This window comes from Culex quinquefasciatus, chromosome 1 (assembly GCF_015732765.1).
Source record: "Culex quinquefasciatus strain JHB chromosome 1, VPISU_Cqui_1.0_pri_paternal, whole genome shotgun sequence".
In the NCBI taxonomy this organism is placed as follows: Eukaryota; Metazoa; Arthropoda; class Insecta; order Diptera; family Culicidae; genus Culex; species Culex quinquefasciatus.
The window spans coordinates 61,941,245-62,085,423 of NC_051861.1; the positions used below are offsets into that span (position 1 = coordinate 61,941,245).

At 40.4% G+C, this 144,179-nt stretch overlaps 3 protein-coding genes, 1 long non-coding RNA gene and 1 pseudogene across 5 annotated transcripts; 3 read left to right on the forward strand and 2 right to left on the reverse strand.

Moving 5' to 3' along the window:
- Positions 1 to 7,633: 7,633 nt before the first annotated feature.
- LOC119769928 (integrator complex subunit 7) lies at positions 7,634 to 86,795 on the forward strand (the record flags this gene model as incomplete). Its single annotated transcript, XM_038263794.1, has 6 exons — positions 7,634 to 7,813; positions 7,880 to 8,009; positions 8,073 to 8,219; positions 63,449 to 63,583; positions 86,577 to 86,716; positions 86,773 to 86,795. Coding segments are annotated over exons 1-6 (672 nt in total), but the record flags the coding sequence as incomplete, so codon positions are not given.
- Positions 17,497 to 20,334, reverse strand: LOC6050563. The gene is made up of 2 exons (XM_038254759.1): positions 20,014 to 20,334; positions 17,497 to 19,793 (listed from the first exon to the last, which is right to left on the reverse strand). Exon 2 carries the CDS (start codon positions 18,682 to 18,684, stop codon positions 17,584 to 17,586), a length of 1,101 nt encoding a protein of 366 aa, XP_038110687.1. The 5' UTR covers positions 18,685 to 19,793; positions 20,014 to 20,334; the 3' UTR covers positions 17,497 to 17,583.
- Positions 39,874 to 40,795, reverse strand: LOC119767119. Of its 2 annotated transcripts, XM_038254808.1 has the most exons (3): positions 40,543 to 40,795; positions 40,208 to 40,473; positions 39,874 to 40,149 (listed from the first exon to the last, which is right to left on the reverse strand). In XM_038254808.1, the coding sequence occupies exons 2-3, from the start codon at positions 40,307 to 40,309 to the stop codon at positions 39,889 to 39,891; spliced, it is 363 nt and encodes a 120-aa protein (XP_038110736.1). In that variant the 5' UTR covers positions 40,310 to 40,473; positions 40,543 to 40,795; the 3' UTR covers positions 39,874 to 39,888. The 2 variants fall into 2 exon arrangements, with proteins under 2 accessions (XP_038110736.1, XP_038110730.1); XM_038254802.1 differs by having other exon boundaries at positions 40,208 to 40,549.
- On the forward strand, positions 43,227 to 50,423 carry LOC6050561. The gene is made up of 3 exons (XR_005277338.1): positions 43,227 to 43,236; positions 43,509 to 43,510; positions 49,628 to 50,423. It is a non-coding gene; the product is annotated as an uncharacterized LOC6050561 (long non-coding RNA).
- Positions 86,796 to 123,644: 36,849 nt separating the features above from the next.
- Positions 123,645 to 125,367, forward strand: LOC6050554 (annotated as a pseudogene).
- The last annotated feature ends 18,812 nt before the right edge of the window (positions 125,368 to 144,179 follow it).

Here is a 144,179-nt window from a genome sequence, read left to right on the forward strand (position 1 = left end):
GTTATTGTTTCAAATGATTCATGCACTGCTTTTGGTGCATTTTTAAAGCTTTTGACGCTTGGCGTTTAATTTAATTTAAATATTTCGTTAAAATTTTCGTTAAAAAAAAATACGAATATTAACAATTTTCGCTTGCAAGTGTCAAACGTCAAACGATCGCAGTTGGCCTTGAACAAGCAAGCGCGTGCTTTGACCCACGCAAAAAAACCTTTCCGCTCTCTGATTGGCTGTTTTGTTTTGCCGTGGAGTCGTGAAGGCAGAATTTTTGCCAACGATTTTCATTCCATCGTCATCGTTCGAACCGACAACATCGTAGCAGCAGCAGCAGCAACGGAAAAAACGACTGGAGGAAATCAAGAGCAAGCTCCGAGAAGAAGAAACACGCCAGCGTGTGCGTGAAATTGCGGCCAAAACGACGTCGAAGGAGAAAAGCAAGGCCTACTTGGATGGACGCTCGAGGAGATGGCCACAAGAATCAACTTCTGCTGGAATTTAACAAAATGGCGCTTTTCAGCGCCAACGAAAAAATCACGAAAGAGTTATTGTTTCAAATGATTCATGCACTGCTTTTGGTGCATTTTTAAAGCTTTTGACGCTTGGCGTTTAATTTAATTTAAATACTTCCCTCAAAATTTTCATTAAAAAAAAAATTACGAATATTAACAATTTTCGCTTGCAAGTGTCAAACGTCAAACGATCGCAGTTGGCCCTGAACAAGCAAGCGGGTGCTTTGACCCACGCAAAAAATCTTTCCGCTCTCTAATTGGCTGTTTTGTTTTGCCGTGGAATCGTGAAGGCAGAATTTTTGCCAACGATTTTCATTCCATCGTCATCGTTCGAACCGACAACATCGTAGCAGCAGCAGCAGCGAAAAAAAAACGACTGGAGGAAATCAAGAGCAAGCTCCGAGAAGAAGAAACTTGCCAGCGTGTGCGTGAAATTGCTGCCAAAACGACGTCGAAGGAGAAAAGCAAGGCCTACTTGGATGGACGCTCGAGGAGATGGCCACAAGAATCAACTTCTGCTGCAATTTAACAAAATGGCGCTTTTCAGCGCCAACGAAAAATTCACGAAAGAGTTATTGTTTCAAATGATTCATGCACTGCTTTTGGTGCATTTTTAAAGCTTTTGACGCTTGGCGTTTAATTTAATTTAAATACTTCCCCCAAAATTTTCATTAAAAAAAATTACGAATATTAACAATTTTCGCTTGCAAGTGTCAAACGTCAAACGATCGCAGTTGGCCTTGAACAAGCAAGCGCGTGCTTTGACCCACGCAAAAAATCTTTCCGCTCTCTGATTGGCTGTTTTGTTCTGCCGTGGAGTCGTGAAGGCAGCATTTTTGCCAACGATTTTCATTCCATCGTCATCGTCAACGATCGCAGTTGAGCCTTGAACAATTGCCCAAAATCGTATGGTTCGGTAAATGTCCTGCCGGGAGAACCTCCCTGAGGGCACCGGCCACTCCAGGTTGTGGCCAATACTGTCAAATTGGTCTTTTTCATTACCAGTATTTAAAAACATGAATTTTGATACCCATATTGCCAAAAATCGTATGGTTCGGTAAATGTCCTCCCGAGAGAACCTCCCTGAGGACACCGGCCACTCCAGGTTGTGGCCAACACTGTCAAAATGGCCATTATCATTTCCAGTATTAAAACCCATGAATTTTGATACCCATATTGCCAAAAATCGTATGGTTCAGTAAATGTCCTCCCGAGAGAACCTCCCTGAGGGCACCGGCCACTCCAGGTTGTGGCCAATACTGTCAAAATGGTAATTTTCATTACCAGTATTGAAAACATGAATTTTGATACCCATATTGCCAAAAATCGTATGGTTTGGTATATGTCCTCCCGAGGGATCCTCCTCAAGGGCACCGGCCACTCCAGGTTATGGCCAATACTGTCAAAATGGCCATTTTAATTATCAGTACTAAAAACCAAGAAGTTTGATACCCATTTTGCCCAAAATCGCATGGTTCCCTGAGGGCACCGGCCACTCCAGATTGTGGCCAATACTGTCAAAATGGCCATTTTAATTAACAGTACTAAAAACCAAGAAGTTTTATACCCATTTTGCCCAATATCGCATTGTTCGTTAAATGTCCTCCCGGGAGAACCTCCCCGAGGGCACCGGCCACTCCAGGTTGTGGCCAATACTGTCAAAATGGCCATTTTCATCACCAGTATCAAAATCCAAGAAGTTTGATACCCATATTGTCCGGTCTCGTATGGCCTTCCATCGGAACACCCCAGAGGGTTCTGGCCACTCCGGGTCTTGTGGCCAGAATATTCCGACTGGCCTGCCTCCGCTTGGGCTGCTCCTTGCTCCAGGCCAGCTGCTTTTCGACCAACTGCTTCTGGGCCTCCAGGCTAGCTGCTTCCAGGTCCAGGTTGTTGTTCACTCCTCGACGTCCAGCGATAGAATGATTTCCCTGGGCTGATCGAGCGGGGTTTATATTGGCTCAAAATGGTGACGGATGCTCCGCCTCTTTGTGCCGGTTATCTCAAACCTCATAATTCGCTTTTTGTTGCAACTGTGTGGAAAATTCCACGCAACAGTGCCTTGTTGCGTTGTGGACCCCTTCCCCAGTACCATACATGCAACATTTTCGTAACGCGCGACATTTTTCGTTTTTCTGGATTGACACCTCACCAGAATAGAGCCCTTAGGACAAAGTTCTTTGTCAAAACATTTTAGGTACATTCAATTTCAATAATAATTGCCTTCCGCCATGGCGTGCGTCGGAATCCTGTCAGCAATGTGAGCGGTCTCCCAGAGAAGCCAGAAGCCCAGAACCACCTTCCGTCTCATCAAACACCACATCCAAGGCTGATTTATATAGAAAGTTGCGGTTTGTTGCCCAAAAACGAAGAAAACGATGATAATAAATAAAACACATAAATAAATGTTCGCGATTTTTTTTTTTTTTTTGTTTGTTTGTTTGTTTTTATTTGACAGAAAAAGCCAGCAAAGTGCTGACTGAAAAAACTGTTTCTTTTCAATGTGCAATACAATTTAAGTAGATTACATGTCATTGAAAATTAAATATAAATGTAACGACAAAGTTGATGCGGCTGGCTCCAGAACTCCATCGGCGTAGACCTTTTAAGGAGTTCGGTTTCTGGCGATCAGCGGCTGAAAATAAATAAAAGAAAACTACCAAGATAAATGTGTTCAAGATGGATACAAATACAAACGAGGGATTGGATCGGAGAATTAACTAAACAAAATAATTAAGCGAAAATATTAACGGATTTTAGAAGTTTTTCTATGATGTCAGGTCGGGACAAACACTGCTTTAGCTGATTTTTGAAGATATTTAAGGATGAACTTTTACCAAATCTATTGTTAAAATAATTATAAAGCTGAACTCCATTGAAATTTATACTGCGCTCACCAGGTACTGTGGTTACGTTAGGACGATTCAACAGATCGTGATATCTTGTACCATATTGATGGTTAGAACGAACAAATTTAGTATTACTATGGGTTTTATTATTTAAGCAAAGGTAAATGAAACAACAAACTTGAAAAACGTATATTCCCCTGACAGGTAAAATATTATTCTTTACATACAAATCGACTGTGTGACTACGAATAGGAAGATTTAAGATGATTTTAAGGATTCTATTTTGAGCTACTTGAAGTTTATTGATAAGAAGACCACATGCATTACCCCAAACAGCTGCTACATAGGAAAGTATAGAATGAAATAGAGAATGATAGATGAGAAAAAGAAGTTTTTGAGGAAGCTTGTGCTTTATTTTAAAAATGATACCAGTGATTTTATGAAGTTTTAGTATAAGAGCGTTGATATGTGCTGACCAATTAAGACGATTATCTAGAATGATACCTAAATATTTAGTGTCTGTGACTATTTCTAAATCTGGAAATTTACTTGTGGTGAGAGATAAACTATTGGGTATTGAACGTGAAGAATTTTTTATATTAATAATGTTCGTTTTGTTAATATTCAATGTTAGTTTATTCAATCTAAAGTATTCGATTACTATTGTTAGATCATCTCGCAAATTAAGATCATTCATGTTAGTAGACTTGTTATTATAAAAGAGAGAAGAATCATCTGCAAAGAGCCTCAAGTCCCCTTTAAGAGGAAGTAACGAAAAATCATTTAAGTATATAATAAAAAAACAATGGACCAAGCACAGAGCCTTGAGGTACTCCCACGTTTACTAAAGTTAGCAAGCTATGTATTCCATCAATACAAACAACCTGAGCACGATTAGAAAGATAACTAGTAAACAAATCCAAAGCAATACCACGAACGCCAGCATATCTAAGTTTATCTATTAATATTTTTCGGTCAACTGTATCAAATGCTTTCGATAAATCTAAAATAAACCAAGAACGTCATCGCGATTATCTAAGTCAAGTTGAATCTTATTTACGAGGTCAATAACAGCATTCGATGTAGATGATTTTTCCCGAAAACCGTATTGTTGGGGACAGAGAAAATCATTACTATTTAGAAAAAAATATTTAGAAAAATGGTTAGGGGAAACTACATGACTTAACTTTTTAAGAAGAAAAGCACTAATTTTATCGAAGCCACTAGCAGTATTGTTACTAAACGAATAAATTAGATTTTCAATTTCAATTTTTTTCATTTGTAGGATTTAGGAAAAAAGTTCTTTGACTTCGTTTCAACGTTTCAAATTTGTTTATATCATCATTCGGGTTAATTACAATTTTGTGAGCCATTTGTTCTCCAATTGAAGTGAAATAATTATTGAATTCGTTCACGATTTCTTGTTTTTCTGATAATTTTACTTGTTGGCCAGAAAGAAGAGTTTGGGTCATTTCAGATGGTGAGTTGAATTTTTTATTACGCCCTAAGACATTATTAATATTATTCCAAATTTCTTTTGTGTTCTTGGCATTTGCAAATTTGTTAATGTAGTACTTTTTGTTCAATGTGTCGTTATAGTTTTTAATTTTTTCAGTTAAATTCTGTATTTTTATGTCAATATTATCAGTATTTTTACCTAGTGAAACAAACTTCTTTCTTTTTTTTCTTAGATTTTTCGATGAATTCAGCAAAGTTTTTACACCATCAGTCATCCAAGGACAAATTTCGGATGGTTTTGACTTTAGTTCAATTTGTGTCGTACATTCTGTTAAAGTTCTGTTTAGAGTCGAAAGGAAATAATTGTAAAATTCATTAGGATCATCATAATTGCCCATGTAGGTTGGATTAAAACGTAGTTTAAGAAGTTGCTCTAATCTACAAAAATTGATGTGTTGTTTAAATTTAGGTGTGTTTGGTAGTAAATGAGGAGAAAATGGAATTAAAGTAACAATAAAATTATGATCACTGTCAGGATTATGGATGGTATCATTAATGATTGAAAAATGTTCAGTATAATTGGGTACTAAAGCCCTATGTAAATTTTTATGTACAACGGTAAAAACACGATTAAAAACTATTTCTGATCACTTTTTTCATTTTAATGCAAACAAAAATTTGACAAGACAACATTTTTCGATGGATCAACTATGGTCCCCTTGGAACGAGCTGTCAAGTAGGAGCTTTTCTGTCAAGAAGGACCACGAGGTTAATTTTTCAAAATTGCTTTAAAAAACCATTTTAACTTTTTTGTGGTCGTACAAAGGGTAATTTTACTCAGAAAAATAAGCTTTATCGCTGTAAACAATAATATCAGCAATCTAAGCTTCATTTTAGGACCCAATTAAATGCTACATGATCAATAATTGAATTACTGGATGGTCTAGTTATGTTTGTGTTAGTTATCGAAAAACCGAATGATGATAGGATATTCAAATAATCGTTTAATTTAGTAGAAGAGGATTTAGTATCTATGTTTATGTCACCTACGAGTATGTGTAAGGAGTTACTTGAAGATAATGTACTTTCTAAATGGTTGAAAAAATCAGTTAAAATACTATCATCTGGTGGCCTATAATAAGAAGAAACAAGAAGAGATTTATCTTTATCACTTAAAATTTTAATTTGAATGAAATTTATCGAGTTATTTGCAGATACTATTTCTGAATTATTGATAATTGAAAAGTTGAGATTTTTAAGCACAAACACAGCTAGACCGCCCCCTCTACCATCTTTACGGCAAAAAAAAGTTGATTCGTAACCATCAATATCGTATAGTTGAACTAAATCAGCGGAAACCCATGTTTCACTAACAACAAGCACATCTGGTTTACGTGGCAACTTGTGAAGAGCAAATTTAAGCTTATCAAAACGGTTAATATTACTTATACTTCTAGCATTTACTTGAACAAAAAGAAAACCCGCAAAATCGGAAATGTCCCGATCATATCCGTCAACACTAGGAAACAAAAAATTAGATGCCTCAAAATCCAGATCAATTAAGTTCTCAAAATCTTCCATAAATTACGAGCAGTTAATTTTCCGATCCAATTACCTCACTCAAGTCTGGGTGGCCGTTGTCCTCGCGCGTGCACAGGATGAACTCGATTTCATCGACGTCCTTCAAGTCACCCACACGGAACGGCTTCTTGGACTCCGAATGACTGATCCAGGTGGAACCTCTATAGAACCACGGACGCTGCAGACCCAATTTCGTCAGATCCCAGGCCTTGTTGTGAAGCTGCAACTTCTCCGGCGTGAGGTGATCCTGCACAAGAATGAACTTGCTTTTGGATCGAACGTTCACGTCGCGCGGGGTCAGTGGCTTCTTGATTGACCGCACACACTTGATGAACCGGTTCTTGTCCTCAACGCGCCAAAACTTGACCAGAACGGCGTCCGTATGCTGATTCTTCTTGAACACCAGGGGCGCACTTCCTTGACGTCTGGTGCTTCGAAACCAGTAGCCTTACAGACGTTCTGGAACACTTCCCGGTGTTGCTCCGGGCGTTCCAGCTTGAACCCTTTGATCAGGATCTCGTCCTGCAGCTGCGCCTGCTTGAGATCTGCGATCTCCTGCTTGAGGAGACGGTTCTCGGCGGTGACAGCGTCCACGCGATGGGAAAGCTTCAACAGGTTGCCCTGAAGGACCTTGTTGAGTTTTTCCAACTCGTCGAGCTTGCACAGCTTTGCCGAAATCTCCTGCAGCTGCTGGGAGATGGCCTCCTGGTCAATTTGCGGCTTGCTGGTTTTTCCCACCTTGCTGTTCACGGATCGTCTGCTCGTCATCCTAACCTCAAACTTGACGCTGAGGACGTCGCAAAAAATGGGGATGTTTTTGTCCTGCTGGAACCGGTGCCGTTTAACCCCCACTTGTCCCGATCCGTTAATGACCTCCGACGGCCGGAAATATGAAAATAAACGAGATAAAACGCGAAAAACGTTAATAAAATGTACTATGCTTGAGGAGCAAAACAAAGCTGACCTTTCCGTTGCAGTGTTGCCAGAAATCTTCCTAATTATTAATCTTCTTAATTATTTTGACCAATTTTATGAACATTTACCTTGAATCATCGATTTTCTGCATTTTCTGCGATTTTTCCTGCTCCAGGCGCATCTCAATTTTGAGATCGAGTTGCCCATCTCAATTTTGAGATCAAGTTGGTCATCTCAACGTTGAGTGGTTTCACTTTTAGCCGGTTTATGCGACATTCATCTCAAAATTGAGATTGCCTGGTTAGCGTGTGGCTTTGCAGCTGATATGATATGATATATACAGACTTGCTCTCAGTGGAAGTTGTCTCATAATTTCGAAAAGTTGAAAAAGTTTTCTGTTGTAAAAAATGGCAATGCGTGCTAACATCTTCAATGAAAATTTTCTTAATGAAGCAGATCAGGACGCAAACACTGTTCTGATTGAATTGGATAAAGGTAGCATAGGTCATTGATTGATCGCTTTGTTTTAGTTCTCTTTACGTATCTAATACCTGTGTTCTGTTGTTTTAGGTCTGAGGTCCGCTAAAATTGGAGAACAATGTGAGGCTATCATTCGATTTCCTAAGCTTTTTGAGAAGTATCCTTTCCCAATTTTGATAAACTCTTCTTTCCTGAAATTGGCCGAATTGTTTCGTATCGGGTATGTTAACAAACACGATATCCCTAACTTGTTCGTGTATGTTTTGTTTGTTTATGATTTAAGATCAAATCTATCCCGGCTTTGGATTCTAAGAGTTTGTCAACAAAGTGAGAAACACCTGGAGAAAATAGTTAACGTGGAGGAATTTGTGAAACGTATTTTTATGGTCATCCATTCTAACGATCCTGTAGCTCGAGCACTTACGTTGAGGTAAATTGTGAACATCGTTAATTATAAAGCTAAGTATGCATGCAGATGAACCGGCTCCGTGGCTTAATGGTTACGGCTTCTGTCTCACAAGCAGAAGGTTCAGAGATCAACCTGTTGGGGATTTGAGCATCCCCACTAAATTCGAAGCTCATCGCAGACATCTTCACTCCTGTCATGTGGATGACGCCGACAGAGACGCATCGAGCTCTACAGGCTCAATAAAACTCCTTACCTGCTCTGTATGGTAGAACAGAGCTAAGCTCTGTATGCAGCGAACAGAGCCAGCTCTGTATGGGGAAAAATAATATTGATTTGCGATTTGCGAAAAACGATAAGTTTTAGAAAGTTGACATGTTCTAGAAAGTTGCTGGTACCAAAAGGTTCTATATTATTGTCTCAGACGTCATTACAATTTGGTTGATTCTAGTTGTGCAAAACAAGAAAAAACTATTTATTCTCTAAGATACAAGGTATAGAATTTTTTTGTTTTCGACAAAGTTGCTCAACTACCAAAAATGGACAACTCTCTCTAAGACACCAAATCTCTATCTTCAATAGATACCGAAATAAAAAATAAAAACTATTTTTATAATGAATACTGCTTGTGACAAACACAAAGCGACCGCGTCGTAGGCACAGGTAATATGAGGCATGTTTGGTAGAGATCGTCTGAAGTGAAAACTAGTACAGCAGAGTGTTCATAGAGAGTTTTTATGTTAAATGCTCTCGTCTGGATGGTTGAAAGAAATTTCAGATAAAATTATACAAATTTATAAAATTATATTCTTTTTATTGTACTGGTAAGTAATTAAGATTAGAAACAACAAAATTATTGCACAGCTATTTTTATGTTTGTCTTGATAAAACAAATGTTTAAGAGCGAGTTTTTCACCAATGTGTAACAGGTCGTATCGAGGTGCTCCGATTGGGATGAAACTTTCAGCGTTTGTTTGTCTATACATGAGATGAACTCATGCCAAATATGCGCCCTCTTCGACAAAGGGAAGTGGGGTAAAACGGGCTTTGAAGTTTAAGGTCCAAAAAACCTAAAAAATCTTAAAATTGCTCGCATTTCCGTAAAACTTTATCAATTCCAACTCTTTTAGATGCATTCGAATGGTCTTTTGAAGCACTTTAAAATGTGTAATAGACATCCAGGATTGGTTTAACTTTTTCTCTTAGCTTTTGCAAATTACTGTCAAAAATGGATTTTTTTAAAACTTCAATAACTTTGTGCAACAGCCTCCAACACCCATACTCCCATAGGTCAAAAGATAGGTAATTTCATGGACTATAAGCCTACGGTGTTAACTTTTTGGCCAATTGCAGTTTTTCTCATAGTTTTTCGATTTTTCTAGAACAAACATTTTACAACGTTAGTTTTTGGCGTGTAGGCCGCCATAGCGGCACTTTTTGGTCTCAATTTTGTCATATTCGGAATCCTCGGACAATTTCACGTAAGTTAGAAGTATTGGAATTGTAAATTTGTTTGGAAAAATTGCCATTTAGAATGAATTAAAAAAAAAAATTAACAATTTGTTGGATTAAGGGTAAAACAGGTTTTCGCCTACTTGATACAGCATTTGACGTATTGATCACAGGGTAAGTAAGATCTATTTCTTTTTTCAAAAATGTTTTATTTAATTATTTTTTAAATCAAATTTACAAATCCAATACTTCTAAATTACGTAAAATTGTTCGAGGATTCCGAATATGACAAAATTGAGACCAAAATGTGCCGCTATGACGGCCTACACGCCAAAAACTAACGTTGTAAAATGTTTGTTCTAGAAAATCGAAAACTATGAGAAAACTACGATTGGCCAAAAGTTAACACCGTAGGCTTATAGTCCATGTAATTACCTATCTTTTGACCTATGGGAGTATGGGTGTTGGAGGCTGTTGCAAAAAGATATTAAGGTTTTAAAAAAAATCAATTTTTGACAGTAATTTGCAAAATCTAAGAGAAAAAATCGGTTAAGCCAGTTCCGAGAAAAGTGAGTGAGAAAAAAAATTCTACGTCCATCCACACGCACAGACATTTGCTCAGAATTTGATTCTGAGTCGATAGGTATACGTGAAGGTGGGTCTACGAGACCTATTTAAGAAGTTCGTTTTTCGAGTGATTTTATAGCCTTTCCTCAGTAAGGTGAGGAAGGCAAAAACGAACCAATCCTGGATGTCTATAGCACATTTTGAAGTGCCTCAAAAAACCTTTCGAATGCATCTAAGAAAGTTGGAATTGATGAAGTTTTACGGAAATGCGAGCAATTTTAAGATTTTTTCGGTTTTTTGGACCTCAAATTCAAAGCCCGTTTTACCCCACTTCCCTTTGTCGTAGAGGGCTCATATTTGGCATGAGTTCATCTCATGTATAGACAAACAAACGCTGAAAGTTTCATCCAAATCGGAGCACCTCGATACGACCTCTAGAACAAACCGAGCAAAATTTACAAATACTGCCTCTTAACAAAATTACAAGTTTTGTACAACAAATTAAGATTAAAAACAATTTCAAATACGCAGGCTAAAAAAATAAAAACTAAATCTTCTAACAATTATTTTAATTTTATAAAAAGAAAATCAGTTAACATGAGTTTAACCTTATAAAGATTTCAGGAAACTTTTCTATTTTATTTAATTCAACAGAAAAAAAACTATATTTTTCAAGCAAGATAACCATTAGAAAGTTTTAAGCTCTAAATAATCTCTATGATATTTTTTTACATTTTGTCACCTTTTTTAAATAAAATAAGAAAATGAAATTAAATAGCAAAAACCATTTTTTCTTTATTTCTCAAGCCAGGAAATCAGTGAAGAGTTTCATGCTCTAAATGCTCTCTATGGAAATTTGCCATTTTATTACCTGCATTCTAAATACTTTTTTTATTTTTCAAACAAAGGAAAGCAGTGAAGAGTTTTTAGCTCTAAATGCTCTCTATGGAAATTTAGTAAAAACATAATCGACAATAAAATATATTATCGATTTATTTTGTCCAACTTAAATTTAATTACATTATTCAACTCATTTGATGTTGCAGGCCAAGGATTGATACCTAAGAACATGCAATGGCACTGGCCTTGTTGCGTGCTCTTCGGTTGACGTCCACGTAAGGAACATCCTGGAAGGAGCGTAACTAACTACATCCCACCATGGGGTATTTCCATATAAGCGAGCGGCCAAAAATATTTTTTTGCTTTTTTGTGACTTTTTTGTGTTGTTTGTACTTAGTATAATGAAAACAAATGAATTTTGATTTTTTTCCAAAAAAACCCGATTTAATCCCACCAGGGGTGAGATAGAGCCTTTCTTACTAAAGAATATAACTTCTCTCAATTCACAACATCGACTTGATACAAAAAATCTTATGATGAAAGCAAGGTATTATTAATGATGTGTTTTCTAAAAGAAATTGAAAACGCAATTTTCACCTATCGAATATTTTTAATCGTACAAATTCTTAGCTTCCAATGCGCAAGTGACGACACACACCGCGGTTTTGGTTTTCTAGTTTTGGTACGAGCCCAAAAACCGAACAAAGCAGGCGCAAAGCAAAACCGAGTTAACCGCACAGTGGGAAGCTTGCCATTCAGCGTCTACGAAAGTGAGAAAGTCAGAGATAGATATTTTTACAACCGCACCACTACACACTCAATCGTAATACCTTAGGAAGATAGCCATTGGCGTCGCGAGCATTGAAAACTTTGAAAACGATATAAAGCTTAGAAGCTTCGAAAGCTCCTATTGGAATCCAATGAACTCCGTTAAATAAAACGACACGACAAATGAAGCCTACTTAAAGGCGATTTTAGGAGCACACGGAAACAAATTGATTGTACCCGGATGAATGTCCTATGTCAAAAAAGTTTCTGCATAAACATTGGACAGTTATGCAAAAACGGACAGAGCAAAAGAAACCGAAAAGCTACGATATCTTACATGTTGAAGGAAACATCGGTAGACAAGCTACTACGAACAAGTATAAGTCAAGCCGAAACATATGCGCCAGCATTCTCGCGCCAGTATTCGAAGCTCAACTTGACAAATTGTCGACTTGGCGACGAAGCGTCGAAAATCGATGCAGTGTGATTTTTAGCGTTTTTCGGATTACAATTCATGCTGAATCGACATAGTTACGAAGCTGGAAATGACGTCCTGGCTTAAAGTAAAACCTATACCTTTCTTTAGTAAGAAAGGCAAAAGTAAATCGTTCAAAAATTGATCCGGATTGCCGATCGATGTCGAATTTGTTTCAGATGCTCACTCATGGTCTGTACTATGAATGTAGCAAGAAATTTCGAATAAAATCAGAAATGAAAAATGTTGGCGAAGGTCACCAGGTGGGCTTTTACCTTTTTTTAGGGATTTTGTTTCTTATGGTAGGTCAATCAAACGGCTCTAACTCCAGAACCATATTATGAATCTGGATGAAAATTTGGGAGGTTGTAGGGCTCGAAAAATGCAATTTTTGAGATAAATAAAAGGTATGAAAATGAAAAATTTTGACCATATTTTCATTTGAAAACTGTGTATTTTCTGGAAAAGTCTGGCCGCATCCGAAAACAGATGGATAATTCGAAATTTGCGCGGCAACTCGCCCAGGTTCAGCACACTAGCTTTCATCTGCATTTAAGAGAATCGAAATCGGATTTATGGGAGCTGAGAACGGCGCGACACAAATTTTTGCAAAATTTTACCACATACGAACATCACTCGACCTCCACGGAATTTATTTTCTCAAAATTCGAGGGTTCGAGATAGACGAGTTCTGTCAAGGTGAATCGATAGAGCGTCGAAAATCGATGCAGTGTGATTTTTTAGCGATTTTTCGGATTACAATTCATGCTGAATCGACATATTTACGAAGCTGGAAATGACGTCCTGGCTTAAAGTAAAACCTATACCTTTCTTTAGTAAGAAAGGCAAAAAGTAAATCGTTCTAAAAATTGATCCGGATTGCCGATCGATGTCGAATTTGTTTCAGATGCTCACTCATGGTTTGTACTATGAATGTAGCAAGAAATTTCGAATAAAATCAGAAATGAAAAATGTTGGCGAAGGTCACCAGGTGGGCTTTTACCTTTTTTTAGGGATTTTGTTTCTTATGGTAGGTCAATCAAACGGCTCTAACTCCAGAACCATATTATGAATCTGGATGAAAATTTGGGAGGTTGTAGGGCTCGAAAAATGCAATTTTGAGATAAATAAAAGGTATGAAAATGAAAAATTTTGACCATATTTTCATTTGAAAACTGTGTATTTTCTGGAAAAGTCTGGCCGCATCCGAAAACAGATGGATAATTCGAAATTTGCGCGGCAACTCGCCCAGGTTCAGCACACTAGCTTTCATCTGCATTTAAGAGAATCGAAATCGGATTTATGGGAGCTGAGAACGGCGCGACACAAATTTTTGCAAAATTTTACCACATACGAACATCACTCGACCTCCACGGAATTTATTTTCTCAAAATTCGAGGGTTCGAGATAGACGAGTTCTGTCAAGGTGAATCGATAGAGCGTCGAAAATCGATGCAGTGTGATTTTTTAGCGATTTTTCGGATTACAATTCATGCTGAATCGACATAGTTACGAAGCTGGAAATGACGTCCTGGCTTAAAGTAAAACCTATACCTTTCTTTAGTAAGAAAGGCAAAAGTAAATCGTTCAAAAATTGATCCGGATTGCCGATCGATGTCGAATTTGTTTCAGATGCTCACTCATGGTCTGTACTATGAATGTAGCAAGAAATTTCGAATAAAATCAGAAATGAAAAATGTTGGCGAAGGTCACCAGGTGGGCTTTTACCTTTTTTTAGGGATTTTGTTTCTTATGGTAGGTCAATCAAACGGCTCTAACTCCAGAACCATATTATGAATCTGGATGAAAATTTGGGAGGTTGTAGGGCTCGAAAAATGCAATTTTTGAGATAAATAAAAGGTATGAAAATGAAAAATTTTGACCATATTTTCATTTGAAAACTGTGTATTTTCTGGAAAAGTCTGGCCGCATCCGAAAACAGATGGATAATTCGAAATTTGCGCGGCAACTCGCCCAGGTTCAGCACACTAGCTTTCATCTGCATTTAAGAGAATCGAAATCGGATTTATGGGAGCTGAGAACGGCGCGACACAAATTTTTGCAAAATTTTACCACATACGAACATCACTCGACCTCCACGGAATTTATTTTCTCAAAATTCGAGGGTTCGAGATAGACGAGTTCTGTCAAGGTGAATCGATAGAGCGTCGAAAATCGATGCAGTGTGATTTTTTAGCGATTTTTCGGATTACAATTCATGCTGAATCGACATAGTTACGAAGCTGGAAATGACGTCCTGGCTTAAAGTAAAACCTATACCTTTCTTTAGTAAGAAAGGCAAAAAGTAAATCGTTCAAAAAATTGATCCGGATTGCCGATCGATGTCGAATTTGTTTCAGATGCTCACTCATGGTCTGTACTATGAATGTAGCAAGAAATTTCGAATAAAATCAGAAATGAAAAATGTTGGCGAAGGTCACCAGGTGGGCTTTTACCTTTTTAGGGTTTTGTTTCTTATGGTAGGTCAATCAAACGGCTCTAACTCCAGAACCATATTATGAATCTGGATGAAAATTTGGGAGGTTGTAGGGCTCGAAAAATGCAATTTTGAGATAAATAAAAGGTATGAAAATGAAAAATTTTGACCATATTTTCATTTGAAAACTGTGTATTTTCTGGAAAAGTCTGGCCGCATCCGAAAACAGATGGATAATTCGAAATTTGCGCGGCAACTCGCCCAGGTTCAGCACACTAGCTTTCATCTGCATTTAAGAGAATCGAAATCGGATTTATGGGAGCTGAGAACGGCGCGACACAAATTTTTGCAAAATTTTACCACATACGAACATCACTCGACCTCCACGGAATTTATTTTCTCAAAATTCGAGGGTTCGAGATAGACGAGTTCTGTCAAGGTGAATCGATAGAGCGTCGAAAATCGATGCAGTGTGATTTTTTAGCGATTTTTCGGATTACAATTCATGCTGAATCGACATATTTACGAAGCTGGAAATGACGTCCTGGCTTAAAGTAAAACCTATACCTTTCTTTAGTAAGAAAGGCAAAAAGTTTAATTTTCGATTTTTTCATATATTTGAGGCCACATGCATTAAAGTGGTGAATTTTAATATTCTTGCTCTGTCTATTTGATGCACGGAATGGCGGTTTATGCTATGTTAAAGTTTCTGATTTACGTTCAATCTCCTCCCCTTCTTCTTGAGTTAAAATCCACCTCTCTTTGAATGAATTTCTAATTTTAATAAACGTACCTAAGTACCAACAAAGTCATGAATATCAAATCAATTTCAAAACATGCATAGTAGGTACATTATTTCTTCCTCTGCAGGTAAAATAATATGCTTTTAACCAAGCGTATACGCGAAATCATTAATTTTCCTGCATGAATCAAAATATTCAAAATGACATAACTCAAAAAGTGCACATAAGTGCACTTTGAAATTTAGAGACAAGTTAGGACATGGTTCAAATTTTAGGCTGCAAAATTTTCAGATCGCACAAATGCACACAAAAAAAGTACTCCATTAACAAAGTTGAAAAAAACTAAATTTTGAATAATAATCCATCTTTTTTTATTTTTATTATTTTTTTTAGCGTGTAAAAGTGTGTTTTGAAAAATGTTATTGAAAAGTTGAATCAATTACCTTTCTGAATATATATAATGATGCAGGAAAAAATACATAAACAGCTACACAGTACAACTATTAAAAATAATCATTTGTTTGTCAAAAATCATGTTTTTTCTTACCATTTTCGCCTTTGAAGGTCTGCAATTTAGTGAATTTTGATCCTACAACTTTCAAACTCCGGATTTTTCTTAGTTAGAATGTTTATTTTCGAAAAAAATACCAAAAAAATAATTAGAGTATGTCGGTTTTTCGATTTATGGCCGCCTGAAACCCCATAGTGCATCCGTAGTTCTGTAAGATCATCCGAATTATCTTGATCAGAACAGTATAGCTCTGGTTCCTTGCTAGTGTCCTATTTTCTTACCTCCACGTTGGCTTGGTTTTCATGATGACCTAGCTGGTGGCCTGTGGAAACGGATCGTAAACCTTTGACCACCGCGGGTCAGAGTCGAGACGGCTAAAAGAAAAGGGGCGCAACAATGGGAAAGGGAAGTAATTTGTGATTGTAGACGGTATTGTTTTGATTCGCAGTATGTTGAGTCAACTGCTGTGGATGTACCTGAAACATCGCACAACGGGGTTTCTCTTCTCTTCATTCTCAGCTACCACCTATCTCCTATTTTTATTTTGCTCTTCTGATTCCCAATTCTTCACTGATTCTTCTATTTAATATCCAACATTTGATTTTAATTTTACTAACTTTTGATTCTCTTATCTCTCAAAGCTTTTCCACTCTTTTCTATCAATTGATACTGCTGTAACAAACTTTGTTTTGTTTTTTTTCCTTAAAAATATACTTTTCCTTAATGTACTAGTAATATCAAGTCTATTTATCATTTGCCTAATCTTTTTTGATTTTATTGCGAATTTATTTATTTGAATAATTCTTTATCTGTCCTACAAATTATCATTACTATAATCTAAGCTTGTTTTGTATCTCTATTTATTAACTATTGTCTAATTTTACATCTAATACATCTAGCTTCTCATTTTTATTCTTCAAAATACGCTCATCATTCTCTTACTATTGATACTTGATTTTTATAAAACAAATTCTCTTTTACTGTCAATTGTTTTCAATCTTCACCCTTTTTTTCAAACAAGTAAGGTTTGAGCCCTTACTCAATTTATGGAATGGTTAAAGGATTAACACAAATATTACTATTGTATTTTTGGTAAACTTTTATAACATGCTTAGGACCAAAAATTGTAACAAAACACCGCGACAAAAGAAATAGCAACAGATAAACAGACTCAACAATAGGGAAGATTTCAGGAGAAAACAATACACAGTAAATAACAATAAGTTTTTGAATTCAAACTAAAAATAAAACAGTTTTTGCTTTAATGAATGTTGATAGGCACCACTGGCGTGACCAGACCTCAGAAGAAGGGGGGGCACCGTGAGCGTCAGAGTTTTTTCATAACATTTTTTTCGATACTGGAACCTGGTTAGGACCGAGTCAGCTTTTGTAATTGCATTTTTCTTAAAGCTAAGAGTAATTACAAAGGATTTTTTATGGAAAATGATAGTGGGAGGGGAGTCGAATACCCGCTGCATATTTGGGTGATCATCAGAGTATTTTTTTGTTTTTTTTTTTAGGTTTTGAAAAGAGAAGTACACGGTGTAGTTCAGTATTTATTAATCAATAGCATTGTAAAAAGCTAGCGATGATTATCACAGAGCAAATCTTCGCTGAGCACCTGTCAGCCTGTCGAATTCGTCAACTACATCTTCGATGCATATCTCGTTACAAAGCTGCTGCTCAACAAACGGGAGCATAATCGCGTTCAGGCGCTTTTGCAGCATTGTTGATCGAAGTTTCATCTTAACAATTGCCATTTTGGAAAATGCTCTCTCAGCCTTGCACGAAGAAACAGGATAAACCGAAAACGTTTTGGCGACTTTTGCGTAGTTCTCAAACATCGCCTCCTGCCCGGTGCTGCCTAGCCAGCTAATCAGCTCCTCCGGTTCTTTTCCAACAATCTCATTACGCTGTGTTGTCAGCAGACTCATTTCGGCTTGCAGATCAAATGCCTTCACTTCCACTAGACCAGCTACTAAAGCTGTTTCCTCACAGTTTGCCTCCAGGTTCAAGACCTTTTCAAATGCACGCAATGCAGCGGTTGATTCTTGGTCGAAACGTTCTTCTAATCCATCAAGGAGACTATCGAGCAGCGGGAAGTAAAATTTGACTCTTACTTCTTCTTCCTTCGACGAAAATACAGCTTCCGAGACTGAATCTGAATCGGGTTTCCTGACTGGTTTCCGGTTCCGCACGGCTGGCACATCAACGCTCAACTTCTCACACATTGCTACAGCATCTTCAAAAAAGTCCCTGAAAGATGAATCATTTCGCAAGTCCTTCAGCCGGATTTTCAATGAGTCGATCGCTTTCAGCGACGCAGACACACTGACAGTGCTGCTCTGAAGAGTTTTGTTCACGATGTTAATGAGACGAAGAACGAAATCAGTGGTGTATAAAGCCAAAATGAAGTTAAAGCTTTTAAGCTGTGCCAGTAGGCCTTTTCCTTTCGCTTTAACATTAGGAGCGGATGACGTGTCAATTACTTCCTCCGTTGCCTTTACGATCGACTCGAACTGTTCTCGAACCGCGGACACTGCTTCCGATCTTGCCGCCCAGCGAGTAGTTGATAGCGTCTTCAGCGCCTTCAGGCGGTCTCCACCTCTGACAACAACGCGCTCGAAAACGGCGTGTCGTGTTGGGCTGCCTTCGATGAATGAGTACAGGAACGAAAAAATCGAAAACGATTCCATTTTCCTTCCTGGACGTTACAGCGTCGACCAGCACGAGATTTAAGCAGTGTGCGTAGCAGTGAATATATTGAATACGCTTATTTTTCTCCTTACACTAGGCCTGGACACCGCCGTGCTGACCGGACATGTTGTTCGCTCCATCGAAGCAGACACAAGCCGTTTGATCCCACGTTAGATTAAGATCGCCCAAAACAGCACACAGCTCGTTGAAAATGGTTTGTGCATCCGTTTTCAGCAATCTCCTCAGCCCAACAAACACCTCTTGTGAGCTACCGTCATCCTCAGCGTAACGGATCACGACGGCCAGCTGCTCATGATGACCACAATCGCTGGTTTCATCAGCGATGATTGTTATCCTTTTACCAAATAGCTTGCCTTGAATCTTTCGCAGCATAACGTTGTGCATCGCAGCAATTAATTCATTTTACGTTTTGTTACTGAGATAGGTTGCGTTCTTGGGTCCAGCTTTAAGGTGTTCTTGCAATTGATCATCGTACTTTGCGATGAGATGTATAACCTCCAGAAACAGTCGTTTTTCTTGAGAATCATTTGACTCATCGTGGCCACGAAAGGGTCGACCGCCTCTGCACAACATCCTTACCACTTCAGCCAGCTGAGCAATCAAGCGACGATTCCTGAGACGAACCTGCTCTTTCGCTTTCAGCACTGCTGATTTTTGGTCATCAAGCTGTTCATCAACTCCTTTCTGTGTTTTGAAAGCAAAAAGTGCTTCCTTGCAGCCGACGTGGAAATCGCACCGTTCATGAGTCGCGAAAGCTTGTGTTGCCTTTTCCCGGTTTGAAAAACCAGTCGATACAAAAGCTGGATCTGAATGGCCACCCTTTCCGGAATTTTCCTTGCCAAACAGTCGACAGACGAAGCAGAAGGTTTTGTCAGTAATGATGCTGTACTCGAGCCAGTCATGAACAGCGTACCAAGCTTTCCTGAAGGCACGCTTTTTGCCACCGAATCGGGTGATCGGGTATTCTGACAGACTTGGCTGGAAAGGCCCTTTCCGTACCATAGCAGCAAACTGATGACGGTCAGTGGAAACACCTGCTGCTGGATCCGACGGATCACAAATTCTGCTTTTCTCGGTATCAGGATGGCTGTAATTAAAAGAGCACAAGTTTGAACATTTTAAGTAAGCATTCTGATCAATAATAATATGCCAAAATCGGAAACGGGCGCATAAGCATTTTGAAAGCTGTAACTATTTTTCGAAATCCTAGGTTGGTACTTACTTGGCGAAATAAATTTGCAAAATATTTTTGGCTTTGAAAATGATTACCCATCCTTTTCTTGAGTTAATTTAAAAATATCCATTACCTGTCTTCAACCGTTGAACCCTCTACGCCGTCCTATGCGCGCACACTATCTTTGGATGAGTTCATGATAGTATCCTTCAATGTTTCAGCATCGTCATGCTCTGACTTTTCTGCTGGAAGTGATCCTGTTTCAACCGGGTTGAACGCAGAAGAAGACACTTTTTTCTTGCCAACATAGTTAAAAGCATCTACAATGGTTGTTTGCACTCCTGATGATCGCGAAGTGCCCAGCCGATGTGCGTTTGGAATTTGGCGATTTTGATCCTGGGAGCAAAGGCGCGGAACACAGCTCTGAGTGGCTGGCAGCTTCTCGTGCGGTTGAATTGTGATGTCAGGATTTGGTTGTCCGATGACGAGGCGTTCTTCGTTGCTTAGAGTAACTTCCAGAAGCGCACGGGGTTCAATCGTGACACCAGCCCTAAGTTTATGAAAAAAATGTTTGATTGGTATACTGCCGTTCGAAGCTAGTCTGTCCCATATGTAATTTCGTCAATTTTGAGGTAATGGTGCAGTTCGCTTCAAAATCATAAAAACATTTTGAAAAACCAATAAAATTTTGTAATTCTAGAAAACCGGAGAAAATTCACTTTTTCGTAAAATTCTAACACGTACACAGAAAAAAAAAATCGGGTAAATTTACATCATTTATGATGTACCAAAAGTGCACGTCATTAATGATGCGAATTTACAACATTTTCAATGGAAATTTACATTTCATCCAATGTAAATGAGCCTAGGCAATTTTTTTCGAAATCGTGTAAATTTCCGATGAAAATAACGTAAATTTACCAAAAGCAAAAATTTTTGCTCCGCTGAATCTAGAATCCGATGTAAATTTCAAACGTTTTTGTAAACTGTTGCTTGTGGTGACATACTTTTGGATTTGATTTGAGCTATTTAGAATTTGATCATAACAAAATCTCAAAAGTAGACCTGCTTAGCAAAGAAAGTGTTTGAAAGTTACACCAGAAACCAGATTCAACTGAGCATTGAATCGAATAATGATTTGAATGAACAAAGACCATTGCCGAAAGTTTGAATGGAAAGAACACGTTCATACAAAAGAGGATAATTGGGGCTGATGATTTTCCCATTCCTTATAGAAACTAAATACAACTACTAGTACAACATATTACATAAACATAAACTTACTGTCTGGCAGATGGTGATTTTGGCAATACGGGATTTTCTTACCTAACTATAATAAGTGTGCTTTTCTGTTTTGGAGGTTGTCCTGATCTTTTCATGCTCGATTTTTGCGGGATCTGGCTGCGGGTCATCTTCAGCAATCGGGATGTCATGGTCCATTCGTCGAACTCGATCTATTCTCACGCAGATAGATTTCGCTTCTCGAAATCGTGCACCGGTTCGATATTGTCAGTGGAATCGCGCGGTCTGGAAACACATCTTGTCACGCCAACGCTTTGACCGCTCCAGTAGCTGGTGTCAAGCTCGACGAGGAGAACGCAGATCTTCAGGTTAGGGTTGTTGTAGGACACGTACAGTTCGTGAATCAGAAGCATGCGCAACCACTTCTCTTGCGGCGGAAGCTTAATTCGGACTCTCGGCGTAGTTGCGCACAACCTAAAACTCTAAAAGAAGTAGTTGAAAATGAAAAAATCAAAAAGTTCAATCTATGATCTCACCGCCAGTGTTTTGTATCTTCTTGTACAGCACCTGCTGGTCAATGTTCACCAGGTGGCCTATAGGCAGCAGCAGCGGATTAGGTGTTCGTTGCCCTGGCAGTAGATGATGACCAGACTGCGCACCAGGGCCGAAACTCTTCAAGGTCGCAGAAGTAGTATTGACAAAGACGGGACTATTGGTGGTGACGATACAAGCGAAGGCAACGCAACGTGTCTACACGCTGTTCCTTCGAGATCAAAAGCGAGGCCAAAACTTCCACTAAGTGTCTGGAAACAGAAAGATCGCTAATTTCGAAATTGTTTACTTCTCAAATCGAAACTCACCTGTACGCGCACTCGTTGCCGTTGACCTGATGTCGTACACGGCGTTGTTACGGTTCCTGCACGCATGACAGGAAGATCAGATGAGTGTCGTACCTGTTGGCGATGAAGATTTTTAATTCGCTGAAGCACTCGGTCAGCACGACAATGGGAAAGCGTTATGCGAGTCGGTCGTTTTGTCTTAACAGAAAAGTCACCCACCTGTATGATCGATTCCGCCTGCTCCTCGCGCGGTGTCACCCACATGTGTTGACGACAACCTTATTCGTGTCCAGCGAGTTATATTCCGATGTGGAGTCAGCCACGACAGCGCTCGATCAATCAACATGGCATGGAAAGAGAAAAGGCGCGTCTCAATCGGCAACAGAACGGAATGGCCATCAATTGCAGCTACTGGGAGGGTTGCGTGTCATTCGTTGAGTGTTCCGGTAAGGTCCCCACTTGGACACCAGTGGCGAAGCAATTTACAGAAGCTGGCGTTCTGCGCACAGTTCTAGACTGCATGTTCTAGGTTATGCGCAACAAGTTGGCGAATCTACCCGGTGGCGCAGGACTGTGGAAAACAATGATAAATATTCTTAATCTTATTTCTTTTTTTCAGCGAAAACAACTTACCAGCTTGACAGACCAAAAACCGCTTCCAATCTCTTCCATTACTCCGATCAAAGGCCCACAAGGCCACGTCTAGTGAAAGAAAAACACCGAACTTACTCTTCCAGAAATTTACGAGAAGCCTTTGCCAAGAGAACAAGAGATCTCCACCCACTTTGAGGACAGCTCCTCGGGGCTCCTCACACTATCCAAATCGTTTGATACGTGTAACTCTCACGAAATCATTAATAAATTTTATTTCTGCTCTGCACTCGCGAATAAAAAAACAAACGCCACAGTTGCAGTCGCAGCAGGCGGAGCACAAAACTACAAAATTCAAAACAAAAACAAAACAGAAATCAAAACAAGTTGTGCACTCTGCAAGAGAAAGGGTGAAAGTGTGCACGTTCACTTGAATATACTGATTTAAAGATGGTTTAACCTTGGTTTTTAGACACGTTTTCTAAATTAGACGTGTAGACTCTTCACTAAATACGATTTTGTTGGCTAGCCCTTATGCATCGTGTAATACTGTCAAAATTGCCGTTTTCTCATAACAATAGTAATAAATAATAAAAGTTAACAAAAACTAAACGAAAAGCCAAATCATTTGAAATTGATCAAGATTTCTTTTGCCCAGGAGAACCATAAACTTAGATAAAAGTTGCACCGTGAAGAAGTCAGGAATTTTGATAGACATAGAAATCACTTCGAATCCATTGAACCTCCCTTGTTCCTGTTCATTCCCGTTCGGAATGCTTCTGTAAAAAAATATGTTGTCCAGGATCAAGGACATGCGGCTGTGAGTTGAGCTGGGATTGCGTTTTAAGAACAAAGACAAGATAGAAAGAAGCCGTGTTATTCCGTTTGCTACGGAACCGCACTCGAAAAGACACTTCCGGGATTCACTAGTCGTAAACCCCGTAATGCAACGTAGACCCTAACCTCTCTTTCTCTACTTCATCTTCCACCACTCGCCCCGCCTCTTCCTTTTACTAAACAGCGTGCTACTGCTCCGCGTGGCCGTCTTGTCAGCCGTCCCATCTCCGGCTGGTTTTTCTGGATCACCCGGCCCCGCCGTCGATCATTGCCGGACCGTCGCGATCTTCATCGCCGCTGCGCGAGTCCGGTTGTTGCGCAGACTTTTCGCGGCGGTGCAGATTCTGGAACGGCACGTTCGGTTGTGTTGTTCTGAACGGCGAAGCGGATTTGGCGGCGTGGCAGGTCCTCCTCCGGATTCCGGACTCCTTGGCAGCTGGCGTCGTCCTGCCTCCAGCTCGATGAACTCCGGTTGAATTCGTCCGGACTCCGGCGACGACGTCGATCTTGCGCGGCCTCCCGTCGCTCGTCGGACTGCGTCCGATTATCGACGTGTATCGCCTCGACCCGGCTGGGTGGTTGGAGAGACTCGCAGCGGGATTCGGCCGGGAGTTGTTCCCGTCCACCGAGTAGAACTCATGTCGCGTAGAACCGAAGCTTCTTTCGCGGATTCGGCGAAACGCGACCGGTTGGTTTGCTGGCCAAAAACGATACCAAAATTTTCCCTTGCTTTGTTTTGACCTAATCGATGTTTCTCTGAGAGTCGACAACACAGTTTAATAATAATCGAACATTGTTTGGCACCGGTATTTCAAAACACTTCCACTTTACTACGATTCAAGAACGACAATGAATCAATTTGTTTTTGTCTTTCGCTTTAGTTGTCAAAAACAAACTTACAATTTAAATGCTTATTTCGTTTACATTATGAAACTTTACATGAGAAATGATTTTACATGTTCTTTATAATTTCAAATTAAGGATTTGCCAGCCACAAACAATGTGTTTACAATAGATTCATTCATTACATTGAATCTCACATTACAACAAGGCTGTTTAAATGCAATACAACTCTTTACATTGGTATTCAAATTTACATTGAGCATGTTTACGTGAGAAACGTGGTTTAAGTGTAGGGTAAATTTACACTTTTTTTTCTGTGTAGTCTTATGGACGGGACAAATTTGCCTTGCATTTTTCTCGGCTTGCTGTTTTTACATATGGGACGGACTCGATTAGAGCGGCAGTATATTTTTATATCATACACAGCAATGCTGTTAATCTTTGAAATCATCGTTTAAATCATCGCTGTCGTTGATCGATGATATAATCGTAATTTTTAAACGGAGCCATCGTTGATTTAATCGTTAACGTCAACGGAGGCGTTGATTTAAACGGCGTTGATCATCGCGTTGATTATCGACAATCAACGCGTTGATCAACGGCGTTCTTTTTTAGTTTTTTAGAGTTTTATGAGGAAAGGACGACTTTTTCGTAAATGTATTGATTGGGAAACATTCTCAAATAGATGTGGCATGGAATTATTATTTCGGCGGCTTCAGTAATAGTCTCGCGTGGCTAAATATCGAAAGAATTTGTTTTTCTAAGATATAATAATGAATTGACCACATGACCCATTAGGGTGTAATATGAAAATCGATTTTCCAGCACAGCAATTTTTCAGTTCCTTTTGGGGTCCTAAACAACTCCCCAAAGTTTGGGTACGATTGGTTTAGTCCTCACTTTGCGCAAAGCGATTCAATTTTCCATATAAATTTGTATGGGGAAAACCATTTTTTTGGATTTTGATATTTATAAAATCCACGTTTCACGTACTAAAACCGGATTCATATTCGGATGCTCCGGAAGCTGCTCTACAACTTTCCCGACGAGAGTATGGTGCTAGCTTGTCGCTGAAAGAAGATACAGCGTCCTCAAAACTCGTCTAAAACGTGATTTTCGAGCAAAAAACACGTTTTAGACAAGTTTTGAAAACGCTGTATCTTTTTATAGGAGCAAGTTAGCACCATACTCTCTTGGGGAAAGTTGTAGAGCACATTCCAGAGCATCCAAATATGAGTTCAGTTTTAGTACAGCGTGAAACGTGGATTTTATAAATATCAAAATCCAAAAAAATGTTTTTTCCCATACAAATTTATATGGAAAATTGAATCGCTTTGCGCAAAGTGAGGACTAAACCAATCGTTCCCAAACTTTGGGGAGTTGTTTAGGGCTCCAAAAGGAACTGAAAAATTGCTGTGCTCGCTAAATTTGGACAACTTTATTTTTTTCCATGCAACCATATTACACCCTAATGACCCATGTTCCAGTGTGTGCGCAACCAGCTAAACGGGACCACGCGGTCGCTTCTTACAAATTGAGTTGTTTCCATGTTTCCTTATAAATACATTAATGAAAAAGTCGTTCTTTCCTCATAAAACTCTAGTAAACTAAGAAAGAACGCAGTTGATCAACGCGTTGATTATCGATAATCAACGCGATGAAAATCTACGCCTCCGTTGACTTTGACGATTAAATCAACGATGGGTCCGTTTACGATTATAACATCGATCAACGAGAGCGATGACGTTGGTTCAATGACTAACAGCATTGAAACACAGGTAACAAAAACAATAACGCTGTTCAAAAATTACGTCTTCACTATAGTATAATCCAGTCCCCCTACGAATTTATCACCAAATTCCACTGGGAAAAAATCGAGGGGCGTGACAAAGGCCTTAATATATTAATTTTTGGTATTTAATACATTAAGGAATTAAATTCCTCATGTCATTTGAGATTTGACAGCGCCTCACCTGCTTTGAAAACATTGGTTGGCTTCGTGTCTCTTTCGCGCTCGGCTGTCAAGTTTGTTTTGGTTTCGCGCTTGTTAAAAAATGAACTTGTTAATTATTGTAAGATCGAATATTTCGATAAACCGCTAAGTTCTAGACATTCTTGGTCGCGTTGGATAAAAAAGAAAGATGCGGAGAAGATTCTGGAGCAGGACGGTGTAAACGTGCCATAGGCGGAAAAGAGTTGAAGCCGGCAGAATTCGATTACAACGGCCAGTAGCAAATCAAAAAGCGGCAAAAGTGCGGTTTCATCGATTACGAAGATCCTGCGATGCGCCTTGCAGGATGCAGTTCAAGTCTAAAAACAACAATCAGACGCAAGATCAGACGTCGGACACTACCAATATTTCGTTGCAGCTGGTGGTGGCTTGTGACAGCGATGCCTTCAACAAGCCGGCACCGGAGGAAATGAAATCCTGTGCATTTACGCTTGGTCCGCCAAATGATTCATGTAGCTGGCCGCTTTAACGCTCGCAGGTTTAGGACCGGGGTCCAATGAAGAGCAAACATTACCAGGGTTAGTTTTTGGAGTGGCATTTAGTTAGGTGATGACTTTTGGTAGATTTGATTGAAAATATACAAATAAAATAACTCAACTCTGTTGTTTCATTTATTTCAACAAAAATCGTATCAATTCTGGAACCGTGTTGAGTTGGTCATTTCTTGAAGTGTCTGGAACAGCAGCGCCGAGTTCCGACTGAGTATGGGGGCAAATTGGAGGGCAGCCTACTCGCCAAGGAAAGGGTCAAAATGGGGGAGGGGCTCGGGACCTTTGCCCCTCCCCCTCCTAGGTCGGCCCCTTGGTCTGGAACAAAAATGCCACATTGCCGGTCGCTAAGGACTTTGGTGCATAAGCTGGATGTGAACAAATATACAACATTCTGTTCCCGGAAAGTGTCCTCATTACGTTCAACCGGCGATTGCTTTTCCGCCGGGTGATGGAGGTCGTCACGGGTCTAATGGAGGTCGAAGACTCGGCAGTGATGAGGGTGGCAACGGTAGCGCAACATCAGGGGAAACCACTTCTGGTGGGCCGCGTAGGACCATTTTTGCCGAAATATGTGGCCCATAGGAAGAATTGGAGTCGAGGAGCAAACGCAGCATCCAGGTGTGTCTCAATGTGCCACATGATGGCCTTCTCCAATAAATCTTCCGCCTGGGCCAGCTTCGATATCGTCCAGCACGTCCTGTTTACCACCCTGGATAGCGCTGCGTACTTTTCCGGTTCGCCTGTGCTGCGCTTGCACTTTGTTGCTCGACCTGCTCTTCGAGAACGCAAATTTTGCACTAAAAACAACAAACACGCGCGGTGTCAAACTGTCAAATCAATGTAGTGTAAGGAGAGGTGGCGATGTTTTGATCGTAAACAATCGTTAATGTATTTAATTTCTGCCGTTAATTAATTAAATAATTTAATTTCTTACTATTGTCGCGCCCCTCGAATGAAACTAACGTAACGGGCATGCTCGCTCGTGCCCAGCCGACGAAGGAGTAATCTCACTTTTGCTGCATCGTCGAGTCGCTCAGCGTCCAAGGAGAAAAGATCTTCATATCTGGCGTACCACGTGGAGAAGGTGACGGTGCTGTCCGAATCGTACTGGAACTCACGGATGTTCCCTGCGAGCGAATCCAGTATGGCCTCCGGGTTCGGCGGGACGTTCACTTGAATGGAATGGCGGGACGTTCACTTGAATAACGGCCTCCCGGAACAGCTGTTGCTGCTGCTGGAGGAAACCCTGATGGTGCTGGGTCGCTTCGTGCTGGTGCTGAAGGAGTTAATTAGTGACGATTTGCTGCTGTCGGAGCTGTTCGATGAGCTGCATAATGACGGCCTCCGCTGGCATTGGCTGCGGCTGCTGCTGAAATTGCGGATGTGCATGGCTTCCTGGCTGCTGCTGACCTCCAGGGGGAATGATTCCCGGTTGGTGCTGGCCGCCGAATGGATTGACTCCCGGAACGTTCAGGTTGTTCTGCCCATCCGCCATGCTGTATGTGCGCTTCTTTCTTCGCGGTGGATGCACCGTGGTGATTTTCGTTCGCGAGTTTTCCCGGTGTAATCGAGGGACAACTCGCGTCGCTCGTCGCCACTGTTGTAGCGTGACAGGAGGTGGCCGTAGCGACTGGCTACATTAAAAGAATCACGTTATTGCGCCTTGCAGCAATTCCTAGAGTTTTGTGTCAATCGTGCTAGGCCTAGATTTTTTCATCACACTGCTTTGCAGGACTGAGAACTGTCAACTTTGCGCACTTTGCACCTCAGTAGAGTGCTGCGGGAAAATTTTCATCACAGTTGGCAAACTGATTTTCCATCACACCATCAAACAAAACAAGTGTAATGCATCGACTTCTGACCACAATCTAATCACCAAGCTATGGTAGCTGAGGCAGTTAAGTCATTGAGATGGTCTTTTAAAGGTTTCTGGCTCGATTCTCGTAGTTGACACTTTTGGGTTTTTTTTACGGGTTATTTTTTCTAATGATCCTCGAATTATGTCGGCCATCTTTTAACCGTTGATCACAGTTCTTGAACGAACCTTTACGTTTTAACATAATTCCCATAACATACAACACTACATCCTACACTAGCAGCGAAGGGGTTTGCGTACCTCATCAAACATGGGTGGGATTGGAAAATGGTGGAGTTTCCTCCGGAAAAGATTAGGAAGGAGAAGTGAAATTTTATCGCCGATTCCAAAGATCGGGGTCTTTTGCCATTCAGGCGTCTGTGTGGTTAGTCGAGTGTCCCAGTGTCAGTCCCGTTTTCGTACTGGTCACACTCTGCATTCCGGAAGAGGAAGTGCCTCGGCGGAAGTCAATAATCCGCAGGACCTCGGCAACGACAACCCACGGTTTTTGGTCGGTTCAGGCCTGTGAGTGCGCAGGGGCCATTGAATGCATCGAAACGTCCACCATCCATCTCCACCTCTGGCGGACCATCTTCATCTCCGGCACGGAACGCGACATCATCGTCAAGGAGGTTCCCCTCTCGGTTCAACCGGATCAGCCAGGTGCTGGGTTGGCCGATACCGTCACTGAGGGAAGACGCCTAGCCGCGCGGAAGTCCAGCAACGCCCGCTTGACATCCGGCAGCGGAATCCTGCCTAAAGCAGCAACAACAGCCATCAGCCGTTATTTGTAAGATCCGTTCCGGCCTCTAAATTTCCGCTTCCCGTCGGTAAAAAACCCAAGCCACATCCGCACGCCGCGAGCTTCCAATCTTTTCTCCCCGACCTCCCCGCGTTCTCGTTCTCTCTTTTACCTCCCCTTCTTCGCCGCTACACTCACAATGCAGTTTACCCAAACCCAGTATTTTCGGAGGGGTACGACCCTACATTATTTATCTCCAAAGATCCACCGTAAGCCAAGATGCCGACGCAACACCACTGCATCCCGGCACCGAAGACCACGATTCCACAGTCGGAACAAGTCGTATACCCTTTAATCACTTAACTTAGACGCTCCGAAACACATTCCATGGGCAGGACGAGCTTTCTGAACTTCCAAAAATAAATAAACAGCCTGCCATAGCACCGGATATTTTCGTCATCACTGTGAAGAAAAATCACTGTGATTAAAAAATACTATGATGAAAATAATTGCGCAAGACTCTAGTAAAGTGCAAAATGCGCAATACAAACAAACTATTTAAAAACTTAAAAACGCGTGCTGCTTGTGCAGACCCTGTTTGAAAAATGTCGCACGTCGTACGAGTTGTCGCACGGTTTTGATTTTACCGAGGGGCGGGACAATCGTAAGAAATTAAATAATTTAATTAATTAATGGTCAAAATGAACAAATTAAGGCAAAATTAACTTTTGTTTACGACCAAAACAACGCCACCTCTTTTTACACCACATTGGTTTGGCAGCTTGACATTGCGCGGGATATTTGTTGTAGTGTTTGGTCATTTTTTTTTTTTTTTTGATTACGAATGTGTATTTGCGTTAACCAAACCAAAGGCACGACCAAAGGGCATTGCTCGCCAGGAATCTGCTCAAACAATAATGCCAGTTCACTTGGAACTGTGGCGTTCCAGATTCCAACCTGCCTCCTGAACGTGGTCAGCCGGATCCAGGCAGACAACGTCCTACATCATTTGCATCGACATGATTAACTCTAGAAAATTAGCTGACTCGTCCCCATTGGATGATCGCAAATTAATTCACGGGGATTCGACAAACCGCCGTGTCTGTTTTCGAGTGCAAACTGGCGTCCAACCCTGCCTTCCCAACATTTAAAGCACCAATTTCATGGATTTCGTCTTAGAAGAGCGCCTGCACCTAAACATCAACCAAGAAGCCATCGAAGACAATCCAGCGGACGTACGTTTCATGACCGGAAGACCCGGAATATGAGGATGGCCCAGGACCAAGAGCCATTGAGGCGAATTATGTAACGATGTAAAATTACGTACGTGTTCCAGAGAAGTGGTTAGGACGGAAGATGCCTGCGAGAGCAGAGTTTTCGGTCAAATTATTTGGGTAATAAAAAGCGAACACAAAAAAACAACAACCAAATCTTATTTTTATTTGTGATAATAAAAGTGCATTTTCACCACGCAACGTAATATCGACACAACACTACAGAATATTATTCCGTTTTATTTTGATTTTGTCTAGTCCTAAGAAACAATATTGAGAAGCAACTTCGGTTTGCCCTTTCAATCCTTCGGGAAGCAGCACCGTGTCTCCAGCTGCTCATCTCCATTTTGTCAGGTACTTCGCCATGCATAGGTTCCACCGTAATCATCATGCTTAAAGAATAATTCTCCGCTTCGTCTAACTGGCGCTGTTCCTCGTCCAAATTGTTCTGCCTCTTGCTTCGCTGCTGCTGCGTCCGCCCATTCCCATTAAGCAACAGCACCTGCATCAGCTGCTGCTTGTCCACGACACAAATCTTCTGCGGCAGGCCGTCCGCCTCGCTCGAATCTAGGCCGGTCACCTCGGTCAGCAGCCGGCCGATGGTCATCGTCCAGCGGGGACAATCGCGGGGGTGTTCATGCAGGTAGGGTGGAATTTTGTCGTAGAATGTGTGCGATCCGGGCGCGGAACAGATTGGGTTCATGCTTAAAGAATAATTTTCCGTTCGATGCAAAATAATCTTTTCCGCCGTCAGCATCTACTCTACCAGCGGATCACATATTTTCTGAATTCTCCGTAAAGATCACTTTATCCATCACCACTTTTTTCCAACGCTTCACGGAATCCAAACAAACTTGACAGTTGAGCGCGCGAAAGAGAAACAAACCAAACCAATGTTTAGAATGCAGGTGTGGCGCTGTCAGATGTCAAATGACGTGAGGTATTTAATTCCTTAATATATTAACTGCTAAAATTAATACATTAAGGCCAATGTCACGCCCCTCGGTTTCATTCTACCCGAAGGTCCCAAGGCCTTCACGTTCGCCGAAACAGTGGAAAAGCTAACCTCACTTTTCAGCACAAAGGACTCTACGGTGAAGAAACGGTTTTCAACTCTCACCATCACGAAGGTTCCACTCGAGGACTACGTGTCATACGGCTGCCGGCTCAACAAAATGTGCGTGGAATTTGAGCTTTCGAAGATGTCGGAGGAACAATTCAAATGTTTGATGTTCGTCTGCGGGCTCAAATCCGAGGACGTTACGCTACAGTCGCTGATGGACGAGTGTCAGCGCATGATCAACCTGAAAAGTGACGCCGCAATGATTGAAAACCCTGTCCAGTATCAGGTACAATCTATCAAGGGCAGGCGCCAGCAGTACAAGCAATCGCCGGAGGAGCCGCGCAGCGACTCATCGACGGGGGAGGAACACCATAACAAGCAAAAACCACGGAAAGAGCGCAGCAAAGTTCCTCCGTCACCATGTTGGTTCTGCGGGGCTATGCACTTCGTAAAGTTCTGCACCTACCGGGACCACCAATGCGAGGATTGTGACGAGTACGGACATAAAGAAGGGTATTGCTACAGCGCCAGAAACGCCAGGAAAAGTTCCAACAGTCCGGACCTCAACTCTAACTCAATCAAGCTGGTGAGTCACGAGGTTCGCCATACGCGGCGCTACGTCACTGTGATGCTAAATGGCGTCCCAGTCCGAATGCAGCTGGACACAGCGTCGGATGTCACCATGGTGTCTGAAGCAGTGTGGGATCGCATCGGCCGGCCAGCAACACACCCATCAACGCATCGCGCCAGCTGTGGCTCAGGAAGAAATCTTGTCCTGCGAGAGTTCGACTGCTCGGTCACAATCGACGAGATCGTGGCCATCGCTCGGATTTTCGTTACCACCAGCCAGCTCAATCTTCTGGGCATCAACCTAATCAATCAGTTCAACCTTTGGTCATTACCGATGGACAAGTTCTGTGACCAAATGTATCGCGGCTCGGAGGACTCTCAAGCGAAGTCTCCAACGGTATCAACAATCCGCACAGCCTAAACAGCGAGTGACATCTATAGTCTACTCGTAAACAACAGATGCTTTCCTCCACTCTAGGAGACCTTCCTGAACAGAAGATCGTCGCGACGGGCTGATGCGGATTGCAGATCTCAACGGGGAGATGTTGGGGATTTGAGCATCCCCACTAAATTCGATGCTCATCGCAGACATCTTCACTCCTGTCATGTGGATGACGCCGACCGATACCAACATGCACAAGTGTCATTTCTCGCCCTCACTCAATTCTTGTCGCTGCACAAGCAGCACGCGTTTTTAAGATTCTAAATAAATAGTTTGTTTGTAACGTGATTCTTTTAATGTAGCCAGTCGCTACGGCCACCTCCTGTCACGCTACAACAGTACCTTTGAAATTTGGAATCAGGAATTTGAACTTTGAATATGAACAAAAACCCGATTTAATCCCACCAGGGGTGAGATAGAGCCTTTCTTACTAAAGAATATAACTTCTCTCAATTCACAACATCGACTTGATACAAAAAATCTTATGATTAAAGCAAGGTATTATTAATGATGTGTTTTCTAAAAGAAATTGAAAACGCAATTTTCACCTATCGAATATTTTTAATCGTACAAATTCTTAGCTTCCAATGCGCAAGTGACGACACACACCGCGGTTTTGGTTTTCTAGTTTTGGTACGAGCCCAAAAACCGAACAAAGCAGGCGCAAAGCAAAACCGAGTTAACTGCACAGTGGGAAGCTTGCCATTCAGCGTCTACGAAAGTGAGAGAGTCAGAGATAGATATTTTTACAACCGCACCACTACACACTCAATCGTAATACCTTAGGAAGATAGCCATTGGCGTCGCGAGCATTGAAAACTTTGAAAACGATATAAAGCTTAGAAGCTTCGAAAGCAAGGCTGTATATCAAAGGTACTCGTCATCTTGCTTTGCATTAGTGTGAGTGCATGACTCCGTGCCACTAAAACTACACACTCAATCGCGAGTACCTTAGGTAGAAAGCCATGCTTCGAAAGCTCCTATTGGAATCCAATGAACTCCGTTAAATAAAACGACACGACAAATGAAGCCTACTTAAAGGCGATTTTAGGAGCACACGGGAAACAAATTGATTGTACCCGGATGAATGTCCTATGTCAAAAAAGTTTCTGCATAAACATTGGACAGTTATGCAAAAACGGACAGAGCAAAAGAAACCGAAAAGCTACGATATCTTACATGTTGAAGGAAACATCGGTAGACAAGCTACTACGAACAAGTATAAGTCAAGCCGAAACATATGCGCCAGCATTCTCGCGCCAGTATTCGAAGCTCAACTTGACAAATTGTCGACTTGGCGACGAAGCGTCGAAAATCGATGCAGTGTGATTTTTTTAGCGTTTTTTCGGATTACAATTCATGCTGAATCGACATAGTTACGAAGCTGGAAATGACGTCCTGGCTTAAAGTAAAACCTATACCTTTCTTTAGTAAGAAAGGCAAAAGTAAATCGTTCAAAAATTGATCCGGATTGCCGATCGATGTCGAATTTGTTTCAGATGCTCACTCATGGTCTGTACTATGAATGTAGCAAGAAATTTCGAATAAAATCAGAAATGAAAAATGTTGGCGAAGGTCACTAGGTGGGCTTTTACCTTTTTTTAGGGATTTTGTTTCTTATGGTAGGTCAATCAAACGGCTCTAACTCCAGAACCATATTATGAATCTGGATGAAAATTTGGGAGGTTGTAGGGCTCGAAAAATGCAATTTTGAGATAAATAAAAGGTATGAAAATGAAAAATTTTGACCATATTTTCATTTGAAAACTGTGTATTTTCTGGAAAAGTCTGGCCGCATCCGAAAACAGATGGATAATTCGAAATTTGCGCGGCAACTCGCCCAGGTTCAGCACACTAGCTTTCATCTGCATTTAAGAGAATCGAAATCGGATTTATGGGAGCTGAGAACGGCGCGACACAAATTTTTGCAAAATTTTACCACATACGAACATCACTCGACCTCCACGGAATTTATTTTCTCAAAATTGGAGGGTTCGAGATAGACGAGTTCTGTCAAGGTGAATCGATAGAGCGTCGAAAATCGATGCAGTGTGATTTTTAGCGATTTTTCGGATTACAATTCATGCTGAATCGACATATTTACGAAGCTGGAAATGACGTCCTGGCTTAAAGTAAAACCTATACCTTTCTTTAGTAAGAAAGGCAATAGTAAGAAAGGCAAAAAGTAAATCGTTCAAAAAATTGATCCGGATTGCCGATCGATGTCGAATTTGTTTCAGATGCTCACTCATGGTCTGTACTATGAATGTAGCAAGAAATTTCGAATAAAATCAGAAATGAAAAATGTTGGCGAAGGTCACCAGGTGGGCTTTTACCTTTTTTTAGGGATTTTGTTTCTTATGGTAGGTCAATCAAACGGCTCTAACTCCAGAACCATATTATGAATCTGGATGAAAATTTGGGAGGTTGTAGGGCTCGAAAAATGCAATTTTTGAGATAAATAAAAGGTATGAAAATGAAAAATTTTGACCATATTTTCATTTGAAAACTGTGTATTTTCTGGAAAAGTCTGGCCGCATCCGAAAACAGATGGATAATTCGAAATTTGCGCGGCAACTCGCCCAGGTTCAGCACACTAGCTTTCATCTGCATTTAAGAGAATCGAAATCGGATTTATGGGAGCTGAGAACGGCGCGACACAAATTTTTGCAAAATTTTACCACATACGAACATCACTCGACCTCCACGGAATTTATTTTCTCAAAATTCGAGGGTTCGAGATAGACGAGTTCTGTCAAGGTGAATCGATAGAGCGTCGAAAATCGATGCAGTGTGATTTTTTAGCGATTTTTCGGATTACAATTCATGCTGAATCGACATATTTACGAAGCTGGAAATGACGTCCTGGCTTAAAGTAAAACCTATACCTTTCTTTAGTAAGAAAGGCAAAAAGTAAATCGTTCAAAAATTGATCCGGATTGCCGATCGATGTCGAATTTGTTTCAGATGCTCACTCATGGTCTGTACTATGAATGTAGCAAGAAATTTCGAATAAAATCAGAAATGAAAAATGTTGGCGAAGGTCACCAGGTGGGCTTTTACCTTTTTTTAGGGATTTTGTTTCTTATGGTAGGTCAATCAAACGGCTCTAACTCCAGAACCATATTATGAATCTGGATGAAAATTTGGGAGGTTGTAGGGCTCGAAAAATGCAATTTTTGAGATAAATAAAAGGTATGAAAATGAAAAATTTTGACCATATTTTCATTTGAAAACTGTGTATTTTCTGGAAAAGTCTGGCCGCATCCGAAAACAGATGGATAATTCGAAATTTGCGCGGCAACTCGCCCAGGTTCAGCACACTAGCTTTCATCTGCATTTAAGAGAATCGAAATCGGATTTATGGGAGCTGAGAACGGCGCGACACAAATTTTTGCAAAATTTTACCACATACGAACATCACTCGACCTCCACGGAATTTATTTTCTCAAAATTCGAGGGTTCGAGATAGACGAGTTCTGTCAAGGTGAATCGATAGAGCGTCGAAAATCGATGCAGTGTGATTTTTTAGCGATTTTTCGGATTACAATTCATGCTGAATCGACATATTTACGAAGCTGGAAATGACGTCCTGGCTTAAAGTAAAACCTATACCTTTCTTTAGTAAGAAAGGCAAAAAGTAAATCGTTCAAAAATTGATCCGGATTGCCGATCGATGTCGAATTTGTTTCAGATGCTCACTCATGGTCTGTACTATGAATGTAGCAAGAAATTTCGAATAAAATCAGAAATGAAAAATGTTGGCGAAGGTCACCAGGTGGGCTTTTACCTTTTTTTAGGGATTTTGTTTCTTATGGTAGGTCAATCAAACGGCTCTAACTCCAGAACCATATTATGAATCTGGATGAAAATTTGGGAGGTTGTAGGGCTCGAAAAATGCAATTTTTGAGATAAATAAAAGGTATGAAAATGAAAAATTTTGACCATATTTTCATTTGAAAACTGTGTATTTTCTGGAAAAGTCTGGCCGCATCCGAAAACAGATGGATAATTCGAAATTTGCGCGGCAACTCGCCCAGGTTCAGCACACTAGCTTTCATCTGCATTTAAGAGAATCGAAATCGGATTTATGGGAGCTGAGAACGGCGCGACACAATTTTTGCAAAATTTTACCACATACGAACATCACTCGACCTCCACGGAATTTATTTTCTCAAAATTCGAGGGTTCGAGATAGACGAGTTCTGTCAAGGTGAATCGATAGAGCGTCGAAAATCGATGCAGTGTGATTTTTTAGCGATTTTTCGGATTACAATTCATGCTGAATCGACATTTTTACGAAGCTGGAAATGACGTCCTGGCTTAAAGTAAAACCTATACCTTTCTTTAGTAAGAAAGGCAAAAGGCAAAAAGTAAATCGTTCTAAAAATTGATCCGGATTGCCGATCGATGTCGAATTTGTTTCAGATGCTCACTCATGGTCTGTACTATGAATGTAGCAAGAAATTTCGAATAAAATCAGAAATGAAAAATGTTGGCGAAGGTCACCAGGTGGGCTTTTACCTTTTTTTAGGGATTTTGTTTCTTATGGTAGGTCAATCAAACGGCTCTAACTCCAGAACCATATTATGAATCTGGATGAAAATTTGGGAGGTTGTAGGGCTCGAAAAATGCAATTTTTGAGATAAATAAAAGGTATGAAAATGAAAAATTTTGACCATATTTTCATTTGAAAACTGTGTATTTTCTGGAAAAGTCTGGCCGCATCCGAAAACAGATGGATAATTCGAAATTTGCGCGGCAACTCGCCCAGGTTCAGCACACTAGCTTTCATCTGCATTTAAGAGAATCGAAATCGGATTTATGGGAGCTGAGAACGGCGCGACACAAATTTTTGCAAAATTTTACCACATACGAACATCACTCGACCTCCACGGAATTTATTTTCTCAAAATTCGAGGGTTCGAGATAGACGAGTTCTGTCAAGGTGAATCGATAGAGCGTCGAAAATCGATGCAGTGTGATTTTTTAGCGATTTTTCGGATTACAATTCATGCTGAATCGACATATTTACGAAGCTGGAAATGACGTCCTGGCTTAAAGTAAAACCTATACCTTTCTTTAGTAAGAAAGGCAAAAAAAATCGTTCAAAAATTGATCCGGATTGCCGATCGATGTCGAATTTGTTTCAGATGCTCACTCATGGTCTGTACTATGAATGTAGCAAGAAATTTCGAATAAAATCAGAAATGAAAAATGTTGGCGAAGGTCACCAGGTGGGCTTTTACCTTTTTTTAGGGATTTTGTTTCTTATGGTAGGTCAATCAAACGGCTCTAACTCCAGAACCATATTATGAATCTGGATGAAAATTTGGGAGGTTGTAGGGCTCGAAAAATGCAATTTTTGAGATAAATAAAAGGTATGAAAATGAAAAATTTTGACCATATTTTCATTTGAAAACTGTGTATTTTCTGGAAAAGTCTGGCCGCATCCGAAAACAGATGGATAATTCGAAATTTGCGCGGCAACTCGCCCAGGTTCAGCACACTAGCTTTCATCTGCATTTAAGAGAATCGAAATCGGATTTATGGGAGCTGAGAACGGCGCGACACAAATTTTTGCAAAATTTTACCACATACGAACATCACTCGACCTCCACGGAATTTATTTTCTCAAAATTCGAGGGTTCGAGATAGACGAGTTCTGTCAAGGTGAATCGATAGAGCGTCGAAAATCGATGCAGTGTGATTTTTTAGCGATTTTTCGGATTACAATTCATGCTGAATCGACATATTTACGAAGCTGGAAATGACGTCCTGGCTTAAAGTAAAACCTATACCTTTCTTTAGTAAGAAAGGCAAAAAAAAAATCGTTCAAAAAATTGATCCGGATTGCCGATCGATGTCGAATTTGTTTCAGATGCTCACTCATGGTCTGTACTATGAATGTAGCAAGAAATTTCGAATAAAATCAGAAATGAAAAATGTTGGCGAAGGTCACCAGGTGGGCTTTTACCTTTTTTTAGGGATTTTGTTTCTTATGGTAGGTCAATCAAACGGCTCTAACTCCAGAACCATATTATGAATCTGGATGAAAATTTGGGAGGTTGTAGGGCTCGAAAAATGCAATTTTTGAGATAAATAAAAGGTATGAAAATGAAAAATTTTGACCATATTTTCATTTGAAAACTGTGTATTTTCTGGAAAAGTCTGGCCGCATCCGAAAACAGATGGATAATTCGAAATTTGCGCGGCAACTCGCCCAGGTTCAGCACACTAGCTTTCATCTGCATTTAAGAGAATCGAAATCGGATTTATGGGAGCTGAGAACGGCGCGACACAAATTTTTGCAAAATTTTACCACATACGAACATCACTCGACCTCCACGGAATTTATTTTCTCAAAATTCGAGGGTTCGAGATAGACGAGTTCTGTCAAGGTGAATCGATAGAGCGTCGAAAATCGATGCAGTGTGATTTTTTAGCGATTTTTCGGATTACAATTCATGCTGAATCGACATAGTTACGAAGCTGGAAATGACGTCCTGGCTTAAAGTAAAACCTATACCTTTCTTTAGTAAGAAAGGCAAAAACGAGGTGGAATTCGAACTCACACCTTTGAATTAGTGGTTTGGGACGGTAAGCAGTCGGCCATCAGAAGGTTTACACTCCAGTTGTGAAATGATCCGTACACAGAAAAAAAAATTCAGGTAAATTTACATCATTTATGATGTACCAAAAGTGCACGTCATTAATGATGCTAATTTACATCAACTTCAACTTAAATATACATGCCTTCCGACGTAAACGTGCCGAACAATCAACGCTTCGAAAAGATGTAAATTTCCGATGAAAATGATGTAAATTTACCGAACCTAAAAAATTTTTTACTCCGTTGAATTTTGAATCCGACGTAAATTTCAACTGCTTTATTGGCCAAATGATGTTTGAAAACTTTTTTTTCTGTCCTTCCTGATCAAATCAAACACTTGATTTCGTTCAAAAAGTACTTGTTTTTGATCATAAAAGATAAAAGTAAATGATTCCAAACTACATTGGGTTTAGCGCTTGAAAAGTAGTATCAGATTTTAATTTCAACGGAGTTTAATAAAATAACACTAATATTAAGAAAAACAGCTCATTGAACATGCAAACTGTGAATTTACCTCTGCGGAATTGATAATGATATTAAAAAACTGCAATACTTACAGTTTTACAAATATTGTTGTTGTCAAGATCAGTAATCGTCAGATCCAAATCTTGTTGATTTTGTGATCTCCTTCATTGTCTTGTGCCGGAAACTGTACAGCGACACGCTTCAGATGCACATGCCACAGGGCAAGATCGGGGAAGATGTCCATCATGATCGGCTCGCGCCCCATCATTTCGATAAGATCATCCATCCAAAGAAGGCAAAACGGACAACAAATTGTCATCGGCATGAAGCACGACACTGCCGAAATCCGGTTCAGCACCCTGTTCAAGACGGAGGCAGCTGTCAACCGGAACTGCAACAAAACACAATATTAATCAGACGCTAATCAGACAGATACCGATTCATCACACCTGAGGAAATGAGACCGACAGCGCCATGGAGGCAGCGTGACAGTTTTCTTGTCGCGATCCAGCGTCACCACTGGCCGTTACGGAAGCTTGCGAAGGCTCCATTGCATTCTTCAGGACGAATTTGACGTCCCCGTTGGTATCCAGATTTCCAGGCTCGTTACATTTCTCAGTGGGTAGCCGCTTACCTGATTTATCTCCTAGTGACGATGCCCCTCAGCTGATTGGCCACATTCTAGTTACCTTGAGCACTAACTCCTGCGCCGTTACTGCATGGAAGAAGACAGTTTTATCAAAATTTTCTTATAATGAAATAGCAAATCTGAGAATAATTTTACCTTCATCAACAGCTTACGGTCTTTCTCAAATCGGCCACGATCAGGTTGACACAGAGAGGTCAAACCTTGGCGAACAGGTGTTGGGCAGCGGCAGTGTGCCACTTGGTGCCGTGCTCCAGCACGATCGCCGGAAAACGGTTGAACTTGCAACATGCAACGCAATCTACCGTCCAGGTCGCCACAGCTGACCGTCGTGGATGTTCCGGAGTGTCCACATCACCTTCCTTGCCCGCATCCAGCTGTAGACACTTGAGATCCATCGTCGATTCGCACAATTCGCACTTAATGTTATTTTTGTTTACTTTGTGGTGGTCATTGAGTTGTCAAGTGGTAAACTGGCATCAATTTAAGTGATGAATTTATCTAACGTTCAGCTGCGATAACACTATCGCTTCACATCTACCCACTGAGAAATGCAAAGCCCCGATCGGCATTCGTCAGCCGATTTTATTCTATCATCGGGTCGTTATATTTCTCAGTGGGTAGATGGCAAAGGGGTTGTTCAAACATCACGTCCTTCAATTTTAGGCATCTCAAAACAAAATAAAGATTTTTTATTCTTTTAACAAATTTTGAATTTGAAACTGATTAAAAATTGTTTTTTTTTTTATAAATTCAATTATTCTTTTTTTTAAGCAGAAATTTATTCGTTTAGGTAAATCTATGAGAAGAAAATAATTTGTTTAACTAAATCAATGTCTTGAATCATTTGGCCTACGGCCGGAATACGGCCTGAGTAGAAGAAATTCTGCAAATCTATGTTTTTAATATAAATATTCTAAAATTCATTAAATAGAACAGGCAATGCTCCTACAAAACATTGTTTCCATCTCCAGAGTTAAAAAATAAAGATTATGGGAATTCCATCTTTTCAAATAAAATCTTAGATTTTTGATTTAAAAAATATAACAGATAATAGTATGTCAAATTACTAAAATGTTAACAATACATAATTTTTAAATTTTTAAATCTGGAAGTTTTTTTTTTTTTTTAAAGGCTTAAAAGCAAGCATTGAATGCATCCCCTTCTCGCCTTAAGTCAATGTCCATCAGTGGATACACTCAATTTTAATTAATTAATTAAAAAAAAGTCCACAATTTCCTTCAAACCAGATTCAGCGTAGGTTATGAATGTCCCAAAACCCGCGGTGAAAACTGAAAATACCATGGCTACCATGGCTGAACATTCCAGGAGGTGAAAATGTATCAACTGTCGTTCCAATCTGTCAAAGGTTCCGACTTGTCAGCTGCTGCCTACAAAGAGAAAGTTCTGAAAGTTTTTACTGTCGCAAGTGCAAAAATGCAAATTATCGGGAGACGTGTTTTTTGTTTGTTGTTTTGTTGCTGCACTGGGCACCGATAATCCTCCGTGAAGAATCCGGCCAAGAAATGAACTTCTCCACACCGAGTGCCAACCAACCTTGCGATGCTCCAAACCGAACCAACCTAGAGATGCTTCACCGAAAGGATTTTGAAAAGCCACTACGGATATTTTTTGTTTACTTCGGCGCAGCTCAGCCCACTGATGTTTCCCTTCCAGGATTGGCCTTTTTAACCTGGTTCGCCGGCAGATTTTCTGCAATGTTGGTAAATAATCTAGTTTTGAAAACAAAAGTGCGTTTTACCTGTGCACATCGGCACCTGCAGCATCGTTAAGTGTAATGTTTGCTGTCCGGCACCTATGCTGGAAAGCTCAAGTTTATCAAGGACTTTTTTTTAAAGAAAAACAAGCACATCATGCAATAAAAATGAGCCAATGCCGTAATGTAAACAAACCGTTTATCCTGCTCACGTCAGTTGATGCTTTCACAGGATACACTGTTTGTTTACACTTGGGCATTGACACAGTTTCATTTTTTTTGCTTGACTTGCTTGTCAATTAGTAAACAAACTGCATCTATAGTCGAAAACATTGTTTGTAAACAGACCACAAACCATTCACAATAATCGCCCGAGATTGAAATCACCTCCTTTTCATCACGGGACAAACATTCGACTGGTTTGTTTTTGTCAGCTGTCAGTTTGAACACCATTTCAGAATTGAAATTTACAAGTTTGAAAGTTTTAAATTTATGTTGACACAATTTTACGTTCCTTTCCAAATTACATGTTTTTTATTTTTTCAAATTTGCAATTTTTCAGAACTTTTGAGTTCATCTACATCAAATTCACGCTTTACGTTGAATCTAATTTTACATGAAGGTTCTTTAAATGCAATTCAGCTCTTTACATTAAGTTTCAAATTTACATTAAGCATGTTTACATCGACAACATCGATTCAATGTCGTGTAAATTCACACTTTTTTTCTGTGTAGTGTTGTAACATGTTATTCTTCTCTTCTCATATTAAATACGCGCTTCTCCGTGGACAGTGATTTTAATCAACCTACTAATCGGCCAACTTCGTATGGTCGAGTTGGCTGATTGCGAATACCGATTAGTCGGCTTACGTCTGGTTAAATTTCCCTGTAAAAAAACACCCTACTGTTCCCAAAACTAAGTTGGTTTTAGCAGTCGGCTCTGTACTCGCGTCTGCCTGTGTGGATCAATCGGACCGCGCACTGGACTCACAATCCAGAGGTCGCTGGTTCGAATCCCGAGGCGGACGCAAAAATTCTAAGTGTAAATATAGGTATTCGGTGCCCTCTCCCCGTGCCATACTTTCACACTTAGGAGACCCGGGAGGCGGAGTCTTGTCGCAAAAAGAACGATACACACCTGTGGAACCGTTGACGAAACCGCAAGGTTTAAGAGGGCCACATTATAAGGTGTTACGTCGATTCCGTTTTTTTCTGTACTCGCGTGTGCACTAGACGTGCTTTGTGCTCTGCGATCGAAACTTCGCTAATGTGCTACAAACAATCGCTTTGTGGCAGGCTCTACCATGAGTTCTGTCCGCAAAAAAAAAAAACGCTGGTCGTGGACTTCAGCGTCCTCCCCGAACGCCCCAAGCTGAACGCAGTGCAGTGGTTTGTGAAAAGGAGTATGGGATTAAATCCCACCGACCTTTGAAGCATCCAGCTGCACAACATTCGCCATTTCGTGCTGATTGAAATGGCGGACCCAGCAGCCGCCGTCAAAACAGCATCATCTCAAGCACGCCTTCCGGATCAGCCCGACGAAGAAGATCGCGATTCCGATTTACGTCGACGATGACATCGTCGACTTTCGGATCCACGATCTCCCGCCGGACATGTCCAACATGCAGATCGCCGAAGCCATGCTGCAATACGGCGAAGTGCTGACGATACGGGACGAGGTGTGGAGAGACATTTTCGCCGGCCTGCCCAATGGTGTGCGGGTGATTAAAATGAAACTCACCAAGCCCGTCCTGTCGTTTGTAACGATCTGCGGACTTCAGGGTGACCACTCAAATCCCATTTTAAAATTCCCGACTTTTTCCCGACTTTTTTCCAGACTTTTCCAGAATGCTCAAATAATACGCATTTCTTATGTAAAGAATGATTTCAAACAAAAACTTTCTATAAGGAAAGTCAATATTAACCACCGAAAAAAAATCTCAAGGAATTTAAATCAAATATAGGCCTTTTTAATAAATACAGAAATTAAAAACAAATAAAAAAAACTTCAAAAATTTAATTTCATTATTATTATTCAGAGTAGAAACACAAACAATTAGCCTTTGAAAAAATAAATAAAAAATAAAGTTCAACAATACTTATAACTTCCATGTTATTTTTTAAATTGGCAAACGTATAGTTTTTAATACTTCGTTTCAACTGGAAATGACAAAAAGTTAAAGATAACTGAACTTAAAATATCGATCCTATTTTTTAAAACTTCATCATCATTTTAAATCAAAGAATTATTAAAACATAATTGCTGTTATTATAAAGGAAGAATTTAGAAAAATGTCAAGGAATTCACAAATAATGTTTTTGCCAAGTTTCCTTTTTAATTTTGTAATTTTTGATATTGAATTTTCTAATCAATGTTAATTTTCCTAGTGGTCAGTATTAAACCATTTGTTTTTCCAATGAAAATTCAGTTTGATATGATTGTATGTTTTCCCATTTATTTTAAGCAAAATCTTTGATGAGAATGAGACTATTTTTTAAACAATTTTGCAATAACTCAAAATTTCTTGGATTATTTTTTTTGCAATTTCAATATTTTCTTTATGTTTTAAAAACGTATTTTTTCAGTTTTGGATTTTATTCGATTATTAAGTTTTCCGAAAACTGAAAATCAAGGTTTATCTATGGTAGGTAATTTACCCATACTCACAAAAAAAAGTTCAAGGACAATATTTGGAAAAAAAACATATCTGAAATTACTTAATGAATTTAGTCAAACAATTAATAATATTTACAAAAAAAAACCATTGGCACATTCAAGTTTGAATCTGTTTTCAAATATTCAATTATGTGACAAAATGAAATAGGATTTATTTTTATATTAGTTTTTCATTAACTTTACCTATTGTTTAATGAACAAAAATCAATAGCGATCATTAGATGCATAAAAAATATTATAAAAATCTGTGTCAAAGACCCCAATATTCATTAGGATTTTGAATGTCTTAAACAGCTTTTCCATACCCAAATATATTGAAATAGTGAAAAGAACCTTAAATTTAAAGAGAGTTACTAATGCAAAAATAAGTGACTTTAATTTCAAAATTGTACAAAATAAATATTACAAAATTATTCAAAAGTTAAAAAATAATTTTCAAACAAGTATGCTCAAAATTCCCGACTTTTCGACAAAAATCACCAATTCCCGACTTTTCCCGATTTTTGCGGATTTTGGCGAATTCCCGACTTTTTCCCGACATTCCCGATCTCCCGACTTGAGTGGCCACCCTGGGACTTAGCAGTCTAGTCACACACACGGACAGATCCTCACCTGCCGACGCTGCGGTTCTCAACGACACGTGGCCAAAAGCTGCTCAGAGGCAGCCAAGAAAAACCCGTCCAGAAAACCAAAACAAACGCCACCTGCCCCTGTTTTGCCTCCAGCCGATCCAGCAACAGCAAAATCCCAAGTCATTGTTCCTCACACTCACGAGGACAATGGCAAGGACGGATTCACTACTGTTGTGAAGAAAGGCAAACCCAAGAGGCAGTTGGAAGAAAAGAACGCTCCCGAAAAAAAAGATCGTGCTGTGACGACGACGACGACGACAACCTACTAGCTACACATGAGAATGACCACCGCAACGACAGTAGACAACAAATTGAATCGCCGAAACAACCAACACCGAAACGAAGACTATGGAAGCATATTGTGATTTCGGAAATAAATCGAAATAACAGCGCGAGTGTGTTTCATCTCGCGAAGCAATTTTGGGTTGTTTCTTTTTTGAGTGTATCTCAAATGTCACATTCGAAACCAAAACAAGATTTCGCCGCGGCACCAAACTGAAATTTAGCGAGTGGAGTTGCGAAAAGACTAGCGCCGCGGTGTGAATTTGATGGATAATTCCATGAAGTCCAGCCTGAAATGGCTGAGGATGGCGAGCTCGGGTTTCAAAGGTCAATCCAGATTTTATATTTTCATGAGCCCCCAAAATCAGCAACCGGATCATCATAACTAACTCGTGATGGGACTAACGGACCAGATTGACGGTCACTCGGTCATTTTTTTGAGGCCATATAGCAACCCAGCCCAAGATTGTGACCTTGATATTCTGTGTCTCCTCCTGAAGCTGGGAACAAACTGAAAATCATCTCATGACCTAACGAAAACAGTTCGGATGCTAGTTTGAACCCCTGATGCACAGGAGCATATGATTTTAATCACTGATTAAACATAAAGTCGGGACCGTGGTGAAGGGGTAAGCGTGATTGCCTCTCACCCAGTTGGCCTGGGTTCGATCCCAGAAGGTCCCGGTGGCAAATTTTGAGACGAGATTTGTCTGATCACGCCTTCCGTCGGACAGGGAAGTAAATGTTGGTCCTGGTCTAACTTAGAGGTTAGGTCGATAGCTCAGCCCAGGTGTAGGAGTCGTCTCCCTGGGTCCTGTCTCGGTGGAGTCGCTGGTAGTCAGTTGGACTAACAATCCAAAAGTCGTCAGTTCGAATCCCGGGATGGATTGAAGCTAAGGTGTAAAAAGAGGTTTGCAATTGCCTCAACAATCAAGCCTTCGAACACCTAGTTTCGAGTAGGAATCTCGTAATCGAGAATGCCAAGGCAATGCTGTAGAGCGAATAATTTGATTTGATAAACATAATTGTCTAAATTCATCATAAATCCACGTAGAACTCCACGATTTGCTCAACGACTCAAGCAAAACCAAGCAATCAAAACAAAAAAGCTAACACACTGATTCAAAACAGCCCAAACATGCTTGACAGTTATTTCGCGACAGAAAAGCGTCGCGAGAGTGAAACTCGCTCAATTCGGTTTAGTGCCGCGGCGACAATAGAATAGAGATAGGTAGAATCGAGGGGCGGGACAATAGTAAGAAATTAAATAATTTAATTAATTAACGGTCAAAATTAACAAATTAAGGCAAAATAAACTTTTGTTTACGACCAAAAAAACGCCATCTCTTTTTACACCACATTGATTTGGTAGCTTGACGTTGCGCGGGATATTTGTTGGTGTGTTTGGTCAAATTTTGTTTTGTTTTGATTGCGTATTTGCGTTAACCAAACCAAAGGGCATTGCTCACCAGGAATCTGCTCCAACAAGCCAACTTGTTGAACTCCTGCCAGATGTACATCGCTTTCACTGCATCGGAAAGTATAATAATGCCAGTTCACTTGGAACTGTGGCGTTCCAGATCCTAACCTGCCTGAACGTGGTCAACCGGATCCAGGCAGACAACGTCCTACATCATTTCCATCGACATGATTAACTCTGGAAAATTAGCTGACTCGTCCCCATTGGATGATCGCAAATGAATTCACGGAGCTTCGACAAATCACCGTGTCTGTTTTCGAGTGCAAACTGGCCTCCAACCCTGCCTTCCAAACATTTACAGCAACGATTTCATGGATTTCGTCTTGGAAGAGCGCCTGCACCTGAACATCAACGAAGAAGCCATCGAAGACGATCCAGCGGACGTACGTTTTGTGACCGGAAGACCCGGAATATGAGGATGGGCCAGGACAAAGAGCCAATTGTGGCGAATCATGTAACGATGTAAAATTACGTAACTGTTCCAGAGAAGTGGTTAGGACGGAAGATGCCTGCGAGAGCAGAGTTTTCGGTAAAATTATTTGGGTAATAAAAGCAAACACAAAAAACAACAACCAAATTTTATTTTTATTTGTGATAATAAAAATGCATTTTCACCACGCAACGTAATATCGACAAAACACTAAAGAATATTATTCAGCTTTATTTTGATTTTGTCTAGTCCTAAGAAACAATATTGAGAAGAAACTTCGGTTTGCCCTTTCAATCCTTCGGGAAGCAGCACCGTTTTGTTCTCCAGCTGTTCATCTCCATTTTGTCAGGTACTTCACCATGCCCGATTCAGAATCCACAGCATAGGTTCCACCGTAATTATCCGCAACAACTCTGCCATGTGGGGTTCATGCTTTAAGAAAATTCTCCGCTTCGTCCATCTGCGCCGTTCCTCGTTCAAATTGTTCTGCATCAGTTTTCTTGCTTCGCTGCTGCTGCGTCCACCCATTCCCATTGAGCAACACGTCTGCATCAGCTGCTGCTTGTCCAGGTTCTTCTGAAAGGGCACCGCCCGCCCATCCGGCCCCGCCGTCATCATCCACTGGCAAACGTCGTTCATTTCCGGTCGTTTCACCGCCGGCCTTATCACAACCGGTTTAATGGGACCGTCCAGGTCCTTTTTAGCGGAACCGTTATTCGTTTTCCGTGTGACCAGATACCGGGAGGCCAGCAGTGCGGCTGGCACTCGCTCGAATCTAGGCCGGTCATCTCGGTCAGCAGCCGGCTGATGGGCATCGTCCAGCGGGGACACTCGCCGGGATGTTCATGCAGGTAGGGCGGGATTTTGGCGTAGATTGTGTGCGATCCGGGCGCGGAACAGGTTGGGTTCATGCTTAAAGAATAATTCTCCGTTCCCCTCAGCAAAGCCATCGTTCTGGAAGCAAAATATTGATGCAAATGATGAATGCAAAATAATCTCTTCCGCCGGCAGCATCTACTCTACCAGCGGATCACATCTTTCTGCATTCTCCGTAAATTTCACTTTATCCATCACCACTTTTTCCAACGCTTCACGGAATCCAAACAAACTTGACAGTTGAGCGCGCGAAAGAGAAACAAACAGAACCAATGTTGAGAATGCAGGTGTGGCGCTGTCAGATGTCAAATGACGTGAGGTATTTAATTCCTTAATATATTAACTGCTAAAATTAATTCATTAAGGCCAATGTCGCGCCCTCGGGTAGAATTGCCACTTGCCGATTCCCCTTGTAAACGTCAAGGGACACTGCCGACAGCGCCACCACTGCTCGAAACGGGGAACTTCAGTCGAAATGCGCACTGTGCACTTTGATGGAACTGCCCTGTGCATTCTGGAGGGTGCGTTTTGTTTGACAGTGACAGATGGAAAAAGGCTTGTTGACGTTCAGTTGGCGATCAAAAATGTGAAATGGTGCTTGGAAGCTGGGTGAAAAGACGAGACTAGTGAAGGCGGTTGAACGTTAGGATTGGGCGCAAATTGCGGTTTAAGTTGGAGTGCGGAGGCTTTGCTGGTCAGGTTGGTCGACGAGAACCGAGTGAGTGGAACAAAGTGGTGAAGAAGATGCCACTGAGAAACAAGATTTTAAGCCGGAAGAAGACTGCGTCATACTGCGTACGTTCCGGAACACGGTGAAGACTTCTAGTACTTTCCGCCTAACCTGCTCGGGCGAATCTCGTAGGTGCCTGCTTAAAGGTTCTCGGCAATTTTGCAGTGCTACACGATTGAAAAATTCCTGAAGAAATACCCGGACGCCACCCTGCTGGACGTTACCCGCAAGGAGAAGCGCCTGTCGAGCGCCATGACGAAAATTTTATGCAAATCATGGTCGAAACACGCAACAGGCAAGGCAAGGCGGACAACGAGCAAGAGGAGGAGCCCGTCGACGTCAAGCACAACTCAGGAACCGTTGCCGGCGTGGCCGGGTTTCTTCCTCAGAATCTTCAAGCTGGAACACCACGACCACTTTTCTTCACTCCGAACGGCAAAATAGTCTTTTCCTCTTCCGGTTCTTCATTTGGTTTGACAGCGACAACGAAATGTCAACATGACAAAACAGATGTCTTGGAGAAGTGAAAACGGGTGTCAACTTATTTGGCATAATCTTGGAATTTAGAAAAAAAAGATGCTGATGCGAAATAAAAATCATTTAATCTTATTTAAAAAAAATCCTAGTTAAGGGATGCACTTATCTTGAATTTTCATAATTGTTTTGATTTGTTTTCCATGTTTTTTTAAATCATTTTACATTTTTAATGAATAATATATATGGGCCAACCAGTTCTCCACATTCTTGGCAGTATTATGCGCAGGGTGTTGTAGTTCCCCGTTTCGCCGCTGGCATCAGTTAGGCAGCACAGTTTTGTCCCCCAGTCGGTAAATGAGTGGCAATTCTATCTTTCTCTATTCTATGATAATATATATGTGCCAACCAGTTCTCCACATTCTTGGCAGTATTATGCGCAGGGTGTTGTAGTTCCCCGTTTCGCCGCTGGCATCAGTTAGGCAGCACAGTTTTGTCCCCCGGTCGGTAAATGAGTGGCAATTCTATCTTTCTCTATTCTATGATATCAACCTTGAACGCGTGTGATGAAAGGCCTTAAGAGCAATATCGTACCGCCTTTTTCATATGTTGCTCCAGAATTGTAGGTCTAACAACAAGGGAATGGTGGAACTAGATGAATCACAAATCCACATAAATAATTTCAAGATTATTCAAACGCTTTTTCTGCCGTACATTTAATTTTGCAGCCCAAAACCAGTTATTGAATTGAAAAAATAAAATTATTTTTCAAATTTTCTTTTCTTGATTTGTGGCACCTACACTGAAAATACGCCACACTTTTTATTCAAGTGCCCAAACACATGAATGATTGAATAAAACCACATCATAGATCTAATTGGTTTGTGTTTCAACATCAATCCAAATCACTATCAAATGCAAGTGTTTGGGCGATTAACTTTTGGTATTTTTGACACGTTATTGTCATTCGGGTGGCTCAAGCTTTTCAAGTGTTTTGCTCATGAATTTGTCCCACTATCTTGAACTATTCAAAGTGATGAGGAAATTAACACTTGAAATTGATCTTAAGATCTACACAAAACAAGCACTATTCAAAGTCAACGAGATTTTCCACTTGAATTTAATGTGTTTCACTGATTGATTTTAGCGCGACTTTTATCGATGGCTAGAAGCGAGGCTAGAACGAGTAGCACAAAAAACTCTCCCGATTTCAACTGGCCGGCCAACGCAGTGGTAGCGTGCACGACTAGCAAGCGAGAACCTGTATATCGCTTGTGCGTGCTATTATTTTCAACACCATTTAAAATTCAAGTGTTGGGCTATTGAAATTATTTCATGGCCAATCAACGCAAATTCAAGTGTTTTGCGATTGATATTTGAGTGCTCTGTACTGCAGGGTCCAGCACCCACGATGAGGGAGGTTAAGGATGCCATCAAGAAGCTGAAGAACAACAAAGCAGCGGGTAAGGATGGTATCGGTGCTGAACTTATCAAGATGGGCCCGGACAAGCTGGCGGCCTGTCTACACCGGCTGATAGTCAAGGTCTGGGACACAGAACAGCTACCGGAGGAGTGGAAAGAGGGAGTTATATGCCCGATCTACAAGAAGGGGGACAAGTTGGAATGTGAGAACTATCGAGCCATCACTATTCTCAACGCGGCCTACAAAGTTGTTTATTGTTTATTCGTCAAGCTTATGTAGACTACTTACAATTTTCTTACATACTAGATATTATTTCTATTGTATAGATTTTTTCGTAGTTCCGGTTTAGACATGTCGAAATGTATGTACTGTGAATTTTCATTATAAAAGCGCATCATTTGATTTAATGGCGAATTTTTAAATAATTTGTCGTGTATGCAGTTATTCTAAAAGTGGTGAATGTCTAAGAGTACGGCTTGGTTCATGAATACTATTGCGTATTTCTGACAATAATGCTGCTGACTGTATGCGTTGAGAAATAATGTCGTTGATGAAAGAGAGCATGGCAAATTTACGACGTTCTTGTAATGATTGTATGTTTATGAGCATGCAGCGTGCTTCATACGATGGGAGAGGAAATGCAGTCCAGTTAAGTTTACGTAGTGCGTACAGTAAGAATTGTTTTTGGACAGATTCAATACGTGCTTGGTGTACGGCATAGTATGGATTCCAGACGATACTACAGTATTCCAAGAGTGGCCTGACATACGTTATATAGAGTAATTTAATAGTATACGGGTCCTGGAAGTTGAATGCAAAGCGCTTTATAAAGCCTAATGTAGGGTAGGGTAGTCATCAATGAGACACTTTTGGTTTTCAACTTTCAACGATTTTTCTCATTTTTTCATAAGCATGTTTTAATGAGCTTTTAGTTGCATTATCTTTCTTTTAATGTGTTCTAACATTGACCAAAATATGAGATCGATCCGACATCTACAGCCAGAGTTATTCAACTGTCTCATTGTAGACGCACTTGGCAGGAACAATGAGACAGCTGGGGAACAATGAGACACTTTACGAAAATCAACATTTTTCTAGTAAAACATCATGTTTTTGTATTGTTCCATTGCAGGTGACTTGCCTTGAACATTTTAGAGCAATTTTGCTAACATGAAACTTTTAATAACAAAAGGACACTAAAAAGTATTGAAATTATGTAAAATCCATATATTAATACCAAATATTTTAGTATTTTTGGTTAAATGAAGTTTAAACTCTATAAATATGCCAAAAATAACTTTTAATTCATGTTTTGAAAGATTTCCATCGATTTTGAAAAGTTTATTGAAGAAAAATCAAAGTGTCTCATTGTTACCCATGGGCTGAAATGAGTGGGGAACAATGAGACAGCCCTGGATTCTGGGTATATTCAAAATTTTGGCCAAATCTAATGAAAGGACATTGTAGCCCAACTCAATCCCTATGGAACGTCGAAAGAAATTTGAAGAAATATTAGTTTTGGTGTAAATGGCAGCCTACGAGCGAAAAAGTATTTTTTGTCCATAATTTACTTTTACACCCCAGAATCAAACATTTATGAATAACTTTTCAAGGGAGCGTCCATAACCAAAGCCACTAATATGGCAGACGTGTATCCCGTAGACACACCTTTCCCCCAAATATGAGCCTGATTGGTTGAAACTACGACTTGTGAGAGCCATTTTATCATTGTTCCCCGTGTCTCATTGATGACTACTCTACCCTACTTTTTGCCTTGTTTATTATTGTGTTATAGTGTTCTACAAAAGTTAGTTGTGAGTCTAGGATGACACCTAGATCACGTACTACTTTGCATTTTTCTACTGGTTGGTTTCCTAATAATACTGTTATGTTTGGTGTTTCATGTTTTCTGCTGAAGGCAATGGAATTACATTTCTTTACATTCAATTGGAGTAGGCTTTTACTACACCATGTGTAGAAAAGATTAATTTCGTTTTGGAATACATGACTGTCGTTGGCATTTCCTATTTCCATATACAATTTCATGTCGTCTGCATATACAAGTACGTTAATTTTTTTAAGAATGAAGGAAATGTCGTTTACATACAAGATGAAAAGAAGAGGTCCTAGATGGGATCCTTGCGGAACCCCAGAGGTGACGTGAATTGATTCCGATAGTACATTTTGGAAGCGAACAATTTGTTCGCGCTTAGTCAAATATGACTTAAGCCATTCCAAAAGATTCGGTTGAATTCCAATTTTCTGCAGTTTGAAGATTAATAATGGTATGTCGATTCTGTCAAATGCCTTACTAAAGTCTGTGTAAATTGCTTCTACGAAATTGCGATTATGCATTGCATTCAGTGTAAAATTTACAAATTCTAAAAGGTTGGTGCTAGTAGAGCGGCCTTTAAAAAGCCGTTCTGTTTACATGTGATGCGGTTTTTACTTGCTGAAAGATTTTTTCATTTATAATAGATTCGAAAAGTTTTGGAATGCAAGACAAAAGGGCAATTCCGCGATAATTACGTATGTCTGATTTTGGGCCTGATTTGAAAATAGGCACCAAAAAAGACTTTTTCCATGTTTGTGGGAATTTTCCAGTATTTATTGACATGTTGAAGAGATAATGCAGTGGAAATGTCAATTCTTCTGCAAGGTTCTTTAGGAATGCAGGTGCTATTCCGTCGGGTCCTGGTCCTTTTGATGAGTCTAAGTCCTTCAATGCCTGGCGTACTTCCGTTTCTGACAAAGAATTGACTGAGACGTCATTTGGAAATTCTGGTATATATGAAAAATAGTCGCGGTCGCGGTCTTCTTCGGAAAATGAGGTGTATACTTCTTTGAAAAATTTTGAAAAAAAGATTGCAAATTTCTTTTGAGTTACTGCCTACATTTTCGTCCAGTTGCATTTGCGATGGGAAGTTACTACTTTTGGATTTGGATTTTACGTAATTAAAGAAATTTTTCGGGCATGATTTGACTTCAGATTCGACTTTACTATTATATTCTTCGTTGGCAGAATTGAGTGCCGAAAAAAAAATGGTCGGAAATATTCAGATAATTCAGAAGATTTGTGTCATTTGTATTGTTTCTGTATAGTTTGTAGGCTTTTTGTTTTCTATTTTTTAAATTTCTTAGTTGTGGAGTGAACCACACTGGGTATTTATTGCCTGTGTTATTACGTCGTCTTCTTCTAGTAGGTACGGTTTCAGATGTTATAGTGTTAATTTCCGTATAGAATTTTCCTACTAATTCGTCGACATTTCCTTCATTATTAAATAAATTTTGCCAGTCAATTGCAAGTAGTTTACGTTTGGCTTCTACAAAGTTTGTTTTATTGTATTCCAGGACTTCTTCATATTCCCAGTCAATGGGCAAAGTGTTTTTATGGACATAAATAGAATATTCAATTGCTGTATGGAAGACTTCATTCTTCCAAAGGGGGGTTACAGATTCTTGTACATGAAAGTCTTCAATACTGTTAGTGAATAAAAGGTCTAAAAATGAATTTCTTTGTTTTTTTACATGATTGATTTGGAAAAGTCCATAATTTGCAATATTGTCAAAGAGAAAATGCAAAGTTTCATTTTCCCCAATGACTGGGAGAAGAATTGCTTCATTTTCTTGGTCAGATATAAATTCGACTTTGCTTTGATTAAAGTCGCCATAAATGTGAAGTTTTACTTCCGGTTCCATTTTTGATGTTATGTTTTCTACTGTTTTAAAAAATAGTTCATACGACTGTTTATTTGCATGGTCCGGCGGAAAGTATACTGATGCAAAAATGTGTACTTGGCCTGCAATAGTGGCTTTGGCCCAGACTTGTTCAAATTGAAAATGTTTTTCAGTTACAATTTCTTTTGGATTAAGTCTGGCATTTATGGCTAAGAGGACGCCGCCTCCTGACTTTTTCTGACTTAGATTTAAATTTCTATTGCCTAGGAATACAAAATAATTGTTTCCAAAAATTTCTTCAGGGTGGACGCTTTCGTCCCAGTTAGTTTCAGTTCCAAGAATAATGTCGAAAGAATGTGAGAGAATGTTTAAAGAAATTTCCTTCATTTTGCCTGGGCTTTTCATGCGATTGAAATTCTGACAATAAATTAGAATTTCATTCGCATTCTGTTGTTCCGTTGAAGAAATTTTTGGAGACATACTTAAATTATTAATAGTACTTACTGCCCCTTGCGAGGGTGTCATTTCTTCTTCCGTGTTAGAAGGCGTCAATGCTTGTAAAAATTCGACGATGTAGTCGGCAGGTAGAATTTGTTGGCGGTTTCGCGCGAGTGCTGCAGGTATTGAAGTCTTTTGTTTGTTACATATTTCCTGTAGGTTTCCAGGTCGGTGAGGGTTTGCTTAGGTGAAATTCCAATTGTTGAGTTGTATTCCATGAAGATGTTCATAAGATGTTCAGGTTCAGAAGGCAGGCCATTGGATGCAAAAAAGACATGCATGCTGGTTACTGTTATTCCGTCTATGCAGACGTCCGGTTTTTGGTCCTTCAGATACGCCAAGTATAGTCTGAGATTGTCATAGACTTTAATTTCGCGGAGTCTGGCCAGCAGGAAACGGCCATCGCCGACTGCAGACTGTTCAGTTAGGCGTACTATGGGCGGCTTCATTGGGTCCAGACAGAACATACTGTCTGTTACTTCAGGAGTTTGTGATGACGTTTCTGCTGGCTGCGGCGTAGTGGCATTCAGAGGTGGGACGATTGGCGTTTTCCTTCCGGTAGGGGTTGATGGTTTCCCTTTTCGGAAGTTGATAAAGTTTGAATTCGATGTAGTTGGAGGTTGGCCAGAAAATTCGACCCTTGCCTGGTCTAGAAGTTCCTTGTCGGACAATTTGGTTGACGAATGAGTGGAAAAGTTGCTGCTACTTGCATTGTCCTGGTCGAGTTGATTGTTCTTTAAGTTAAAATGTGGCGTACTTGGGTTTCGGCCTGCGTCAGAGTTGCAGTTGGTCTGGTGCTGTTGCCGACGAAGATGTTGATGTGAATGTTGTTGCTGCTGGTGTTGCTGTTGCCGGCGTTGCTGATGATGTTGTTGTGATTGTTGTTGTTGCTGGTGCTGCATTTGTTGACGATGTTTTCGGTTGCGGCGACGTGCTTTTTCGGCTTCCTTTTCCTGAAGACGGCGAGTCCGCTGTCTGGCGTCAAAGTCGGTCCAGTCTGGCTTCCAGATTTTTTTGCTGCCGATAAGTCGCCAGCCAGATTCGATTTCCAGTACGGTTTGTTCGTTTAATTCTTCTGCAAGTGATTTTTGCCGGACTTCAATTTCATTGTCTTGCAGTTTATTGATGGATGAAGTGAGGGCCCTCACTTCATCGTGGACTGCTAGAATTATGTCCGAGGGGCATTTTTCTGCTGAGGCAATTGTTTTAATTATGTCATCCCGGTGGGATGACGTAATTTCCTGGATACGGCAGAATGATTCAGCGAGTTTTTGATTCTGGTCCGAGGTGGTGTCTTCAAATGCTTTTCTGACTTCGTTTAAGGGAAGTCCATTGCCGGTGCCTGTGTTAATACTGCCGAAAGTATTCGACTTGCGATTTCTGCAGATTTCTTAATTTCTTCCTGCAGGCCTATGATTTTATTATGCAATTCATTAAGGGCTTCTTGGTTTGTCTTGTCATTTGTCTTGATGTGAGTCAAGATCATATGACTGCCTTCTAAATGATGCTGCATTATTTTCCTAATGTCGATTTCCATATGTAGGTTATTTCGACAAAGGCTGCATATTGGAAGTACATGTAGTTGCAAGTCGTCTTCGGAGCCACGCTTGACCCCAATACAGGCCGCGTGAAAACTTCGGTTACAGATCCCCGAGCAGTTCCAGAGGTATTGTTGGTCGAAAGGTGAAGAGCACGACGGCACATAGCACTGCATTTTGCTTACGTTTGTTAATAAGGGCACACGACAAAAAAAATAAATATGTTTACGTTTACGTTTGTGGACTGGGTCGGTGAAGGTAAATAAAAATTAAAGGTGTAGAGCGAATTAAAAACGCGTCCGTCCGGTAAAAAGACTCAACTGCAACTGAAAGTGCTGTCTCAGATCATCTTCTGTCGTCTGTCAGAGCGAGCAAAGGATTTCGTTGGGGCGTACCAAGCCGGTTTTGTGGAGGGGGAAATCGACGACGGACCAAATCTTTTTTGCTGCGCCAAATCCTCCAAAAATGTCGCGAGTACCAGACCCCGACGCACCACCTGTTCATCGATTTCAAAGCCGCGTACGACTCGGTCGATCGCGAAGAGCTATGGAAGATCATGTACGAGAACGGCTTTCCCGGGAAGCTGATCAGACTGGTGAAATCGACGATGGACGGGGCACGGTGCAGCGTGAAGATTTCGGGAGCGATGTCCGACCCGATCGAATCGCGCAAGGGACTGCGACAAGGCGACTGTATCTCCGGCCTCTGTTTCAACATTGGGCTTGAAGGTGTTATGAGGCGGGCGGGCTTCAACATGCGGGGCACGATTATCAACCGATCCAGCCAGTTCATCTGCTATGCCGACGACATGGCCATTGTCGGCAGAACGTTCGAGGAGGTGGCCAGGCGGTACACCGAATTGAAGCGGGAAGCGGATAAGGTTGGTGTTGGGGGGCTTGGTCCTTCGGGCTTGGTGTAAATCCTTTCGATAGCTCGTGTGGAGGAAAGGAAGAGTGAACCCCCAACCAAGTTCACCGTGGCGACTCCGACCAGCCGTAGAAGCCCTGAAACCGGCAGGTAATGACACCGGTGGAATCTCTGCTTCTCCAATTCTGGCCGTCCAAGTGGTTTCCCGAAATAAGAACTCGCGGTTTAAACGAAGTGTACCGTAAAACAAGACGTTTATTTCCATACTACAATTTATTATAATTTACAATATTTACAGCCGTGACGGTGGGCCTAAGGCCCGTGCCGTCCGGCGAACCGTGTAGGACTGATCTGTGATCAAACCTTGCAAGATCCCACGTCAGAGATCTGCTCGTGCGATGTTTTACCGTCTCCTTTTCCTGATTCCTATTTGGATAGTCTACAGGTCGTGGTAAGATCGTATGACCCTCAACTAGTGTGTTTGTTACAAGTGTACAAAGATGTGTAATTGTGTCGCAATTGGATGACCAACAGAATGGTGTGGAAAGTGTGAGAAGTGACGATAATTTTTGGCCAGGGATGTAGCCTTTGACCTGCCCTGATATCCCAACATTCTCCCCGCCCTGAAATAACCATTTCTGAAAAAAAATCCTAAGTCTGTGTTGGTCTTGCTAAGTTTGATCTGCCCTAATGCCCTAATACCAGCAAATGTGTCTACTACCGATCAACCTTTCCTGCGTGTGTATTGCATTGCCTCTCGTTTGGTGTGTGTGCTTCGAAGTATGATGCCCTGGTACTTCGACGTCCCAATTCTTCCTTGGCTCGCCGACGGTTGTCCAACCGCCGATCTTGGTTTGAATTTCCTCTTGGTTCTGGTCCTGGTTATGGTTTACCTTGAGTCCACAGCGATGTACCAATCGCCGCCTCCGGGTTTGAAGACAGTGTTCCAACTGTCCTCCCTTGGATGGAGCCCTGCTCCGGATTGTGATCGCTGTTCGGGTGCGTCCGTGACCCTTTGGTAGTGTGCGATCCTCGATGATAGACAGTGTTCCAACTGTCACCTGGCATGGAACCCTGTTCCGTTTGCCGTCGTTTCAGAAGTGTGCGTCCTTGACACTCTGAAGGCGTGGGTGGGATTTTGGAAAACAGTGTGCCTACTGTATTCCCCGAGTGGAGCCCTTGCTCCGGATGGTGGCCTCGAAGTGTGCGTCCATGACACTTGAGGGGTTTTGGATTAGTGACCAACAGTGTTCCAACTGTGGTCCCCCATTGGAGCCCTTGCTCCGGATGGTTTACTCCCAGGTGTGCTTCCTGTACACCTGAAGTCCAGAACTGTATTCAAACTGTCGTCCCAGGTTGAACCGTACGGCAACGTCCCAGTGACGTCACGCGTTCATGTGGATTAGTTGAAAGGGTTAGTTCGAATTTGTAAAGTCCCAGTGACTTCACACCAGCAGTCGAGTTGGTTCATTGACGAAACCTTGATCAATGCAGGATTCCTTCTTTGCAGCTTGCGACATCCTATGTCACCGTTGTGCTGCCCGAGTAATCGACGTCTCCAGCGACGCCGCGTGCATGCCCAGCACGTCCTTGGTTGGTGTTGGTTAGCTTATGCTGTAAACTCCGTGGTAGTAGTTGGTGGCATCCCGATCCCATTGATGCCAGAGTTCCGATGTGGTGGTTCATTCAACCCGCAAAAACAGACCTAGACGCCCCTCTGACGTCACCGGAAGATGTGGAGAACGACGTCGTGGATGTCGTTGTCACTTAGCTTGGGCTGTTGCAGCGATCCGTCGGCTGCCCGGAAACCGTACTCCAGGAAGATTGCCGTCTGTCCCAGACCGACATAGCCCAAGATTGGAGCCGGTTGCGTCTGCTCCCGAAAATCGATGACGTCATAGGTAGATGATCCGTAACGGCTGACACCGTCACCTCCGTAATGATCCGTAGCGGGTGCGTTCAATGGTCCTCACCGAACAATGTGAATGGGCAAACCGACGTGACGTCATGGAAGAGGGTAAAGTTTCATGAGGAGGTGTAGAGTCCGGTGTCCGGCTTCGGCGGACATATACCTGTAGCTATGTTTACCTTAAGAAATCAGATTATGCGCTGCCTCTTCATGCCCGTAGTCGTCGAGGAGAATGCAGTTCGCCGACTGCAACTGCGTCCATGCATTCGCTAGCACAGCAGCCTCACGCGGTTGTAACCGGAGCCCATGCCCCGTGGGTAGGTAGTTCGTCTTCGGCCAAACATCTACGAGCCAAGTCCTTTGCCGATCCTTCGGCGGTGGCTGATGACGTTATGACGAGCTGATCTTGCCCAGATCAACGATCGTCCACTAAGTCGCGTGCGTACCGCGCACGTTCCGTTGGTAACCTTAGTAGTGGTGGTCGATGACATCACAACGAAGTTCTGGATGGTTGTAGTAGTTGTCGTGTTGGCTTTCTCGAGGCGAACGTTTGCCGAGTCCAAATCCAACTGCCTCATCAGCTGAATCTCATGAAGTCATCCATGTGGGTGGGTACCAGGTCCTTGGTGGTTTGTTATTGTTTAGCGACGTCCCGATGACGTCACCGCAGCTTTCTCAATGGCAATCCGTTGTCATCAATGTACGGTTTAGCGCACGATCGCAGTCATCGAGGATGTTAATCAATCAACAGCATACATGAGAGGATCCATGTGCGATCCGAGCAACCGTACTCAGCCAAACCCGAGTGATCACTGCGAGCTGTCACAAATTCCGATTGGTCACGTGATTGATCGTCACAGTTCGTGGCCCTCGAGACGATCTTTGGCTGCCAACGGATGAAAATATTTCGACTCACATTGCTGCGCTCCTGTGCCTTTCGTTGTCGTTTACGACGTTCAACTCCGTTTAAACGTCGTTTCCGGTTTGCGTGGGTGGATATCCTTGTACAGGTAGACTGAAAGAACGAAAACGAAAGGAGCACCTTCGGGTTGCGTGGGTAGCATTGGAATGGTACTAACCTTTTTTCCAATAAATTCGTGCACCGTTTTCCTGGTACGGGCCTTCACCTCTAGGTGGGAATGGGAGCCAACCTCCTTGAACGCCAACCAGCTGACGAGCCCAGATGCTCGAAATGTACAGCGTAGATGATGTTGACTTTCCTCGGGATGGTTAGTGTGGGTGGGTGGAGTGCACTAACTAAATCCAGAAATTGCACTCAGATGCAGTCGGTGGTGTAACCAACAGTGCCGACTTCCAGTCGATGGGAATCTTTGGGTAGATTTAATTGAATTTTGTTCCAGTGCTGACTTCCGATCAGCTCGATCGTTCCGGATTGTGGGCGTGGGAAACGAGATCCAGTGCCAGTATACCAACTGGCCATCAGGGAGGATGAACCGGGACGGTCCATTCATGGATTGTTTGGATTTGTGGTTGGTTCCAATACCGCTCGGCAATATTGAGATGGTGTAACTGTTCCTGACCTGGCGATCAATATGAATAAACGACAAAAACTCTCCAGAGTTGTGCCAATCCGTTGGAAACGGGATGATCCTTTGGCAGGGTCCAGGTAAGATGACGCCGTGGGGATGGCGCCAACCTCGATCGTTTGCGATGGCGGCAGATCCTTTGTGTGACCACCTCACAATACCTTTGGATTTGTAGGGTTCCTTGAATGGATGTACGATGCTCTTGGCGGCCTATTGTGCGCGTCCTCGCGACAATGGCGTTTGGTCCAGCTTGGTTCTTGCTGGAAGTCCCGTTCCAGCCGATCCGGGTACGCGAGTTTCCCCAAGTTGTTGTAGTGTCCCAAGCAGGGTGATCCGATGAAGTCGCCCACGTCATCCTTCCTTCTGGTCCCTCGATGCCTCCGAGGCATCCGGTTCGAAGGACCAAATGTTGGGGGGCTTGGTCCTTCGGGCTTGGTGTAAATCCTTTCGATAGCTCGTGTGGAGGAAAGGAAGAGTGAACCCCCAACCAAGTTCACCGTGGCGACTCCGACCAGCCGTAGAAGCCCTGAAACCGGCAGGTAATTACACCGGTGGAATCTCTGCTTCTCCAATTCTGGCCGTCCAAGTGGTTTCCCGAAATAAGAACTCGCGGTTTAAACGAAGTGTACCGTAAAACAAGACGTTTATTTCCATACTACAATTTATTATAATTTACAATATTTACAGCCGTGACGGTGGGCCTAAGGCCCGTGCCGTCTGGCGAACCGTGTAGGACTGATCTGTGATCAAACCTTGCAAGATCCCACGTCAGAGATCTGCTCGTGCGATGTTTTACCGTCTCCTTTTCCTGATTCCTATTTGGATAGTCTACAGGTCGTGGTAAGATCGTATGACCCTCAACTAGTGTGTTTGTTACAAGTGTACAAAGATGTGTAATTGTGTCGCAATTGGATGACCAACAGAATGGTGTGGAAAGTGTGAGAAGTGACGATAATTTTTGGCCAGGGATGTAGCCTTTGACCTGCCCTGATATCCCAACAGTTGGATTGAAGGTGAATGTTGCGAAGACGAAGTATCTGCTGGCAGGAGGAACCGAGTCCCTTAGGACTCGCATAGGACCGAGCGTGACGATCGACGGCGACGAGTTCGAGGTTGTGGAGGAGTTTGTGTACCTCGGATCGTTGGTTACGTCGGACAACAACTGCAGCAGGGAAATTCGGAGGCGCATCATCACCGGTAGTCGTGCCTACTACGGACTCCACAAGACCTTAAGGTCTGGTCACCCTTCCCGGCGTACAAAGTGTACCATGTACGAAACGCTGATAAGACCCGTCGTCCTCTACGGGCACGAGACGTGGACGATGCTCGGGAGGACCTGCAAGCGCTTGAAGTTTTCGAGCGACGAGTGCTTAGGACGATCTTTGGCGGCGTACGGGAGAACACCGTATGGAGGAGAAGGATGAACCACAAGCTGGCGCAACTCTACGGCAAGCCAAGTATTCGGAAGGTCGCCAAGGCTGGCCGAATCCGGTGGGCCGGTCACGTCGTAAGAATGCCGGACGCGCTGGATGCGCGCCAACCGAACCAGACTATCAATCCGGTGAAGTTGGTGTTCAATTCGGAGCCGGTTGGAACGCGGCGGAGGGGGGCGCAACGTGCGAGGTGGTTAGACCAAGTGGAGGAAGATCTGAGAAGTGTGGGAGTTCCGAGTCGGAATTGGAGAGTAGCAGCCCAAGACCGATTTCAGTGGCAGCGCATCTGGAGACAGCTCATGACCCGGAGGTTGTACGAGCAGTAAAAGTAAAGTAAGTACTGCAGGGTCAGATCATGTGCGAACACTTCGATGCGCTGTGGGAGTTTTGCTCAGTGTACGTCAAAGACCAAGATTGTTTACTTTTACTCTTTGGTCTTACAGTCTTGGTCTGACAGATTTGGTCTGACAGCTTTAGCATGGATTTTGGTCTGGTCTAGGCGAGGGATAGACACACACAGCACCCTCCCTCCAATGCGGCTCTGGTGATTGTTTCCCTTCTGGATTCGATTGTTTAGTAAAGGGAGGTAGTGTATCGTCACAAGCTGGACCTTAGTGCATGACATCCTAGCCCACCAGCATTTGCGTACCTGTACTTTGTACACAATTTGTAAGGACACTTCTAAGTATCGTCAAAACCCGCGACTTACAAAGGGTTAGGAAGTCGTTTAATGGAATGTTAATATTAGTTTAGTTAATAAATAGTCTCTAAATCTGCTTTGTGAATGCCGGCACTGACACTCTTTAAATGTGCTTTATTTTTCTACTTCTTGTTCTTGATATGCTTCTTCCAGAACCATTGGTGCAGTAGCGTGCGTGATACCGGAAAAGGAGCAGGTTCATCATGCCATTCGTAACGCGTTGGACAGCTCCCGGATTGAAATAGAAGCCGCCATCTTTGCGAGTGTGAACTTTGCTGCACAATCTAAGTAAGAATTCATACAAGATTTACTTATTAAGGAACACGGCACCGGTTGTTGCGTTTGAAACGGAATTCGTATACAATTCTTATTAGATTTCGTTTCAGAATTCGAATGGAATTGACTGGGACGGAGAGGGCGAAGAAATGCATACTAGCCCCAAGAAATAGGTCCCTCTTTTTTCTGTTTGTATCGCGGTTTCTTGACCCCTTTCTTTGGAGCTACGTACTTGCCCTAAACTAGAGTTGTATTATTAAAAATACAACTTTGGTGGCTTTTATTTTATTATTTTTTTTTTTTTGCAGACCGAGGAATATGTGGGAAAGCGAAGTAATTTGTGTTTGTAGTCAACTGTTGTGGATGTATCTAAACATCGCAGAACGGGGTCCTTTTTCTTTTCAAATTGGTGAAATTGGAGCAAAGCGTTTTGAGCTTCTTTTTCTTCTTATTCTTGATAACAATCATTGAAATCATTGATCATTTTCAGAAGGCCTGTATTGGTGAGATCACCACTCACACCAAAATAGTTATCAAAGCCCGATTTCATGCACACTTGTACACTATTTGTTTTGCTGACCGGTACAAATTTTAACTTCACTTGTTTTTATGTACGCGCACGTTGATAACTCTAAATTTGTTTAAAATTAATACTTGCTTAATTACAGGAAGTAAATCATTTTTTTGTTTGGTTTGAGAATTCAACGTAAAAACATACTAAAATAATAATAACTATACGTTAGGTTTCGATTCATCTATAGCAGGGAGGATAATGTTTTCCCAGCAACTTCCAGAAATATCAAGAAAACCAAGAAAAACATTAAGCTTTAAAAGTTTGTCTTCGGTTTAAGACGTTCTTTCGAATAATTATTCTATTTATTAACAACATCTTCCGAAATCTGAAACAGCGAAATAATTTCGAATATATTCCATTTATGTTCGTCCCTATCAGTTAAATCGGTCACCATCTACACAACATAACACGGCGCAGTGAGGCAATATCCTGATCCTTTCTTCCAGTCGGATGTAACTCTTCTGAACCTGTTGTAGCAGGATTATCTGGCGTTGGTCACTGTTTTACTGGCGCCGTTCTTTGAGCTGGAATTACAAGAACAAAAATTTAATTTCAAATAACCCGCTAAACTTGTAGTTTAGCTCCGCACGGCTGGGACCTTGCCCCCATGGAAAGCATGGGAGGGCTTGTTATGCACTTTACCAATACGGAAAGAGCAGGGGAGCATTTGTTCCCCATACTAGCGCCAGTCAAAGATGTTACACATTGATCTTTGCCGAGTGGTGTCTGGAAATATTAATAGTTCTTTATTAGTTATTTGAAGAATATTTACAGTGCCACAGTTTTGAAGAATAAATCCAGACGGAACCGAATGATCGAATGCTTCCTGTCGTCGGAAAATTCGGAGCAACTGGAGCGTACCTAGCGGCCGGGTTGTGTAGCGTAATGGAACTCCGATTTCGATATGATGGTACCCACGGCGGAGCTGGTCAAAGGACAAGCAGGACAAACTCGTTACTGGCCAATTGCGACTTATGCTGGCGAAGGTGATCGAGGACATCTGACGGCGGTTGCGGAGTCGTCCTCTTTAAAGCTAAGTACTCATGCATGATAATCGTATTACAGGCCTGCCTTTTCTGGTCATGTCGAATACGATTAACTGCAACTCTAACCACTTTAATTTTCAGCAAAATTGACAAGACTTTTGACGAACGTGACAGGACAGGAAACTGTAAAACATTTTATACAAGTTCCGACTTTTTTATGTGGGAAAATTTTGCCCGACGTGTGTTTCTTTGCATTTGTTAAATAATTACCTTTGCTGATTGAGTTTAAACCTCAACATATGAATTCATTTTAATAATTTTGCCTTTGTTGGAACAGTTAAGGGTCACATAGTAAAAGTCCGTTGGTGTGTGGATAGTTAGTAAAATCAAAATCAAATGATGGATAATAAATAAAAGATTCAGAGAAGTGAGAATCAGTTAAGCAAAATAAAAACAGGAGATAAATGGTAGCTTAAGGTGAAATTTTAGTACATCAGAAAATGGCGGAAAAAGGCTGCCGTTGTTTGACCTTAACTTTCTTCAATGATTTGGTTCCTAACCCTAACCTTGACTGCAGCAAAACAATCTCGTTTATAGAAATCGTTCTTGAATCGATATCATGTGACTTACCTTCATGAAAATTTAAACCCCAGCAAGATATGATCGTAAACTAATGCTTACTATACATTTTTTACTTTTAAACACATATAATCACCAGAAACTCCAAAATTATCGGCCACCACAAATTTTTATTCGCTCGCTGCTTCTTCTTAGCCTGTTTCACAGCACCTTATTTTTATTTTTCACAATCTCTACTGCGCTGCATTTCACTCATTTATATTAGAAGATGCGCTTACGGGATGGGCTACACAATGAATCACTAGAAGCATTTTGGTGAAAACTTCTTGAAAAGCTAATTCAGAATGTTTAAAAAACTCACTTTTTTCCGCAAATTGCATAATTTCACGCACTTCGAGCCACCGAAAAAAAAATGTGATTGTGTTTGCCTTTGTTCGTACACACCATGGCTTTCATGGTGTGCACATAATCATTTCTTTACAAACATTCGAAAATGTTATACCATAATACTCTTATTTTGTTTTGATTTTTGCCTCACAGTCCATTTTCAAACGCTCATCAACAACGGCGAAAATTGTTGCCACTGTTGTTGCCAGCTTCATTTACTTGGGCAATCTAATAAAAAAAAGTCTGAATGAAATTTTATTCAACCAATATATGTTTAAGTATATTTTTCAAGTTTGGAAAGTATAATAAGAATATTTTTTATCATTTTTAATAGTTATTATAAATACTTGGGAAAGTTATCGAAACAAACTTAGAAACAAACTTAGATTTTATTCACCCTAGAGCTAGCAACACTGCTATCCCAGCAAACCATGAAAACCATCTGTCAAGTTCAAAGTAAACAAAGGAAGGGAAATTTTCGGAACGAGCTCACATTTTTCTGGTTGGCAGCGGAATCCGAAGCCCCGGTGGCCCCAAGTTCAGAACGGAATTGATCGAGTGTCCGTCGTCGATTCCACCGGTAGTTATGGCGGCGTGGTGTCTCCGTCAATTTTGTTTAAAATCGACTAAGACGGATTTGTGCACCAGCATCGACTTGAGCGGAAGCAAAAATGGTCAGTTTTGGGCGCTAATAACTTCGCGGGAAAAAATCCTAAAAATATGGTGCCTTCGGGAAAGTTGTTCTAAATTTAATGAAGGTTCTACATTTGAGAAATGGTAAGAATCGTATAACTATGGCGCCTTCCACAGGTAAAAAAGTAAAACAGTTTCTTTTCTCCATACATATTGACGATTTTTCCCATACAAACTTTAAGCGATTGGAGGGAGGGGTTCCCGTGGTCAGAATGAGCTCAAATTTGGAATTTAGCCTAGTGATGGGTCAATCTTTGATTTCAGGGGGTAGCCCCAAAAAAGTCCGGATTTGGACCACCCTAACGTGTGACAACACTCACAAACACACACGCACACACATTCGTACGTGGTGCTTCTCAAGAAAACTCGACCGCACACGCATGGTGGGTATATATATATGTATATATATATATATATATATATATATATATATATATATATATATATATATATATATATATATATATATATATATATATATATATATATATATATAACCTTCCTTAAATTTAGAACAACTTTCCCGAAGGCACCATATTTTTAGGATTTTTTCCCGCGAAGTTATTAGCGCCCAAAACTGACCATTTTTGCGCGGCTAGCTGTAAGGGGCTACCTAACAACGATGTTTAATTCCAATTCGTACACGCACGTGCTCTCTCTCAGGTTCAAACTCTCTCACGAGCTTGCTCGCCTGCCTGCCTGCCTGTTTACCTACAAGCGTGCGCTGTTTCTCTGCTTGGACTTTTGTCGTCGTCGTCGTTTTCGTTAGCTATCCGCATGTTTATTATAATTTTCAAGATATATTTCGATATTTATTTCAAGGTATAAAATTGAATGTAATATGTGATTAACAACAGATATCAGTCGGCCTGGGTTCGATCCCAGACGATTATTTCCGTAATTAAAAGACGCAACTTTTGATATCCAGACATGTATAGGTCATCGCTGAAATTTTAAAGTTATTGCAGTTTTAGTGAAAAAAGTTGATTTTTTGCCAATTTCGTCATTCTCCGGTTTTTGCGCGCGGCGCGTCGAAAAACACGGATTTTATTTTCAAAAAATCATATCTCGGAATCCTGTTAATGAACTCCTCCCATTTTTTAGTATGTTATGTAAAAATGTCCGGGGAATCCGATAAAAATATTTCCAGACATAGGCTCTTTGGTCCAGACACCGTCAAAACGGCATTTTAAAGTTTCATACGCCCTTTTTATATGTTAGGCTAGATTTTTGAAACTTCTTATTATTTTTCTTTGGAAGGCCAACTTATCACCTTTCATTTGCGTGTAAGACAATTGAAATCGGTTAAAATGGCGAGGAGTTATAATTTTTCGAAAAAAGTGGTTTTTGCAAAAATCGACGAAAATGGCAATTTTTCAGACCACCCTAACACGCCGTAGGGCACCCTAATGGCCAATCAAAAAAATACGGGTCTAATTATTTCGGCCAGGGAACCCCCAGAAAAATTTTGAGCCCGATCCGAGGACTTTCGTTTTTTTCCATGCTGTTTTCGTGGGGAATTGCTGTATATATATATATATATATATATATATATATATATATATATATATATATATATATATATATATATATATATATATATATATATATATATATATATATATATATATATATATATATATATATATATATATATATATATATATATATATATATATATATATATATATATATATATATATATATATATATATATATGACTGCCATATATATATATATATATATATATATATATATATATATATATATACGATATATATATATATATATATATATATATATATATATATATATATATATATATATATATATATATACATAACACGGCGCAGTGAGGCAATATCCTGATCCTTTCTTCCAGTCGGATGTAACTCTTCTGAACCTGTTGTAGCAGGATTATCTGGCGTTGGTCACTGTTTTACTGGCGCCGTTCTTTGAGCTGGAATTACAAGAACAAAAATTTAATTTCAAATAACCCGCTAAACTTGTAGTAACTCACCGTTACTTTCCTGCAGACCAACGTAAACTTCCCGAGCAAAACACATTCTTGTTTATTTTCTACCCTGCGATGGTTCTGTAGATCGTTGCGCTGGGGGTCTCGACGCCGGCTTTTCCGGGAAGACTTTTCCGGATCTCTACCATTCTGCCATCTCTGCCATTTTTTACAACGGTGGTGCCCTCTCCGTGGTCAACGCGTTCAACTCATCCGATTTTCACGCTTTCCAGTTTTTCCCGTTTCAACCGACAAGTCTTCTTCTTTCTCTGTGCTACGCATCACGACGGTCCCGCTTGCCACCGCGTCTGCATTCATCCCGCTGGATCTGGCCCGAATCATGGTAAAAAACGGCGTCTGACCGCTTTTCGCCGACGGTCCCCTCAGGCCTCTGTGGCGGAATCACTTCACTTCCGCTCAAGTCGATGCTGGTGCACAAATCCGTCTTAGTCGATTTTAAACAAAATTGACGGAGACACCACTCCGCCATAACTACCGGTGGAATCGACGACGGACACTCGATCAATTCCGTTCTGAACTTGGGGCCACCGGGGCTTCGGATTCCGCTGCCAACCAGAAAATGTGAGCTCGTTCCGAAAATTTCCCTTCCTTTGTTTACTTTGAACTTGACAGATGGTTTTCATGGTTTGCTGGGATAGCAGTGATGCTAGCTCTAGGGTGAATAAAATCTAAGTTTGTTTCTAAGTTTGTTTCGATAACTTTCCCAAGTATTTATAATAACTATTAAAAATGATAAAAATATTCTTATTATACTTTCCAAACTTGAAAAATATACTTAAACATATATTGGTTGAATAAAATTTCATTCAGACTTTTTTTTATTAGATTGCCCAAGTAAATGAAGCTGGCAACAACAGTGGCAACAATTTTCGCCGTTGTTGATGAGCGTTTGAAAATGGACTGTGAGGCAAAAATCAAAACAAAATAAGAGTATTATGGTATAACATTTTCGAATGTTTGTAAAGAAATGATTATGTGCACACCATGAAAGCCATGGTGTGTACGAACAAAGGCACAAACACGGTGGCTCGAAGTGCGTGAAATTATGCAATTTGCGGAAAAAAAGTGAGTTTTTTAAACATTCTGAATTAGCTTTTCAGGAAGTTTTCACCAAAATGCTTCTAGTGATTCATTGTGTAGCCCATCCCGTAAGCGCATCTTCTAATATAAATGAGTGAAATGCAGCGCAGTAGAGATTGTGAAAAATAAAAATAAGGTGCTGTGAAACAGGCTAAGAAGAAGCAGCGAGCGAATAAAAATTTGTGGTGGCCGATAATTTTGGAGTTTCTGGTGATTATATGTGTTTAAAAGTAAAAAAATGTATAGTAAGCATTAGTTTACGATCATATCTTGCTGGGGTTTAAATTTTCATGAAGGTAAGTCACATGATATCGATTCAAGAACGATTTCTATAAACGAGATTGTTTTGCTGCAGTCAAGGTTAGGGTTAGGAACCAAATCATTGAAGAAAGTTAAGGTCAAACAACGGCAGCCTTTTTCCGCCATTTTCTGATGTACTAAAATTTCACCTTAAGCTACCATTTATCTCCTGTTTTTATTTTGCTTAACTGATTCTCACTTCTCTGAATCTTTTATTTATTATCCATCATTTGATTTTGATTTTACTAACTTTGATTCTCTTATCTCTCAATGTTTTTCCTCTCTTTTTTTTAACAAATTGATACTGTTGTAACAAACTTTGTTTTTTCCCAATGATTTCCATTTATGATTTGCCTTTTCTTTGTTGATCAGCTTTTAAAAATACGAGAGTGAAGCAAAAGTTTATGTTTTCAGCGGCGGTGTTATATATTCTGTATTTAACTTTTTAAATAGTGAACGAATCTTTTCGCACTCTTCAGAAAAGTTGTTACCTGGAACACGGACTATGAGCCCATTAGGTTTTTGAAAAATGTAAAAAGTGTTAAGGGGCTCAAAACTGACAAAAACCAAAACCAAATCCCATTTCAAATTCAATGTCAAAGCGTATGGTCCTTTCGCAAGCTCATATTTGGAAGGACCGAAAAAACAAGCCAATCATTCGAAAAAGTCGTATGAAAACTTAAAATGGCGTTTTGACCGTGTCTGGGCCAAAGAGCATATGTCTGAAAATATTTTTATCGGATTGCTCGAAAAATTGGGTCGTTAAATTAAGTTTAAATTTGCGATATTATTGCTCCTAATGATAAAGCCTATTTTTCTGAGTACAATGACCCTTTGAACGACCGCAAAGGATTTAAAATGGATTTTTTAATTGGATTTTTGAGCCCCTTAACACTTTTTACATTTTTCAAAAACCTAATGGGCTCATAGTCCGTGTTCCAGGTAACAACTTTTCTGAAGAGTGCGAAAAGATTGGTTCACTATTTAAAAAGTTAAATACAGAATATATAACACCGCCGCTGAAAACATAAACTTTTGCTTCACTCTCGTATTTTTAAAAGCTGATCAACAAAGAAAAGGCAAATCATAAATGGAAATCATTGGGAAAAAACAAAGTTTGTTACAACAGTATCAATTTGTTAAAAAAAAAAGAGTGGAAAAACAGAATCAAAGTTAGTAAAATCAAAATCAAATGATGGATAATAAATAAAAGATTCAGAGAAGTGAGAATCAGTTAAGCAAAATAAAAACAGGAGATAGATGGTAGCTTAAGGTGAAATTTTAGTACATCAGAAAATGGCGGAAAAAGGCTGCCGTTGTTTGACCTTAACTTTCTTCAATGATTTGGTTCCTAACCCTAACCTTGACTGCAGCAAAACAATCTCGTTTATAGAAATCGTTCTTGAATCGATATCATGTGACTTACCTTCATGAAAATTTAAACCTCAGCAAGATATGATCGTAAACTAATGCTTACTATACATTTTTTTACTTTTAAACACATATAATCACCAGAAACTCCAAAATTATCGGCCACCACAAATTTTTATTAGCTCGCTGCTTCTTCTTAGCCTGTTTCACAGCACCTTATTTTTATTTTTCACGATCTCTACTGCGCTGCATTTCACTCATTTATATTAGAAGATGCGCTTACGGGATGGGCTACACAATGAATCACTAGAAGCATTTTGGTGAAAACTTCCTGAAAAGCTAATTCAGAATGTTTAAAAAACTCACTTTTTTCCGCAAATTGCATAATTTCACGCACTTCGAGCCACCGAAAAAAAATGTGATTGTGTTTGCCTTTGTTCGTACATGGCTTTCATGGTGTGCACATAATCATTTCTTTACAAACATTCGAAAATGTTATACCATAATACTCTTATTTTGTTTTGATTTTTGCCTCACAGTCCATTTTCAAACGCTCATCAACAACGGCAAAAATTGTTGCCACTGTTGTTGCCAGCTTCATTTACTTGGGTAATCTAATAAAAAAGTCTATATATATATATATATATATATATATATATATATATATATATATATATATATATATATATATATATATATATATATATATATATATATATATATATATATATATATATATATATATATATATATATATATATATATTTATATATATATATATATATATATAGCAATTCCCACGAAAACAGCACAGAGTGTACCTCTGCAGCCAACCGGATCTGAACGTAAGTCCGCGCACTTGCGTCGTCGGAATCCGGATTCCGGAAGTATCCGCCCAGAAGCTTCCACCAAGTGGTTCATCCGAACTGCTTTTGTGGCTGTTGAAGGCAGGTGAGTGGATGCCCGAGCAAGTGTTCTCCTCTTCCCCACCATGCGTGTGCGGTCGAGTTTTCTTGAGAAGCACCACGTACGAATGTGTGTGCGTGTGTGTTTGTGAGTGTTGTCACACGTTAGGGTGGTCCAAATCCGGACTTTTTTGGGGCTACCCCCTGAAATCAAAGATATATATATATATATATATATATATATATATATATATATATATATATATATATATATATATATATATATATATATAACCGATTTCAATTGTCTTACACGCAAATGAAAGGTGATAAGTTGGCCTTCCAAAGAAAAATAATAAGAAGTTTCAAAAATCTAGCCTAACATATAAAAAGGGCGTATGAAACTTTAAAATGCCGTTTTGACGGTGTCTGGACCAAAGAGCCTATGTCTGGAAATATTTTTATCGGATTCCCCGGACATTTTTTCATAACATACTAAAAAATGGGAGGAGTTCATTAACAGGATTCCGAGATATGATTTTTTGAAAATAAAATCCGTGTTTTTCGACGCGCCGCGCGCAAAAACCGGAGAATGACGAAATTGGCAAAAAATCAACTTTTTTCACTAAAACTGCAATAACTTTAAAATTTCAGCGATGACCTATACATGTCTGGATATCAAAAGTTGCGTCTTTTAATTGCGAAAATAATCGTCTGGGATCGAACCCAGGCCGACTGGGTGAGAGGCAACCACGCTTACCCTTACACCACGGTGATATCTATTGTTAATCACATATTACATTCAATTTTATATCTTGAAATAAATATCGAAATATATCTTGAAAATTATAATAAACATGCGGATAGCTAACGAAAACGACGACGACGACAAAAGTCCAAGCAGAGAAACAGCGCACGCTTGTAGGTAAACAGGCAGGCAGGCAGGCGAGCAAGCTCGTGAGAGAGTTTGAACCTGAGAGAGAGCACGTGCGTGTACGAATTGGAATTAAACATCGTTGTTAGGTAGCCTGTTAGGTAGCCGTTGTTAGGTCAGCCTGTGTGGATCAATCGGACCGCGCACTGGACTCACAATCCAGAGGTCGCCGGTTCGAATCCCGGGGCGGACGCAAAAAATTCTAAGTGTAAATATAGGTATCCGGTGCCCTCTCCCCGTGTCCACACCTTCACACTTAGGAGACCCAGGAGGCGGAGTCTTGTCGCAAAAAGAACGATACACGCCTGTGGATCCGTTGACGAAACCGCAAGGTTTAAGAGGGCCACATTATAAGGTGTTACGTCGATTCCGTTCCGTTAGGTAGCCCCTTACAGCTAGCTTCCTACAGCTAACTTCTTATTATTTTTCTTTGGAAGGCCAACTTATCACCTTTCATTTGCGTGTAAGACAATTGAAATCGGTTATATATATATATATATATATATATATATATATATATATATATATATATATTTTCAATTGTCTTACACGCAAATGAAAGGTGATAAGTTGGCCTTCCAAAAAAATAATAAGAAGTTTCAAAAATCTAGCCTAACATATAAAAAGGGCGTATGAAACTTTAAAATGCCGTTTTGACGGTGTCTGGACCAAAGAGCCTATGTCTGGAAATATTTTTATCGGATTCCCCGGATATTTTTTCATAACATACTAAAAAATGGGAGGAGTTCATTAACAGGATTCCGAGATATGATTTTTTGAAAATAAAATCCGTGTTTTTCGACGCGCCGCGCGCAAAAACCGGAGAATGACGAAATTGGCAAAAAATCAACTTTTTTCACTAAAACTGCAATAACTTTAAAATTTCAGCGATGACCTATACATGTCTGGATATCAAAAGTTGCGTCTTTTAATTACGAAAATAATCGTCTGGGATCGAACCCAGGCCGACTGGGCGAGAGGCAACCACGCTTACCCTTACACCACGGTGATATCTATTGTTAATCACATATTACATTCAATTTTATATCTTGAAATAAATATCGAAATATATCTTGAAAATTATAATAAACATGCGGATAGCTAACGAAAACGACGACGACGACAAAAGTCCAAGCAGAGAAACAGCGCACGCTTGTAGGTAAACAGGCAGGCAGGCAGGCGAGCAAGCTCGTGAGGGAGTTTGAACCTGAGAGAGAGCACGTGCGTGTACGAATTGGAATTAAACATCGTTGTTAGGTAGCCCCTTACAGCTAGCCGCGCAAAAATGGTCAGTTTTGGGCGCTAATAACTTCGCGGGAAAAAATCCTAAAAATATGGTGCCTTCGGGAAAGTTGTTCTAAATTTAATGAAGGTTCTACATTTGAGAAATGGTAAGAATCGTATAACTATGGCGCCTTCCACAGGTAAAAAAGTAAAACAGTTTCTTTTCTCCATACATATTGACGATTTTTCCCATACAAACTTTAAGCGATTGGAGGGAGGGGTTCCCGTGGTCAGAATGAGCTCAAATTTGGAATTTAGCCTAGTGATTGGTCAATCTTTGATTTCAGGGGGTAGCCCCAAAAAAGTCCGGATTTGGACCACCCTAACGTGTGACAACACTCACAAACACACACGCACACACATTCGTACGTGGTGCTTCTCAAGAAAACTCGACCGCACACGCATGGTGGGGAAGAGGAGAACACTTGCTCGGGCATCCACTCACCTGCCTTCAACAGCCACAAAAGCAGTTCGGTTGAACCACTTGGTGGAAGCTTCTGGGCGGATACTTCCGGAATCCGGATTCCGACGACGCAAGTGCGCGGACTTACGTTCAGATCCGGTTGGCTGCAGAGGTACACACAAAAAAATACTGTAATGGCAAAAGTAACTTACTGTTGAAATAAAAAGTGGTCAAAATTTGCTCCATTAAAAGTTTTTTTCTTGTTTTGAATATGAACGAGGTCAGGGGGAAAGTTGATTTTCGAAAAAGGAAGGCCAGCTTCCTGCAGGACCTGCAGCTGTTTCAAGACCGGAGTTGGTAAGAAGGAAGCTTGGGTGTTTGGTGGCGTTTGTGATTAATTTTGTTTGTTTTTGTAGGACGCAGTTTATGCGGTTGCCGAAGATCGGAGGTCGGGATGTGGATGTGCACCGGCTGTATTCGGTGGTGGTAGCCAATTCCATTTACTTTCGAACTCTTTCAGCTACTACCGCCCACAAACGCAGCTTCGGCGGGATGAACTTTGACGGCGAGTTGGAACATCTGTGTCATTCTCGAAGGAGGACGAAGTGATCGGGAACTATCCGTTCAGGTGCTTTACTTCCCAACCGGAAAACGTCGACTTCTCTTCCCGAATCGATAACCAATGGCCAACTCCTCCAAGCCTGTCCTGATGATGGCCGGCAACGAGACCACCCTGTTCTCTACAACGCTGTCGCGCTCCAAAATGAAGGCCGCGATGTTGCTGCCCAACGAAACGTCCATCCGTAACCTGCTCAGCATGGGGCCTTCGGACGCACTATGGTACATTGGGTAGCCAAGTTTCAAAAAAGTTACCTTCTCCAAATATTTTTTGGTATTTTTTTCTCGAAAGTAAACATTCTAAGAAAAATCCAAATTTTCAAAGCTCTAAGTTTGTTCATTACGGAGATACGCAAGCTGAATGTCAAAAAATTGAGTAAAAAACTGGCGTTTTTCGTTTAAAAGGCTGTTTGTTAAATTTTAACATAGCTCAGCAATTTTAAATATTTTTTTAGGACAATTATACATCGTTGGAAAGGTAATGAGATAAGCTTTAAAAAAATTAATAGATAAAATGTTGTTTCCAAACCAAAAACTGAAGTTTCAAGTTATATGTCCTGGACTCACAAAAAGAAATACACGGCAGTAAATAATAAATATTAGACTAAAAATGAATTTATAACGCTTAACAAAATTTTGTTGGATGGTGGGAGGAGGGGGTGATAGAAAGAGGAGGGAGGGGTTGTGTCCTTAAAGTGAGGATGTATTAGCTTATCCATAATTTAATAATACAAACTTGCAATACAATATATACGCAATTCTGTTGCACTTGCAAATATATGAAAAGACTATTAATAATTTTTTTTCAATTCGGTTTTATTAGTGAATAATCATGTTACAATTAGTTCATTCGCAGTACATAACAGAGTTTTGGAGTTCCTTTCAACTGTGTGTTAAATCTCAATCCATTTTGGAACGATTATTGCTTATGACTAAGAGATTACCAAAAGTAAGAAAAAATTTAGAAAAAACTTACTGAAATTGCAAAGGAAAGGGGATAGAAATAGAAAAAGCTTAAACTAGATCACAGTTTTTTTTATCTATTGTAGATGTGCTTAATCATTAGCTCCCCGAGGGCCAGAAATTGCTCCGCCTTGTTACGGCAGGTCCGGAACCGCGTCATCATCTCACCCGCTAGAGCAAAAAACTCTGGCAAGGTGAATAGATCTTCCCCAGTTACTTCTTGCTGGGCCGCATCACCGCTACCGGCAGCGACCACGCTGGCGAACGATCGCCCCCATCCAGGAGGGAACGCTGAGTTGTTTACGGGAACCGTACGCTGTCCAGCTGCAGGAACGGTTGCGCTCGTATTGCGCTGAGAAGGGTGGGATGCTGCTGCTTTCTTCTTCCTCTTTTCCTGCTCCTCGAGGTACGCTTTGCGCGCGACGCATCCGCGGTAATTACCGGTATGGTTGCCGTCACAGTTGGCGCACTTAATGCGCGCCTTGGTGTGCTCTGCCTTGTCCCCCAAGTCCGCCTTGCACGGCAGTGCACACTTCTCAGAGAGGTGTGTTTCACCGCACTTCACGCAGCGGGGCGGGAGGTTGCAGTTCCGCGAGCCGTGGCCGAACTTCTGGCAACAGTGGCATTGCGCTACGTCCATTGGGTTTTTGGAGTAAAACCGCCAGTTTACCCAAAAACCGTCCAACGCCTTAGTCCGTCGTAGGTCTTGGATTTTGACGGTGCCGCGGTCGAAGTACAACAGGTACAAAGTGTGCGTACCTGTGACTGTTGTCTTGCGCGAGAGCACTTTTATCTCCCGTGGCGTTATTCCGGCACTAGAGAGGTGTCCCTTCAGGTCAGCGATTGGGCGGTCTTGGTAGCCCTGCAGGACTACCTTAACCGCGGTCTTCTCAACTGGATCGAATGTGTAGAACTTGAAGTTGCTACACTTCAGTTCTTTCACCACCAGGTCGAAATTCTTTTGTTGAAAGTAATTACTTGTACTTTCGATTTTCCAATTTTCAGGCTATATTGAGGCCTTCCAGCAACTCGTCAACATCGTCCGCCAACGTATCCAAAACAAAAATTGGAGGTGGTCGCCGTTCCTTCGGAGAATTATCTTTTTTTGTCGTACTACCTTTTTTGCGTGCACGTCCATCGTCGTCGTCGTCGTCGGTAGTGCTGCTACCGTCGGTGTTGTTGTTGTTGGTTTCCTCGTCACTCAGTCTCGCGAACTTGTTACTGGTGGGAATGTTGGCGGATGTTGATGCGCCACCGGTCGACAGATTGTCGGAAGTACCTGAGCGGAGTCTGCTTCTTATAGGGCTGCGATCCTGGACACGGTAATTAGCGTGTAATAACTCCTGATTGAATCCATCAGCGCACACTCCCCTGCGCGATGGCGGTCGACACGGCGTTGGTTTGTTTACTTTTTTGCACTCGGCCGGTAGACGAACTTCGCGGGTTTTTCGAGGCCGCACTCGAACTGCCACGGCCACGGCCGGCCTTCGGCATGCTGGTGGAGCAAACTCGCGGGTAATCAAAGTCGATTACGGCGGAAAATTCGAAAAAACTTTTAGAGCTCTGAGCACTTAACTGCTGCTTGCTCTGGAGGATACACGCAGAATGACTATTAATAATAAAAAATCCACTATTGAAAAACATGAAAAGTCATAAAAATGGACGTATATCATTTCAATACCATACAATTACCCATATTTGAATGAAAAAACATTTAAAAAGCAAAAAAATAATTTGGCCTCCTGTTTGTATGGAGATGGCCCATAGTGCATCGCGCGCTTGTAGGTAAACAGGCAGGCAGGCAGGCAGGCGAGCAAGCTCGTGAGAGATCTAATCTAATCTAATCTAACCCTAGCGCAGCCAGTCTTTCGAGGGCATCCTGGAAAATGCCTTAGGTTGATTAACGCCTAGCATCCTCTTGTCATTATTAACATTTGCAGTGCCCCATTGCAATAAATTGCATTGAAACATCACAAAACGTTAAAGCGGCCAGGCCAACTGCGTTAAGTTAACCGCAAAGATGATTCGTTGAAGTGCGGTTGTCATGCGACCATCATGCGATGGTCGCATGACAACCGCAGAACAAATTTTTGGCTGTTGTCAAAGGTTGCCTTGAGTTTTCATCTGACTTTTTGGAAAATATTCAAAACAAGCCGAGTTGACAGCCAAATCAACGCAGAATTTCAGTTCAACTTGCTAATTTTTACACTGCGGTAGTTAGGCGGCAATAATCTCCTGTCACTCACAGCGATGGAGAAACGTGATTTTTTCTCGCAATAAGCAATACCAACTACAAGAATTAGCATGCTGTGCCTTCATTTTTCTCATAGCATTAAAATGGATTGTACAGTCCATGTAAAATCATACAGAATTTTAGTTTCACTCTATTAATAGTTTAGTTTTTAAAAATTTTGAATTGAAATTGATTCTTCCTCCCCTGTAGATTCAGAATTGTATTGTGGTTTGAACATTCGTGCTCAAACTCAATCCACTTCAACGAATCATCTTTGCGGTTAACTTAACGCAGTTGGCCTGGCCGCTTTAACGTTTTGTGATGTTTCAATGCAATTTATTGCAATGGGGCACTGCAAATGTTAATAATGACAAGAGGATGCTAGGCGTTAATCAACCTAAGGCATTTTCCAGGATGCCCTCGAAAGACTGGCTGCGCTAGGGTTAGATTAGATTAGATTAGATCTCTCACGAGCTTGCTCGCCTGCCTGCCTGCCTGCCTGTTTACCTACAAGCGCGCGCGATGCACTATGGGCCATCTCCATACAAACAGGAGGCCAAATTATTTTTTTGCTTTTTAAATGTTTTTTCATTCAAATATGGGTAATTGTATGGTATTGAAATGATATACGTCCATTTTTATGACTTTTCATGTTTTTCAATAGTGGATTTTTTATTATTAATAGTCATTCTGCGTGTATCCTCCAGAGCAAGCAGCAGTTAAGTGCTCAGAGCTCTAAAAGTTTTTTCGAATTTTCCGCCGTAATCGACTTTGATTACCCGCGAGTTTGCTCCACCAGCATGCCGAAGGCCGGCCGTGGCCGTGGCAGTTCGAGTGCGGCCTCGAAAACCCGCGAAGTTCGTCTACCGGCCGAGTGCAAAAGTAAACAAACCAACGCCGTGTCGACCGCCATCGCGCAGGGGAGCGTGTGCGCTGATGGATTCAATCAGGAGTTATTACACGCTAATTACCGTGTCCAGGATCGCAGCCCTATAAGAAGCAGACTCCGCTCAGGTACTTCCGACAATCTGTCGACCGGTGGCGCATCAACATCCGCCAACATTCCCACCAGTAACAAGTTCGCGAGACTGAGTGACGAGGAAACCAACAACAACAACACCGACGGTAGCAGCACTACCGACGACGACGACGACGATGGACGTGCACGCAAAAAAGGTAGTACGACAAAAAAGATAATTCTCCGAAGGAACGGCGACCACCTCCAATTTTTGTTTTGGATACGTTGGCGGACGATGTTGACGAGTTGCTGGAAGGCCTCCAATATAGCCTGAAAATTGGAAAATCGAAAGTACAAGTAATTACTTTCAACAAAAAGAATTTCGACCTGGTGGTGAAAGAACTGAAGTGTAGCAACTTCAAGTTCTACACATTCGATCCAGTTGAGAAGACCGCGGTTAAGGTAGTCCTGCAGGGCTACCAAGACCGCCCAATCGCTGACCTGAAGGGACACCTCTCGGGTGCCGGAATAACGCCACGGGAGATAAAAGTGCTCTCGCGCAAGACAACAGTCACAGGTACGCATACTTTGTACCTGTTGTACTTCGACCGCGGCACCGTCAAAATCCAAGACCTGCGACGGACTAAGGCGTTGGACGGTTTTTGGGTAAACTGGCGGTTTTACTCCAAAAACCCAATGGACGTAGCGCAATGCCACCGTTGCCAGAAGTTCGGCCACGGCTCGCGGAACTGCAACCTCCCGCCCCGCTGCGTGAAGTGCGGTGAAACACTCCTCTCTGAGAAGTGTGCACTGCCGTGCAAGGCGGACTTGGGGGACAAGGCAGAGCACACCAAGGCGCGCATTAAGTGCGCCAACTGTGACGGCAACCATACCGGTAATTACCGCGGATGCGTCGCGCGCAAATCGTACCTCGAGGAGCAGGAAAAGAGGAAGAAGAAAGCAGCAGCATCCCACCCTTCTCAGCGCAATACGAGCGCAACCGTTCCTGCAGCTGGACAGCGTACGGTTCCCGTAAACAACTCAGCGTTCCCTCCTGGATGGGGGCGATCGTTCGCCAGCGTGGTCGCTGCCGGTAGCGGTGATGCGGCCCAGCAAGAAGTAACCGGGAAGATCTATTCACCTTGCCAGAGTTTTTTGCTCTAGCGGGTGAGATGATGACGCGGTTCCGGACCTGCCGTAACAAGGCGGAGCAATTTCTGGCCCTCGGGGAGCTAATGATTAAGCACATCTACAATAGATAATAAAAACTGTGATCTAGTTTAAGCTTTTTCTATTTCTATCCCCTTTCCTTTGCAATTTCAGTAAGTTTTTTCTAAATTTTTTCTTACTTTTGGTAATCTCTTAGTCATAAGCAATAATCGTTCCAAAATGGATTGAGATTTAACACACAGTTGAAAGGAACTCCAAAACTCTGTTATGTACTGCGAATGAACTAATTGTAACATGATTATTCACTAATAAAACCGAATTGAAAAAAAATATTAATAGTCTTTTCATATATTTGCAAGTGCAACAGAATTGCGTATATATTGTATTGCAAGTTTGTATTATTAAATTATGGATAAGCTAATACATCCTCACTTTAAGGACACAACCCCTCCCTCCTCTTTCTATCACCCCCCCCCCCTCCCCTCCCACCCTCCAACAAAATTTTGTTAAGCGTTATAAATTCATTTTTAGTCTAATATTTATTATTTACTGCCGTGTGTTTCTTTTTGTGAGTCCATGCCATATAACTTGAAACTTCAGTTTTTGGTTTGGAAACAACATTTTATCTATTAGTTGTTTCAAAGCTTATCTCATTACCTTTCCAACGATGTATAATTGCCCGAATAAAATTATATGATGATTTGTATTGTCAAAACCATGAAGTTACAATAGATATTATAATATTTATGGTAAGTTTATGGTTGATTTTTTTTAACTTCATTGGAATGATGATAAAGTTATCGTAGATTTTATGGTTACAGCAAATTTCATGGTTTTGTTATTGGCAATGTTATAAATTGAAACAATAAAACTACTGTACATTCCATGAACACAGCAAATATTATGGTTTTGTTATTGGAAATCTCATAACGCATTTTTTCCAATTTTTGTTACAGTAAGTTTAATTGTAATGTTATAGTTGCATAGTGTGAACTTTTTTTGAACGATTTTTTTAAATAATGCGAATCATGTAATAAAAGTATTGAAAATATAAAAATATTAAAATATTAAAATATTAAAATATTAAAATATTACAATATTAAAATATTACAATATTAAAATATTAAAATATTAAAATATTAAAATATTAAAATATTAAAATATTAAAATATTAAAATATTAAAAAATTAAAATATTAAAATATTAAAATATTAAAATATTAAAATATTAAAATATTAAAATATTAAAATATTAAAATATTAAAATATTAAAATATTAAAATATTAAAATATTAAAATATTAAAATATTAAAATATTAAAATATTAAAATATTAAAATATTAAAATATTAAAATATTAAAATATTAAAATATTAAAATATTAAAATATTAAAATATTAAAATATTAAAATATTAAAATATTAAAATATTAAAATATTAAAATATTAAAATATTAAAATATTAAAATATTAAAATATTAAAATATTAAAATATTAAAATATTAAAATATTAAAATATTAAAATATTAAAATATTAAAATATTAAAATATTAAAATATTAAAATATTAAAATATTAAAATATTAAAATATTAAAATATTAAAATATTAAAATATTAAAATATTAAAATATTAAAATATTAAAATATTAAAATATTAAAATATTAAAATATTAAAATATTAAAATATTAAAATATTAAAATATTAAAATATTTAAATATTTAAATATTTAAATATTAAAATATTAAAATATTAAAATATTAAAATATTAAAATATTAAAATATTAAAATATTAAAATATTAAAATATTAAAATATTAAAATATTAAAATATTAAAATATTAAAATATTAAAATATTAAAATATTAAAATATTAAAATATTAAAATATTAAAATATTAAAATATTAAAATATTAAAATATTAAAATATTAAAATATTAAAATATTAAAATATTAAAATATTAAAATATTAAAATATTAAAATATTAAAATATTAAAATATTAAAATATTAAAATATTAAAATATTAAAATATTATAATATTAAAATATTATAATATTAAAATATTAAAATATTAAAATATTAAAATATTAAAATATTAAAATATTAAAATATTAAAATATTAAAATATTAAAATATTAAAATATTAAAATATTAAAATATTAAAATATTAAAATATTAAAATATTAAAATATTAAAATATTAAAATATTAAAATATTAAAATATTAAAATATTAAAATATTAAAATATTAAAATATTAAAATATTAAAATATTAAAATATTAAAATATTAAAATATTAAAATATTAAAATATTAAAATATTAAAATATTAAAATATTAAAATATTAAAATATTAAAATATTAAAATATTAAAATATTAAAATATTAAAATATTAAAATATTAAAATATTAAAATATTAAAATATTAAAATATTAAAATATTAAAATATTAAAATATTAAAATATTAAAATATTAAAATATTAAAATATTAAAATATTAAAATATTAAAATATTAAAATATTAAAATATTAAAATATTAAAATATTAAAATATTAAAATATTAAAATATTAAAATGTTAAAATATTAAAATATTATAATATTAAAATATTATAATATTAAAATATTAAAATATTAAAATATTAAAATATTAAAATATTAAAATATTAAAATATTAAAATATTAAAATATTAAAATATTAAAATATTAAAATATTAAAAAATTAAAATATTAAAATATTAAAACTCTTGATATGTTCTTACTGAAAATTCAATAATAATCTGAAATCATTAAATCCAACCAAAAACAAATTCAAAAATATGAAAAAACAAACATTTCAGAAATTTCAAATAACATTTTTTCAATTAAAGACAATTTCAACAAAAATCTGAAATTTGGAAATATGCAGAATTGAATACTAATTTTAATATTAAAGTTTTTATAATTTCAATAGCTCAAAAATGTTAACATACAAAACGAATGTACAAGTCGAAATTCCAAAAGTTTGAAAAATCGGAAATATAGAACATTAAAAAAAATTAATAAAATCTAAAATGAAAAATTAAGATTCTAGAAATTAAAAAAAAATTAGAATTAAAGAATCAAAAATTTAAAAATTAAAAGATTTAAAAACTTACAAATTTAAATATTTAATTAAAAAAAACTTTAAAATTAAAAATTCAACAATTTTAAAACTTAAACTTAAAAAATTTGGAATTTAAGCATTTAAGAATTTAAGAATTTAAGAATTTAAGAATTTAAGAATTTAAGAATTTAAGAATTTAAGAATTTAAGAATTTAAGAATTTAAGAATTTAAGAATTTAAGAATTTAAGAATTTAAGAATTTAAGAATTTAAGAATTTAAGAATTTAAGAATTTAAGAATTTAAAATTTAAGAATTTAAGAATTTAAGAATTTAAGAATTTAAGAATTTAAGAATTTAAGAATTTAAGAATTTAAGAATTTAAGAATTTAAGAATTTAAGAATTTAAGAATTTAAGAATTTAAGAATTTAAGAATTTAAGAATTTAAGAATTTAAGAATTTAAGAATTTAAGAATTTAAGAATTTAAGAATTTAAGAATTTAAGAATTTAAGAATTTAAGAATTTAAGAATTTAAGAATTTAAGAATTTAAGAATTTAAGAATTTAAGAATTTAAGAATTTAAGAATTTAAGAATTTAAGAATTTAAGAATTTAAGAATTTAAGAATTTAAGAATTTAAGAATTTAAGAATTTAAGAATTTAAGAATTTAAGAATTTAAGAATTTCAGAATTTCAGAATTTAAGAATTTAAGAATTTAAGAATTTAAGAATTTAAGAATTTAAGAATTTAAGAATTTAAGAATTTAAGAATTTAAGAATTTAAGAATTTAAGAATTTAAGAATTTAAGAATTTAAGAATTTAAGAATTTAAGAATTTAAGAATTTAAGAATTTAAGAATTTAAGAATTTAAGAATTTAAGAATTTAAGAATTTAAGAATTTAAGAATTTAAGAATTTAAGAATTTAAGAATTTAAGAATTTAAGAATTTAAGAATTTAATAATTTAAGAATTTAAGAATTTAAGAATTTAAGAATTTAAGAATTTAAGAATTTAAGAATTTAAGAATTTAAGAATTTAATAATTTAAGAATTTAAGAATTTAAGAATTTAAGAATTTAAGAATTTAAGAATTTAAGAATTTAAGAATTTAAGAATTTAAGAATTTAAGAATTTAAGAATTTAAGAATTTAAGAATTTAAGAATTTAAGAATTTAAGAATTTAAGAATTTAAGAATTTAAGAATTTAAGAATTTAAGAATTTAAGAATTTAAGAATTTAAGAATTTAAGAATTTAAGAATTTAAGAATTTAATTTCCTAATTTATTGATTTCCTAATTTCCTAACTCCCTAATTTCCTAATTTCCGAATTTCCTAACTTCCTAATTTCCTTATTTCCTAACTTCCGAAATTCCTAACTTCCTAATTTCCTAACATATTTACATATAACCTAATTTTCTTATTTTCTTTATTTTACCTATTTGCTAGTATCATAATTTCCAAATTTCCTAATTCCCAAATTTCCTGATTCCCAAATTTCCTAATTCCCAAATTTCCTAATTCCTTAATTCCGTAATTTTCTTATTTCCTTATTTCCTAATTCCTTATTTCATAATTTAATAGTTTCCCAAATTTCCTTATTCCTAATTTACAAATTTCCTAATTCCTTAATTCCCTGATTTCTTGACCACGTTCCTTCCGATCTGCATACTTAGCTTAAACGAACGCACCATGACTGAACTTGGCAACGCTCACCAAACGAACGCACCATGACCAACGCAGCGAGCTGTCAAAAATTTTCACTTGCGTGCGTGTTCAATCACGTTGGTGGTGGCCGCGGATTTATTTGAGATTTTCAACGTGGGTCAAGTAGTGTGTGATTGTGAAAAAGGATCCTCTGTCGTTTAATCGTGCGGGTGGCCGTACCGGAACAGCTCCTAAATGGCGGAATGAGCAAATCTGGGTGAGTATTTGCTGTTTTGTGAAACTTGAAAGGGCGGAATCCCAGCAGTAGGCATTTTCATGGCCTGCTTTTTGTGTTTCTCTTTTACCGGGATTCAACACAACGGAGGCGCTCGTTTTGGAAAAGAAGGCCCGGCTCCAGCTGCGGACTTTCCCGGCCGCCGTCATGACGTTCCGGGTGTTGGTTCTGCCGAGTGACGGACCAGGGTGAGTTTGAAGTGTGGTTGTTTCTTGGGACATTTTTCTACGCTATTGGAGGAGGACAGAGCTACGGCCCAGTATTTTCAATTCTGAAACGGTTCTCGATTCGGATTCCGGTTCAAACGTAACAACCCAGTCAGTTCAACTTGAGTTCTGAAACGAAATTCAATTCGAATAGTTAACAAATCCTGTTCCAAACGCTACAACCGGTTCCGTGTTCGTGGAATCTCACTTTGCAGCACTTGCAGACATTTTCCTTGGCCTGCTTGAGAATAAACAAACAAAAAAACTTTTTTTGCTGACTATTTTTTATTATTTGTTTTCGTTATTGCAGGGACTATTTCGATCGTGGATTAAGGATGAGCCAAGTAATGCTGCCGGGGAGTTTCTTTCCGGATGAAATCAATGGAAACAGTGCAACAATCTCATCCACGGGTCAACTGATCACCAAGAGGGCAATCCTACTGCAACCAGGTAAGCAGGAGCGGGGGAAGACAGAAAGCGGAGTATTTACTGTTCAAATTCCGCAGGCTGCTTGTTTGGATCGCCAAATTTTCCTGGCCGTTTCCTGGAAGGCGTTGCTACAGATGCGAAAAGGGTAGACCGACAACGTAGACGGAGTTCCTGTGGTGTTGGTGGTGACAAGAGGACGAAATCAACCGGAGCCTTCGCGCGAACCTGGCCGATTCGATGATGGCGGACGGATTTTCATAAAGGTTGTCGCTGAAAAAATTGCAAGAGCCCAGCAGTTCAATTCGAATTTGGAAACGGAATCTAATTAGATTCTAAATAGAAACCGTTTCAAACGCAACAACCGGTTCCGTGTTCGAACCGGTTGTTGCGTTCGAAATGGAACCTAATTCGAATCTAATTTGATTTCGTTTCAGAATTCGAATTGAACTGACTGGGTGGAAGAGAAACCAAAGCCAAAGTTTGTAACACGCACCAACACGAACACAAACGTACACAGCTTTTTGGGCCAATACAATAAGAACCATAAAAATACTGTATTTAATTATATATTTCATTGTCCATATTCTTTTTACAGTACAATTTAGTGGAGAGAAAAAATAAATAACATAAAAATACAATAAAACTTACTGTAGTTATTATTTATTTCATTGTCCGATTATAGTTTTTACAATATCATTTAGTATGGGAAAATCCATGAAGAACTGTGAATTTACTGTGCAAACCATAGTAATGGTTACTGTATTTATTATAGATGCATGATGTTTTCTATGGTTTGGGTCAATTTTTGACGGAAAAGGCATCAATGAAAATACGGTAGAATGTATAGTATTTGGTTTTTTTGTATGGGGAAAAGTCGAAATTTTTATGGTGACTGTGCCTAACAATACCCCTTTTTTATAGTAAATTCCCAAAATAAGATATATTCTATGGTGAAAAAACATAAAGGCTACTGTAGAATCATGGTAAAAATAACCATAGAATTTATCGTGTGATAACCATAAAATCTACTGTTGGTTTATAGTAAATCTTTATGCGGGTGTCCTAATAAAATATTTAAAATGGCTGAGCTATGTTAAAATTAAACAAACAGCCTTTTTAACGAAAAACGCTAGTTTTTTACTCAATTTTTTGACATTCGTAATGAACAAACTTAGAGCTTTGAAAATTTGGATTTTTCTTAGAATGTTTACTTTCGAGAAAAAAAATACCAAAAAATATTTGGGAGTAGTGCGGTGCCTGTGTGGACGCGCAGTCCTGTTTTTTTTCGTGTTATTTTCCGTCTCTTTTATGTCGCTGTTCGAGTGCATGGGGTGATTGGTCATTATAACTAAACAATGGCATCAGTAGTGCGGTGCTTGTGGGACGCGCAGTCCTGTTTTTCGTGTTATTTTCCGTCTCTTTTGTGTCGCTGTTCGAGTGCAGAGTGCATAATTGGAGCGCGTGGTCGTAAAAAATATTCGGAGTGAAGAGTGATTTTTTTTTGTGTGCCTTTTGTTTCGCAATTTTATCGTGAACTGTGTGCTGCGAGGAGAAGATTACCCTCTGAAAATGCAGCGTCATCAGTGCATAATTGGCAAAGGGAGCGCGTGGTCGTAAAAAATATGCGGAGTGAAAAGTGATTTCTTTTGTGATTTTCAAAGCCCTTCCTATATCATCGTTGATCGGAAGGCACGGCGTCGGGTGGATTGTGTTTAAATTTTTCGAATAAGGTTTATTTTTTTTTTGCGGTGAAAATGCCAATTCTATATAATGAACGAAAGACGCACTGACAATTTGGATAGTTGAGTTAATAGTGGAGCAAAATAACTGTGTGTGAGTGATTTTGTGTTAAAGACCTTCCCATAGCATCGTTGCTCGGAAGGCTCGCCGACGGATCTGTTATGAAAGTCCTCCCCATAGCGTCGTAGCTCGGGAGGCATCGAAAAGCCAATACCTTATCCCACTAACTCAAAAAAAAATTAATCACGTGATGCTTAAAGGAGATGCTGTGGATTTAACGGTCTCAAGCGGTATCAACAAGTATATAGCGAAAAACTATGTGCTTGATGAGTCTGCAACTTCAACTATCGGACTAACATTCCTCCCTTTCGTTGAACTGCAGGCTTCTTGGGAGGGCGCCGGTATTGACTAATAAAGTCGGGGTCTTCAGGGGTTAAACAGTGAACGGATGGTTGGCTCCCACAGATCATTTTTGATTCATTGTTTAACTTCAGCTGATCTGTCAATAACGGAGTAGCAGCTCATTGGCAGTCAACCATGCTCATGCTCATGCTCATGCTCAAAAAATACCAAAAAATATTTGGTGAAGGTAACTTTTTTGAAACTTGGCTACCCAATGTACCATAGTGCGTCCGAAGGCCCCATGCTGAGCAGGTTACGGATGGACGTTTCGTTGGGCAGCAACATCGCGGCCTTCATTTTGGAGCGCGACAGCGTTGTAGAGAACAGGGTGGTCTCGTTGCCGGCCATCATCAGGACAGGCTTGGAGGAGTTGGCCATTGGTTATTGATTCGGGAAGGGAAGTCGACGTTTTCCGGCTGGGAAGTAAAGCACCTGAACGGATAGTTCCCGATCACTTCGTCCTCCTTCGAGAATGACACAGATGTTCCAACTCGCCGTCAAAGTTCATCCCGCCGAAGCTGCGTTTGTGGGCGGTAGTAGCTGAAAGAGTTCGAAAGTAAATGGAATTGGCTACCACCACCGAATACAGCCGGTGCAAATCCACATCCCGACCTCTGATTATCGGCAACCGCATAAACTGCGTCCTACAAAAACAAACAAAATTAATCACAAACGCCACCAAACACCCAAGCTTCCTTCTTACCAACTCCGGTCGTGAAACAGCTGCAGGTCCTGCAGAAAGCTGGCCTTCCTTTTTCGAAAACCAACTTTCCCCCTGACCTCGTTCATATTCAAAACAAGAAAAAAACTTTTAATGGAGCAAATTTTGACCACTTTTTATTTCAACAGTAAGTTACTTTTGCCATTACAGTATTTTTTTTGTGTGTACCTCTGCAGCCAACTGGATCTGAACGTAAGTCCGCGCACTTGCGTCGTCGGAATCCGGATTCCGGAAGTATACGCCCAGAAGCTTCCACCAAGTGGTTCAACCGAACTGCTTTTGTGGCTGTTGAAGGCAGGTGAGTGGATGCCCGAGCAAGTGTTCTCCTCTTCCCCACCATGCGTGTGCGGTCGAGTTTTCTTGAGAAGCACCACGTACGAATGTGTGTGCGTGTGCGTGTGTGTTTGTGAGTGTTGTCACACGTCAAAGGGTGCATTTTCATAACTCTTGAATTCTTGTTCTTGAATTCATGTTACCGGTTCAATTTTAACAAGAATTATTTTTTTGTTACTTTCGCATTATTTTCGAGGAAAAATCTCGCAAACATGCTTGCTTACTCGAAACAAACAAACTTACATATTTTTTCCATGAATTCATCATAAAATACTTGAAAAAACTTATGTTAAAAATTCGAGGTGAACGGAGCAACAATTCAATTCTTGTTCGACAATAATTCAATTCTTGTCATACAAGAATTCAATTCATGTCGAGCAAGAATGATTTATAGCGAACAAAAATTCGTGCTATAATCGGATTTGACAGATGTTTGTGTACATTTACGTTATTTGTTGATTTTGCTTCAAACCTGGTCGACGAAGGACACGCGGGAAGAAGGTGGGTAAAAACGCACCCCGGTACGGGCGAGTGTGTCCGCTTGAGGATATTCTGTCGGTTCCAAAAACGCCAAGTGCCGGACCGGGGCGGATGCAAGTTTGTTCCGAGCAGCTGGGTCGACGACGGAGTTTCCCGGTTCTGGGAAGGGTCCGGCGAATCATTGTGTAGAATGGCAGGGAACACGAATGAGAGCGTTTCGTTGGTCCCGATTACAAATTAAACGGTGTTATTGCTCTAGCCACCATTAAGGATCATTTTCTAGAATTGCAGTTATCAGAAGAGCATAATTGTCTTCTTTTCGGACTTTTGATGAATGGCGATGGGGAAATGGGGAAGATTTCGTTTATTTTGGCATTTCAAAAATCAAATCAAATTGACGACCTAATCTATAGGTTAGAACGGGCCACTATTTGCTTCCCTGTCCGACGGAAGGCGTGATCAGACAAATCTTGTCTCGAAAAATGTCACCGGGACCGTCTGGGATCGAACCCAGTCCAACTGGGGGCAATCTCGCTTACTACTACACCACCAGTCCCGGATTTTGCCATTTGAACCACTTAAATGTCTAGTGGCCTCAGGAATAAGTCACAAACTTGATGACCAGGAATCGCCACTCAGTGACTTTGGTCTCAATCGACGACGGTGCCACTTCGAACAACACAGGTTGGGATTAGAGATCGAGTTCGTCTCACGTTCTATTTTTCCTTTTGGGTTCTAGGTTTAGACCGCAGTTGGTCCATCTCGCCTCGATCTTATTACATAGGTTGATAAAATTCTTCATCACCAGGAAATGCATTTTAACCGGATCTACCTACACAGAAAAAAATATTCCTGTAAATTTACATTATTTATCATGTACCAAAAGGTATCATGATAAATGATGTATATTTACATCACATTCATTGGAAATTTACATGACTTTCATTGTAAATGTTCAAATTGAAAATCTTCGAAATCGTGTAAATTTCCAATAAATCTAATGTAAATCTACACCAACCTAAAATTTGTTTTGCTCCGTTGAATCTAGCATTCGATGTAATTTTTGAATACTAGATTCAACGAAGCAATTTTAAATCGGCATTTCCACAATCGTTAATTTCTCACAATGGTTTAAGAAGCTCATGGTGATGTTAACACTTTTTAATATATATTTACTTTCAAAATTACTCACTTGCGTTAACTCTTTCATACTCTGCAGCCTGGTCAGTTGGTGCTTGAACCTCTTTGGCCAGAATCTGGTTGAGATCGTAGCCCGTCTTGATTTACTTTAGTTTAATCTGTTCCAGCCAGACCCGATTGGTGTGCGTCAGCATTGACTTGTGCAGCGTGATGATCTGTTTGTGGAAATGAGAGAGATTATGAGCTAGTGCTCTAGAAAATATGGAGCAACATTTGAAAAGGTAGACAACATTGCCTTTCATTCCATGTGTTTAACGCCTAAACTCCCAAGCTCGAGAAAAAGAGGGAATTTGTATGGAAATTCCTCCTTTTTCTCGAGCTTGGGAGTTTAGGTGTTAAGTGGAAAGAAAGCCCGTCAGAGCAAAGTCGTACCGTCCCTTTAAAATGTTGCTCCAGGAATACGACTGCTTTTGTATATCAGCGCTTTAACAAAACAAAAGCTAAAAGAAACCAAGAGGGTCAACACAAAAAGGGGGTTCGTCATACCTGCGAGTATGCGAAGAAGTTGTCCTCGATCGATTTCCAAATCGTCGGTCCATTTCTTGAAGGTTGCCTGTTGACAGCTTGCTAAATCTGAGGAGGAAAATAGAGACTTTCAGTAGGAGATTTACGATTTTACTTACTCTTTACCGCACCTCTGTACTGTTCCTCGACCTCTTTTCATCCTCCTCCTTATCCACCTTCAACCTCGTCAGTACAATCCTTGACCGAATCATCCAGATTTTAAACGCGTCGATCCGAAGATTTCCTTGAAAATAGATTCTTTGTCACGTAAAGGCCAATCTTCACTAACTCTAAACTAAACCTACGTTTTTTCCTATTGGATACCTTCTCGATCTTCAGCTGAACCAGTTCCGGCTTGGTAAATTCACCAAAATACCCGCCAGACAACTCGCTTGCCTCTCATCCACGCCCTCCACCTCGCTGGTCACTGTTAAGCCCTTCACGCCCTGCGAGTACACCAGTATGGAATCGCTCAAAAAACGGAACCGCAAGCACTGGATGTAACAATCCAGCCGTACGCCGTCATCGTTGGTGGAGGAGGCACAAAATTCCATCATAATTCTGCTTGCTTACATTGGCTAAATGTTTGCCAAGGAACGGGTGACGTAAACAACGGCAGATGCTGCAAACAGTAGAACAAATTATAAACTAAATAAATATTTCAATAAACAACAAACTTACCTTAAAGATGCGAGTAAACCTAAATATTTGAAGAACGAACGAAAAAATATCGCGAACATCAGTGTTTTGCCTTGTTTTGTTTTGGTTGGCTTGACGTTTCTTCCGCCGCCACGGCCACCGCCGAGCCGGCGGCGCCGACGCTCGACGGTGAAAACTGACGACGAGGGGTTTTTTAAATTGAATTGATTTACAAAACAATGATTGTTGCCTAATTAAAGGCCGATTATTTTGAAATCAGCGATAACTTATACAAGCTCTGCTCAATGATTAAATCATTTTTTTTTATTCAAGAAATACAATGTAAATTGATCAAAGACGAAGTGTAAACAATCAGTTTATCCTGCTCACGACAGTTGACGATTACATTAGGAACGAGCTACTGGTTTACACTTCGACATTGGCCAATAATTAAGCTCTCAAACTCTGCGCGTAACCACCAACCACCATAAAATAATTTGTTTTGTTTTGACAACTGCCTCCACGACAGTAATCGGAATATATTTACATGGATTCTTTTCTACATCACAAAATGTTTACATTGAATTCATAAATTACATGATTCCAAATTTGCATGTTATTGAGCCTTTACATTACATTTAGATTTACATGAACGGGTTTTACATTAGATATATCAGTTTACATTAAATTTAAATGTTACATAGAGCCAATTCACATGTGAAACATTGCTTACATGTAGTGTACAATTACATATTTTTTTCTGTGTACCTGTGCGAAGTAACACCGCCGGTATTAGGCCAAAGTCATTGAAAGACGATTCCTCCTTTGTCATGTTTGCCTCCCCCCGCACTCGTGGTCCAGATCGCAGCAAAAATGAAAACCAAACTCTTAAATATTTACGCTAGAACATAAATTTTCCCCAACCTGTATTTTTTTCCATCAGCTGATTTGACATTCTCGGCTTTTTTGTTCACCGAACGCAAATGACGCAACGCGATTTGATTGCGTTGCCATAAAATTGCATGCAAGTTGGCACCGGTTCGGAACCGGTTTGACAATAAATCAGCAACAAGAAACAAGAATTCAGGAGTTATGAAAATGCACCCAAAGTGACAACAAAAGTGCGTCGTCGTCCAACCGGAAGACGAACAAGCAACAGAACCTTCCCAACCGGGAACAGGTTGCCATCGTGGGCTTACCCGAACCAGCGGAAAGTGGCCATGGATCTATCCACAACCGGAATCCTGAGGATGCGATCCGGCAGCTCCAGGAGGTAGAACAGAAGGTCAATTTCGTAGAAAATACGTTTCTGTGTCTACCGGAGCCGGTGTTGGCGCATCTTACAGTGCTTGAGGGCTTCCTAAGGGCAGCAAAAAGGGAACATAACAAGCGAAGATATACAGTTCGTATCACTTGTTCCGGAAGCCATCGAGCAAGTGGAGGAGGAAATGGACAAGTTTTGGATGCGCTACAAGGAAGTAAACAACACCCTGGCAATGAAGTTAGCTGCTGCAAAGCGATCTTCAGCTTCACCACCCGGCGAGGCAGACCAGATTGCCGCCGAAGCTTGGCTGACGCAGCAGTTTAAGGCTTGGGAGTCCCTCCAAGCAGACATCCCGGAGCATACCATCGAGTCCCAGCAGGCCAGGTCACAAACCCTGGAATCCCAAGAGGTAGCCGCCCAAGACTGCCCACTACCGACCGGCTCGAACCAACCGAGCTCGTGCAACTCCCAGCCAAGAGAGAAACCCGCCAAGAACGCGCGTGTGGACTCCACGTCCGACGCTCTCATCGTGGCCAACCACTGGCCACAAGAACCAGCCGAGGCGGTTGCTCCGGAGGACCATCCAGCGTCTACCGGAAGCCCGAAAGATGTCACCGCCAGCGTGAAGCATAACGAGCTCCTGCCAGTAGTGGTCTCGTGCCAAGTCCCGTGCCTTTTTCACCCAGACGGTGGATCGAAGGCCGAACCCGATCCAAATCACGCACATGAACCCGAACCTAAGACTGCAACCAGACCAGGTCGTGTCCAACCGGACAGCCTCCCTCAAGTGATGACCACCACGGAGTATGAACCGCTGCTGCCATCTGTGGCGAAGGCCCCAGACAAGCGTGGCCAACCCCGTTCTTGTCAATTTCTGGCACGAACTGACGCGCTCTACCAGAAAATCTGGACACAATAGATTGCAGGGTAGCTGCTTTATTTGCCTCCGTTACCAGAGGTTTAATGGTCTTGAGTGCATCTAAAGTGCATTCAAGTTTGCTCGACTCCCCGTCGTAAGGAGCGACAAGGGAGGAGACCAATTTTATCATATCCAATGCAGAAGTCATTTCTTTGCTTCTTATTGCAATGATTGACCGATAAAAAATAATTATGATTTTTGCGACTGTCTTAAAGGACAATCGCTTTGTTTGTTTTTGATTTTATCGAAGTGTAATAAAGTCTTCGATTTTTTGAAAAGTGTTTCTAGAAGCTTTTATATAAAAATTAAGTTTACTTGATTCGATCTTCTCTTCGTTAATAAGAAGATATTTTTCTATGTTCGAGTAACTTTTTGTGCTACTTCCCGTTTGAGTAGTGGTGTGTGTGCTAGAAAATTCCTATAAGGATTTTTTTCAAGGGTTTCTAAGATCTTATGCAAGGTTTTTATGTTTAAATCTAGTTCTTCCATGGCATTCGTCGGCCATTTTTCATTTAAAAAAAAAAATATTACAAACTATTTGCTTCAAAAATTTTCATCAATTGTTACTTCTTGTTACTTGTTGTCTCGATACTGATGTTGCTGCGGGTCTGCGGTTCGGGTTGTGCTGGAACCGTCCGTTCCCACAACCGACACTCCCTTCTAGATGATTACCGATGTTGAGTCCGTGTAGAAACACCGCGTAAGGATATGCGTCCGCTAAAAGCGCGCTCCCTTTACGGTTGTTTGTTGTTGGTGACCTCATTCGATTCCAACTCGTTGCTCGTTGCGATCGCGTCTTAGTACATGATCGCCAAGATGATTCCACCGGTTTGGTCCTGGATGGCCTGATGGTGGGTCATCAGTCCTCTCGTTGTTGACATGAGTACATGCCCGGTAATGGTTGGGAAAATTCTGCTACTTTTCAGGAAATCCACATTTTTTTTTTTTTTTCAAAGGCGTTGGCTTCACCATCACTATTTTTTGTACTTCCGTATTTATTATTATTTCACCGTTGGCAGCATTTTTTGCTAGTTTTTCCGCTATTAAACAACTTTTTAGTTGGTTGTTGTCCAACTGTATTGGTTTCTTTGATTTTAGTGTTGATTGAAGTTTCCGTAAATCGTTTGTTAGATTGTTTTTCGTCATTTTCTGCGCGCACTTTCTATAACACTTTTCATTGTTTTTGCAGTTTTTTTTTTTTTTTGATCGAAACTTATTGTTCTTTCTTAATCACCACTTCACTTTTGCGTTACGATGCTTGAGAGCGATACTACTCTTCGTAGTCTGTCCTCTGTTCTCATCCGTTCGAACTTAATTATGGCACGATATAGCACATATGCGAGCGTAATAAAAATTACTGCTACAGCTGCATATGCTAACACCGTTGTCGCGCTCGCACTTTTTCCAAGTGAGCTGTTTGCAGCACATTCGCGTTTATGATGCGTATTGTCTCCTCATGCAATAAGGGCGGCTTTGGTGTACTTTGTTCAGTACCCATCGTTAACTTAAAATGTTATTTTTTTTTACACTTTCACAAATCAAACTGTGCTAACTTGGTCACTTAGCTCGGTCACTGTTCGGTGCACTAACGCGGCACGAAAGATTTTCCAGTGTGGTGGCATTTCGGGTCACTACGGCGTGCTGTCAAAACTTTGACGCGAAGCCGCTGTCACGGTCGCCATATTATATCTCAAACGTTCGGCACTACGAGGCGTAAGAACCGCGGGGAAACCTGCAGGGACTTTCTTTGCATTAAGAGCTATTCAAGCTGTGGTAGACTGCGAGGAGCAGTAACCAGCTCGGAGCTCGAAATAAAGTAGACAAGTCGCCTTGATGTTCCAGCCGAAAAGACTCATTTTTGTTTATTTGAACTCGGGTATTTATACTAGTCAAATTTGTTGCATCACATGTAATTTGAGTGGTGACACTTACGTGCTACAGTATAGACTTCTGGAGTTGGCTTGTACTGGGTTGAACCCTTGCGCTGGCTCAGCAGGAGTCAGCGTCCCGGCCAATTGTCGATGAACCGAAATATGGTTCGAAAAGGCTATACGCAAGCATCAGCAATTATGCTTGCGCCAAGTGGTTCTAACTGTGTGTGGGCTCTACAGCCAGGCAGAGGTTTGTGTTTTGAAAGACAAAACCTGGTCTTGTTGTGCGAGGTCCGGGCATGGTAATACAAATGGAAAATAAGTGTGAATGGGTATGTTGGGAATGCAGTGGTGTTCAGACTATTACATTTCCACCCGGATGTCGGCACCTTCCAGATCCAGTCCAAGATAAAGGCAATCCAAGTGACCTCCCAGAACGCACGCGACATCGATGCCATTCCTGAAATAAGTGGGAAGCGAACCCTCGCTCCTGACAAACACTGCGTCGTTTGCAGTTCCCAGCAAGGTGAACCGTTCATCGAGAGCCGGCGCGAAGCATGGAAGCTGACCGTTCCGCCGGACAAGATCGTGAAAGTCGTCGAGTTACCTCAACCGGGGGGAGTATGATCGGTGTTCACCGAAGAAACCCCACCGTGCGCACACCCGTGCGCCCACCGTGTCAACTGACAGTTGACAGCAGAACAGAAACGTCAAACGTCACCAGCAAAAGAGCGCGCGATCAGCGCGCTCGTCAGAACAAGTTCGAACGTCGAAGAGTAAAGACGCAACATCAGCAGCAGAAGCAGCAGGAGGAAGAGTGAGAAGGAGAAAAAAAGAAAACCAAGTTCCCGGTGTTTTCCTCTTCCTGCGGTCCCGCTGCCACAATCCATCATACAGTCCACTGAAACATATCGGCCAGCCCCGAACAATTCCGTCTCCTAAAACGATTTTGAGCTCGGAAATTAGAGCGTCTATTAAATTTTCCATTTTGCCGGGTATTTCGGACGCCAAATCTATCGAAAATCCCAAAAATTAGTTCTTTCGTTGTGGATAATAATAATATGTTTTAGAATTATTAGACATATTATTCTGTTGAGAGCTAATTCCTCTATTAGGCTAGTATGCAGAACGGAAGGAAAGGGGTCAAGAAACAGCTTTACGAACAGCAGAACAAAGGAGAGGGAGCGATTTCTTGGGGCTTTTCTTCACCCTCTCTGACTTGCTTGCGCTGCCGCTGCGGCCCATTTGATTTTTTTCTTGACCGGTTCCTTCCGAAGTGCGTATACCGCTATTAGCGTTTGGTTCGGTCGATTGTTTGAATGATTTTGGTTAAAATCATGATGTTGTTGTTGATGCCGGAATCTATTATTTTCCTGCGTAACATTTCTGTTATCATTATTTCTGCACTATTCGCTAAATTACCGTTATTATTATTATTGTAGTGTTTAAATTGGCTTCTGAAGTTAGTTTTCACAGTTGGTCTGTATGTTCAATTCCTGTACGTGTTTCTGAAGATCTTCAAATTATTCATCACTGACAGGGGCGCCGGTTCGTGGCTTACGGCTCCCGCCTCATAAGCGGAAGGTTCCGGGTTCGATTCCCGACCGGTCTCCTTGAAATTATTCGATTATAATCGAACTTTGAATATGACCAAACAACGCATGAAATCAGGAGGGATTCGAACTCACACCTTTGGATTGGTAGTCGGATGCTCTAGCCACTCGGCCACCGAGGGGTTGACACCTCTTGAGTGAATTAATCCGTAGTGGTGAAATCAAGCAAAACAATGTAAAGAGGCCAATGCGAGTTTGTAAACAAAGTGTCTATCCTGCTCACGTCAGTGGATGTTTACATTAGAAGTGAGCAGGATAGACTCATTGTTTACAAACTCGCATTGGCCCCTTTACATTGTTATGCTTGAAATAATGTCACAAGGTCATTTACTATATAATACAACAATCCCTTTCCCATCGATTCCCCTACACACACACTACACACCATATTCTATAAATAACTCGAAGTGGTTGGTACGGTATGTCCTCACTTCTTCTTCTTCCCCTGATGATTACATGAAATGTGGGTTCAGTTCATAGAATCTGTCTCTTGCGGTTAATGCAACGCAGTAGGCCGGGCCGCTTTAGTGAGTGTAATACATTTCGGGGGTTCTAGAAAGTACTGCAATCATTAATAATGACAAGAAAGAACTTGAGGCGTAATCTAACCATATGTTCTTCCCGGATGCTTTCTTCGGACTGGCTGCGCTTGTGTTCGATTAGATTAGATTAGACAGGGGCGCCGACTCTGGGGGGCACGGTACTTTTTACCCCCCGCCCTAAAATTTGGCTGGGGGGGGGGGGGCAGCCCATACATTGTGCCCCCCCCCCAGAAATTTTGGAAGAAAGATATTTTTATTTCAAATATAAAAAAAAAACACAGAAATAATTGAAAACAATATCTAAAACTTGAATGGAACATTGTTTGTACACACGGATAGAATTATTGTAAGCGAATCCGTAAAATAGCTCAAAAACATTTGTTGTTTTCGAAATCGCTGAAATTTTTAGAACAAAATCGTTTACAATTTTCTGGATTTAGATGCATTTTTTTCTAAATCGACAACGTTTTATATATACCACTGTGCTCTCCAGGAAAATCAGTAAGCTTAGAGCAACCTTACCAGCGTGAGTATTAGGCAGGTTTTAAGGTTTTGTAACGCGTGATAGTAACTTTGCTCCCACACCGGTCGTTGCCAAATGCGTTGCTAAACTAAAACGTAACGCCTCGGTTGGGAGCGAGTTACCATATTTGGCAACACGCTAGCAACGCAACTAAAACTTTGAACTGTCAAAGTTCAAAACAAACTAGATAGAGTTTGGCTTGATTTTTTTCGGGTTTTGTCGGTGATTGCGGATTGAAGTGTTCCGGCGGAAAAATATTACTTGGTTCGACGGAATATGCAGTTTGAATTGTCCGTGCGTGACTTCGGTGGCCCCAGCTCCTGGAACCAACAGGATGAGGTGGAATAAGCAGCTATTTTGAACCGGCCGCAGCGGATTCAACTTCTCACCTGGCAGGGCACTTCCGTGTTTTCAAATCACGCAGCGAGTTGAACACAATAACGGCCACGCAGCGCAGAATGAAGGACCGCAGAGGTGGAGTACGTACGCCGACGAAAACATCTGGAGGTACGGCGGTCGGGACCGGTACTGGCCGCAACGTTAGAGTTTGCTCCGACCGGAGCAGATTTGTGACGAATGCCATCTTGGACGTGAAACGCGAGTTTGCTTCAGATTCCAGATCGTTCCAGATTTCTATGACCCAGAAATGTTTTTGGCTTTTTCGGAATCTTGACCGATTTTGGATGTCTTGGCCGCAAATGAAAGGTTAGAACGTCTACTTTGCGATTCCGACTGGCAGAACCGTTTTTGGGCACTGTGGCCACCGGGAACCTGCTACAACCGAAAAAAGTCCTTTTTGTGGCCCCGACTTTGAGGACCTGTATCTCCGGAACGATAACACATAGCGGGTTGCTTCCAGTTGCATTTGACGGGTAATAACCTTAACTTTAAGCTCCCGTAGAGATGATTTGTCAAAAGTGGACACCGGTTCCGTTAACCCGGAACATCCGAAAAACATGATTTTTACAGCTTTTGTTATAAAATCAACACATTAGTAATTTTTTTCAACCGGATTTTTTGTAAATTATTACATACGTACACAACAAACTACCCCTGACTGTTTGGGATCGTTCCGGCCAACTGTGGCCAATCCGGAACCGGTTCCAGGGTACCACCAAAACTAGTTCTGAAGGGATGGCAAGTGACGAGTAAACGGTGTCGCGTGGTCATAAACAAATCGGCCTTTTTTCTTGCTAAGAGCTGCGCGTTTCGCTAAAAGTTGTGCATTCGGTCCGCCAAAAGTGTTTCAACCTGAGGATAATCAAGCTTTTTGAGTGCACCTGTTTTCAAGCCACTAAACTGGAGAAATAATTTGGCTTTCTGCACATTGCCACGGCTTCCATAGCACCCTTCAGTATCGTCCAATCTACCGTTGCTTCCCACTATTCTTGGCAGTCAAACACCTGGAAACGTCAGGTTTGTTTACGATGTCAAACAAAACAAAAACACGCTCTGCCTCTGCAGTGGACGGTGATAGCCAGACTCTGAAGCGCTCGAGAGAGGATCTTACTGTTGCAGATTATCCGGACGAAGTGGAGAACATTACCGACCTGTGGCGCAACATGAAGAAGCTGCTGTTTAATTCGAACTCACGTCTGGAAGGAAAAATCGATGCGTGCAAAACGAGTATTGATGATTTGGAAGAGGAATTCGTCGCTCTCAGGAAGGAATGTGGTGAGCAAATGGAGGCTGTTCACCACCGGGTGAACTCCGTCGAGTTCGGATTACAACAAACTGCTGAAGATGTTGCTAGGCTGGAACGGGCGTCGGAGCTGATAATCTCTGGGATTCCTTATCAACAGACCGAGAACCTTCCTCAGTTCTTCAAAAACATTGCTACTGTGCTCGGTTATGACCAACCTCCGATTGTTGACCTGCAACGACTGGCCAAGTTACCCATTGCAGCCGGATCTGCTCCACCAATACTGTGCCAATTTGCACTGCGAAACGTACGTAACGATTTCTACCGTCGCTACATGACCAACCGGGACCTGACGTTACGACACATTGGTTTTGATGCTGACAAAAGGATTTTCATGAACGAGAACCTCACGAAGCTGGCCCGGGAGATTCGCAGTCAAGCTCTGAGGATGAAAAAGCTGGAATCTTTGCTCAAGTGTTCACAAGGAATGGTGCTGTGTACGTGAAACGCCAGGGTCAACCAACATCGGAGCTGGTGCAGTGTGTTCAACAATTGTCGCTGCAAAAGTAAACCCTTTCCTCAAAGCTCTTCATCTCCTTCCCAAGCTTATCCTTTGATTCCATTCCTTTTCTCCTTTGATTCCTTCCCCCCCTGAAAGTCAACAACATCAAAGATAAACCCTTTCCAAAAAGTTATTCTTTATCCCTCCACGATCATCCTTTGATTCCGATCCCTTTCGATCCTGTGTCTCCTCCATCCGTCCTGAAAGTCATGCTGGTTCGTGTCGATGATGCCTTCTGCTGGACTGTAACGCTGTCGATGCTGATTTGGTTGCTGAAGTTGCTGTTATGGAAATGCTGTTGGTGCTGTTCGTGCCATGGAATGGCTGTGGTCAGGTCGAGACTGGAACATGGTACAAATAGAAACGTGTGTGCTTGCTAACTTTACTGCTGCCGATATTTGTTTTGATCAAATTCTGATTTTTTTTCCTATATTCTGGCTCGTACAAAAAAGTTTTCTAAAACCTGTTTAATTAGTTTTAAATTATGGTTCTCTTTATTATGCTATGGTTCAATTGGTGTAGGTTTGGTGGGCGGCTTTTGTTTGAAATTTAGCGCGTTCCCCACTAATAATGTTTGATTCTTCTAATGACGACGCCTCTGCAAATTACTTGATTCCAAGAGCTGTAATGAATGCTTGTTTGGTGAATGACAAGCTGAATATATGCCATATTAACGTTCAGAGCCTCTGTGCTCGCCGTTTTTCCAAATTTGAAGAACTCAAACTAAACTTTATTACAAGCAAAGTGGATATTATCTGTTTAACAGAAACCTGGTTGGATGATTCCATAACTGATGCAACTATTGAAATACAAGGTTACAACTTAGTTCGACAAAACCGTAATCGGCACGGTGGGGATGTATGTGTATACTTTAAGCAAAATATTAGCTGTAAAATTCTTAAGAAATCTCTTGGTGCAATTTCTACCAATGGTCGTTATGAAACTGATTTTCTGTTACTTGAAATGCAATTTAATGGAAATCGTTTTGTTTTAGCTGTGTACTACAACCCGCCACAAAGTGATTGTTCTTACCTACTTCACACCCACATTGAACAATTTTGTTTAAAATATGAAAATTCTTTTTTTATTGGCGATTTTAACACTGATATTCGAAAAAATACTAGAAAAACTAATGATTTTATAGATACAATCGCTAGCATGTCGTTTTCTTGTGTCAATTTTGAACCTACTTTTTTCTACAATGATGGTTGCTCTCTTCTTGATCTTTTATTGACAAATTCACCAGAATTGGTACTCAAATTTAATCAAGTATCCATGCCCGGAATATCGGCTCATGATCTAGTGTTTGCTACTTTGGATTTTGAAAAACGTGTTGACCTAGACGGTTATTGGTATCGTGATTACAATAATTTTAACAATCATGCTTTCGAAAATGCATTATCGCGTCTTAGCATTAATGAATTTCTTAGCATCGATGATTCTGACATTCTTCTCAATACTTTGAACAATCATATGTTTATCTTACATGAACAAGCTTTTCCAGTAAAATTCAAGAAGTCATTTTATAAATCTTGGTTTAACCCAGATATTGAAAGAGCTATAATCAACAGAGACATTGCTTATAATGCTTACAAAAGATCAAAATCACCAGAACATCGCACCAATTACAACCGTCTTAGAAATGTTGTGAATTATTTAACTAAAACTGCCAAACGTAATCACGATCGACATCGTATCAACTTAAATGTTCCAGTTAGACAAATGTGGAAAAACATAAAAAAATTAGGAGTCTCTAAAAGTAAAAACAATAACATTGATAGCACCCATTCAGCGGAAGAAGTTAACAATTATTTTGCGTCTAATTATAGTGAAAGAAGTTCGTCTAGTATTCACTATTCTCATTCAACAGATAGTTTCCATTTTAGGCAAATCCACAGTTATGAAATAGTGGATGCAGTTTACTCAATCAAGTCTAATGCTGCTGGTCTTGACAATCTTCCGATTTCATTTCTAAAAGTTGTTCTTCCCTTTCTACTGCCATTTTTTGAACATCTCTTAAATACTATCGTAAAAACATCCAATTTTCCAGCACTTTGGAAACGTGTTAAAGTGATTCCAATATACAAAAAGAGTGGATCTTCAGAAATTACCAATTTAAGACCAATAAGTTTGCTATGCACCCTCTCAAAAGTTTTCGAAAAAGTAATAAAAGACCAAATTTCACATTACATTACTGAAATGAATTTCTTACATGCCTTGCAATCTGGGTTTAGAAAAAATCATAGCACAGAAACAGCACTAATGAAAGTTCACGATGATATTGCGTTATCTGTTGATAAAAATGTGTCGCTGTTCTTCTGCTGATTGATTTTGCCAAAGCATTCGATCGCGTTTCTCATGTTAAGCTTTTGAATAAACTTATTTCTTTGTACAATTTCTCAAATGCTGCTACGAAATTGTTAAAAAGTTACTTAACAGAACGTTACCAGGCAGTTTTTTTGAACGGTATTTTATCATCATTTATCCTTTGTGAGTCTGGAGTTCCACAGGGCTCTATTCTTGGACCATTACTATTTTCTCTGTTTATAAATGATTTGCCAAACGTTTTAAAATATTGCTCAGTACATCTTTTTGCGGATGATGTGCAAATTTATTTCTGTTCTGATCAAAACTTTAACATTCCTGATATTTGTTCGAAGATAAATTTCGACTTGAATCAAATTCATACTTGGTCTGAGTCTAATTTATTATCAATAAATCCTGCTAAAACTAAAGCGTTACTAATTACTAAACTTAAAACGAAACCTGACTTTCCTAACTTGATCATGAATGGCGCACAAATCTGTTTCGTCAACGAAGCAAACAATCTTGGCCTGATTTTCAGAGATAATTTAGAATGGGATCTTCAAATCAAATCTCAATGCCGAAAAATATACATATCTTTGAAGCAACTTACTCTAACAACGAAACATCTTGATGTTAATACTAAACTTAAGTTATTTAGATCGCTGATTTTTCCACACTTTATCTATACCGATTTTATTTACTCTAATGCCAACGGTATGCATATTGATAGGCTACGTATTGCTTTGAATGCTTGTTTAAGATATGTTTTCAACTTAAATAGAATGTCCAGGGTTTCGCATTTACAAAAACACCTTATTGGATGTAGTTTTTCAAACTTCTATAAATTTAGATCATGTGTTGTCTTACACAGAATTATTAACACCAAAAAACCCACATACCTTTATGAAAAATTAGTACCGTTTCGTAACACCAGAACTTACAGCTTTCTAATACCCAATCATAGCTCATTTTATTACAGTCAATCGTTTTTTGCTAGGGGCATTGTAAATTGGAACAGCCTTCCGACAACATTGAAACAAAATACTTCCAAATATAATTTCAAGCAGAGTTTACTCGCCAACCTCAACATTAACCACTAGTTAAATAAGAGAACCAAATAAATTAAAGTTAGTTAATTTAAATTGAAGCAGAACTCAGCAGAACACACACTGTAACATAAAAAGACTATGTCTTAAGTTACTATATGGAATAAAAAAAAAAAAAAAAAAAAAAAAACGGTTCCAATAATGGTATCGCTAGAAACCCATCATGTTGCATATCAAACTTCATGAAATTGAAAATTATGACCATCTAAGGTCATGCCGATATCCTCTGACCCAACCTGGTTACACCGGAAGCGGTTACCAGTGGCCAGTGGGGGACACTTCCGGAGTATGCAAAGAACCCTACCATGCGACGTATCAAACTTCATGCAATTGAAAATTATGACCATCTAATGTCATGCCGCTATCCTCTGACCCAACCTGTTCACGCCGGAACCGGTTACCGGTGGCCACGGGGGGACACTTCCGGAGTATGCAGGGAAGCATATAATGCGACATATCAAACTTCATGAAATTGAAAATTACGACCATCTGAGGTCATGCCGATATCCTATGACCCAACCTGGTCACGCCGGAATCGGTTACCGGTGGCCACTGGGGACACTTCCTGAGTATGCAGGGAAGCAAATCATGCGACATATCTGTTGTATCCGAGGGTGGCGGAGGCAAGGCGGGACGGATGGCAGCAATGATTAACAAGCAACTAACTATTAATACATTTATTAAACTAGGTTTAAGTATAAAGAGTAAATTCCACGTTGTTGCTATGCTTGTGGTTGTTGTGAGAATGACGTTTGTCAGCGCGGGAACTCGGTCGCGGAGCGCACCGTCAAGGTGGTGTCAAACTGGTGGTGACACTCCCGGCGCACAGTGTTGCCAGAGTATGACAACTCTCCCCCTCGTCGATATGACTTCCGGTATCGTTCGATGGCAAGAATATGAAGTAGTAGAAGCAAGAGTAGAAGTAACCGTACGCATCCGGTCGTTTTGCTCCGTAAGCAGCAGCAGCAGTAATCAAGCAATCTCGAATGTGCCGGGCACGTCCGGCGGCAAGTGCTCCCCGAGCAGTAGTAGTAGTTTTGTAGTAGTAGTTGTTGTTTCTGGCACGTCCAGCGTAGCTTCGCTCCGTGAGCGGTTGGACTTGACGCAAATGCCAATCCGCAAGTTGGTCTTGTAGTCCGCACGCAAGAATCATCTTAGTAGTCGGTACCCTTACCGACCGCAGCATTGAGCATGCGATTGAGATCGCAACGCATCTGCAGCAACCATTCGCGCCCCAGCAGTGGGTGCTTCGCTGATTCGACGACGTACAAGGGCAATGTGAACAGATCACCATCCGAATCTACATCGACCATCGACCTCCCCAGTACGTTGATGGTTGCACCGCAGTAACTTACCAGGTGGTCACTGGTTGGAACGAGCTTCAGGTGCGGGAAGTGGCACTGCTGGTCCGAAGCACTGATAACAGAAATGGGCGAACCGGTGTCTACTTCGAAAACCAGCTGCTTCCCATTGACCCGCAGCTGCAGCAGGAACTTGGCCGCCGAGTCTCGTTCCTCCTCGACGTGAAAAATCTCCTGTACGTAGATGGGTTCTTCTCTTGCAAACACCTCGTCGATGTTGTGCCTGTCCTTGTTCTGCTTCGTCGCTCTCTCCTTCTTTCGGCACACCCTCTCCAGGTGTCCCTTGGTCTTGCAGTAGTTGCAAAATGTAGCATAGTACTTGCACTCGTTTGCCAGGTGATCATCATCACCGCACCGGTAACACAGCTTCGCATCGCTCGCAGACTGCCTGTTGGGTTCATTCGCCGTCTGCTTCGCCGTCCTCTTCTTTGCAGCCAGATGCTCAACGTGGTGCAGTTCCGAGCTCGTCCCGGAACCTTGCATTTCGTTTGTTCCCCGGTGGGACATTTCCATACCGAAAGCGGTGTCCTTCGCATTCGCCAGCGTCAGGTCTCGAATTTCCAGCAGCCGGGATTGAACGACGCGGTTCTGGATTCCGAAAACGAACTGGTTCCGGATAGCGTTATCGAGATGGTTGCCGAAATTGCACGTCAGGGCCAGCTTCTCAAGATCCGTGACGTAATCCTGCAGCGACTCGTTCTCCTGCTGCTTCCGGCTTTTGAACTTGAAGTTCTCCAAAATTTCGAGCGGCGCCGGGCTGTAGTGTGCCTGCAGCAGCGTAACAATCTGATCGTATGTTTGATCCTCCGGTGCAACGGCGTTCAGCTTGTTGCACAGCACGTCGTAAGTGGCTTCTCCCATGAAGTGCAGTAGAAAGTCCCGCTTGTCCGCCTCCGCAACCTTGAAGATCCGGAACGACACTTCCAGCCGTTTGACCCAACGATCGAATTTCGTTGCGGCCGGGTTGAAAGGTTCGAACGCGAACGTGCGTGGCGCAGCAGGCGCCGCATTTTCCTCCTCCAGCACCATTGTACTTTCAGGTTCCGCAAAAAAGTCCGTATTTTTTCTTGCGAATCCACTACCTCGTCGCCAACTGTTGTATCCGAGGGTGGCGGAGGCAAGGCGGGACGGATGGCAGCAAAGATTAACAAGCAACTAACTATTAATACATTTATTAAACTATGTTTAAGTATAAAGAGTAAATTCCACGTTGTTGCTCTGCTTGTGGTTGTTGTGAGAATGACGTTTGTCAGCGCGGCAACTCGGTCGCGGAGCGCACCGTCAAGGTGGTGTCAAACTGGTGGTGACACTCCCGGCGCACAGTGTTGCCAGAGTATGACAATATCAAACTTCATGAAATAGCAAATAATGACCATCTAAGGTCATGCCGCTATCCTGTGACCCAGCCTGGTTACGCTGGAACCAGTTGCCGCTGGTCACTGGGGACAATTCCGGAGTATGCAAGGAAGCATATCATGTGACATATCAAACTTCATGAAATTGCAAATTATGACCACCAAAGGTCTTGCTCACGTCCAAGCTTCCTTGCACCGTGCGGTACACGCGGTTCACTTGTACCTCGGTTTTGCTTTGCGCCTGCTTTGTTCGGTTTACACCCGTACCCGACTCTCTCGAGCCGAGGGTATTTTGGTTCAACGTACCAGCGCACCACGACAATCTCGGCTCGTCGCCTCGGTTGTGTGTCTGGCACTCACCCGAGGCATGAACCCAACGTATGAACCAAGGTGCTTCACTCGGCACGAGCCGAGGTACGTGCCGAGGTACGCGCTGGCGGTACAAACCGGTTTCAATACCACGGCGCGTACCACGGCACGCTGGGTTCATGAGATTGTCGTGGTGCGCTGGTACGATGAATCGAAATACCAACACACAATGGGATCAGGCTCGTACCGAAGCTAGAAAACCAAACCCGCGGTGTGCGTTGGCACTGGCGCATGGGAAGATTGCCCACGTCTTTTAATCCAACCTGGCCGCTGGGAAACAATTGCTGATGGCGATGTCCTCCGTCTCATCCTGATTAATTTGGAACCGAAAATGGGTTGGGAATGGAGGAAATTTGTGGAATATGCAAAGAACCAAGTTTGAAGTTTCTTCTCGAACCTAAGATTTAAAAGGTTTCAATGGGAAGAGCTCAAAATCCTTCTTATTTTCCAAGGAACCTTCCATCCCAGGGTTCGGACTGACGACCTTTGGATTGGGAGTCCAACCGCCGCCAGGGACTCCACCGGAGGTGGCTTGGTTTGGAGTGTTGTTTGTACTTATAGCAGGGAGAAAACTCCTACATCTGGAATGATCAAATGACCGTACAACAACTGAGGCTGGAACCGACGTTCTACTTCCCCATCCGATAGAAGGTGTGATGACACATTACTCGTCTTAAGAAATGTGAACGGGGTCGGGGACTGGGATCGAACCCAGGCCGGCTGGGTGAGAGCAATCACACTAGCAGCTACACAACCGAGCCCGATTACCATTCCGGAACCATTTCATTGATGGCGGTTTGAATTTTCTGTAGTAGATAAATTTAGTTGAACCTTCCAAAATTACCTAACTTGCAGACCCTCCGGAAGTGTCCCCCAGTGGAAACCCGCATCCGGTTCCGGAGTGACCAAGTTGGGTTATAGGATATCGGTATGACCTTAGATGCTGATAATTTTTTATTTCATTATGTTTGATACGTCGCGTGATATGTTTCCTTGAATTCTCCAGAAGTGTCCCCCACTGGCCACCGGTAACCGGTTACGGAGTGACCAGGTTGAGTCAGAGGATATCGTCATGACCTTAGATGGTCATAATTTTCAATTTCATGAAGTTTGATATGCAACATGATGGGTTTCTAGCGATACCATTATTGGAACCGTTTTGGTGGTACCCTGGAACCGGTTCCGGATTGGCCACAGTTGGCCGGAACGATCCCAAACAGTCAGGGGTAGTATGTAGTGTACGTATGTAATAATTTACAAAAAAATCCGGTTGAAAAAATGTACTAATGTGTTGATTTTATAACAAAATCTGTAAAAATCATGTTTTTCGGATGTTCCGGGTTAACGGAACCGGTGTCCATTTTTGACAAATCATCTCTACGGGAGCATAAAGTTGAGGTTATAAACCGTTGAGGTTATAAACCGTGCAACTGGAAGCAACCCGCTATGTGTTATCGTTCCGGAGATACAGGTCCTCAAAGTCGGGGCCTCAAAAAGGACTTTTTTTCGGTTGTAGCAGGTTCCCGGTGGCCACAGTGCCCAAAACCGGTTCTGCCAGTCGGAATCGCAAAGTAGACATTCTAACATTTTATTTTCGTGATATTTGATATGGGAAAACTTTTATTAAAATCACCAAACAAAATAATTCAGTAACCACCGGTAAGGTTGCCGGGTAGTAAATTGACAACCTAATTTGGCAACGACCGGTGTGCGAGTGGGTGACTAAACTAAAATAGAAGCGTTACGGGTTAATAAAATAGCAACAATTTCCGCAACGCACCGGTAATGATGCTCTTAGTACAAGAGCACAGAGGCATCGGTACACGGCATGACCGTAGATTGACATATCTTTCAATTTCATGAAGTTTGATACGTCGGATGATAGGGTTTCTCTCATATTCCGGAAGTGTCCCCAAGGGGCCACCGATAACCGGTTCCAGATTGGCCAGAATGAGTCAGCGAACAATGGCATGACCGTAAATTGACATATCTTTCAATTTCATGAAATTTGATATGTCGGATGATATGGATTCTCTCATATTACGGAAGTGTCCCCAAGGCGCCACCGGTAACCAGTTCCAGATTGGCCAGGATGGCTCAGCGATTAACGGCATTATCAAATATGGATATATCTTTCAATTTCATGAAATTTGATATGCAACATGATGGCTTTAAAAAAAATCAAATTGGTCGTTCATCGGGTACCCGGGAACCGGTTCCAGGTTATCCGGAAGTGGCCACTAACACTCCAGAGTTGTTCTTGCAATCGTGTATTGTGTTTTAGTAAGTTTTATGGATCAATTTCAATTATCAACCGAGTATTGGTATCACATATATGTGAAAAACAGTAAAATATGAACTTTTCGGACGTTCCGGATTTCCGGAACCTGTAGGTCACCTGGCCCTGATATTAATATTTGTGGTCAAAGTACAGGTAAACACCTGTCGAATGCAACCCGGAGCATCCTGATTGGTTGACATTTGCCGGAGATAAAGGTCGTCAAAGTTGGGGTCTCAAAAAGGCCTTTTTTCGGTTGTAGCCGATTCCCGGTGGCCACAGTGACCAAATCCGGTTTTCCAGATCGGTTTTGGATAGGGGACGTTCTATGCTTTAATTTGTGACCAAACCGGAACCGGAATCGGTCAAAAACTGGATTTTTGACGATTTTTTAAAGTTTGGGGTCGAAAAGGATGTGATTTGTGATTTTTTTTAATACCAAGGGAAGGTTAAGAGGTGGTCCCAAGGCCGAGTATGAATTCATGAAGCAAATTAGTCGTCTCCCGCCCCTTTTAAATTGAAAAATGAACTCTGAAACCAGTGCTTACTCACAACAGAAACAGAGGCCTCTTCTAGGCATTGTAGGATAGAATAGAAAAATTCAATGAATAAATAAATTTGAAATTTATCTTGAAAATATGTTACGTACTTAAATTACAAATTTCGTTTTTTTTTGTTTGATTGCCTTGAGTCCACTGCGACCATTTATTTGATCTATTGTAGACCTGCTGATCTATTTTTAGATCTGCAGAGGCTGCCAATTTGCTGTTCTTGGGCATTTGGGGAACAAAGCACACGCGCTATTGCAATAGCATGCAATATATTGTTGAGCAAGTGTGTTGATCTGCTCAGAAAAAAATATTCCTGTGAATTTACATTATTTATCATGTACCAAAAGGTATCATGATAAATGATGTATATTTACATCAGGTTCATTGGAAATTTACATTAGATTCATTGGAAATTTACATTAGTTTTGAAAATTTACATTAGTTTTGGAATTTACATTACTTTTGGAATTTACATTAGTTCAAATCAACTAATTCTGATTGGCCAATGGGAATGAGAAGCTCGACTTGGATTGCAGTAGGAAAAGGGTGTGGACTACACAGAAAAAAATATTTCTGTAAATTTACATTCTTTATCATGTACCAAAAGGTATCATGATAAATGATGTAAATTTACATGAGATGTATCGGAAATTTACATGCTTTCTATTGTAAATATTTCCAATAAAAATATTTTTAAATAGTGTAAGTTTCCAATAAAAATCATGTAAATTTACCTAAACCGAATTTTTTTTTGCTCCGCTGGATCCAAAATTCGTTTTAAAAATCGAATTCTAGATCCAACGGAGCAACACCAGTACCGTCATCAGGGGTGAGATTGGGTCATACAAATTTCAGCATTTTTGTATGACCCAATCTCACCCCCCAGACCCAATATCACCCCTGATGACGCTATTTAAGAAACAGATAGTTTTTTTTCTACACAGAAAAAAATATTTCTGTAAATTTACATTATTTATCATGTACCAAAAGGTATCATGATAAATGATGTATATTTACATTAGATCCATTGGAAATTTACATTAGATTCATTGGAAATTTACATTAGTTTTGAAAATTTACATTAGTTTTGGAATTTACATTAGTTTTGGAATTTACATTATTTCAAATCAACTAATTCTGATTGGCCAATGGGAATGAGTAGCTCGACTTGGATTGCAGTAGGAAAAGGGTGTGGCCTATGTTCTATTTTAAAATTATTGAAGCGGGCAGCAAAAGGAAATTCTGATTCTAAAAGTTGTTTCACAGGTAGGGGACGCTTTCTCGTCGACGGCCAAGTGGAATAACGCTGGACTAGAATCGAACAGACGACGGGTAGGATGCTCGGTGTTACTGCTGCTACCCACTGCCGACTGAGCCATCTTCGCAATTTATAATCGAGCGGCTAAAGCATCTGCTTGTTCAGGTCGAGGCACAGGCAGTGAGCCAGCGAAGTATGAGAGCGATAGAAAGAGAACCAAACATAACTATTTTTAGATCGGGTAGTTTTGAAGTCAACGTTTGGCAGAAATACATTGGATATATGATTTACATTAAATAGGAATTTACAGGAAGCCGAACGCGGGTAGAAATTCATCAGATTTGAGTTTCCATGCTCAACGTTTCCATTAGATTCATGATTTACATTAGATTTAGATTTACATCGGAGTAATTTCCATTTCTTTTTGCTCATTACATCATATTTCAACATTACATTGAGTGAGTTTACATAAGAAACAGCAATTACGTGCTGTGTAAATTTACATATTTTTTTCTGTGTAGATCGCTTTTCTAATGAAGTTTATATTCAATATTCCACTAAAGACTGACTTCAGATATTTAAAGCAAGTCTCATCAATTTCAAGTTGAATGGTTTAAGAATAAGAAAGGGATATTATTAATCGCAAGCAAAAAGTTCACTATAGCTACAAAGCAATCCAAGATCTAGGTTGGTCACTTACCCGCAATTTTTCGCAAGAGTCATCTGTAGACCGAAGCATCGTAGTTAAGTCCTGATCGCCTACAATCTCCACGTTGGTTTGGCTTTGGCCTTTCCGCCTTCCAGTGGACAATCCAACAGAAAGATTTGGGGCTTCTCGTCTTTGTTCAGCAAAAATCCACGCAGCGTGAACAACTCGTCAATCGATCCGCCGGGTATTTTCTCCGCCTTGGCAAACTTGATGCCATTATTTTGTGTTAACACGACCGTCTCCAACGCAATCTTGACCGACAGATGGGACCAACGGCTGATGAATTTTAGTCCGAGCCAAGATGGTTTTCAACCACTTCCAGTTTGACTTGTCCACCGCAACGCTGGCATCCTCCTGAAGCAGCTTGATCATGTTCTCCAACGCCTCCTGGTACGCCCGGATGAGAAGCTTCCTATAAGTTTGCTGCATTAGGAACATCTCCAGCACGGCCAACATTTCGCCGGCAAGCACTATCACTGAGGTGGTTCCATCGCCACCTCCATGTCTGGGAGGGCAGTTCGATTCGCCGCCGAATGTTGGACTGTAATCTCGCAGGACCGCATTTCAATAATCATCGAAATTACGACCACCAGCATCTTTAGTATGGCCTGCGGTCCCACACAGGTGTGGATCAGATCGTCTGAAGAAGCAAAATAAAACTTAATAAATTAACCTATTTCAACAAGATAGTACCCTCGTAACTCACCTCGTCAACACTGATGTTTTCCGTTGTCGCATTTCCTATTTTGACCTGACAGTTTTCCAATTTTGTTTAGTCCAAAACCGCGCCCGTTAAGAGCGAGTTTTTCACCAATGTGTAACAGGTCGTATCGAGGTGCTCCGATTGGGATGAAACTTTCAGCGTTTGTTTGTCTATACATGAGATGAACTCATGCCAAATATGCGCCCTCTTCGACAAAGGGAAGTGGGGTAAAACGGGCTTTGAAGTTTAAGGTCCAAAAAACCTAAAAAATCTTAAAATTGCTCGCATTTCCGTAAAACTTTATCAATTCCAACTCTTTTAGATGCATTCGAATGGTCTTTTGAAGCACTTTAAAATGTGTAATAGACATCCAGGATTGGTTTAACTTTTTCTCTTAGCTTTTGCAAATTACTGTCAAAAATGGATTTTTTTAAAACTTCAATAACTTTGTGCAACAGCCTCCAACACCCATACTCCCATAGGTCAAAAGATAGGTAATTTCATGGACTATAAGCCTACGGTGTTAACTTTTTGGCCAATTGCAGTTTTTCTCATAGTTTTTCGATTTTTCTAGAACAAACATTTTACAACGTTAGTTTTTGGCGTGTAGGCCGCCATAGCGGCACTTTTTGGTCTCAATTTTGTCATATTCGGAATCCTCGGACAATTTCACGTAAGTTAGAAGTATTGGAATTGTAAATTTGTTTGGAAAAATTGCCATTTAGAATGAATTAAAAAAAAATTAACAATTTGTTGGATTAAGGGTAAAACAGGTTTTCGCCTACTTGATACAGCATTTGACGTATTGATCACAGGGTAAATAAGATCTATTTCTTTTTTCAAAAATGTTTTATTTAATTATTTTTTTAAATCAAATTTACAAATCCAATACTTCTAAATTACGTAAAATTGTTCGAGGATTCCGAATATGACAAAATTGAGACCAAAAAGTGCCGCTATGACGGCCTACATGAGCATGAGCATGAGCATGAGCATGAGCATGAGAGATCACCCATGGTTGCCCCTCCGTTGCTGAACAGAACCGTAATATCCTTTCAGCACTACTGATTATAGGCTTCGACGATCTAGTGGTGTTTCCCTTATCAACAGCATGTATGAATGCGCTGAAAAGATAAAACACCATGATTGCTAAAGCTAGATCAGTTGCGAATAGGTAACAGTCATTGGCCACCAACGGCGCCCGCCATGTCAGTTTGTAGACCTCGGTTTTAAGGGACGGGAATGTTAGTTAGCGCAGGTTGCTACTAGGGCAGCTGATTTACTCTGTGCTTACACCCCACGAGCGCCAGGAACCTGAAAACTTGTTAGTAGGATAGGGTGTTTGGTCAGGATTCATCATAGAAGATGATGATGCGACCCAAAATCATAGTGTTTGTTGAACGGTATTTTGTATTATTCTCAAGGCAAGCAATCGGAGGCTGCGGATGAGACATTTCCCGTTTATCTGTTGTTAAATTTTAAATGAAATGGTCTAGTCTTAGACAGCCGGCTGTGGAAAGATAGAACCAAAATCATTTGTAATTAAAACTGAAGGGTTAAACAGTGTAATTTTTAACTTGAGATGATTTCACGAGTTTTGAATGATTGATGTTTAGTGAGGTACTGATTAACTTTGCGAACGACGAGTTACGATGTATCGAGATAGGGTTTTGTTGTTGTTGCACATCGACAACGGACGCGAAAAATTTACCGACCCGACGAAAAGGCATCGCAAATCGAACTGACTGTCATCGGGACAGTCAAAGCCAGCCGCACCTTCACACGCACGCGAAAAAAAAACGAAAAACACACTGCGACGGACGCGAAAAATTTTGCGACCCAACGAAAAGGCATCGCAAATCGAACTGGCTAACTGTCATCGGGACAGCCAAAGCCAGCCGCACCTTCACACGCACACACGCACGCGAAAAAAACGAAAAACACACTGCGACGGACGCGAAAAATTTTGCGACCCAACGAAAAGGCATCGCAAATCGAACTGGCTAACTGTCATCGGGACAGCCAAAGCCAGCCGCACCTTCACACGCACACACGCACGCGAAAAAAAAAACGAAAAACACACTGCGACGGACGCGAAAAATTTTGCGACCCAACGAAAAGGCATCGCAAATCGAACTCAAAGTGCCGCTATGACGGCCTACACGCCAAAAACTAACGTTGTAAAATGTTTGTTCTAGAAAAATCGAAAAACTATGAGAAAAACTGCGATTGGCCAAAAAGTTAACACCGTAGGCTTATAGTCCATGTAATTACCTATCTTTTGACCTATGGGAATATGGGTGTTGGAGGCTATTGCAAAAAGATATTAAGGTTTTAAAAAAATCAATTTTTGACAGTAATTTGCAAAATCTAAGAGAAAAAAACGAACCAATCCTGGATGTCTATAGCACATTTTGAAGTGCCTCAAAAAACCTTTCGAATGCATCTAAGAAAGTTGGAATTGATGAAGTTTTACGGAAATGCGAGCAATTTTAAGATTTTTTAGGTTTTTTGGACCTCAAATTCAAAGCCCGTTTTACCCCACTTCCCTTTGTCGTAGAGGGCTCATATTTGGCATGAGTTCATCTCATGTATAGACAAACAAACGCTGAAAGTTTCATCCAAATCGGAGCACCTCGATACGACCTCTAGAACAAACCGAGCAAAATTTACAAATACTGCCTCTTAAACCGTCCGCTGATACTTTCATGTTTGAGCAATTCCATGTCAAATAGGGAATCGGTTGTACCCGACCCTCTCCGATTTCAATGAAACTTTGTAGACATGTTATCCTAGGCATATATAAACCATTTTTGTGTATGAGCAATTCCAGCTCAAATCAGGATTTTTTCTGGTACTTTTGTACCCGACCCTCTCCGATTTCAATGAAAGTTTTTAGACATGTTATCCTAGGCCTATATAAGCCATTTTTGTGTATATGGAGCCAATAGTACTCGAAAATAACATTTGAGAAGGGCGTAAGGTATTTAAATATTTTTGAATTTTGCAATTTAAAAATTACTGTGTCTCGAAGCCATTGCGCCGTATCAAAAAGTGGTCAAAGACAAACTTGTAGGAAATTGGATGGGCTTTCTGAAAAAAATGCACTGAAACAAAAATACACGCCACTCCTATGAGATTTTTTGATTTTTAAGTCTAAAACTTAAATTTAAAGGTGTTGTCACGATTTTTTTTCGTTCAAAATTTTTGAAGAAATAGCCTAAGATGTTACCAAAAGACTGACGAAAAATGCAGGATGGTATGTCTCTCCTAAAAAAATACAAAAATCATTTACTAAAACAAGTGGTCTAAACGTCAAAATTTTAAAAACCCCATAGTGGGAATCGGTTCCCCAGACAATTTTACATAAAAGTCTCCATATTGACCATTGTCTTAAGTCTAATCCTTGTGAAGTTACGGCGGTTTTAAAAATAAAAATGTTGAAAAAATAGGTTTTTTGGTGGTTTTTGGCATTTTCTATATGACCGACTTGATTTTTCAGGCTCGAAAATATTTTTACCGGAAATCTCGTCCAATTTCCCATAAGTTTGCCTTTGACAGCTTTTTGATTTGACTCGTTTTGATATTTACGTAAGCTAATTTATTATCCAGGTTTCTACCACACTGAAAAAAATATTCTCTTTTCAGTTATTAACAATGTAATTAAGCTTATAACGGTAAGCCCTTACATCCAATTGAAATGCTGTCAAAGGCAAACTTATGGGAAATTGGACGAGCTTTCCGGTAAAAATATTTACGAGACTGAAAAATCAAGTCTGTCATACAGAAATTGCCAAAAACCACCAAAAAACCCATTTTTTAATCATTTTTATTTTTAAAACCGCTGTATCTTCCCAAGGATTGGACATAGGACAATGGTCAATATGGAGACTTTTATGTAAAATTGTCTGGGAAACCGATTCCCACTATGGGTTTTTTTAAAATTTTGACGTTTAGACCACTTTTCAAAAAAACAGTTTTAGTAAATGATTTTTGTATTTTTTTAGGAGAGACATACCATCCTGCATTTTTCGTCAGTCTTTTGGTAACATCTTAGGCTATTTCCTCAAAAAGGAGAATGGGCGAATTTGGTCCAAGGATGTACACGAACGGGACCAACTTTTTTCGAAAGATCTCGCCGAGACATGAAAAAAAGTCTTCTGGACCAACTCTCTAAACCCCGGGGTTCAAAAGTTACAAGCTGTTGAAGTTTGCGCATTTTGAGTAAAAATATACAAAAAATCGGATTTTTGCTATTTCTAAAATCATTTATAAAATCTCTGTTTCATTATGGATTTCGATTTTCTTGACTTCATTCGACGCGTATCAGCAAAAACTATGAATTCTGATATATCTTAGCATGATTGACACATGATTTCACTTGTTTTTATCCGTTTGAACCGTTTGTGCAAGAGGCATCCCATAGAAACAAGTCGAAACTTCAAGGTTTTGAAAACGGATCCGACCCAAACTGCTTCAGTGAGTATGAAAGGCTTCAGTGCAATGTTGTAACAACTTATTGGGATGGTCTGAGTTATCCGAGAACTCCTTGGAGTTAAGACCGGTGAGTCTACCGCCGTAACAAGCAAGATGTCGTCGGTTTTTGACCACTGATCGTACCCGCATGGCTTCAGTGAGTATGGTAGACTACTATGCTGATGTGTTGGAGTGTCCTGGGTTCTCCTAGGACTCCCTGGAGTTAAGATCTGTGGGTATACTACCGTTACGAGCAAAATGTCGACCGGTTTTGACAACGGAACATACCCGCATAGCTTCAGTCAGTATGGTAGACTGCTTTGTTAATGTGTTGGGATGTCTTTGGTCATCCTAGGACTCCCTGGAGTTATGATCTGTAGGTCTACGGCTGTTACAAGGACTCCCTGGAATGGTCCAGAACATCCCAACATAACAGCAATACAGTCTGCCATACTCACTGAATCTTTGCGGTTATGATGCGCGGTTATAAATCGTAGACCTTTTTCTTGTTACAGTGACCCAAATATCTTAACTCCAGGGAGTCCTAGGATGACCAAAGACATCTTAACACATTAAGAAAGCAGTCTACCATACTGACTGAAGCTATGCGGGTATGTTCCGGGGTCAAAAACCTTCGACCTCTTGCTTGTTAAGGCTGTAGTTCCACAGATCATAACTCCAGGGAGTCCTTGGATGCCCCAGGACATCCTAACATATTAGCAAAGTAGTCTACCACACTCACTGAAGCTATGCGAGTATGTTCCGTTGTCAAAACCGGTCGACATTTTGCTCGTTACGGTAGTATACCCACAGATCTTAACTCCAGGGAGTCCTAGGAGAACCCAGGACACTCCAACACATCAGCATAGTAGTCTACCATACTCACTGAAGCCATGCGGGTATGATCAGTGGTCAAAAACCGCCGACATCTTGCTTGTTACGGCGGTAGACTCACCGGTCTTAACTCCAAGGAGTTCTCGGATGACTCAGACCATCCCAATAAGTTGTTACAACATTGCACTGAAGCCTTCCATACTCACTGAAGCAGTCTGGGTCGGATCCGGTTTCAATACCTTGAAGTTTCGACTTTTTTCTATGGGATGCCTCTTGCACAAACGGTTCAAACGGATAAAAACAAGAGAAATCATGTTTCAATCATGCTAAGACATATTAGAACTCATAGTTTTTGCTGATACGCGTCGAATGAAGTCAAGATGAGCAAAATCCATAATAAAATGGAGATTTTAAAAATGATTTTAGAATTAGCAAAAATACGATTTTTTGTATATTTTTACCCAAAATGCTCAAACTTCAACAACATGTAACTTTTGAACCCCGGGGTTTAGAGAGTTGGTCCGGAAGACTTTTTTTCATGTCTCGGCGAGATCTTTCGAAAAAAGTTGGTCCCGTTCGTGTACATCCTTGGACCAGCTCCCATACAAATTTGCCCATTCTCCTTTTGAACGAAAAAAAATCGTGACAACACCTTTAAATTTAAGTTTTAGACTTGAAAATCAAAAAATCTCATAGGAGTGGCGTGTATTTTTGTTTCAGTGTATTTTTTTCAGAAAGCCCATCCAATTTCCTACAAGTTTGTCTTGGACCACTTTTTGATACGACGCAATGGCTTCGAGACACAGTAATTTTTAAATTGCAAAATACAAAAATATTTTAATACCTTACGCCTAGAGAGCCTGGAGCTTATTAGAGAACGGACATCTCAAACCAAAAGTACCAATCGAAGCACGAGAACTGTCAAACGGAGGTACCAATCGAGCATAAGACAAAGGATTTTGCTCGATTGGTATCTCCGTTTGACAGTTCTCGTGCTTCGATTGGTACTTTTGGTTTGAGATGTCCGTTCTCTAATAAGCTCCAGGCTCTCTACTTACGCCCTTCTCAAATGTTATTTTCGAGTACTATTGGCTCCATATACACAAAAATGGCTTACATAGGCCTAGGATAACATGTCTAAAAACTTTCATTGAAATCGGAGAGGGTCGGGTACAAAAGTACCAGAAAAATTCCTGATTTGAGCTGGAATTGCTCGTATATTGAGCCAGTTACACTCGATAATGACATTTGAGAAGGGCGTAAGTGTTTTAAATATGTTTGTATTTCGTAATTTAAATATTGCTGTATCTCGAAGCCGTTGCATCGTATCAAAAAGTGGTCAAAGGCAAACTTGTAGGAAATTTGACGGGCTTTCCGAAAAAAATACACTGGAAGAAAAAAACAATCCACTTTTATGAGATTTTTTGATTTTTAAGTTTAAAAGTCAAATTTGAAGGTGAGCCCACGATTTTTTTTCGTTCAAAATTTTTGTGAAAATAGCTTAAGATGTTACAAAAAGACTCACGAAAAATGCAGGATGGAGCAACTCACCTAAAAAAATACAAAAATCATTTACTGAAACTGTTTTTTTTGAAAAGTGATCTAAACGTCATAATTTTCAAAAACCGAATACGGGAATCGATTCTCCAGACAATTTTACATAAAAGTCTCCATATTGACCATTGTCTTAAGTCTAATCCTTGTGAAGTTACGGCGGTTTTAAAAATAAAAATGTTGAAAAAATAGGTTTTTTGGTGGTTTTTGGCAATTTCTATATGACCGACTTGATTTTTCAGGCTCGAAAATATTTTTACCGGAAAGCTCGTCCAATTTCCCATTAGTTTGTCTTTGACCACATTTCAATTGGATGTACAGGCTAACAGATATAAGCTAATTATATTGCTCATAACTGAAAACATAATGTTTTTTCAGTGTAGTATAGTAACCTGGATAGTAAATTAGCTTATATCTGTAAGCCCGTACATCCAATGGGGTACGGGCAGCCGAATGGGGTACATGCCACGTCGAAAAATCAGTTTTTTTTTTCAAAAATCTCCGAAACCATGCAAGGTATACGGGTAAAATTTCTCCTGCCCTGACTGAAAAGTCCATCGGACGTCCGTCGTTTGTCGTCCGTGCAACAGTACGACGTCGCACGACAATGTCGTGCGACATTCGCACGAATGTCATACGTTTTTGCACCAAAATGTCGTATTTGTCGTGCGATCGATCATCGAAATTGTTCGACATTGTCGTACGACATTCGACCGACGTCGCACGGTTTTGTTATTTAGGTTGTCGTGCCTTTGTCGTGTGCTGTTTTTCAGGTTTTTAGGTTATGTTGCAGTTAAAAATAGATGATTGTTTATTTTTAATTTATTTTATTTTTCATGTAATTTGCACATTTCCCCACAGTAAAAAATCAATTATTTCATTATACTTGTTGTGTCGCGGATCTTCACGTACATCTTGGTGTCGTCTTCCGGTTGGTCTTCCAGTTCTCCTCGTCGCTCGGCATCTTGGCCGAAATTTTTTGGCGTTGTCTTCCGGGTCCGGATTTTGTCAGCCATCTTTTCGAGCCGACGCCAGCGTGCGGGGCAGCATCTTGATCAAGAAGGACTATTGCTCCTCGACTAGCCGCAGATACGGCGGGGTGCGGCGCCACCGTTTATGTCCCATGGATTGATGGCCACCGGAGTACGGGACAACTTCGGTTTACGAACTTCTGGAGCAGGTGTTTTGCGGTCGTTACAGCTTCCGTTCAACAAACTGCGTGGAACAACACGGAGACGCTGGGTTGTTAGCAGGATCAGATTGGAATATGTTTGGTTACCTGAAAAAAGATAACGTCATTCGGCTGAATAATCATATCCAAATCATATCTAGAGTTTTGTTGTTGAAACAAAGGGAATCTCATGACAGATATCATACTCAAAAAATCTGTGAAAATTCATAAAATAATTAATTGTGGAATATTCAAAAGTTTAACTTTCAATGTAAAATTTTGAAAACAAATTAATTAAAAAAGTAGTTAATTAAACCTTATTTTTTTCAGAAAATAAAGATTAAAGCAAATTTAAGACAACAAAATATTCTAACATTTTAAATTTCAAATTAAAAATCAACATTAACGCAAGTTTTATGGAGAAACCCCATCTGGACCTGTTTAAATATTTTTGATTTTTTTTAATTAAAATGCATGTGTTTCTGAAGACCCCAAAGTCCATGCTTTGAAGAAGCTAAGAACTTAAAAGACTTTAAATAATTTTAAAATGTTCGAATGATTAAATTAATCGTAAAAATTCAAAATATCTGAATAATTTAAAAATGAAATTTAATGTTTGATATTTTTGAAATTTACAAATATCAAGAATTAAAAGAATACACTCAAAACTCGATGGTTTGACACAAACTGTTGTCAAACGAAAGGGGTCACTTTTTAGTTTGACACCCATTTTACAAACGAAAAAGTGACCCGGTGGTTGGCTGAGTGTAATACAACATAAAAATTTAAGAGATTAAAAATTGTAGAACCTAAGAATTCAAAATTATTGATTTTTTTTTTAGAATTTAGAGTTTTAGAACTTTAAAATTCTGAAATACTAAAATTCTTATTGTGGTTTGGTTGAGCGTTTTAGCAGAATGCATTACTGTGAATACAAAGAGACGAGTTGTTCCTTTATATAGCGGAATTAAAAGGAACAACTCGTCTCTTTGTATTCACAGTAAAATTCTTAATTTCTATAAATCTTTAATTCTAAAATTTTAAGATCACAAAATTCTAAAATTAAAAAAAATTAATCCTAAAATTCTAAAAAAATCTAAAAATTTTAGAATTTTAGAATTTCAGAATTTTAGAATTTTAGAATTTTAGAATTTTAGAATTTTAGAATTTTAGAATTTTAGAATTTTAGAATTTTAGAATTTTAGAATTTTAGAATTTTAGAATTTTAGAATTTTAGAATTTTAGAATTTTAGAATTTTAGAATTTTAGAATTTTAGAATTTTAGAATTTTAGAATTTTAGAATTTTATAATTTTAGAATTTTAGAATTTTAGAATTTTAGAATTTTAGAATTTTAGAATATTAGAATTTTAGAATTTTAGAATTTTAGAATTTTAGAATTTTTGAATTGTTGAATTTTTGAATTTTCGAATTTTCGAATTTTCGAATTTTAAAATTTTAGATTTTTAGAATTTTTGAATTATTTTAGAATTTTATTCTAAGTGTTTGAAATAAAAAAAGATATTGCGTTTGTCGTCCTTTCGACCAATCGATATCGAAACGGTAAAACCAAAACCGCGCGACAGCTTGTACGACGTGCGACATTTTTCAAACAGGGTGGTAGTAGATAAAAAAATAACCTATCACTACGTCTACTTTTCAAGCCTCAGTTCTGATTTATATTCAAAATAATTAATTTTTCATGATTTCCCCCATACATTTTAAATGCAGTTTACCACTCGCGTGACAGCTGCCGCCATGCTCATTTCTCTCTTGTTTCTCTCTCGCTCTCTCCAACTTTTTGACAACTTCTGTCAGAGCAAACTGTCAAACGTCGTCGGTCAAATCGTGTGAGCTGTTCAGCAGAAGGAAAATTCTACAGTTTTTGGTGATTTTTCGGTGGAAAAATTGTTCTGCCGACGTTTGCGAATACTCCAGCTGCTCGCTGCTGGCTGGTGGCCCCATGGCTACTAATCCTTCCAGCGGGACATTTCGCTGGGCCGCCACAACGGAAAACAGTCTGCCACTGGCGGTTCCACTGTTCCATAAGGTAAGATTCTGTAGCGGAGCGGGGAGGAGGTTATGTTCTTACTGGCTAACATCCGAGTCATTGTCCGGGTATTTTCTCTTCTATTCGGCAGCCTGCGGAGAATCTGGTCAAACTTCAGGACGATGGCGAATCCAGCAGCATCAAAATGGACTTTGATCACGGAACGACGACGCTCGGGTTCCTGTTCCAGGGTGAAGTTATTCTGGCGGTCGATTCCCGTGCCACCGGCGGTCAGTTTATCGGTTCGCAGACGGTGAAGAAGATTGTCGAGATTAACGAATACCTGCTGGGAACGTTGGCGGATGGTGCGGCCGATTGTGTGTACTGAGATTGGCTGCTGGCCAAGGAGTGCCGAATCTAAAAGTTGCGCAACAAGGAACGCATTTCGGTGGCCGCGACCAGCAAAATCATGTCCAACAGTGTGTACTACTACAAGGGCATGGGTATCAGCATGAGAATGATGTTGGCCGGGTACGACAAGCACGGTCCTCAGCTGTGTTACATCGATTCCGAGGGAACGCGCACCCCCGGCAAGGTCTTCTAGGTCAGTGTCAGTGGTTCGATTTACACGTACGGCGTGCTCGGTTTCGGCGATTGGTCGGACTTGTCGGATGATGACGCGCATGATCTGGGACGACACGCCATCTACCACGTGACGCACCTGGATAGAGGTGGTGCACAAGTACGGGGCGGACGCGCTGAGGCTGTACCTCATCAATTCACCGGATGTGCGCGCGGAGAATTTGCGGTGAGTTTGATATCTTGAGCATTTCTCTAGAAGTCGTTGCTAATAATGATGTCCCTTTCAGCTTCAAGGAAGACGGCGTCAAGGACATCATGAAGGACGTGTTCCTGCCGCGTTTCGCTTCCTGTTGCAGAAAATTGATCGGTTCGAGAAGGAGGACAAGATTGTATATCGATATGACGTGGGTTGTCACGCAAGCAAGCGCCCGCTGATGACGGAAGCTGCGATTAAGAGATCGAGGACAACAACACGCTGGACCGGACCCAAGAAGAAGGCGTCTGTCTGAGGTGTAGTTGGGACAGACATGGCTCGGACAAATGGCATTCAAAAAAGTTAGTTAGTTTGAAACAAATGGTAATATTGAGTGATGCATTGGAATAGGGGAAGAAGAACAAGTGTAGGCCTAGGTTCTGATAGTCGAGGAGAACTATTTGCATTTATTTTTGAATAAAATAAAATAAAAAACAGCGAGGGGGGGTCAGGGGGTAGAGCGACGTCCTTGGTCTGCGGTGAAATCAGCATGTTCTTCCGGGGAACAACGTCCACGTTGTCCTGGGCGATCATCTTTTCCTCCCACTTCAGCATGTCTTCGCGGTACTTGGCCACAGCGGCGGCCGCTCGTCGATGGGAGTTTTCTTCTGAGTCTCGCTCAGCTTGCACCACTGCTCCGAGATGGATTTGTTCTGGGATCGATACTCGTCCCGGGGAGATTTTTTGATCCTGGCAGTACAGCAGGAACCCGTTCAACGGTCACTTCGGATTGCCCAGATCTTAGATGCGAATAGCTTCTCGTACTATCTGGAGTGTCCTGCGAGATCTATCGTCGCCGTGTTGTTTTTGTTGAGAATCACGTCCAGCACGGGTCCTTGAGTTCAATTTGTTGGGTGGCGACGCGCGGTCAATTATGTGGCATTGTGTGCGAAAAGAAAAGAATTTTATTTCGTGTTTCATCCTGGTTGGCTTGCCCACAAGCAGAAGAAAATCAGTTCAATTTGTTGGGTGGTGACGCGCGGTCAATTATGTGGCATTGTGTGTGAAAAGAAAAGAATTTTATTTCGTGTTTCATCCTGGTTGGCTTGCCCACAAGCAGAAAATCAGTTCAATTAATTGGGTGGTGACGCGCGGTCAATTATGTGGCATTGTGTGTGAAAAGAAAAGAATTTTATTTCGTGTTTCATCCTGGTTGGCTTGCCCACAAGCAGAAGAAAATCAGTTCAATTTGTTGGGTGGTGACGCGCGGTCAATTATGTGGCATTGTGTGTGAAAAGAAAAGAATTTTATTTCGTGTTTCATCCTGGTTGGCTTGCCCACAAGCAGAAGAAAATCAGTTCAATTTGTTGGGTGGTGACGCGCGGTCAATTATGTGGCATTGTGTGTGAAAAGAAAAGAATTTTATTTCGTGTTTCATCCTGGTTGGCTTGCCCACAAGCAGAAGAAAATCAGTTCAATTTGTTGGGTGGTGACGCGCGGTCAATTATGTGGCATTGTGTGTGAAAAGAAAAGAATTTTATTTCGTGTTTCATCCTGGTTGGCTTGCCCACAAGCAGAAGAAAATCAGTTCAATTTGTTGGGTGGTGACGCGCGGTCAATTATGTGGCATTGTGTGTGAAAAGAAAAGAATTTTATTTCGTGTTTCATCCTGGTTGGCTTGCCCACAAGCAGAAGAAAATCAGTTCAATTAGTTGGGTGGTGACGCGCGGTCAATTATGTGGCATTGTGTGTGAAAAGAAAAGAATTTTATTTCGTGTTTCATCCTGGTTGGCTTGCCCACAAGCAGAAGAAAATCAGTTCAATTAGTTGGGTGGTGACGCGCGGTCAATTATGTGGCATTGTGTGTGAAAAGAAAAGAATTTTATTTCGTGTTTCATCCTGATTGGCTTGCTCAAGTCCTTCCTACATCATCGTTGATCGGGAGGCACGACGTCGTGTGAATTGTTGCATTAAAATAAGTTTAAGTATTACTGTAAATGACTGTAAAAAAGTCCTTCCTATATCATCAATGTCGTCTGGGTAATCGTGATGAAAAATTACATTTATTTAGTATTTAAATACCTGTGCGCGAGTGTTTTGGTGTGCTAATTAGAAAGACCTTCTCATAGCATCGTTGCTCGGAAGGCTCGCCGACGGGTTTGTTATGAAAGTCCTCCCCATAGCATCGTAGCTCGGGAGGCATCGAAAAGCCAATACCTTATCCTACTAACCCAAAAAAAAATAATCACGTGATGCTTGAAGGAGATGCTGTGGATTCAACGGTCTCAAGCGGTATCAACAAGTATATAGCGAAAAACTATGTGCTTGATGAGTCTGCAACTTCAACTATCGGACTAACATTCCTCCCTTTTGTTGAACTGCAGGCTTCTTAAGAGGGCGCCGGTATTGACTAATAAAGTCGGGGTCTTCAGGGGTTAAACAGTGAACGGATGGTTGGCTCCCACTGATCATTTTTGATTCATTGTTTAACTTCAGCTGATCTGTCAATAACGGAGTAGCAGCTCATTGGCAGTCAACCATGCTCATGCTCATGCTCATGCTCAATCACGTCCAGCACGGGTCCTTTTCTTTGAACACTCGGGTCGTTTTGTTTTACGTCTCCATACTACACCCGGACACTGCTCGGCAAGGTCATTCCGTGTGTTGTTCCGGAACGTTTTGTTCTGCTCTTTCTGGGCGTTGGTCGTTATCGTCACCTTAAAAAAGGAAGCCAACTGCGGAAGAATCTCTAATGCGGAAACTGATGCATCACCTGTTGTATACCGTAATGGATCGATACCTACCTAGTGCGGAAACAGAACAACCCAGCACTTCTTGCACCTATTGGAGACTGAAATGACCACACCGCCTGTTATCTGCAGACCAAGGATTAATTACTCAAAATGTAATATAATCTGACCACGATAAAGCGGTCTTTTTGATGACCCCTACCCCGAGACCCACTTGAATAACATTTTATTTCAAAAATGAATTTTACACATAATAAGATAAAGTATAAAAACAAATCGAAATCGAACCATTTGAAACGCGGAACTTGTCGAACTCTTACTTCTTCATCGGATTTGTTGTCTACTGCCAGACGAGGAACCTTCGCCAGCGTTGGCCATGATGCAGTGGTTGGAACCTCCTGCTTGCGTACGACGGCTATCCGGTGCAGGGCGCGTTGCTGATGTTGGCGAGCAACCCCGCAGAGGGATTCTGAGTAGGACGGTTGTGTGAAGATTCCGGCCGGGCGGTGTTGGACCCTGAAAGGAGGGAATGTTTGTTTCCGGGGTTAATTTAAAGATCATTTTTTAGGTGAAGTGTGGTATTACGACGACGGATCAGTAAGAATACGCCAAACGTTTGCGTTCCTGGTACTTCAACTTGCCCGGTTCCTAACATTCTGCACTTCATAGTCTTCCTCGGCCACTCACACGAAATACTCTTCTGGGTTGGTGACCGAGGAGGCAGACGGTCCCCGGTCGATAGCGGACTGTCCGGTATGTTGTTCTGCAGATCGTACGTGTTCGAACCCCACGTATCGAACGATTCCGAGAAGTAGTACTAATTGAACATGGTCCCGGCGGAAAGTGGGCCGGGCGTAATCCTCCGGCTGCGGATCCACCGCCGGATAGATGATGTGCGTCGCCTTTTCCTCGTCCGATGCCTTCTAGTTCTGGTGGTTGATCGCGTGATGATGAGGTTCGCCGTTTGCTTGCCCACCTCCGGCCCGATATATACGCTCGGCAGCCGCAGCAGCATCTGGATGACGGGGTTCTTGTGCATCGGATTTCGAAACGGTGCACTTGACCGATTTAATCGAACATACCAAAACATAAACAAAAATAAAAACAACTCCTACCGTTGCGCCCTGTAAATCAGTTCTAATAAAAAATTACAGAGAAACCGGGATTTTGACTATTTTCAAAAATCTTAGGCTAAGGAAATGTAAAAATGTTATTACTCTTCTCATTGAAAAGTGCCAGCGACAAAATTGGGCGAAAAGTTCATCGCCCGGAGATCGCGAGTTGGCGCGAGCGAATGAACACCGCGAAAAAAGATTCGGGGGTGCATTGGGGTTAAATGATTATTTCGTTATTCGATTTAATTAGAAAATAATTATTTTTTCGTAAATATCGCTACTTTGATGCGATGTAATTAATTTTTACAGTAAGTTAGGCAGTGTTACATCAAATTTTCTCCTGTCTCGTCAGAGGCGCTGGAGCAGAAATCCCACGTTAGAGGAAGGCCATGCCCCGGGGGGCGTAGTGCCAATAGTTTCGTACATCAAATTTGACCTTTCAAACGCACTAGAATGGCCAAATTTTAAAACAACAATGTTTGCCAATTTGACCATTTTACCCCCAATTCCCCTTGTAGAACAAAAGAAAAGTTCATCCGCGGACTGTTAGCAGCGCGCTGTTTTGTTTGCTAGATCAACATTTGGAAATGTCGAACGTTAAAGGAAATCGCTCAATAAATGGAAATTAACCGATTTCAAATGTTTTGGCCGCAAATGAAAGTTTAGGGTGGCTAATTTTTTATTCCGATCTGTAAAACTTGCTCTGGCGAGGGTTCTGGGCACTGCGGCAATCGATTTTAACGGCGGGTTGCTTCCGGTTGCATTTGATTTGCGGAGAAGGTTTTTCAATCCATCAGGGGCTTATTGGGGGCAACAGTTTCGGTAATCCGGAACTTCTGGTAAGTTTAATATTTGCAGTGTTTAGCATGAAAAACAAACATAGACTAACTACTTTTTTCGAAAAATCATAACTCCTCGACATTTTAACCGATTTCAATTGTCTTATACGCAAATGAAAGGTGATAAGTTAGCCTTTCAAAGAAAAATAGTAAAAAGTTTCAAAAATCTAGCCTAACATATGAAAATGGCGTATGAAACTTTAAAATGCCGTTTTGACGGTGTCTGCCCTAGTAACATTTTAGGTTTTAAGTAGGCCATAAAAGCCTATTTAGGCCGTATGCGGGTTTTAAGAACCATGATAAAACCTGTAAGTTTAAAAATGTTACTAGGGTGGACCAGAGCCTATGTCTGGAAATATTTTTATCGGATTCCCCGGACATTTTTACATAACATACTGAAAAATGGGAGGAGTTCATTAACAGGATTCCAAGATATGATTTTTTGAAAATAAAATCCGTGTTTTTACGCGCCGCGCAAAAACCGGAGAATGACGAATTTGGCAAAAAATCATCTTTTATCACTAAAACTGCGATAACTTTAAAATTTCAACGATGACATGTCTGGGTACCAAAAGTTGCGTCTTTTAATTAAAACAATTTTGATCCCCAAACATCTATAGGTCATCGCTGAAATTTTAAAGTTATCGCAGTTTTAGTGAAAAAGTTGATTTTTTGCCAATTTCGGCATTCTCCGGTTTTTGCGCGGAGCGTCAAAAACACGGATTTTATTTTCAAAAATCATATCTCGAATCCTGTTAGGGACCATCCATATACCACGTGGACAATTTAGGGAGGGAGGTATGGCGATTGTCCATGCTCCATACAAAAAGTTTTTTTGTATGGTCAATTGTTCACGAGGGGAGGGGGTTTGGGTTTTCAAAAAAGTGTCCACGTAGTTTGTGGATGGTCCCTTAATGAACTCCTCCCATTTTTGGTTTGTTACGTAAAATGTCCGGGAAATCCGCTAAAAATATTTCCAGACATAAGCTCTTTGGTTCAGACACCGTCAAAACGGCATTTTAAAGTTTCATACGCCCTTTTCATATGTTAGGCTAGATTTTTGAAACTTCTTACTATTTTTCTTATCACCAACTTATCACCTTTCATTTGCGTATAAGAAAATTGAAATCGGTTAAAATGGCGAGGAGTTATGATTTTTCGAAAAAAATGGTTTTTGCGAAAATCGACGAAAATTTCCATTTTTCAGACCACCGGCGCAGGTCACCCCAATGGCCAAACAAAAAAATACGGGTCGAATTATTTCGGCCAGGGAACCCTCAGAAAAATTTTGAGCCCGATCCGAGCACTTTTGTTTTTTCCATGCTGTTTTCGTGGGGAATTGCTGCATATAGACCTCCATTGATCACGCATGATCTCAGGGGGTACCGGAAAACAAACCCCGTAATGGCGGACAATAGGGTCCTAAAGCCCTAATTCAATTGTTATGTTCAACGGTAAAAAACAGATTAAAAACCATCTCTGATCACTTTTTTCATTTAAATGCAAAAATAGGACAGGACTGTTGCCCCCGAATAAGCCCCTGGTGGATTGAAAACCTTCTCCGCAAATTAAATGCAACCGGAAGCAACCCGCCGTTAAAATCGATTGCCGCAGTGCCCAGAACCCTCGCCAGAACAAGTTTTACAGATCGGAATCAAAAATTAGCCACCCTTACCTTTCATTTGCGGCCAAAACATTTGAAATCGGTTAATTTCCATTTATTGAGCGATTTCCTTTAACGTTCGACATTTCCAAATGTTGATCTAGCAAACAAAACAGCGTGCTGCTGACAGTTCGCGGATGAACTTTTCTTTTGTTCTACAAGGGGAATTGGGGGTAAAATGGTCAAATTGGCAAACATTGTTGTTTTAAAATTTCTAGTGCGATTGAAAGGTCAAATTTGATATAACAATGCCTAATTTACTGTAAAAATTAATTACATCGCATCAAAGTAGCGATATGTACGAAAAAATAATTATTTTCTAATTAAACCGAATAACGAAATAATCATTTAACCCCAATGCACCCCCGAATCTTTTTTCGCGGTGTTCATTCGCTCGCGCCAACTCGCGATCTCCGGGCGATGAACTTTTCGCCCAATTTTGTCGCTGGCACTTTTCAATGAGAAGAGTAATATTGTATTCACATATTTGTCCATTATCTCTTACTTATTGAAACATAACTGTTCAAAATCAGTGTTTTCAAATAAAATATTTAAAATCCAGAGTTACTACTCGATACGGTAACTGTTTACGTCACGGTGGTGCCATCTGTTGGTATAAATTTAGTTCATCATAACTACCGCCAGGGGGATTTGGCGTTGAACAAGTGCGAACCTGGTGGCAATGGGGTACGGGCAGCCGGGGGTGCGCGTTCCCTCGGAATCGATGTAACACAGCTGAGGACCGTGCTTGTCGTACCCGGCCAACATCATTCTCATGCTGATACCCATGCCCTTGTAGTAGTACACACTGTTGGACATGATTTTGCTGGTCGCGGCCACCGAAATGCGTTCCTTGTTGCGCAACTTTTAGATTCGGCACTCCTTGGCCAGCAGCCAATCTCAGTACACACAATCGGCCGCACCATCCGCCAACGTTCCCAGCAGGTATTCGTTAATCTCGACAATCTTCTTCACCGTCTGCGAACCGATAAACTGACCGCCGGTGGCACGGGAATCGACCGCCAGAATAACTTCACCCTGGAACAGGAACCCGAGCGTCGTCGTTCCGTGATCAAAGTCCATTTTGATGCTGCTGGATTCGCCATCGGCCTGAAGTTTGACCAGATTCTCCGCAGGCTGCCGAATAGAAGAGAAAATACCCGGACAATGACTCGGATGTTAGCCAGTAAGAACATAACCTCCTCCCCGCTCCGCTACAGAATCTTACCTTATGGAACAGTGGAACCGCCAGTGACAGACTGTTTTCCAAGTTGTGGCGGCCCAGCGAAATGTCCCGCTGGAAGGATTAGTAGCCATGGGGCCACCAGCCAGCAGCGAGCAGCTGGAGTATTCGCAAACGTCGGCAGAACAATTTTTCCACCGAAAAATCACCAAAAACTGTAGAATTTTCCTTCTGCTGAACAGCTCACACGATTTGACCGACGACGTTTGACAGTTTGCTCTGACAGAAGTTGTCAAAAGTTGGAGAGAGCGAGAGAGAAACAAGAGAGAAATGAGCATGGCGGCAGCTGTCACGCGAGTGGTAAACTGCATTTAAAATGTATGGGGGAAATCATGAAAAATTAATTATTTTGAATATAAATCAGAACTGAGGCTTGAAAAGTAGACGTAGTGATAGGTTATTTTTTTATCTACTACCAGGAGAAATTTTACTCGTATACCTTGCATGGTTTCGGAGATTTTTGAAAAAAACTGATTTTCCCCATATAAATTTAAATTTCTTACCACTACTCGTACAGCGCCATCTCTGAGAAATTTCGACGTGGCATGTACCCCATAGAAATGTGGTCAAAGACAAACTTATGGGAAATTGGGCGAGCATTCCGGTAAAAATATTTACGAGACTGAAAAATCAAGTCGGTCATATAGAAATTGCCAAAAACCACCAAAAAACCTATTTTTTCAACATTTTTATTTTTAAAACCGCCGTAACTTCACAAGGATTGGACTTAAGACAATGGTCAATATGGAGACTTTTATGTAAAATTGTCTGGAGAATCGATTCCCGTATTCGGTTTTTGAAAATTTTGACGTTTAGAGCACTTTAAAAAAAAACAGTTTCAGTAAATGATTTTTGTATTTTTTTAGGTGAGTTGCTCCATCCTGCATTTTTCGTGAGTCTTTTTGTAACATCTTAAGCAATTTTCACAAAAATTTTGAACGAAAAAAAATCGTGGGCTGACCTTCAAATTTGACTTTTAAACTTAAAAATCAAAAAATCTCATAAAAGTGGATTGTTTTTTTCTTCCAGTTTATTTTTTTCGGAAAGCCCGTCAAATTTCCTACAAGTTTGCCTTTGACCACTTTTTGATACGATGCAACGGCTACGAGATACAGCAATACTTAAATTACGAAATACAAAAATATTTAAAACACTTACGCCCTTCTCAAATGTCATTATCGAGTGTAACTGGCTCAATATACACAAAAATGGCTTATATATGCCTGGGATAACATGTCTACAAAGTTTCATTGAAATCGGAGAGGGTCGAGAAAAAAGTACCTAAAAATTACTGTTTTGGGCTGGAATTGCTCGTTTCTGGAAAAAAAATGAACACAAAGTATCATTTCCTTGACGAAAAAACAAACAAAAATACTTATCTGACTAAAAAATTTGCCCGTTGTCGATCCAGCGATAGACCAGACTTTCTATCCAGTTCCGGCTCGAGTTCCAAACATTCGTTGCGATCTGCACCTTCAGCTGCAGTGGTGGCAAAGGTGAGGGCATGTTTTTCTTACGACGATGATCGCAAAAGTCGTCCCGGCGTTGACTTCTGCGCCGTATGACCTGGAGGAAAAGTATTCGAAAACTTGAAGGGCAGCCCGCAGTCCGCTTTTTCAGCCTCGAACAAAACAAATGACAGCTTACCTTGATGCCTTCGATTTCACCACCACCGTCGCAGCAGTTGGAGATCCAGCTGTGAGTTTGGAGCTCGAGCAGGAACTGGTCCGAAACTTCAATCAAAACAGAAACATCCATCCTACTCCGCTGCGAGTTTATTTTGAAGCTTGCTTTGACGGGCCAGATTTGACAGATTGTGTCCAAAACGTTGACGAGGGAATGCCCGGTGCTGAAAATTCATTGAGAATCGAGTGTTAATCATGGTATAAACAAAGGCGCATTCCACATTACCGATTTTAAAACGACCGCTTCCATCAACATCTCGGTGCGAACTGTTTTATTTTGTTTTGCTGTCACACCGAATGTTATTATTGTAGTTTACATTAGCTTCGCATTTACATGAGACTTTTTTACATGGTTTCTAACATTTACACTGTTCAGATTGATAAATATTTGACAAATTGGTAACAATTTACATGAAATATAACAATTACATTCAATTAGATTTTACATAACTGACTTTTACATCAGATTTAGCGCTTTACATTTGATTTAAAATTTACATGTGGCAAGTTTACATTGACAACACAATTTACATGACGTGAAAATTTACATATTTTTTTCTGTGTATGTTCTATTTTAAAATGATTGAAGCGGGCAGCAAAAGGAAATTCTGATTTTAAAAAGTTGTTTCGCAGGTAGGGGACGCTTTCTCGTCGACGGCCAAGTGGAATAACGCTGGACTGGAATCGAACGGACGACGGGTAGGATGTTCGGTGTTACTGCTGCTACCCGCTGCCGACTGAGCCATCTTCGCATTTTATAAACGAGCGGCAAAAGCATCAACTTGTTCAGGTCGAGGCTCAGGCAGTGGGCCAGCGAAGTATGAGAGCGATAGAAAGAGAACCAGATATAACTATTTTTAGTTCGGGTAGTTTTGAAGTCAACGTTTGGCAGAAATACATTGGATATACGATTTACATTAAATAGGAATTTACAGGAAGCCGAACACGGGTAGAAATTCATCAGATTTGAGTTTCCATGCTCAACGTTTCCATTAGATTCATGATTTACATTAGATTTAGATTCACATTGGAGAAATTTCCATGACTGTTTACTCTTTACATCATATTTTAACATTACATTGAGTGAGTTTACATTAGAAACAGTAATTACGTGCTGTGTAAATTTACATATTTTTCTGTGTAGTACGCGAGCGTACAATTGAAAAATCGCTCTCGCTCGGCACGGAGTGCGGTACTTGATGGAGCGTAGACATTGCAGAGCGTTGTGTTTTGGACACGCAGCGCAATGAGGCAGCCGTCCAAACTCATTTCGACGTGGCTGTATGTGCTCTTTTAGAGCGATCGCGGGTCCGCGCCTTGCGTGGTCCACGATGCAAATAATGTTGAACCCGGGAATCGTGAGACGCTTGTTTTCGATTTCTTGCAAAAATACGATGTCGAGTTCTTTAGTACGGACGAAGCTTCGCAGGGCGTCGATCTTTGGGCGTTAGTAATGTTGTTAATATTTAGGTTGTAAGACGAGAAATTGAAAATTATATTTCCTTTCTCGTCGTCGGCGTCGTTTTCTTCGTATTTTGGTTTTTTACCCTTTGGGCGAAGTTTTCTGCTGCTTGTCGACGAATCGGTGTCATGACCATAGGATTTTTCACGGCCAGATTTTTTTAAACCTGCACCTCCAGCGGGGGTGTGAACACTGCCCGATGGCTGCACGTCCTGGGGTGAGGGCATCAAAAAAGATGAGCCGCTTCCCTCGTCGGTTGGTTTTTCTTGGAAGTTGCCCGAACTCGGGCTTACCGCCGCTTGGCTTCAACTTCCCGCCATTTGGTTTCGGCTTGGGTTTCTGCGGGTTGAGCGGCTGCTGCGGGTTGGGCTGCAGCTGCGGCATCGCCGGTTTCGTCGGCTGCTTGACAGCGTCGGCAAAGTTTTTCTGCACAAGCAGTTTTTTGTTCTGCACACAACCCACGCCGATATCGAGGTAGTCATGGCAGTGTTTACAGGTGGCCTTCTGAGCATAATACTGGCACTTTGTGTCCTCGCCGTTGATTGTGATCCAGGACCCAATGTTCTCCCGAACCACCATCTTGGCTACGCGGATACCGGTGTAAACCCCGACAAATTCCTGGTCGTCGCCGAGTTGCTCCTCGTAAACATCACGAAATTCGCCGTAACGCTCGAGAAACTTGGCGACGCTGAAAGGTCGAACAGTTTCAACAACACTGTTCCTTCCTCGATGGTGATGGTCACTTGGTGTTGTTTCTAGCGAGGGGCGCGACAATAGTAAGAAATTAAATTATTTAATTAATTAACGGCAGAAATTAAATACATTAACGATTGTTTACGATCAAAACATCGCCACCTCTCCTTACACTACATTGATTTGACAGTTTGACACCGCGCGTGTTTGTTGTTTTTGGTGCAAAATTTGCGTTCTCGAAGAGCAGGTCGAGCAACAAAGTGCAAGCGCAGCACAGGCGAACCGGAAAAGTACGCAGCGCTATCCAGGATGGTAAACAGGACGTGCTGGACGATATCGAAGCTGGCCCAGGCGGAAGATTTATTGGAGAAGGCCATCATGTGGCACATTGAGACACACCTGGATGCTGCGTTTGCTCCTCGACTCCAATTCTTCCTATGGGCCACATATTTCGGCAAAAATGGTCCTACGCGGCCCACCAGAAGTGGTTTCCCCTGATGTTGCGCTACCGTTGCCACCCTCATCACTGCCTAGTCTTCGACCTCCATTAGACCCGTGACGACCTCCATCACCCGGCGGAAAAGCAATCGCCGGTTGAACGTAATGAGGACTCTTTCCGGGAACAGAATGTTGTATATTTGTTCACATCCAGCTTATGCACCAAAGTCCTTAGCGACCGGCAATGTGGCATTTTTGTTCCAGACCAAGGGGCCGACCTAGGAGGGGGAGGGGCAAAGGTCCCGAGCCCTCCCCCATTTTGACCCTTTCCTTGGCGAGTAGGCTGCCCTCCAATTTGCCCCCATACTCAGTCGGAACTCGGCGCTGCTGTTCCAGACACTTCAAGAAATGACCAACTCAACACGGTTCCAGAATTGATACGATTTTTGTTGAAATAAATGAAACAACAGAGTTGAGTTATTTTATTTGTATATTTTCAATCAAATCTACCAAAAGTCATCACCTAACTAAATGCCACTCCAAAAAACTAACCCTGGTAATGTTTGCTCTTCATTGGACCCCGGTCCTAAACCTGCGAGCGTTAAAGCGGCCAGCTACATGAATCATTTGGCGGACCAAGCGTAAATGCACAGGATTTCATTTCCTCCGGTGCCGGCTTGTTGAAGGCATCGCTGTCACAAGCCACCACCAGCTGCAACGAAATATTGGTAGTGTCCGACGTCTGATCTTGCGTCTGATTGTTGTTTTTAGACTTGAACTGCATCCTGCAAGGCGCATCGCAGGACCTTCGTAATCGATGAAACCGCACTTTTGCCGCTTTTTGATTTGCTACTGGCCGTTGTAATCGAATTCTGCCGGCTTCAACTCTTTTCCGCCTATGGCACGTTTACACCGTCCTGCTCCAGAATCTTCTCCGCATCTTTCTTTTTTTATCCAACGCGACCAAGAATGTCTAGAACTTAGCGATTTATCGAAATATTCGATCTTACAATAATTAACAAGTTCATTTTTTTAACAAGCGCGAAACCAAAACAAACTTGACAGCCGAGCGCGAAAGAGACACGAAGCCAACCAATGTTTTCAAAGCAGGTGAGGCGCTGTCAAATCTCAAATGACATGAGGAATTTAATTCCTTAATGTATTAAATACCAAAAATTAATATATTAAGGCCTTTGTCACGCCCCTCGGTTTCTAGTCATTTCTAGAGACCCTAAATAGGAGACTGGTCTAAGCTGGCTAAATCGATCTGGCAACGTATGTTTTGAGCTTGGCAACACTGATAAGTTTTGCTGGGCGTAAAGGCAAATGCTCGTTTGGATACGTCAAACTCGTGTCTGTTTGGGTACGTCAAATTCACTTCGACCAGTCTCCCTATTAAGGATCTCTAGTCATTTCCGGTCAGCTCATGGACTTTGCCATGTTCAGTGACAAAAGTAACACCAAGGGTTTGGCTGTTCTGGATGCGGATCAATTCACCGCGTTTGAGGCCGAGTTTATCGGCGCAGAATTTCTATACCTTCGGCATTCCCGGTTTGTTCGGTAGGTCACCATAATCGATGCGGATCGTATTGTGTCTTCCCATCTTCCACACTGGCGGCGGAGAAAAAACGTTTAGCCTCCAATCGCGGCAGAGGTGCGACGTTGAGTGTTATTAATAAGAAGAAACAAGAAGAGATTTATCGTTTTCACTAAAATAATTAATTTGAATGAAAATTATCGAGTTATTTGCCGAGATTACTTCAGAACCATTGATAATTGAAAAGTTTAGTTTTTAAGCGTGATCACGTGATCATGCTCATCAGGGTACACGTATGGGAAATGTGTTGATTACGGTGTTTGTGAATGACCTCCAAATCAATAACAACAATCTGACAAAGGGGAGGCACGAGCCACTTTTTGCTCAATGCAATGTATTTTTTACATTTCATGCAATGTATTTTTTTTACATTTCAGGTCGTTTGCAATCGGAATGTGCTCCAAGGTAGCATCAATGATCGAATCGCTACAAACGCCAGTAAACATGAAAATATTGTTGATACCCGTTCTACGCTACATGTACCATGACGCCAATACGGCGGCATTGGTTCGATCGTTATGCTGCAATCTGTTACCAAACTATCCGTCTGAACAATTTGTGATTGCAATCATCAGGTCGTTGTCTCATTTGTCATATGTCACCTGCGTTGACATACCGGATCAAGTCGATCTATTGCTGGAATATGTGAAGGATCCGCGGAAGAGGATACAATTTGCGGTATTATGCAGCTTGAACAAAGTTGCTGAAAAGGGTGCTCATCTTTGGCCGAAAGGGTCAATCAACAAGTTACTGAAGATGACGATGCAATGTAGCTATCCAAGCATGGCACTGGATATTATGGTAACGCTTACAGCTTGCCCAACTACGTGCCATACAATGATTAACGACGAAAGAAATCAAATACTGGACGTTTGTGAAGCTTGCCTTTTATTAGACCACAATATTGGAGGGAAGGCGTTAACTATATTAACAAGATTAGTATCGTACTGGTACGCGTGAAAACCATCCAACTATTTTATAAGTAGTGTTTTGATTCAACCACTTTCTTCTGATCATTTCAGTCATACTGAGGACATATCAGCGCCCACATGTTTTACCGATTACCTTAATATGAACTTGGAGTATCTTATTTACACGGCTTTCCTCACCAAAAAACCTTTAAGTGACATGAAAACATATCTCAAATGTGGAATACAACTTTCCAAGATAAATAAAGAATTCGGCCAAAGATTTGGTGAAATGATCGCTCAAATGATTGAAGAGGATGCAGGTAAATTATATTGATTTAGGAAAAGCTTAACAATTAGTGCTTATTGTTTTAGTAAAAGCTTAACTATTTGTGCTTATTTTTATCATTTTTCGTACAACAGGGCAGTCACCGGCACATTTGAAACTAATATGCGAAGCGTTAGGTGCTGTTTGCTCTAGTTTTGCAAGATATTACGTTTTTTCGCTTGAGCAAAGCGCTGATGAGCTCGAGAATCCATATGAGATAATACTGCCATCGATTTTAAAAAAGCTCGAATCATACGTGACTTTACATGGTTGCAATCGTGACGATTCGGCAATAGTTGAATTACTTTGTTCTATTTGCTTACAATCATTATTAGGCTCATACATGACGGAAAGGATAATGCGTGTGTTTAGCCATATCTTGCAAACATCTGACTGCTGGACGCAATATAGAATAGCCAGATCATCATCAAGGTATGTTTGTTTTTTTACTTAAAAACTTAAATAAAAGGGATCTGGTACGTTTCGAAGAATGGACATTTTGCTGAATTAAAAAAAAAAGATTTAAATAAAAGGTAAACAAAAACATAAAAACATCAAAACCACCAAAAGCTAAAACAAAGAACGATTCATGTTTGAAAGAATGCAAAACTCACAGAAGTATTCTCAACCCGTTTTTAATTCGGCGAAATGTCCCGCACCCCTTTTTCAAAAAAACTCTAGAAGTAAACATTTGACGATGGCTTCCTACGTTGATATACAGTAGCAATTCCATTTGAATAGCGCATAAACCAAAGAAAAAGTTCTCCGTCCGACATAAAAAAATGCTAAAAATTGTTAAAACCTTTTTTTATTTGTTCATTCGAGTGACGCTGTCTCGGATGATACCATAAATGGTCATTTTCGTAAATTTTCGCTGAAACCACATTTTTCAAAATAAAAAAATCATTAACTCCCAGCCGTTTCATCCGATTTGTGCTCTCTTAGCCACCAGGTAGGCTAACGTTAGTATCAACATACAGAGAAACCTCTTTTTACGCGGTGGCGTTACGCTTTTTGTTTCGTCGATTGCTCTTAAAATACACAATATTTTTTCAAGCTTCAAAAAGCAATTTGTAGAGCTCAACAAACCCTACAAATTGCTTTTAAAAGATTGCAAAAATGTTGCGTCGTTCCAGAGAAATCGACGAAATAAAAAGCGTAGCGCCACCGCGTAAAAAGAGGTTTAACTGTACTTTTTGAACGCATACCTACATTTGGTTCAAAGTTTGAATTCCTCAAGAAAGCTTTCAAATATCTTGAGTACAAAGTAAGTTAAACTGTCTCAAGTTTTCGTAGAAGGGAAGAGTAAGCCACTCGGAAGAGTAAAACAGGAGTCGTTGTTTGTCTCGATGCTCAGCACGTAAAGAAAGCCGCAGCCTTACGTGCGAGCTCTTTTATTCATCCTTCATAGTATTCATTTCACTAATACCGTTACAAGTAAAGAGAACGTCAAATGACATTTTAATGATAGGGCGGTACCTATCAGTTCTTCCCCTTTAAAGAAAATACATAGTTTTAAGATAAGAAAATTCATTCAAGAAATTACAAAGGTAATGTAGTTATTTACACAGAAAATAATCCAAATTATTTAGATGATGAGAAAGAACTAAGTGTTCAGAAATCGTAAAATTATTATCTATAGATAAATTCACTATTCACCACAGGCTTCTTAATTCGCTTCGAGCGCCGAAGGCAAACCGCCGGCAATTCTGCCGCGGATGCGTCTCGCTTCCGGCTTCTGGATCGTGCCGTTGCAGCTTCCGGGAAACCCCGGAACAAGCCGCTTCCGCCGTATCCGGCCCTCAACATATCTTCGTCTAAATTCAGCATCTCAACTTCCAAATCCACCACTGCCGCGTCCGGCGCAGACTTCTCGAACGGTGTCATCAGGTTCGGCCGTTCGCCTTGTTGCTGGTAATGTGGTTTAAGCTGATCGCGATGCGCTAGCCACACCGCGCTTCCAGCCGACACGTGAAACGTATTCAAAGAGATTTTTGCCTTCCTCACCTCACTGAGGCAAGGCTATAAAATCACTCGAAAAATGAACTTCTTAAATACGACTCCTAGATATACCTTCACGTATACCTATCGACTCAGAATCAAATTCTGAACAAATGTCTGTGGGGATGTGTGTAGACATGATTTTTTTTCCACACGATTATCTCAGAACTGGCTGAACCGATTTTGGCCGGATCCGCCTTATTCTGTTCGTTTTGGGGTCCCCTAAGACCCTATTAAATTTTATTCTGTTTAATGAAGTACTTTTAAAGCTATGCCAAGAAAAAGTTTTTTTGTAGCTGCAAAAAAGGGTGATTTTTGCATAACCTCAAAGGCCGGATCTTTTTGCTTACGCGCGAGAGTCGCGCAGCATGCGTAGGGATTTTGGTCCACGCGGGGGATTGGCAGCCACACCCCCTTGCATGCGTATCGCCCGGTTGCCACATTGCTTAAGCAGTGTCTGCGTCTCTTCTGGAAAAAAATATGTATTGATCATTTTGTCTCGACAAAGATTTACACCAATTTTTTTTTTGTTTTAAGTTACCAAAATCCATTTCTTTGAAATGCTTTTGTTATTCCGTGGGCTTTGGTGATGAAAGCTAGTCGCTTAGTGACGATAAGATTGGTTTTCCCAGGTCCTGTGGGTCGTCAGGACTTTGGCAGCCCTAGGGCGCGTGCCTCCGGGTGGCGGATGGAGGTCCATTTCTTTGAAATGCTTTTGTTATTCCGTGGGCTTTGGTGATGAAAGCTAGTCGCTTAGTGACGATAAGATTGGTTTTCCCAGGTCCTGTGGGTCGTCAGGACTTTGGCAGCCCTAGGGCGCGTGCCTCCGGGTGGCGGATGGAGGTTAAAGGGATGAGTTAACTGTAGCGACAGGCTGCAAGGGATCCGGATCCTCAGCAGTCATCAAAACGGTAAGCTATCCTATGGGCAATGCTTACAAAGATGTTCTCTTAAGAACAAAACGACCTACGATGCGCGACGAAATGTTATTGTTGTCATTTTTATGTTAGTCTTTTTTTTCGGAAGATACTGCTGTTCTTTTTTTCTGTTTTCGAACCAGTTCCAGATCATACCAGAAAGGAGAACAAGAACAACCAAAGAAAGCAGCTTACACCACAAGGAAGGAAGACGAACACTAAAAGGACGATGAGAAACTACAGCGTCTGCTTGATGTTCCGCATGCGGCTGTAAGCGATTGAAACTTCAACCTGGGGATCGCCAAGGCATGTAGGCCATCAAGCAATTGCAGCTCCCGCAAAAAGTGCCTTTTTCCAGCGAACGGTAAGATGGGTATTACCCAAGGTATTACCCATCATCAGGTATGTGACTTTAGTTGTCTTTATTATTTATAGTCGGCTCATTGGTTGTCAATCTCTCTATGTATTCCTCCTTCTGTAGAAGATTTATTTAATTCTTCAAATTTCATATTTCGATGCTTTCTTTTTTTCCATTTCTCTTTATCCCAACTTTTCTCTATTTTGATGGTCCTTATGATTTTATTTTAACTTTATTTTTGTTGATATAATCTCAAAATGACGGTCATGCTTTGCTTAGATTTTCTAATCGAATCGGTTTTTGGATTCTTATTTCATCTGTCTCGATGTTCCCTTAGTTATCGACAACATGACAACCAGAGAGTCGACTCTTATTATTTTTCATAACTATAATTATTATAACTTTTACAGGTTATAATATATACAGTAATTTCCATTTAAAAAAAAGTTTTGCTGGCATTTTCCCTTGATTTTAATTTTGCGTTTATTGCTTTGTTGGAACAGTCAAGTTGTCAATCAGTAAAAGTCCGTTAGCGTATGGAAAATGTACTCCGTTTGCACGTGCTCTCGATCCTGGTTTTGGGAGTTTTAACAGTTAGAACCTTCAAAACTAGTTTTGGGGGGGCTCTTGCAGACGGCGTTTTTATGACACTGTGGGGAGCGGCGATAGAGAACGAAATATCAAATTAGAATATTTAAAACAATACACACTCTCACATACACAATCTCATTATAACCTACCCAATCATGTCCTCTTTCCCCGCTCCCCATGGGGTGTAAGTGGCACTTCACAGGCTAACACATTCATTACCTTTCCTTGACACAACCGGACTTGGACTGACTTGATCCTAGCTGTCCCACCTCGCTCCGCAAAAAAAAAAAAAAAAAAATACCAAAATCCATTTCTTTGAAATGCTTTTGTTATTATTTTTATACCAAACGGTATCACCTGCCGTCAGGTTATCTAACTCATCAGATGACTTTTTGTTAGACACTGTAGGTCAGGGGTGACCAAAGTATGGCCCGCGGGCCAAACGTGGCCCGCGAGGTGATATTTTGTGGCCCGCGGACTCATTTTGAATGATCAAGTAAAATGGCCCGTTGACCATTTGTAAAATGATTTTATTTTTTTTTTTCAAAAAGAAACTTTATTTTAAAATTTTAATGCCAATCTTTTTTTTGTTTTTGTAAATATTAAACTAATTTTTTTTTTGTTCTTATTTTACAATACAAATATGTTGTTCAAAAATCTTTCTAATTGAAACATTTTCACACGTTCCAATGTGAGTGAAACTAGTAAATATTGTCAAAATGCTCAAACATTTTGGAAATGTTTATGAAACTTTCTAATTTGACTAAGGTATAAAACTGTAATAAAAGCGAAAATATAAGCATTCCATATTAATTTAACAGTTATTATGACCAATAAACTGGGCCTCAAACTCTCTTTGCACTTAGAACATTCCACCTTGGGATTCAAACTCATGACAGTTGGATAACGAATCTGATTGACTACCATCTCATTCAGACAGACTAAATTTTGAAATCAGAGGAATAAAGCGGTTGCAAATATAGTTCAAAGCTTTTGTTGTTTAAGTGCAATCAGCTGAAATCCATTTTAAATACATTCCTCTGCGTTTTTAATAATTTTGGGCATGCTTAGGGTTTATTGAAAAAAGCTATGAATTTTAGTGAACTCTGAATGAACAACAAAAAGTGTTTTTCGCTAAAATGTTT

Excerpts from the sequence above, each read along its gene's own strand:
- LOC6050563 (XM_038254759.1), bottom strand. The coding sequence starts at position 18,684 with ATGGAATCGTTTTCGATTTTTTCGTTCCTGTACTCATTCATCGAAGGC.
- LOC119767119 (XM_038254808.1), bottom strand. The coding sequence starts at position 40,309 with ATGGAGCCTTCGCAAGCTTCCGTAACGGCCAGTGGTGACGCTGGATCG. Across the intron at positions 40,150-40,207 it reads TGTCGGTCTCATTTCCTCAG|TTCCGGTTGACAGCTGCCTC; the intron begins GTGTGATGAATC and ends GTTTTGTTGCAG.